Source organism: Siniperca chuatsi, linkage group LG2 (genome assembly GCF_020085105.1).
Source record: "Siniperca chuatsi isolate FFG_IHB_CAS linkage group LG2, ASM2008510v1, whole genome shotgun sequence".
Classification (NCBI taxonomy): domain Eukaryota; kingdom Metazoa; phylum Chordata; class Actinopteri; order Centrarchiformes; family Sinipercidae; genus Siniperca; species Siniperca chuatsi.
In genome coordinates this window covers 27,019,600-27,149,321 of record NC_058043.1, presented here as the reverse complement: position 1 = coordinate 27,149,321, position 129,722 = coordinate 27,019,600, and the positions used below count along the sequence as shown (strand labels likewise).

At 39.4% G+C, this 129,722-nt stretch overlaps 2 protein-coding genes and 2 long non-coding RNA genes across 22 annotated transcripts; 3 read left to right on the top strand and 1 right to left on the bottom strand.

Annotated features, from left to right (window-relative positions):
• Positions 1–8,493: 8,493 nt before the first annotated feature.
• On the bottom strand, positions 8,494–85,792 carry LOC122864200. 18 transcript variants are annotated; one of them, XM_044171423.1, is made up of 11 exons: positions 58,499–64,749; positions 50,788–50,875; positions 44,050–44,522; positions 42,433–42,697; positions 40,809–41,073; positions 39,191–39,455; positions 35,945–37,832; positions 34,329–34,593; positions 32,745–33,009; positions 31,140–31,389; positions 29,224–29,766 (listed from the first exon to the last, which is right to left on the bottom strand). In XM_044171423.1, exon 1 carries the CDS (start codon positions 61,639–61,641, stop codon positions 60,340–60,342), a length of 1,302 nt encoding a protein of 433 aa, XP_044027358.1. In that variant the 5' UTR covers positions 61,642–64,749; the 3' UTR covers positions 29,224–29,766; positions 31,140–31,389; positions 32,745–33,009; positions 34,329–34,593; positions 35,945–37,832; positions 39,191–39,455; positions 40,809–41,073; positions 42,433–42,697; positions 44,050–44,522; positions 50,788–50,875; positions 58,499–60,339. The 18 variants fall into 18 exon arrangements, 15 of the variants coding, with proteins under 15 accessions (XP_044027463.1, XP_044027454.1, XP_044027371.1 ...); XM_044171528.1 differs by lacking the exons at positions 29,224–29,766; positions 31,140–31,389; positions 32,745–33,009; ... (5 more) ...; positions 44,050–44,522; positions 58,499–64,749 and adding exons at positions 8,494–8,551; positions 9,349–12,912; positions 14,259–14,523; ... (3 more) ...; positions 82,167–82,270; positions 84,985–85,792; XR_006375182.1 differs by lacking the exons at positions 44,050–44,522; positions 50,788–50,875; positions 58,499–64,749 and adding an exon at positions 42,818–43,330.
• Positions 8,545–9,966, top strand: LOC122864259. Its single transcript, XR_006375189.1, has 2 exons — positions 8,545–8,985; positions 9,223–9,966. It is a non-coding gene; the product is annotated as an uncharacterized LOC122864259 (long non-coding RNA).
• A 2,761-nt stretch (positions 85,793–88,553) lies between the features above and the next one.
• Positions 88,554–91,375, top strand: LOC122862083. Its single transcript, XR_006374632.1, has 4 exons — positions 88,554–88,675; positions 89,659–89,728; positions 90,020–90,087; positions 90,161–91,375. It is a non-coding gene; the product is annotated as an uncharacterized LOC122862083 (long non-coding RNA).
• Positions 91,376–93,659: 2,284 nt separating this feature from the next.
• arl8bb (ADP-ribosylation factor-like 8Bb) lies at positions 93,660–100,253 on the top strand. 2 transcript variants are annotated; one of them, XM_044167299.1, is made up of 8 exons: positions 93,759–93,882; positions 95,278–95,343; positions 95,553–95,633; positions 95,783–95,856; positions 96,168–96,261; positions 96,732–96,799; positions 98,142–98,212; positions 98,328–100,253. In XM_044167299.1, the coding sequence occupies exons 2-8, from the start codon at positions 95,329–95,331 to the stop codon at positions 98,375–98,377; spliced, it is 453 nt and encodes a 150-aa protein (XP_044023234.1). In that variant the 5' UTR covers positions 93,759–93,882; positions 95,278–95,328; the 3' UTR covers positions 98,378–100,253. The 2 variants fall into 2 exon arrangements, with proteins under 2 accessions (XP_044023226.1, XP_044023234.1); XM_044167291.1 differs by lacking the exon at positions 95,278–95,343 and having other exon boundaries at positions 93,660–93,882.
• Positions 100,254–129,722: the final 29,469 nt, after the last annotated feature.

Genomic DNA, 129,722 nt, shown 5'->3' with positions numbered 1-129,722 from the left:
GTACATAATTGAAATCACCCAGTAAACATTTGTTTTACTTTTTTTTTTTTTTTTTTTATTCATCTTTTTTTTTTAAAGATCTAATGTATTTCAGTTGAACTTTAAATTCACAAGACACAAATGTTTTCCTATTTGTTTATTGTCATACGAGTGAGTGCGAATGCAAGGCAATGGACAAATGCAGACAACAAAGGCAGAATGGGACAGTTCAATCATTTATTGCTAAAGAGTGATAATAAGGATAAAAAGGGATTTAAGGGCACAAGCCGCAATTCCAGCTGTCTGCACTGGCTTGTTCCAGGTCCTCAGTGTGACTACTAGTGACTACTAAGACAATGGTCACAGAGAAACCAAAGAACATTTGGACCACTCCCAAAGAGAAAATCCAGATGTCCTTATGTGTTTTGATCACAAAGAAATTCAAGTAACCACTCAACATTTCTAGGCCATGAAAAGAAGTTAAGAGCTCCCTGAAAGGTTGGCCATATGCAGGGAGTCAATTGAGGGCTCCCTGGTCACTTGGGCCATGGTTGGGGACAAAACTTGGGTTTCCTGGGATGTTTGGAGCAGGGTGATGGACAAAACTGACCCTGGCTGTGGTCCAGGCTGTGGATTTACGGTGTTTGCTGATGGACAGATGGCTTTAACTACTTGTTGTTAGTGGTTAGCTACTTTAGCTGTGCCGCTATCTGTTCCATTAGCTGATTTCCTGGACTGGGGGCTCACAGCCAGAAGCACCTGGGGTGTCATTGTTTACACCTGTAGTACAGGTGCTTTGGATTTGCCTAAATTAAGTTTAATATTATTTTTGGTGCATTTAATGGCATGTTAATTTATTTATTGAGTCATTTATTTATTTATTTTTGATTTTGGCAGTTCTGGTCCTCGATAATCCTTGAGTGCTGCACACAGTTCATAAACGAACGTCCACCATCAACGTTGGCTGGTGAAGTTAGACTTAGCAACTGTGACTGTCTTCCATGGAGCTGTATAGGGACGCTATAGAAATGTTTTGTATATTGCCTGTGGTTTTGGCATTAGGTCTGCTCCATCTTGGATGCAAGTTGAAACTGCTTTAAGTTAGTTTACTATAAGACGTGCTGAGTTTGAAAGTTATGTAATGACCCATATCTTATCTCATATTTTAATTTTGATATTGTGAAATAACTGTCAAAGTTTTTCAAAGACTGTGTTTGTGTCCTTTATTGTTTATGACAGTTAAACTGTGACAAGACATAAAATCGATCATCTTCAACTGCATCATCATAAAAAAGCTTTTCTCCTTACTGTACTCCAAAACAACAATGAACAGCACTTTGTGTAACAACAGTGTCAATCTACATAAACCTGAACCACCTCAAGCTTCAGATGTCCCCTGTAAGTACAATGTTGTACCCCATATTGTAAGTAGGCCTACAATATGTTCCTGACAAAACTCTTTTCCCTGGACCTCTGTTTGTTCCAAAGTAACAAGACAAATATGCCCAGTTAGGAACTATGTAGTTAGCCTATCCCCATTTTGTAATCATCTGTACCCCTCAAGTGTAAATAAGTAGTATATAATCTAGGTTTTTGAAATAAATCACAGCAGATTTATAAAATGCTCATTACCCCACCTTTCCCCAAATTTCCAGCTTGGTTGCTCAGTAGGTCAATCTGTACCGCGTATTAACAGAATATGTACCCATTACCTACAGTATAAATTATCTTTTAAGTTCCCAAATTGTTACCTCCTTATTCCGTTACCTGCCTTTTTAGGATCCCCATGTTGGACTCAGGCAGCAGAGTGCTTGCTGGTTCTTGGGAGGCAGGCAGGTAGCTAGCCGTCTCAAGGGAGGCAGGCGACGGGTGAACAGGATCAGGAGAGACAGGCGGGAGGCTAACCAAATAAGGTGCAGGCGGGAGGCTAGATGGCCAGAGACTTGCCGACTAGGACTTAGACTGGAGGCTAGCAGGCCCGAGGCTAGCTGACAGGGATGGCGGCTGGGGACTGCCAGGCCCAAGCCTTGCTGACAAGGATGCAGATCTTAGGCTAGAAGGGTCAGAGGCAAGCTGATTGGGATACGGGCTGGAGGCGAGCAGGCCAGACACTAGTTTACTGGGAGGCTGACTAGAGGGTAGTCAATGAGAGATAATAACTTCCAAAATCAATATGTCAAGATGTCCAGGAAGTGTGACTTAGAAAATCAAACTTCAAAATTTGTCAAAGTCAAATGCCAACTTCCAAAATCAATAGGGTACTGCCACTTAGGCACAAATACAGTAGGTTTCCTGTCAAATAAATGACAATGACAGATAATAACTTCCAAAAACAATATGTAAAGATGCACACAAAATGCAAAACTTTCATATTGGTACTAGATTTGGAAAGTTAAAGTCCTGGAAGTGTAACTTCCAAAATCAGAATTCAAGCTTTCCAAACTAATATGCACACTTCCAAAACCAATGGGTACTGCCACTTAGGCACAAATGCAGCAGGTTTCCTGTCAAATAAATGAAATTAATGTGTCAAGATGCACAATAAATGCAACTTTCATATTGGTTATGGAACGAAACGTATTGGTTTTGGAAGTCAGCATAGTAGATTTGGTATGTGAAAGACCTGGAAGGGTGACAATAAAGGCTTCCTGTCAATTAAATTACACTAACACATAAGAAGTTACAAAATCAACATGTCAACCATCACAACACATACAAAACTTTCATATTGGCAATGGAAGGGAACGTATTGGTTTTGGAAGTCAGCATACTGGATTTGGAAGGTAATGTCCAGGAAGTGTGACTTCTAAAATCAAACTTCAAAATTTTCAAAGTAAATGCCAACTTCCAAAACAAATAGTGTACTGCCACTTAGGCACAAATACAGTAGATTTCCTGTCAAATAAATGACACTGATAGATAATAACTTCCAAAAACTTCCCCTGTACCTTAGGGGTTAAGACAGCGACCATCAACTGCAACATACCTGGTTCGAATTTGGCCAAGACCTTTGTTGCATTTCTTTCGCCCTCATTTCCTTTAATTTCTTTTCTGTCCGTAATGAAAGGCATAAACTTGTCCCCCCAAATGCTTCAATATGCTAACCTTCAAAACCCACAAAAAATCATCTACAGATGCACATAAAGCTAATTATTATGTTACACTAACATACAATATCTTCCACAATCAATATCTTAAGCCACATATTGAATGTGAAACTTCCACACTGATTTTGGAATTGTATTGTTTTTTTAAGTTAGCATACTAGATGGGGAAGCTAGAGGAAACTAAAGGCCTCATGTGATAGAAGTGAAGTGTTTAATCTCCATCTGCCTTTTCTCTCTTTATCGCAGTTAATATCAATGCCTAACTTCACAGCGGCATGATCTGATAAAGCGATAGCATTTATTTTGCAATGTGTAACATGCTTTGTCAAGGTATTCGAGATCAGAAACATATCAATTCTGGAGTGGGATTTATGACAATGTGAGTAAAAGGTATATTCCCTCTCGTGCGGATTCACTAGACGCCAAATATCCACTAACCCATTATCTTCACTCATCATATGAATAGCTACTCTGTCTATGCGGATGCGGTTGGTTACTAAATTTACTTTTGTCTAGAAAAGCATCCCAAACTTGATTAAAATCTCCGGCCAGGATTATTTGACCTTCCATTTCCCCTAAGGTCTTGTTTACTTCATAGAAAAAACTAGGATCCCCTATATTTGGTGCGTATATGTTACATAACACCACTGTGATACCGTTTATCTGGGCCTGTACACAGACCATTCTCCCTTCACAATCTTTGACCTCACCAATCAGGCTAAAATTTTATTTCTTGTTCACTAGTATAACAACGCCATTCCGCTTGCTGGAAAAAGAGCTATGGAATACCTGTCCGACCCATCCATATTTCAATTTTAGAGCCTCTTCCCCTTTAAAGTGTGTTTCCTGGATAAATGCGATGTTTATTATGTATCAAATAAGCCATAACTTTGCCTCTTTTAATAGGATTCCCACAGCCTTTTATATTCCAAGACATGCATGTAATATAATTCCCTACCATAATGTACTATGTAATATCAAGGGGGAAATAAATAAACAGATAGAATGGGATGGGGAATGCCAAAGCCACTGTTTTGTATATAATGATAGACCTATATGTATATTGCAACCTAGCAAGTATAATAACAAATTTTTAATAGTAAACTTTGTCATGACTGAACCTTTTTTCATAGAAAAATTACAAAAAACAAAACCAACACAATTAAGTAACATAAAGTGCTCCCGTAAAACGCAAACTGGGAGCTCTGACCGATCGCCGGTCTCCAAACCAAAACAAAAAAACAGAAAAGCAAAAACAGTTGCAACTATAACATGCAACAACAGAAAATAACTCCTTCTGGTCCGCGGGTCACTCCTCATGCAGCCGGTTGTCGCTGTCCAGCTGCACGCTGCTCGGGCAGCACCTCATCTAAAGTTCAGAACCCACTCGCGATTAATTCCTACTCATGGTTGACTTTATGTTCCTCACCATCCGTAAGCATTACGGTCTTAAAAGGGCATACCTGTTTATGTCTCATTATTGCGCAAAGTGCTGATGAAACGCTCCGCTTCCTCGGTGCTGGTAAAACTACGGTTTCTACCTTTCCAGGTGAATCTCAGGATAGCGGGAAAAGCAAGCGTGTACCTCACATTTAGCTGTTGGAGCGCTTTCTTGGCAGGCAGAAACATCTTTCTTTTTCAGCCAGTTCCTCGTCATGTCGGGAAATACGGATAATTTAGCATCTTCCCATTCAATTCCACGGCGCTCTCGCGGCTCTCCAGGCTCACTTTCGCATCAGTCTGTTTTTCGGGCGGGCTCAAATCTGCTTTGGCCTCCATCGGAGGTGGAGTACGCCTGGTCGCCATGCGGTTTGCTTCCTTGAAATATTTGGATGTCGTTGTCATCGCAGTACTGACGGAAAAACGTGATTAAGTTCCTAGAATCCGGATCATGGACGTTGTCAATGTCTTTTTTTCAACAAAATGTCAACTATTACGTCATAAATTTGATATTAATTTGCGAGTGGATAAGAGCTTATCTAAAGCGCCGCCATCTTGCTTGAGGTACTCCGGAAGTAGCAAGAGATCCCTTCTTAAAGAAAATTCGTGTTGTTTCCTCTTGTCCCTTCATACAGCAGATTATTTTGAATGTCTGAGTCATTCTTTCTTTCTAAATGATAACCAAGTCCTGCATTTCACTTCTGTAGCTGTGTCTGGCTGTGCCTTTGATATATAAGATTCTAGAATGTTGATGCATCATGAATGCATGAAAGTCCTGCAAAATTCTGTGACACACACACACACACACACACACACACACACACACACACACACACACTCTCACAGTTGTGTTTCCATCACTTCAGAGGACATTACATTTACTTATATTAATTTGCTGGAGACTTACCTAACCCCAACCATTTTTCCCCTATCTTCCCTATTCCTTCTCACTCTTCCACATCAGAAATAACTCCATCAGAACTCCATTTTGAGCCTGAGAAATTACAAACCTAGACAGGAGTGTGGATGTGGCATAAAGGCATAAACTTGTCCCCCCAAATGCTTCAATATTCTAACCTTCAAAACCCACTAAAAATCATCCACACATGCACATAAAGCTAATTATTATGTTACACTAACATACAATATCTTCCACAATCAATAGCTTAAGCCACACATTGAATGTGAAACTCCACTGATTTTGGAATTGTATTGTTTTTTTAAGTTAGCATACTAGATGGGGAAGGCGAAAGACCTGGAAATGTGATGTCCAAAATCAATATACTACATTCCCAATCTAATATGCTACATATGCCCATAACTGAGCCCTCTTTCCCCCATTTCGTGGAAAAGGCACTTCACTTTCAACAGTAAAGGGAGTGAGAAACCCAATGGGGTCAAATATGCGGGCTGATATTTGTAGTACACCTCTCTTTGTGTTTTCCTTGTCTTTTAAAATGTTCATTAGTCCTCTTTGGTCAAACGCAAAATTGGCCTCCTCTGGTCTCCACACGAGTCCTAGAACCTTGAACACATTTCCACAGGACTCTAACTCTCCAGTGCACTGTACTCCTTTTTCTTTCCACATTGCTCTCAGATCAGGTGAGTTGGTTACCTATTTGCACAGGTTCATGCCTGCCTGACAGAGAATGTCCTTTGCTGCTGTTGTCACATGTACAGCCTCCTGCACATCTGGTGAGCTCCAAATGAAGTCGTCAACATACAAAGAGTCTCTGAGTGTCTGTGCTGCCTTTGGTTGTACTGTTTCAGATTGTTTGAGATGTTTTCCTATTGCGGCAGCGAGCAAGAATGGGCTGGGAGACACTCCAAAAACTACTCTGTTCATTGTCAGACACGTACCACATTTTTACAGTCTTTAGTTGGAGGTCCGTGCAGCCACAGGAACCTAACAGCGTCTTTGTCCTTTTCAGAAAGAGAGATCTGGAGAAAAGCCTTGGTTATATCTGCAGTGAATGCTATCTCGTGCAGTCTGAACTGAATAAGCACGTCCAGCAGGTTTGGGTTTAGGTTGGGTCCACTGTACAAACAGTCATTGAGTGATGAGCAACCTTCCTCATGTGATGATGCATCAAATACCACTCTAAGTTTTGTTGTGGCCTTGTCTTCTCGTACAACAGCGTGATGTGGCATGTAATATTTCACAGTCTCTTGTTTCTCTGCCACTGTTGTATCCTCTATTGCATCCTCACAAATGCCTTGCTGGAGGTAGTCCTGTATAACATTGTTGTACCTCTCACACAAGGTTGCATCAGTTTTTTCACAAGACTCTCAAAACGTCTCTTTGCTACCTTTAAGTTGTCTGGAAGTTGTGTCTTATCAGCTCGCCATTGCAACTCTACTTGGCAGCGGCCATTTTCAAAGGTGGTTGTCTTTTCAAAGTAGGACATCCGAGTCCTCTGGGCTCTCTGTCTGACTGACTATGCCCAAGGACTCCACTTCCCAGAATGCATGTAGCTCTTTAGAGATCTGGGTGTCTTCAGTCAAACTAATGTGCATGCAAGTGGTGTCTGTAACACTGGAGGTAGCCACTGGCCCCTGTAAAGCCCACCCAAAAATGCATTCAACTGCTACAAGTGAGTTTGTAACCTTTTGGACCTTACCAGTAACTGGCTGCCAGTAGAAATCTGCTCCTATTAACACTTGCAACTCTTGGTCGTTAGCACCCTCTAGTGGAAAGTCTGCAAGCTGCAGCCCTCTTTTCTTTATTTCTGTTTGAATGGGCTCGCTCGGGACCTTAATCAGAGCTGTACACACCTGAGGAGTCTCTACTGCCTCTATCTCAAGTCTCTTTTCAGTGTTCCACGTGTTCTCAAGCTGAACTCTCACAATATTGCATTTCTCTGTCACAGGAGAGGTGGAACCAAAAACATGGAGGTTGAGTGTCTCTTGCCTTACAACTGGCAACCCTAGTGCTCTGACTACGCTTCTGTGAATGAAACTACGCTGGCTGCCTCCATCTAACAGACAGCGAGTTATCTTTCTCTCTTTTGGGCCTACAATCCATGCCTTAACTGTCTGAAGCAGTACTGTCTTCTGAGTATCTGTCTTAACCTTTACAGAACTAGTCACAGAAGACAACACAGCATCTGTAGTAGTCCCACTGTTCATAGTTGTCATCTGTTGTTGTGAGCCCTGCAATAGTTCTAGCTGCTGCTCCAGTCAAATAGGATCTGAGGTAAGTAAACTTATCTGTCTTGCATAACGCATCATTTTCATGAATAGCTGTTTCATACTGAGACCAGAATTCCTGCCACTGGCTTATTTCACCATCATATTTGGCTATCATTAGCTTGAGAAGTTTAACAGTCTGTCTGGATTTGGATGCATTTGATCCGGAGCTTACGTCACTGACTCGCCCTCTCACGGTCTTCCTCGTGTCCATTCATGCAGCAGATGATTTTGAATGTCTGAGTCGCTGTTTCTTCCTAAATGATAACCAAGTCCTGTCCAGTCCAACTGCATTTCATTTCTGAAGCTAACAATGTGGTTATAGTTATATCCAAGTTAAAGGATAGGTTCACATCAAGTATGTCTTAACAAAATACTCACATTTTCATATGCAAATTGAAAGCACGGTCGGTCGCTTAAATTGTTCCTCTTGTGCATAGTGACTGCCAAGAGATCCCTTGTTAAAGAAACTTCCTGTTGTTTCCTCTTGTCCCTTCATACAGCAGATTATTTTGAATGTCTGAGTCATTGTTTCTTTCTAAATGATAACCAAGTCCTGCATTTCACTTCTGTAGCTGTGTCTGGCTGTGCCTTTGATTTATAAGATTCTAGAATGTTGATGCATCATAAATAGATGAAAGGTCCTGCAAAATTCTGTGACACACACACACACACACACACTCACAGTTGTGTTTCTATCACTTCACAGGACATTACATTGACTTATATTAATTTGCTGGAGACTTACCTGACCCCAATCATTGTTTCCCCTATCTTCCCTATTCCGTCTCACTCTTCCACATCAGAAATAACTCCACCAGAACTCCATTTTGAGCCTGAGAAATTACAAACATAGACAGGAGTGTGGATGTGGCATGAGCATTAAAGTCAAATGCCAATTTCCAAAACCAATAGGATACTGCCACTTTGGCAATAATAAAGTAGGTTTCCTGGCAAATGAATGAAACGTAACGGAAGTGTAACTTCCAAAATAAGAATTCAAACTTTCCAAACTAATATGCAAACTTCCAAAACCAATGGGGTACTTCCACTTAGGCACAAATGCAGCAGGTTTCCTGTCAAATAAATGACAATGATAGACAATAACTTCCAAAATCAATATGTCAAGATGCACACAAAATGCAAAACTTTCATATTGGTTATGGAACGAAACGTATTGGTTTTGGAAGTCAGCATAGTAGATTTGGTATGTGAAGGACCTGGAAGTGGGACTTCCACATTCATAATGCAAACTTCCAAAACCAACTAGGTACTGCCACCAATAAAGGCTTCCTGTCAATTAAATTACACTAACACATAAGAAGTTACAAAATCAACATGTCAACTATCACAACAAAAATACAAAACTTTCATATTGGTTATGGAAGGGAACGTATTGGTTTTGGAAGTCAGCATACGGATTTGGAAGGTAATGTCCAGGAAGTGTGACTTCCAAAATCAAACTTCAGAATTTCCAAGGTCAAATGCCAACTTCCAAAACCAATAGGGTACTGCCACTTAGGCACAAATACAGTAGGTTTCCTGTCAAATAAATGACACTGATAGATAATAACTTCCAAAAACTTCCCCTGTACCTTAGGGGTTTAGACAGCGACCATCAACTGCAACATACCTGGTTCGAATTTGGCCAAAACCTTTGTTGGATTACTTTTCCTTCCGTAATAAAGGCATAAACTTGTCCCCCCAAATGCTTCAATATGCTAACCTTCAAAACCCACAAAAAATCATGTACAGATGCACATAAAGCTAATTATTATGTTACACTAACATACAATATCTTCCACAATCAATATCTTAAGCCACACATTGAATGTGAAACGTCCACACTGATTTTGGAATTGTATTGTTTTTTTAAGTTAGCATACTAGATGGGGAAGACGAAAGACCTGGAAATGTGATGTCCAAAATCAATATACTACATTCCCAATCTAATATGCTACATATGCCCATACACATGTACATAGGCCCATGTACCTTAGGGGTTAAGATGCTGACCATAAATAGACATAGATTTCTACTTAAAGAAATTTCCTGTTGTTTCCTCTTGTCCATTCATCCAGCAGATGATTTTGAATGTCTGAGTAGCTGTTTCTTTCTAAATGATAACCAAGTCCTGTCTAGTCCAACTGCATTTCACTTCTGTAGCTGTGTCTGGCTGTGCCTTTGATATATAAAATTCTAGAATGTTGATGCATCATGAAGGCATGAAAGGTCCTGCAAAATTCTGTGACACACACACACACACACACACACACACACACACACACACACACACACACACACAGTTGTGTTTCCATCACTTCAGAGGACATTACATTGACTTATATTAATTTGCTGGAGACTTACCTAACCCCAACCATTGTTTCCCCTATCTTCCCTATTCCTTCTCACTCTTCCACATCAGAAATAACTCCACCAGAACTCCATCTTGAGCCTGAGAAATTATAAACCTAGACAGGAGTGTGGATGTGGCATGAGCATTAAAGCCAAATGCCAACTTCCAAAACCAATAGGGTAGGAAGTCAGCATAGTAGATTTGGTATGCGAAAGACCTGGTGACTTCCACATTCATAATGCAAACTTCCAAAACCACCTAGGGTACTGCCGCCAATAAAGTATAAGTTTCCATCCAATCTTGTCCATTCATGCAGCAGATGATTTTGATTGTCTGAGTCGCTGTTTCTTCCTAAATGATAACCAAGTCCTGTCCAGTCCAACTGCATTTCATTTCTGAAGCTAACAATGTGGTTATAGTTATATCAAAGTTAAAGGATAAGTTCACATCAAGTCTGTCTTAACAAAATACTCACATTTCCATCTGCAAATTGAAAGCTCGGTAGGTCGTTTATAATTTCTTTCGCCCTCATTTCCTTTCATTTCGTTTCTGCCCGTAATAAAGGCATAAACTTGTCCCCCCAAATGCTTCAATATGCTAACCTTCAAAACCCACAAAAAATCATCTACAGATGCACATAAAGCTAATTATTATGTTACACTAACATACAATATCTTCCACAATCAATATCATCGGCGACACATTGAATGTGAAACTTCCACACTGATTTTGGAATTGTATTGTTTTTTTAAGTTAGCATACTAGATGGGGAAGACGAAAGACCTGGAAATGTGATGTCCAAAATCAATATACTACATTCCCAATCTAATATGCTACATATGTCCATACATACGTACATATTGCCCATGTACCTTAGGGCTTAAGACGCTGACCATCAATATACATAGATTCCTTCTTAAAGAAATTTCCTGTTGTTTCCTCGTGTCTATTCATGCAGCAGAAGATTTTGAATGTCTGAGTCGCTGTTTCTTTCTAAATGATAACCAAGTCCTGTCTAGTCCAACTGCATTTCACTTCTGTAGCTGTGTCTGGCTGTGCCTTTGATATATAAAATTCTAGAATGTTGATGCATCATGAAGGCATGAAAGGTCCTGCAAAATTCTGTGACACACACACACACACACACACACACACACACACACACACACACACACACACACACACACACACACACACACACACAGTTGTGTTTCCATCACTTCAGAGGACATTACATTGACTTATATTAATTTGCTGGAGACTTACCTAACCCCAACCATTGTTTCCCCTATCTTCCCTATTCCTTCTCACTCTTAAACATCAGAAATTATTTCACCAGAACTCCATCTTGAGCCTGAGAAATTACAAACCTAGACAGGAGTGTGGATGTGGCATGAGCATTAAAGTCAAATGCCAATTTCAAAAACCAATAGGATACTGCCACTTTGGCAATAATAAAGTAGGTTTCCTGTCAAATAAATGACACTGATAGTTAATAACGTCCAAAATCAATATGTCAAGATGCACACAAAATGCAAAACTTTCATATTGGTACTTGATTTGAAAGGTAAAAGTCCTGGAAGTGTAACTTCCAAAATCAGAATTCAAACTTTCCAAACTAACATGCAAACTTCCAAAACCAATAGTGTACTGCCACTTAGGCACAAATGCAGTAGGTTTCCTGTCAAATAAATGACAATGATAGATAATAACTTCCAAAATCAATATGTCAAGATGCACACAAAATGCAAAACTTTCATATTGGTTATGGATTGGTTTAGGAAGTCAGCATAGTAGATTTGGTATGCGAAAGACCTGGTAGTGTGACTTCCACATTCATAATGCAAACTTCCAAAACCACCTAGGGTACTGCCGCCAATAAAGGCTGCCTGTCAATTAAATTACACTAACACATAAGAAGTTACAAAATCAACATGTCAACCATCACAACACATACAAAACTTTCATATTGGTTTTGGAAGGGAACATATTGGTTTTGGAAGTCAGCATACTGGATTTGGAAGGTAATGTCCAGGAAGTGTGACTTCCAAAATCAAACTTCAGAATTTCCAAGGTCAAATGCCAACTTCCAAAACCAATAGGGTACTGCCACTTAGGCACAAATACAGTAGGTTTCCTGTCAAATAAATGACACTGATAGATAATAACTTCCAAAAACTTCCCCTGTACCTTAGGGGTTTAGACAGCGACCATCAACTGCAACATACCTGGTTCGAATTTGGCCAAAACCTTTGTTGGATTACTTTTCCTTCCGTAATAAAGGCATAAACTTGTCCCCCCAAATGCTTCAATATGTTAACCTTCAAAACCCACAAAAAAATCATGTACAGATGCACATAAAGCTAATTATTATGTTACACTAACATACAATATCTTCCACAATCAATATCTTAAGCCACACATTGAATGTGAAACTTCCACACTGATTTTGGAATTGTATTGTTTTTTTAAGTTAGCATACTAGATGGGGAAGACGAAAGACCTGGAAATGTTATCTCAAAAATCAATATACTACATTCCCAATCTAATATGCTACATATGCCCATACACATGTACATAGGCCCATGTACCTTAGGGGTTAAGATGCTGACCATAAATAGACATAGATTTCTACTTAAAGAAATTTCCTGTTGTTTCCTCTTGTCCATTCATCCAGCAGATGATTTTGAATGTCTGAGTCGCTGTTTCTTTCTAAATGATAACCAAGTCCTGTCTAGTCCAACTGCATTTCACTTCTGTAGCTGTGTCTGGCTGTGCCTTTGATATATAAAATTCTAGAATGTTGATGCATCATGAAGGCATGAAAGGTCCTGCAAAATTCTGTGACACACACACACACACACACACACACACACACACACACACACACAGTTGTGTTTCCATCACTTCAGAGGACATTACATTGACTTATATTAATTTGCTGGAGACTTACCTAACCCCAACCATTGTTTCCCTATCTTCCTATTCCTTCTCACTCTTCCACATCAGAAATAACTCCACCAGAACTCCATCTTGAGCCTGAGAAATTATAAACCTAGACAGGAGTGTGGATGTGGCATGAGCATTAAAGTCAAATGCCAGTTTCCAAAACCAATAGGATACTGCCACTTTGGCAAAAATAAAGTATGTTTCCTGTCAAATAAATGAAACATAACGGAAGTGTAACTTCCAAAATAAGAATTCAAACTTTCCAAACTAATATGCAAACTTCCAAAACCAATGGGGTACTTCCACTTAGGCACAAATGCAGCAGGTTTCCTGTCAAATAAATGACAATGATAGACAATAACTTCCAAAATCAATATGTCAAGATGCACACAAAATGCAAAACTTTCATATTGGTTATGGAACGAAACGTATTGGTTTTGGAAGTCAGCATAGTAGATTTGGTATGTGAAGGACCTGGAAGTGGGACTTCCACATTCATAATGCAAACTTCCAAAACCAACTAGGGTACTGCCACCAATAAAGGCTTCCTGTCAATTAAATTACACTAACACATAAGAAGTTACAAAATCAACATGTCAACTATCACAACAAAAATACAAAACTTTCATATTGGTTATGGAAGGGAACGTATTGGTTTTGGAAGTCAGCATACTGGATTTGGAAGGTAATGTCCAGGAAGTGTGACTTCCAAAATCAAACTTCAAAATTTCCAAGGCCAAATGCCAACTTCCAAAACCAATAGGGTACTGCCACTTAGGCACAAATACAGTAGGTTTCCTGTCAAATAAATGATACTGATAGATAATAACTTCCAAAAACTTCCCCTGTACCTTAGGGGTTTAGACAGCGACCATCAACTGCAACATACCTGGTTCGAATTTGGCCAAAACCTTTGTTGGATTACTTTTCCTTCCGTAATAAAGGCATAAACTTGTCCCCCCAAATGCTTCAATATGCTAACCTTCAAAACCCACAAAAAATCATGTACAGATGCACATAAAGCTAATTATTATGTTACACTAACATACAATATCTTCCACAATCAATATCTTAAGCCACACATTGAATGTGAAACTTCCACACTGATTTTGGAATTGTATTGTTTTTTTTAAGTTAGCATACTAGATGGGGAAGACGAAAGACCTGGAAATGTGATGTCCAAAATCAATATACTACATTCCCAATCTAATATGCTACATATGTCCATACATAAGTACATATTGCCCATGTACCTTAGGGCTTAAGACGCTGACCATCAATATACATAGATTCCTTCTTAAAGAAATTTCCTGTTGTTTCCTTGTGTCTATTCATGCAGCAGATGATTTTGAATGTCTGAGTCGCTGTTTCTTTCTAAATGATAACCAAGTCCTGTCTAGTCCAACTGCATTTCACTTCTGTAGCTGTGTCTGGCTGTGCCTTTGATATATAAAATTCTAGAATGTTGATGCATCATGAAGGCATGAAAGGTCCTGCAAAATTCTGTGACACACACACACACACACACACACACACACACACACACACACACACACACACACACACACACAGTTGTGTTTCCATCACTTCAGAGGACATTACATTTACTTATATTAATTTGCTGGAGACTTACCTAACCCCAACCATTGTTTCCCCTATCTTCCCTATTCCTTCTCACTCTTAAACATCAGAAATTATTTCACCAGAACTCCATCTTGAGCCTGAGAAATTACAAACCTAGACAGGAGTGTGGATGTGGCATGAGCATTAAAGTCAAATGCCAATTTCAAAAACCAATAGGATACTGCCACTTTGGCAATAATAAAGTAGGTTTCCTGTCAAATAAATGACACTGATAGTTAATAACGTCCAAAATCAATATGTCAAGATGCACACAAAATGCAAAACTTTCATATTGGTACTTGATTTGAAAGGTAAAAGTCCTGGAAGTGTAACTTCCAAAATCAGAATTCAAACTTTCCAAACTAACATGCAAACTTCCAAAACCAATAGTGTACTGCCACTTAGGCACAAATGCAGTAGGTTTCCTGTCAAATAAATGACACTGATAGATAATAACTTCCAAAATCAATATGTCAAGATGCACACAAAAATGCAAACCTTTCATATTGGTTATGGAACGAAACGTATTGGTTTTTGAAGTCATCATAGTACATTTGGTATGTGAAAGACCTGGAAGTGTGACTTCCACATTCATAATGCAAACTTCCAAACCAACTAGGGTACTGCCACCAATAAAGGCTTCCTGTCAATTAAATTACACTAACACATAAGAAGTAAGAAAATCAACATGTCAACCATCACAACACATACAAAACTTTGATATTGGTTTTGGAAGGGAACGTAATAGTTTTGGAAGTCAGCATACTGGATTTGGAAGGTCATGTCCAGGAAGTGTGACTTCCACAATCAAACTTCAAAATTTCCAAAGCCAAATGCCAACTTCCAAAACCAATAGGGTACTGCCACTTAGGCACAAATGCAGTAGGTTTCCTGTCAAATAAATGACACTGATAGATATTAACTTCCAAAATCAATATGTCAAGATGCACTCAAAAATGCAAACCTTTCATATTGGTTATGGAACAAAACGTATTGGTTTTGGAAGTCAGCATAGTACATTTGGTATGTGAAAGACCTGGAAGTGTGACTTCCACATTCATAATGCAAACTTCCAAACCAATAGGGTACTGCCACTTAGGCACAAATACAGTAGGTTTCCTGTCAAATAAATGACACTGATAGATAATAACTTCCAAAAACTTCCCCTGTACCTTAGGGGTTAAGACAGCGACCATCAACTGCAACATACATGGTTCGATTTTGGCCAAGACCTTTGTTGCATTTCTTTTCCTTCAGTAATAAAGGCATAAACTTGTCCCCCCAAATGCTTCAATATGCTAACCTTCAAAACTTACTAAAAATCATCTACAGATGCACATAAAGCTAATTATTATGTTACACTAACATACAATATCTTCCACATTCAATATCTTAAGCCACACATTGAATGTGAAACTTCCACACTGATTTTGGAATTGTATTGTTTTTTTAACTTAGCATACTAGATGGGGAAGACGAAAGACCTGAAAATGTGATGTCCAAAATAAATATACTACCTTCCGAATCTAATATGCTTCATATGCCCATGTACCTTAGGGGTTAAGACGCTGACCATCAATAGACATAGATTTCTACTTAAAGAAATTTCCTGTTGTTTCCTCTTGTCCATTCATCCAGCAGATTATTTTGACTGTCTGAGTCATTGTTTCTTTCTAAATGATAACCAAGTCCTGCATTTCACTTCTGTAGCTGTGTCTGGCTGTGCCTTTGATATATAAGATTCTAGAATGTTGATGCACCATGAATGCATGAAAGGTCCTGCAAAATTCTGTGACACACACAGTTGTGTTTCCATCACTTTAGAGGACATTACATTGACGTATTATTACGACGTGAAAGCTTCCCAATGATGACAGAGGCGGATGTCTTTGCTGGAACTTAAGAGTTCACATTTTTTTATTGATCTCTGGCTGCAACGCAGCACCGCGAACTTCTTCTTTTAGTCAAGATGGCGGACACACACACATTACATCCTGTTGCGCACCTTTCACAATAAAATACATTTTTCTTACAACTGCATAACATATTAAATACAAACAAGTCACAACATTCTACCGCCCCATGAACAGCTGTTCATCACCTATCTGACGAATAATACCTCAACATATTTCAAGAGGGTATAACAACTGAACGGGTCTTCTTAACAAACTACGTGTAGGAGTGCGCACAATACATGAACATATTAGACCATCCCTACATGGAAAAAGCTCTGTCATTCTACCCATTTTCCAGGTCTGTCTGGGTGTGTTGTCTTCCCCAATCAAGACAACATCTCCTACTTTGAGTGCAGTAGGTGTAGGAGTCTCACATTTGTGGGCTGATTTCAAGTCCATCAAATACTCTCTGCGCCAGCTGTTCCAAAAGCTGGTCAAAAGTCTCTGCCGGTATTTCCACCTTCGACCCAGCTCCTCACTGTTTGCTGTTACCGGAACTGGAGAAGGTACAGTCTTTGGTGGTAGCGAAGTTAGGCGTTTACCAACCAAAAACTGAGAAGGGGTAAGTGGCTGTGGTTCTAAAGCCTCACTGTGTACATACGACAGAGGTCTGGAGTTCAACACTGCCTCAACTTCAGCAAGAATAGTTGTTAGCTCTTCAAAGTTCAATGAGGCTTTCCCTAGTGCCCTTTTTAAACACGTTTTCACAGATCTCACAAGCCTCTCCCAGAAGCCCCCCCACCAAGCTGCTCGCTCAGCAATGAACTTCCAAGTGATTCCCTTGTCAGTAAAGAACTCTGTGAGCTCTGACCCTTTAATATTTTGCCATAGTTCTTTCAAGTCCTTGTCTGCTCTTTTGAATGTCCTAGCATTGTCAGAGTAAATGATCCTACATAGTCCTCGTCTAGCAATAAATCTTTTTAAAGCTAAGAGGAAGTTTTCAGTTGTCTGATCTGACACCAACTCTAAATGCACAGCTCTAGTTACCGCACATGTAAAAAGAGCGATGTATGCCTTTGTAGACTGCCCCCTAGTTTTAACATACAAGGGTCCTGCAAAATCTACCCCTGTAACTTCAAATGGAGGGGACTCAGTCACTCTGTCTCGAGGTAAAGGAGCAGTAATCTGTTGTGCTGCCTTTACTTTTAGTTTTCTGCAAATGTAACAACCTGAAACAATGCGTTTTACAAGCTGTCTACCCCTCAAAATCCAGTAATGTTCGCTGACTTGAATCAAAGTGTCTCTTACACCAGCATGCATTACCTTTTCATGACATGACTGAACCAGTAACTCTGAATATTTGTGATTTGTAGGTAATACCCAGGGGTGTTGCTCTCTGAAACTAAAGTCAGTGTTCTGTTGTCTTCCCCCAACACATAGTAGACCATTTTCATCTGAGAAAGGTTTCAAGTCTTTGATTTTTGAGTCTCTTTTTACATCTTGTCTTGACCTTAGCTGGAATAGTTCAGAACTAAAACAGCTCTATTGTGTCACGTTTCTGCTGCATTAATCTCCTCTGCAGTTAACACTCCCTGAACCTTCTGCTTGGACCGTGTATTAAGAACAAACCGTTTGACCCATGCAGTTATTCTTAACACAGTCTTAAGTCTACTGTCCTTTTCTAAGTTTAACAGAGGTTCAGTTTGTCCTGTGCTAGTAAGTTGTACAACAGTCTGATACTTTGATTTCAGCTCAGTGTTTACCTCATTAACCACATAGTTCTCATCAATGTCCGTTTCCCTTACAGCTGTGGACAGTGAAGTGGGTCCATTCCACCATAGCTGGCTCTCAATAAGGCTCTGTGCATGCTGACCTCGTGTAGGCAAGTCAGCAGGGTTCATTTTGCCAGCACAGAGGGACCACAACTCTGGGTTGGTGAGCCCTTGTATTTCAGTCACTCTATTGGCCACGAAAGGCTTCCATCGCTGGGCTGAGCTGCGGATCCAATGAAGAGTGATCATCGAGTCCATCCACAGGTTTAGCTGGTTCTTCTCCATGTTGAGTGGTTTGAGAAGACTGTGTCCTAACCTCGCTCCAACAAGTGCACCCATCAGCTCCAAACGAGGCAATGTCATTTTCTTTAGTGGTGCAACTCGCGACTTTGAGGCCACAAAACTTGTAACAGTCTCTCCTTGTTTGTTTTGTCCTTGTAGATATGCCACAGCACTGTAAGCCTTTTCACTTGCATCACAGTAGACATGCAACTTTACAGTGTGTGAGTCTGGCTGAATCTCAATGTGGTACCACCTGGGAATGGCCACCAGGTGGAGCAGTGGTAACTCTGCACACCATCAGTGGGTAATGGTTCATCCCAACGGAGCCCTCTTTCCCACATTTCTTGAAAAAGGCACTTCACTCTAACAGTAAAGGGAGTGAGAAAGCCAATGGGGTCAAATATGGGGGCTGATGTTTGTAGTACACCTCTCTTTGTGTTTTCCTTGTCTTTTAAAATGTTCATTAGTCCTCTTTGATCAAACACAAAATTGGCCTCCTCTGGTCTCCACACGAGTCCTAGAACCTTGAGCACATTTCCACAGGACTCTAACTCTCCAGTGCACTGTACTCCTTTTTCTTTCCACATTGCTCTCAGATCAGGTGAGTTGGTTACCTATTTGCACAGGTTCATGCCTGCCTGACAGAGAATGTCCTTTGCTGCTGTTGTCACATGTACAGCCTCCTGCACATCTGGTGAGCTCCAAATGAAGTCGTCAACATACAAAGAGTCTCTGAGTGTCTGTGCTGCCTTTGGTTGTACTGTTTCAGATTGTTTGAGATGTTTTCCTATTGCGGCAGCGAGCAAGAATGGGCTGGGAGACACTCCAAAAACTACTCTGTTCATTCTCAGACACGTACCTCATTTTTACAGTCTTTAGTTGGAGGTCCGTGCAGCCACAGGAACCTAACAGCGTCTTTGTCCTTTTCAGAAAGAGAGATCTGGAGAAAAGCCTTGGTTATATCTGCAGTGAATGCTATCTCGTGCAGTCTGAACTGAATAAGCACGTCCAGCAGGTTTGGGTTTAGGTTGGGTCCAGTGTACAAACAGTCAGTGAGTGATGAGCAACCTCTTCCTCATGTGATGATGCATCAAATACCACTCTAAGTTTTGTTGTGGCCTTGTCTTCTCGTACAACAGCGTGATGTGGCATGTAATATTTCACAGTCTCTTGTTTCTCTGCCACTGTTGTATCCTCTATTGCATCCTCACAAATGCCTTGCTGGAGGTAGTCCTGTATAACATTGTTGTACCTCTCACACAAGGTTGCATCAGTTTTCAGTTTTTTCACAAGACTCTCAAAACATCTCTTTGCTACCCTTAAGTTGTCTGGAAGTTGTGTCTTATCACCTCGCCATTGCAACTCTACTTGGCAGCGGCCATTTTCAAAGGTGGTTGTCATTTCAAAGTCTCGTAGGACCTCTGGGCTCTCTGTCTGACTGTTGACTATGCCCAAGGACTCCACTTCCCAGAATGCATGTAGATCTTTAGAGATCTGGGTGTCTTCAGTCAAACTAATGTGCATGCAAGTGGTGTCTGTAACACTGGAGGTAGCCACTGGCCCCTGTAAAGCCCACCCAAAAATGCATTCAACTGCTACAAGTGAGTTTGTAACCTTTTGGACCGTACCAGTAACTGCCAGTAGAAATCTGCTCCTATTAACACTTGCAACTCTTGGTCATTAGCACCCTCTAGTGGAAAGTCTGCAAGCTGCAGCCCTCTTTTCTTTATTTCTGTTTGAATGGGCTCGCTCGGGACCTTAATCAGAGCTGTACACACCTGAGGAGTCTCTACTGCCTCTATCTCAAGTCTCTTTTCAGTGTTCCACGTGTTCTCAAGCTGAACTCTCACAATATTGCATTTCTCTGTCACAGGAGAGGTGGAACCAAAAACATGGAGGTTGAGTGTCTCTTGCCTTACAACTGGCAACCCTAGTGCTCTGACTACGCTTCTGTGAATGAAACTACGCTGGCTGCCTCCATCTAACAGACAGCGAGTTATCTTTCTCTCTTTTGGGCCTACAATCCATGCCTTAACTGTCTGAAGCAGTACTGTCTTCTGAGTATCTGTCTTAACCTTTACAGAACTAGTCACAGAAGACAACACAGCATCTGTAGTAGTCCCACTGTTCATAGTTGTCATCTGTTGTTGTGAGCCCTGCAATAGTTCTAGCTGCTGCTCCAGTCAAATAGGATCTGATGTAAGTAAACTTATCTGTCTTGCATAACGCATCATTTTCGTGAATAGCTGTTTCATACTGAGACCAGAATTCCTGCCACTGGCTTATTTCACCATCATATTTGGCTATCATTAGCTTGGGAAGTTTAACAGTCTGTCTGGATTGGGATGCATTTGATCCGGAGCTTACATCGCTGACTCGCCCTCTCACGGTCTCTCTCGTGGCCTCCAGTGATCTTTCAATGATGCTAGAGGCGCGAACCTTCCATGTGAGAATTTATGCCCAAACACATGTACATATGCCCATGTACCTTAAGGGGTTAAGACGCTGACCATCAATAGACATAGATTCCTTCTTAAAGAAATTTCCTGCTGTTCCCTCTTGTCCATTCATGCAGCAGATGATTTTGATTGTCTGAGTCATTGTTTCTTTCTAAATGATAACCAAGTTCTGTCCAGTCCAACTGCATTTCACTTCTGAAGCTAACAACGTGGTTATAGTTATATCCAAGTTAAAGGATAGGTTCAAATCAAGTATGTCTTAACAAAATACTGACATTTCCATATGCAAATTGAAAGCACGGTCGGTCGCTTAAATTGTTCCTCCTGTGCATACTGACTGCCAAGAGATCCCTTCTTAAAGAAAATTCCTGTTGTTTCCTCTTGTCCCTTCATACAGCAGATTATTTTGAATGTCTGACTCATTGTTGCTATCTAAATGATAACCAAGTCCTGCATTTCACTTCTGTAGCTGTGTCTGGCTGTGCCTTTGATTTATAAGATTCTAGAATGTTGATGCATCATGAATAGATGAAAGGTCCTGCAAAATTCTGTGACACACACACACACACACACACACACACACACACACACACACACACACACACACACACACACACACACACACACACACACACACACACACACACACACACACAGACAAACTCTCACAGTTGTGTTTCCATCACTTCAGAGGACATTACATTGACTTGTAACTTCCAAAATCAGAATTCAAACGTTCCAAACTAAAATGCAAACTTCCAAAACCAATGGGGTACTGCCACTTAGGCACAAATGCAGCAGGTTTCCTGTCAAATAAATGACACTGATAGATAATAACTTCCAAAATCAATATGTCAAGATGGATGCACAGAAAATGCAAATCTTTCATATTGGTTATGGAACGAAACGTATTGGTTTTGGAAGTCAGCATAGTAGATTTGGTATGTGAAGGACCTGGAAGTGGGACTTCCACATTCATAATGCAAACTTCCAAAACCAACTAGGGTACTGCCACTTAGGCACAAATACAGTAGGTTTCCTGTCAAATAAATGACACTGATAGATAATAACTTCCAAAAACTTCCCCTGTACCTTAGTGGTTTAGACAGCGACCATCAACTGCAACATACCTGGTTCGAATTTGGCCAAAACCTTTGTTGGATTACTTTTCCTTCAGTAATAAAGGCATAAACTTGTCCCCTCAAATGCTTCAATATGCTAACCTTCAAAACCCACAAAAAATCATGTACAGATGCACATAAAGCTAATTATTATGTTACACTAACATACAATATCTTCCACAATCAATATCTTAAGCCACACATTGAATGTGAAACTTCCACACTGATTTTGGAATTGTATTGTTTTTTTAAATTAGCATACTAGATGGGGAAGACGAAAGACCTGGAAATGTGATGTCCAAAATCAATATACTACATTCCCAATCTAATATGCTACATATGTCCATACATATGTACATATGCGCATGTACCTTAGGGGTTAAGATGCTGACCATCAATATACATAGATTCCTTCTTAAAGAAATTTACTGTTGTTTCCTCGTGTCTATTCATGCAGCAGATGATTTTGAATGTCTGAGTCGCTGTTTCTTTCTAAATGATAACCAAGTCCTGTCTAGTCCAACTGCATTTCACTTCTGTAGCTGTGTCTGGCTGTGCCTTTGATATATAAAATTCTAGAATGTTGATGCATCATGAAGGCATTTCACTTCTGTAGGTGTCATGTGCAAAATAGATGACACACCTGCAAAATTCTGTGACACACACACACACACACACACACACACACAGTTGTGTTTCCATCACTTCAGAGGACATTACATTGACTTATATTAATTTGCTGGAGACTTACCTAACCCCAACCTATGTTTCCCTATCTTCCCTATTCCTTCTCACTCTTCCACATCAGAAATAACTCCACCAGAACTCCATCTTGAGCCTGAGAAATTACAAACCTAGACAGGAGTGTGGATGTGGCATGAGCATTAAAGTCAAATGCCAATTTCCAAAACCAATAGGATACTGCCACTTTGGCAAAAATAAAGTATGTTTCCTGTCAAATAAATGAAACGTAATAAGTGTAACTTCCAAAATCAAAAGAATTCAAACTTTCCAAACTAATATGCAAACTTCCAAAACCAATGGGGTACTTCCACTTAGGCACAAATGCAGCAGGTTTCCTGGCAAATAAATGAAACTGATAGATAATAAGGTCCAAAATCAATATGTCAAGATGCACACAAAATGCAAAACTTTCATATTGGTTATGGAACGAAACGTATTGGTTTTGGAAGTCAGCATAGTAGATTTGGTATGTGAAGGACCTGGAAGTGGGACTTCCACATTCATAATGCAAACTTCCAAAACCAACTAGGGTACTGCCACCAATAAAGGCTTCCTGTCAATTAAATTACACTAACACATAAGAAGTTACAAAATCAACATGTCAACTATCACAACAAAAATACAAAACTTTCATATTGGTTATGGAAGGGAACGTATTGGTTTTGGAAGTCAGCATACTGGATTTGGAAGGTAATGTCCAGGAAGTGTGACTTCCAAAATCAAACTTCAGAATTTCCAAGGTCAAATGCCAACTTCCAAAACCAATAGGGTACTGCCACTTAGGCACAAATACAGTAGGTTTCCTGTCAAATAAATGACACTGATAGATAATAACTTCCAAAAACTTCCCCTGTACCTTAGGGGTTTAGACAGCGACCATCAACTGCAACATACCTGGTTCGAATTTGGCCAAAACCTTTGTTGGATTACTTTTCCTTCAGTAATAAAGGCATAAACTTGTCCCCTCAAATGCTTCAATATGCTAACCTTCAAAACCCACAAAAAATCATGTACAGATGCACATAAAGCTAATTATTATGTTACACTAACATACAATATCTTCCACAATCAATATCTTAAGCCACACATTGAATGTGAAACTTCCACACTGATTTTGGAATTGTATTGTTTTTTTAAGTTAGCATACTAGATGGGGAAGGCGAAAGACCTGGAAATGTGATGTCCAAAATCAATATACTACATTCCCAATCAAATATGCTACATATGTCCATACATATGTACATATTGCCCATGTACATTAGGGCTTAAGACGCTGACCATCAATATACATAGATTCCTTCTTAAAGAAATTTCCTGTTGTTTCCTCGTGTCTATTCATGCAGCAGATGATTTTGAATGTCTGAGTCGCTGTTTCTTTCTAAATGATAACCAAGTCCTGTCTAGTCCAACTGCATTTCACTTCTGTAGCTGTGTCTGGCTGTGCCTTTGATATATAAAATTCTAGAATGTTGATGCATCATGAAGGCATGAAAGGTCCTGCAAAATTCTGTGACACACACACACACACACACACACAATTGTGTTTCCATCACTTCAGAGGACATTACATTGACTTATATTAATTTGCTGGAGACTTACCTAACCCCAACCTATGTTTCCCCTATCTTCCCTATTCCTTCTCACTCTTCCACATCAGAAATAACTCCACCAGAACTCCATCTTGAGCCTGAGAAATTACAAACCTAGACAGGAGTGTGGATGTGGCATGAGCATTAAAGTCAAATGCCAATTTCCAAAACCAATAGGATACTGCCACTTTGGCAAAAATAAAGTATGTTTCCTGTCAAATAAATGAAACGTAACGGAAGTGTAACTTCCAAAATAAGAATTCAAACTTTCCAAACTAATATGCAAACTTCCAAAACCAATGGGGTACTTCCACTTAGGCACAAATGCAGCAGGTTTCCTGTCAAATAAATGACAATGATAGACAATAACTTCCAAAATCAATATGTCAAGATGCACACAAAATGCAAAACTTTCATATTGGTTATGGAACGAAACGTATTGGTTTTGGAAGTCAGCATAGTAGATTTGGTATGTGAAGGACCTGGAAGTGGGACTTCCACATTCATAATGCAAACTTCCAAAACCAACTAGGGTACTGCCACCAATAAAGGCTTCCTGTCAATTAAATTACACTAACACATAAGAAGTTACAAAATCAACATGTCAACTATCACAACAAAAATACAAAACTTTCATATTGGTTATGGAAGGGAACGTATTGGTTTTGGAAGTCAGCATACTGGATTTGGAAGGTGTTGAAAAGGCCATTATATTCATCAGAATAATATGCCTTCTGATATACTTCTCTCTCTCTGTTGCCGAGATTGAATGATTGACGCACAGCATCCAGCACAGCAGCCAATCAGCGTTCACGGATCGACGTGCAGGCGATCATCCCGCCCATAGCGCTCAGTGCAAAGATGAAAGCGAGTCCAGCGGAGCGTTGACACAGATGCTGAACTTTTCAGTTTCATATCTTCTATAGTTTATTCATCGTTCGGGTGTTGTGCGTCTATTGAAAGTAAGTGCATTATATGTGATCTTTGTAGGATCGCTTGTGTGTTATGGTATTCTTTTTGCTTGTATACAGTGCGTCACTATGGCTAATGATAAGAGATTATTGTCTTAAGCACGATGCTACGCTTTATATATGTTACTGTTATTCATACTCGCTTACACCGATGTCGTGTCTGTATATTTCGTTTGTATTGCGGTGCAGTTTACTAGTCTAAGTGCTCGTTTTGAGGATTCTAAGTAGTAAACAACTTGATGCGCGTCATGCAGAACATGTCCAGACCAAGCACCGCTATATAGAACAGATTAAGCTGTTTTATTGCTTAACTTAACGTGCATGACATACCTAATTTGTTTTCTTACAACTATTAATCCCTTTAAATTTGTATTTTGCTAAATATACATTGTGTATCTTTGTTTAACAGTCAATGTTAATATTATGTATATTTATTTTTACTCTGTATATTTGTTTTATAGACAGACCACACACACACACATACTGAAAACAACCAACTAAGTAAACTTTTCAACTTTCTACTCATAACTGAGTTGTTGTGGTGACAAATAAACGGGTTACTCCCATATTTCAACCATCTTTGCCTGTCTCTTACCGGACACCCTGTGGCGGGTTTCAAACCTAACCAGCAATATACTTAATGGGAGTGTGCTACCAACAGCTAACTCATCTTTACAGAAGGTAATGTCCAGGAAGTGTGACTTCCAAAATCAAACTTCAGAATTTCCAAGGTCAAATGCCAACTTCCAAAACCAATAGGGTACTGCCACTTAGGCACAAATACAGTAGGTTTCCTGTCAAATAAATGACACTGATAGATAATAACTTCCAAAAACTTCCCCTGTACCTTAGGGGTTTAGACAGCGACAATCAACTGCAACATACCTGGTTCGAATTTGGCCAAAACCTTTGTTGGATTACTTTTCCTTCCGTAATAAAGGCATAAACTTGTCCCCAAATGCTTCAATATGCTAACCTTCAAAACCCACAAAAAATCATGTACAGATGCACATAAAGCTAATTATTATGTTACACTAACATACAATATCTTCCACAATCAATATCTTAAGCCACACATTGAATGTGAAACTTCCACACTGATTTTGGAATTGTATTGTTTTTAAGTTAGCATACTAGATGGGAAGGCGAAAGACCTGGAAATGTGATGTCCAAAATCAATATACTACATTCCCAATCTAATATGCTACATATGTCCATACATACGTACATATTGCCCATGTACCTTAGGGCTTAAGACGCTGACCATCAATATACATAGATTCCTTCTTAAAGAAATTCCCTGTTGTTTCCTCGTGTCTATTCATGCAGCAGATGATTTTGAATGTCTGAGTCGCTGTTTCTTTCTAAATGATAACCAAGTCCTGTCTAGTCCAACTGCATTTCACTTCTGTAGCTGTGTCTGGCTGTGCCTTTGATATATAAAATTCTAGAATGTTGATGCATCATGAAGGCATGAAAGGTCCTGCAAAATTCTGTGACACACACACACACACACACACACACACACACACACACACACACACACACACACACACACAAAAATTGTGTTTCCATCACTTCAGAGGATATTACATTGACTTATATTAATTTGCTGGAGACTTACCTAACCCCAACCATTGTTTCCCCTATCTTCCCTATTCCTTCTCACTCTTCCACATCAGAAATAATTCCACCAGAACTCCATCTTGAGCCTGAGAAATTACAAACCTAGACAGGAGTGTGGATGTGGCATGAGCATTAAAGTCAAATGCCAATTTCCAAAACCAATAGGATACTGCCACTTTGGCAAAAAAAAAAAAATGAAATTAAAAAATTTGGGGAAACCCCCAAACCCAAAACAAAAACCCACCCAAAATTTTGTCAATTAAAACAAAAATAATTTTCCCTAAATTTAGGGCCCAAATCAAATTAATGTTTTAAAAAATCCCTTGGTTTTGGAACCCAAAGGGAAAGGTGATGGGTTTTAAAGAAAAAGTTTCCCAATCAAATTTAAAAGGTTTCCCCTTTGAAAAAAAATTTGTTTAAAATAAATAAAAAGAAGTTAAAATTTCAAAAAAAAAAACCCCAACAAAAACAAACTTTTTTAAAAAGGGGACTTTTTTTAAAAATCGGGTTTTTAACCCAAAGTTACTTCCAAAATCAAATTAAAAAAATTTCCCAAAACTTTAATTAAAAACAAAGTTGGTTTTGGAAACAAAATAAAAGTAGTTTTTAAAATAAAAACCTGAATTTAAAAATTAAACTTCCCAAAAAAAAACAGGACTCCAAACCGGGCCCCCAAATTTTCTAAAATTTGAAGTTTAAAATAACTTCCCCAAATAAAAAAAAAAAAATTGGTTTCCCTTTTGGTTTTTTTGGGGGGTTATTAAAAAAAATTCCAAAGGGATCCAAAAAAATTTAATTAATTTCATAACCAAAAAAAATCCACTTCAAAACCCCAAATTTAAATTTGAAAACATGTTTTAATTAAATTTTTTAAGTTTAGAAACTAAAAAACAACCGGTAAATGCCAAAACCTTTCCCTTAAAAAAATATTTCCCCTTTAAATTGTAAACCTTCCCAAAAACCGCCTAAATAAAAGTTTCCTAAAAAATTTTCCCCTTTTTTTATTTCCCCAAAAAGGTTTAAAATTTAAATTTGTTTTTTCCCTTTAAAAAAAACCAAAGTCCCTATCCAAACCATTTCAATTTTAAAATTTTGCCTTTAAATTTTAAATTTTTGTTTACAAAAAAAGGGAAAAGTTGTTTTTTCCCCCAACACAAAAAAACCGGTGTTTCCTTTAAAACCAACCCTTCATTTTTCCCCTTTTTTTGGGGTTTTTTAAAAAATTTAAGTTTCCCCCCAAAATTCCTTTCCCCCCAAACCAAAAACCCCCCCCCCAAAAAAAAATTTTTCCAAAAGGGAGGGCTTTTCCCAAAACCCCCAAAACCCCAAAAACCCAAATTTTTTCTTTCCCTTTTTTAAAAATTAAAAATTTCCTTTAAAAATTTAAACTCTTATTCCCAAAAAAAATCAAATTTTTAAAAAATTCCCCTTTCAAAAAATTTTTCTTAAAATAAAGAAAAACAGGTTTGAAAAAAAATTTCCTTTAAATAATTGCCCCAAAAAAATATTTTAAAGGCACCAAAAATTTCCCCAAAAAAAATTTTTTAAATAAAATAAAATAAATTTTCAAAACCAAAAATCAAAACTTTTAACTTATTTGAAATAAAAACCAAAATAGAAAACCAAACTTTAAAAATAAATGACTTAAAAATAAACCTGAAATTCCAAATAAAATTTTAAAAAAATGCCGGTACTGCCACCAATAAAGGCTTCCTGTCAATTAAATTACACTAACACATAAGAAGTTACAAAATCAACATGTCAACTATCACAACAAAAATACAAAACTTTCATATTGGTTATGGAAGGAACGTATTGGTTTTGGAAGTCAGCATACTGGATTTGGAAGGTAATGTCCAGGAAGTGTGACTTCCAAAATCAAACTTCAGAATTTCCAAGGTCAAATGCCAACTTCCAAAACCAATAGGGTACTGCCACTTAGGCACAAATACAGTAGGTTTCCTGTCAAATAAATGACACTGATAGATAATAACTTCCAAAAACTTCCCTGTACCTTAGGGGTTTAGACAGCGACCATCAACTGCAACATACCTGGTTCGAATTTGGCCAAGACCTTTGTTGGATTACTTTTCCTTCCGTAATAAAGGCATAAAATTGTCCCCCAAATGCTTCAATATGCTAACCTTCAAAACCCACAAAAAATCATGTACAGATGCACATAAAGCTAATTATTATGTTACACTAACATACAATATCTTCCACAATCAATATCTTAAGCCACACATTGAATGTGAAACTTCCACACTGATTTTGGAATTGTATTGTTTTTTTAAGTTAGCATACTAGATGGGGAAGACGAAAGACCTGGAAATGTGATGTCCAAAATCAATATACTACATTCCCAATCTAATATGCTACATATGTCCATACATACGTACATATTGCCCATGTACCTTAGGGCTTAAGACGCTGACCATCAATATACATAGATTCCTTCTTAAAGAAATTTCCTGTTGTTTCCTCGTGTCTATTCATGCAGCAGATGATTTTGAATGTCTGAGTCGCTGTTTCTTTCTAAATGATAACCAAGTCCTGTCTAGTCCAACTGCATTTCACTTCTGTAGCTGTGTCTGGCTGTGCCTTTGATATATAAAATTCTAGAATGTTGATGCATCATGAAGGCATGAAAGGTCCTGCAAAATTCTGTGACACACACACACACACACACACACACACACACACACACACACACACACACACACAGTTGTGTTTCCATCACTTCAGAGGACATTACATTGACTTATATTAATTTGCTGGAGACTTACCTAACCCCAACCTATGTTTCCCCTATCTTCCCTATTCCTTCTCACTCTTCCACATCAGAAATAACTCCACCAGAACTCCATCTTGAGCCTGAGAAATTACAAACCTAGACAGGAGTGTGGATGTGGCATGAGCATTAAAGTCAAATGCCAATTTCCAAAACCAATAGGATACTGCCACTTTGGCAAAAATAAAGTATGTTTCCTGTCAAATAAATGAAATGTAACGGAAGTGTAACTTCCAAAATAAGAATTCAAACTTTCCAAACTAATATGCAAACTTCCAAAACCAATGGGGTACTTCCACTTAGGCACAAATGCAGCAGGTTTCCTGTCAAATAAATGACAATGATAGACAATAACTTCCAAAATCAATATGTCAAGATGCACACAAAATGCAAAACTTTCATATTGGTTATGGAACGAAACGTATTGGTTTTGGAAGTCAGCATAGTAGATTTGGTATGTGAAGGACCTGGAAGTGGGACTTCCACATTCATAATGCAAACTTCCAAAACCAACTAGGGTACTGCCACCAATAAAGGCTTCCTGTCAATTAAATTACACTAACACATAAGAAGTTACAAAATCAACATGTCAACTATCACAACAAAAATACAAAACTTTCATATTGGTTATGGAAGGGAACGTATTGGTTTTGGAAGTCAGCATACTGGATTTGGAAGGTAATGTCCAGGAAGTGTGACTTCCAAAATCAAACTTCAGAATTTCCAAGGTCAAATGCCAACTTCCAAAACCAATAGGGTACTGCCACTTAGGCACAAATACAGTAGGTTTCCTGTCAAATAAATGACACTGATAGATAATAACTTCCAAAAACTTCCCTGTACCTTAGGGGTTTAGACAGCGACCATCAACTGCAACATACCTGGTTCGAATTTGGCCAAGACCTTTGTTGGATTACTTTTCCTTCCGTAATAAAGGCATAAAATTGTCCCCCCAAATGCTTCAATATGCTAACCTTCAAAACCCACAAAAAATCATGTACAGATGCACATAAAGCTAATTATTATGTTACACTAACATACAATATCTTCCACAATCAATATCTTAAGCCACACATTGAATGTGAAACTTCCACACTGATTTTGGAATTGTATTGTTTTTTTAAGTTAGCATACTAGATGGGGAAGACGAAAGACCTGGAAATGTGATGTCCAAAATCAATATACTACATTCCCAATCTAATATGCTACATATGTCCATACATACGTACATATATTGCCCATGTACCTTAGGGCTTAAGACGCTGACCATCAATATACATAGATTCCTTCTTAAAGAAATTTCCTGTTGTTTCCTCGTGTCTATTCATGCAGCAGATGATTTTGAATGTCTGAGTCGCTGTTTCTTTCTAAATGATAACCAAGTCCTGTCTAGTCCAACTGCATTTCACTTCTGTAGCTGTGTCTGGCTGTGCCTTTGATATATAAAATTCTAGAATGTTGATGCATCATGAAGGCATGAAAGGTCCTGCAAAATTCTGTGACACACACACACACACACACACACACACACACACACACACACACACACACACACAGTTGTGTTTCCATCACTTCAGAGGACATTACATTGACTTATATTAATTTGCTGGAGACTTACCTAACCCCAACCTATGTTTCCCCTATCTTCCCTATTCCTTCTCACTCTTCCACATCAGAAATAACTTCACCAGAACTCCATCTTGAGCCTGAGAAATTACAAACCTAGACAGGAGTGTGGATGTGGCATGAGCATTAAAGTCAAATGCCAATTTCCAAAACCAATAGGATACTGCCACTTTGGCAAAAAAAAAGTATGTTTCCTGTCAAATAAATGAAACGTAACGGAAGTGTAACTTCCAAAATAACAATTCAAACTTTCCAAACTAATATGCAAACTTCCAAAACCAATGGGGTACTTCCACTTAGGCACAAATGCAGCAGGTTTCCTGTCAAATAAATGACAATGATAGACAATAACTTCCAAAATCAATATGTCAAGATGCACACAAAATGCAAAACTTTCATATTGGTTATGGAACGAAACGTATTGGTTTTGGAAGTCAGCATAGTAGATTTGGTATGTGAAGGACCTGGAAGTGGGACTTCCACATTCATAATGCAAACTTCCAAAACCAACTAGGGTACTGCCACCAATAAAGGCTTCCTGTCAATTAAATTACACTAACACATAAGAAGTTACAAAATCAACATGTCAACTATCACAACAAAAATACAAAACTTTCATATTGGTTATGGAAGGGAACGTATTGGTTTTGGAAGTCAGCATACTGGATTTGGAAGGTAATGTCCAGGAAGTGTGACTTCCAAAATCAAACTTCAGAATTTCCAAGGTCAAATGCCAACTTCCAAAACCAATAGGGTACTGCCACTTAGGCACAAATACAGTAGGTTTCCTGTCAAATAAATGACACTGATAGATAATAACTTCCAAAAACTTCCCTGTACCTTAGGGGTTAAGACAGCGACCATCAACTGCAACATACCTGGTTCGAATTTGGCCAAGACCTTTGTTGGATTACTTTTCCTTCCGTAATAAAGGCATAAAATTGTCCCCCAAATGCTTCAATATGCTAACCTTCAAAACCCACAAAAAATCATGTACAGATGCACATAAAGCTAATTATTATGTTACACTAACATACAATATCTTCCACAATCAATATCTTAAGCCACACATTGAATGTGAAACTTCCACACTGATTTTGGAATTGTATTGTTTTTTTAAGTTAGCATACTAGATGGGGAAGACGAAAGACCTGGAAATGTGATGTCCAAAATCAATATACTACATTCCCAATCTAATATGCTACATATGTCCATACATACGTACATATTGCCCATGTACCTTAGGGCTTAAGACGCTGACCATCAATATACATAGATTCCTTCTTAAAGAAATTTCCTGTTGTTTCCTCGTGTCTATTCATGCAGCAGATGATTTTGAATGTCTGAGTCGCTGTTTCTTTCTAAATGATAACCAAGTCCTGTCTAGTCCAACTGCATTTCACTTCTGTAGCTGTGTCTGGCTGTGCCTTTGATATATAAAATTCTAGAATGTTGATGCATCATGAAGGCATGAAAGGTCCTGCAAAATTCTGTGACACACACACACACACACACACACACACACACAGTTGTGTTTCCATCACTTCAGAGGACATTACATTGACTTATATTAATTTGCTGGAGACTTACCTAACCCCAACCTATGTTTCCCCTATCTTCCCTATTCCTTCTCACTCTTCCACATCAGAAATAACTCCACCAGAACTCCATCTTGAGCCTGAGAAATTACAAACCTAGACAGGAGTGTGGATGTGGCATGAGCATTAAAGTCAAATGCCAATTTCCAAAACCAATAGGATACTGCCACTTTGGCAAAAATAAAGTATGTTTCCTGTCAAATAAATGAAATGTTTCCAAAATAAGAATTCAAACTTTCCAAACTAATATGCAAACTTCCAAAACCAATGGGGTACTTCCACTTAGGCACAAATGCAGCAGGTTTCCTGTCAAATAAATGACAATGATAGACAATAACTTCCAAAATCAATATGTCAAGATGCACACAAAATGCAAAACTTTCATATTGGTTATGGAACGAAACGTATTGGTTTTGGAAGTCAGCATAGTAGATTTGGTATGTGAAGGACCTGGAAGTGGGACTTCCACATTCATAATGCAAACTTCCAAAACCAACTAGGTACTGCCACCAATAAAGGCTTCCTGTCAATTAAATTACACTAACACATAAGAAGTTACAAAATCAACATGTCAACTATCACAACAAAAATACAAAACTTTCATATTGGTTATGGAAGGGAACGTATTGGTTTTGGAAGTCAGCATACTGGATTTGGAAGGTAATGTCCAGGAAGTGTGACTTCCAAAATCAAACTTCAGAATTTCCAAGGTCAAATGCCAACTTCCAAAACCAATAGGGTACTGCCACTTAGGCACAAATACAGTAGGTTTCCTGTCAAATAAATGACACTGATAGATAATAACTTCCAAAAACTTCCCCTGTACCTTAGGGGTTTAGACAGCGACCATCAACTGCAACATACCTGGTTCGAATTTGGCCAAGACCTTTGTTGGATTACTTTTCCTTCCGTAATAAAGGCATAAAATTGTCCCCCAAATGCTTCAATATGCTAACCTTCAAAACCCACAAAAAATCATGTACAGATGCACATAAAGCTAATTATTATGTTACACTAACATACAATATCTTCCACAATCAATATCTTAAGCCACACATTGAATGTGAAACTTCCACACTGATTTTGGAATTGTATTGTTTTTTTAAGTTAGCATACTAGATGGGGAAGACGAAAGACCTGGAAATGTGATGTCCAAAATCAATATACTACATTCCCAATCTAATATGCTACATATGTCCATACATACGTACATATTGCCCATGTACCTTAGGGCTTAAGACGCTGACCATCAATATACATAGATTCCTTCTTAAAGAAATTTCCTGTTGTTTCCTCGTGTCTATTCATGCAGCAGATGATTTTGAATGTCTGAGTCGCTGTTTCTTTCTAAATGATAACCAAGTCCTGTCTAGTCCAACTGCATTTCACTTCTGTAGCTGTGTCTGGCTGTGCCTTTGATATATAAAATTCTAGAATGTTGATGCATCATGAAGGCATGAAAGGTCCTGCAAAATTCTGTGACACACACACACACACACACACACACACACACACACACACACACACAGTGTTTCCATCACTTCAGAGGACATTACATTGACTTATATTAATTTGCTGGAGACTTACCTAACCCCAACCTATGTTTCCCCTATCTTCCCTATTCCTTCTCACTCTTCCACATCAGAAATAACTCCACCAGAACTCCATCTTGAGCCTGAGAAATTACAAACCTAGACAGGAGTGTGGATGTGGCATGAGCATTAAAGTCAAATGCCAATTTCCAAAACCAATAGGATACTGCCACTTTGGCAAAAATAAAGTATGTTTCCTGTCAAATAAATGAAATTTCATATTGTAACGGAAGTGTAACTTCCAAAATAAGAATTCAAACTTTCCAAACTAATATGCAAACTTCCAAAACCAATGGGGTACTTCCACTTAGGCACAAATGCAGCAGGTTTCCTGTCAAATAAATGACAATGATAGATAATAACTTCCAAAATCAATATGTCAAGATGCACACAAAATGCAAAACTTTCATATTGGTTATGGAACAAAACGTATTGGTTTTGGAAGTCAGCATAGTAGATTTGGTATGTGAAGGACCTGGAAGTGGGACTTCCACATTCATAATGCAAACTTCCAAAACCAACTAGGTACTGCCACCAATAAAGGCTTCCTGTCAATTAAATTACACTAACACATAAGAAGTTACAAAATCAACATGTCAACTATCACAACAAAAATACAAAACTTTCATATTGGTTATGGAAGGGAACGTATTGGTTTTGGAAGTCAGCATACTGGATTTGGAAGGTAATGTCCAGGAAGTGTGACTTCCAAAATCAAACTTCAGAATTTCCAAGGTCAAATGCCAACTTCCAAAACCAATAGGGTACTGCCACTTAGGCACAAATACAGTAGGTTTCCTGTCAAATAAATGACACTGATAGATAATAACTTCCAAAAACTTCCCTGTACCTTAGGGGTTTAGACAGCGACCATCAACTGCAACATACCTGGTTCGAATTTGGCCAAGACCTTTGTTGGATTACTTTTCCTTCCGTAATAAAGGCATAAAATTGTCCCCCAAATGCTTCAATATGCTAACCTTCAAAACCCACAAAAAATCATGTACAGATGCACATAAAGCTAATTATTATGTTACACTAACATACAATATCTTCCACAATCAATATCTTAAGCCACACATTGAATGTGAAACTTCCACACTGATTTTGGAATTGTATTGTTTTTTTAAGTTAGCATACTAGATGGGGAAGACGAAAGACCTGGAAATGTGATGTCCAAAATCAATATACTACATTCCCAATCTAATATGCTACATATGTCCATACATACGTACATATTGCCCATGTACCTTAGGGCTTAAGACGCTGACCATCAATATACATAGATTCCTTCTTAAAGAAATTTCCTGTTGTTTCCTCGTGTCTATTCATGCAGCAGATGATTTTGAATGTCTGAGTCGCTGTTTCTTTCTAAATGATAACCAAGTCCTGTCTAGTCCAACTGCATTTCACTTCTGTAGCTGTGTCTGGCTGTGCCTTTGATATATAAAATTCTAGAATGTTGATGCATCATGAAGGCATGAAAGGTCCTGCAAAATTCTGTGACACACACACACACACACACACACACACACACACACACACACACACACACACACACAGTTGTGTTTCCATCACTTCAGAGGACATTACATTGACTTATATTAATTTGCTGGAGACTTACCTAACCCCAACCTATGTTTCCCCTATCTTCCCTATTCCTTCTCACTCTTCCACATCAGAAATAACTCCACCAGAACTCCATCTTGAGCCTGAGAAATTACAAACCTAGACAGGAGTGTGGATGTGGCATGAGCATTAAAGTCAAATGCCAATTTCCAAAACCAATAGGATACTGCCACTTTGGCAAAAATAAAGTATGTTTCCTGTCAAATAAATGAAACGTAACGGAAGTGTAACTTCCAAAATAAGAATTCAAACTTTCCAAACTAATATGCAAACTTCCAAAACCAATGGGGTACTTCCACTTAGGCACAAATGCAGCAGGTTTCCTGTCAAATAAATGACAATGATAGACAATAACTTCCAAAATCAATATGTCAAGATGCACACAAAATGCAAAACTTTCATATTGGTTATGGAACGAAACGTATTGGTTTTGGAAGTCAGCATAGTAGATTTGGTATGTGAAGGACCTGGAAGTGGGACTTCCACATTCATAATGCAAACTTCCAAAACCAACTAGGGTACTGCCACCAATAAAGGCTTCCTGTCAATTAAATTACACTAACACATAAGAAGTTACAAAATCAACATGTCAACTATCACAACAAAAATACAAAACTTTCATATTGGTTATGGAAGGGAACGTATTGGTTTTGGAAGTCAGCATACTGGATTTGGAAGGTAATGTCCAGGAAGTGTGACTTCCAAAATCAAACTTCAAAATTTCCAAAGTCAAATGCCAACTTCCAAAACCAGTACGGTACTGCCACTTAGGCACAAATACAGTAGGTTTCCTGTCAAATAAATGACACTGATAGATAATAACTTCCAAAAACTTCCCCTGTACCTTAGGGGTTAAGACAGCGACCATCAACTGCAACATACCTGGTTCGAATTTGGCCAAGACCTTTGTTGGATTACTTTTCCTTCCGTAATAAAGGCATAAAATTGTCCCCCAAATGCTTCAATATGCTAACCTTCAAAACCCACAAAAAATCATGTACAGATGCACATAAAGCTAATTATTATGTTACACTAACATACAATATCTTCCACAATCAATATCTTAAGCCACACATTGAATGTGAAACTTCCACACTGATTTTGGAATTGTATTGTTTTTTTAAGTTAGCATACTAGATGGGGAAGACGAAAGACCTGGAAATGTGATGTCCAAAATCAATATACTACATTCCCAATCTAATATGCTACATATGTCCATACATACGTACATATTGCCCATGTACCTTAGGGCTTAAGACGCTGACCATCAATATACATAGATTCCTTCTTAAAGAAATTTCCTGTTGTTTCCTCGTGTCTATTCATGCAGCAGATGATTTTGAATGTCTGAGTCGCTGTTTCTTTCTAAATGATAACCAAGTCCTGTCTAGTCCAACTGCATTTCACTTCTGTAGCTGTGTCTGGCTGTGCCTTTGATATATAAAATTCTAGAATGTTGATGCATCATGAAGGCATGAAAGGTCCTGCAAAATTCTGTGACACACACACACACACACACACACACACACACACACACACACACACACACACACACAGTTGTGTTTCCATCACTTCAGAGGACATTACATTGACTTATATTAATTTGCTGGAGACTTACCTAACCCCAACCTATGTTTCCCCTATCTTCCCTATTCCTTCTCACTCTTCCACATCAGAAATAACTCCACCAGAACTCCATCTTGAGCCTGAGAAATTACAAACCTAGACAGGAGTGTGGATGTGGCATGAGCATTAAAGTCAAATGCCAATTTCCAAAACCAATAGGATACTGCCACTTTGGCAAAAATAAAGTATGTTTCCTGTCAAATAAATGAAACGTAACGGAAGTGTAACTTCCAAAATAAGAATTCAAACTTTCCAAACTAATATGCAAACTTCCAAAACCAATGGGGTACTTCCACTTAGGCACAAATGCAGCAGGTTTCCTGTCAAATAAATGACAATGATAGACAATAACTTCCAAAATCAATATGTCAAGATGCACACAAAATGCAAAACTTTCATATTGGTTATGGAACGAAACGTATTGGTTTTGGAAGTCAGCATAGTAGATTTGGTATGTGAAGGACCTGGAAGTGGGACTTCCACATTCATAATGCAAACTTCCAAAACCAACTAGGTACTGCCACCAATAAAGGCTTCCTGTCAATTAAATTACACTAACACATAAGAAGTTACAAAATCAACATGTCAACTATCACAACAAAAAATACAAAACTTTCATATTGGTTATGGAAGGGAACGTATTGGTTTTGGAAGTCAGCATACTGGATTTGGAAGGTAATGTCCAGGAAGTGTGACTTCCAAAATCAAACTTCAGAATTTCCAAGGTCAAATGCCAACTTCCAAAACCAATAGGGTACTGCCACTTAGGCACAAATACAGTAGGTTTCCTGTCAAATAAATGACACTGATAGATAATAACTTCCAAAAACTTCCCTGTACCTTAGGGGTTTAGACAGCGACCATCAACTGCAACATACCTGGTTCGAATTTGGCCAAGACCTTTGTTGGATTACTTTTCCTTCCGTAATAAAGGCATAAAATTGTCCCCCCAAATGCTTCAATATGCTAACCTTCAAAACCCACAAAAAATCATGTACAGATGCACATAAAGCTAATTATTATGTTACACTAACATACAATATCTTCCACAATCAATATCTTAAGCCACACATTGAATGTGAAACTTCCACACTGATTTTGGAATTGTATTGTTTTTTTAAGTTAGCATACTAGATGGGGAAGACGAAAGACCTGGAAATGTGATGTCCAAAATCAATATACTACATTCCCAATCTAATATGCTACATATGTCCATACATACGTACATATTGCCCATGTACCTTAGGGCTTAAGACGCTGACCATCAATATACATAGATTCCTTCTTAAAGAAATTTCCTGTTGTTTCCTCGTGTCTATTCATGCAGCAGATGATTTTGAATGTCTGAGTCGCTGTTTCTTTCTAAATGATAACCAAGTCCTGTCTAGTCCAACTGCATTTCACTTCTGTAGCTGTGTCTGGCTGTGCCTTTGATATATAAAATTCTAGAATGTTGATGCATCATGAAGGCATGAAAGGTCCTGCAAAATTCTGTGACACACACACACACACACACACACACACACACACACACACACACACACACACACACAGTTGTGTTTCCATCACTTCAGAGGACATTACATTGACTTATATTAATTTGCTGGAGACTTACCTAACCCCAACCTATGTTTCCCCTATCTTCCCTATTCCTTCTCACTCTTCCACATCAGAAATAACTCCACCAGAACTCCATCTTGAGCCTGAGAAATTACAAACCTAGACAGGAGTGTGGATGTGGCATGAGCATTAAAGTCAAATGCCAATTTCCAAAACCAATAGGATACTGCCACTTTGGCAAAAATAAAGTATGTTTCCTGTCAAATAAATGAAACGTAACGGAAGTGTAACTTCCAAAATAAGAATTCAAACTTTCCAAACTAATATGCAAACTTCCAAAACCAATGGGGTACTTCCACTTAGGCACAAATGCAGCAGGTTTCCTGTCAAATAAATGACAATGATAGACAATAACTTCCAAAATCAATATGTCAAGATGCACACAAAATGCAAAACTTTCATATTGGTTATGGAACGAAACGTATTGGTTTTGGAAGTCAGCATAGTAGATTTGGTATGTGAAGGACCTGGAAGTGGGACTTCCACATTCATAATGCAAACTTCCAAAACCAACTAGGGTACTGCCACCAATAAAGGCTTCCTGTCAATTAAATTACACTAACACATAAGAAGTTACAAAATCAACATGTCAACTATCACAACAAAAATACAAAACTTTCATATTGGTTATGGAAGGAACGTATTGGTTTTGGAAGTCAGCATACTGGATTTGGAAGGTAATGTCCAGGAAGTGTGACTTCCAAAATCAAACTTCAGAATTTCCAAGGTCAAATGCCAACTTCCAAAACCAATAGGGTACTGCCACTTAGGCACAAATACAGTAGGTTTCCTGTCAAATAAATGACACTGATAGATAATAACTTCCAAAAACTTCCCCTGTACCTTAGGGGTTTAGACAGCGACCATCAACTGCAACATACCTGGTTGAATTTGGCCAAGACCTTTGTTGGATTACTTTTCCTTCCGTAATAAAGGCATAAAATTGTCCCCCAAATGCTTCAATATGCTAACCTTCAAAACCCACAAAAATCATGTACAGATGCACATAAAGCTAATTATTATGTTACACTAACATACAATATCTTCCACAATCAATATCTTAAGCCACACATTGAATGTGAAACTTCCACACTGATTTTGGAATTGTATTGTTTTTAAGTTAGCATACTAGATGGGGAAGACGAAAGACCTGGAAATGTGATGTCCAAAATCAATATACTACATTCCCAATCTAATATGCTACATATGTCCATACATACGTACATATTGCCCATGTACCTTAGGGCTTAAGACGCTGACCATCAATATACATAGATTCCTTCTTAAAGAAATTTCCTGTTGTTTCCTCGTGTCTATTCATGCAGCAGATGATTTTGAATGTCTGAGTCGCTGTTTCTTTCTAAATGATAACCAAGTCCTGTCTAGTCCAACTGCATTTCACTTCTGTAGCTGTGTCTGGCTGTGCCTTTGATATATAAAATTCTAGAATGTTGATGCATCATGAAGGCATGAAAGGTCCTGCAAAATTCTGTGACACACACACACACACACACACACACACACACACACACACACACACACACACACACACAGTTGTGTTTCCATCACTTCAGAGGACATTACATTGACTTATATTAATTTGCTGGAGACTTACCTAACCCCAACCTATGTTTCCCTATCTTCCCTATTCCTTCTCACTCTTCCACATCAGAAATAACTCCACCAGAACTCCATCTTGAGCCTGAGAAATTACAAACCTAGACAGGAGTGTGGATGTGGCATGAGCATTAAAGTCAAATGCCAATTTCCAAAACCAATAGGATACTGCCACTTTGGCAAAAATAAAGTATGTTTCCTGTCAAATAAATGAAACGTAACGGAAGTGTAACTTCCAAAATAAGAATTCAAACTTTCCAAACTAATATGCAAACTTCCAAAACCAATGGGGTACTTCCACTTAGGCACAAATGCAGCAGGTTTCCTGTCAAATAAATGACAATGATAGACAATAACTTCCAAAATCAATATGTCAAGATGCACACAAAATGCAAAACTTTCATATTGGTTATGGAACAAACGTATTGGTTTTGGAAGTCAGCATAGTAGATTTTGGTATGTGAAGGACCTGGAAGTGGGACTTCCACATTCATAATGCAAACTTCCAAAACCAACTAGGTACTGCCACCAATAAAGGCTTCCTGTCAATTAAATTACACTAACACATAAGAAGTTACAAAATCAACATGTCAACTATCACAACAAAAATACAAAACTTTCATATTGGTTATGGAAGGGAACGTATTGGTTTTGGAAGTCAGCATACTGGATTTGGAAGGTAATGTCCAGGAAGTGTGACTTCCAAAATCAAACTTCAGAATTTCCAAGGTCAAATGCCAACTTCCAAAACCAATAGGGTACTGCCACTTAGGCACAAATACAGTAGGTTTCCTGTCAAATAAATGACACTGATAGATAATAACTTCCAAAAACTTCCCCTGTACCTTAGGGGTTTAGACAGCGACCATCAACTGCAACATACCTGGTTCGAATTTGGCCAAGACCTTTGTTGGATTACTTTTCCTTCCGTAATAAAGGCATAAAATTGTCCCCCCAAATGCTTCAATATGCTAACCTTCAAAACCCACAAAAAATCATGTACAGATGCACATAAAGCTAATTATTATGTTACACTAACATACAATATCTTCCACAATCAATATCTTAAGCCACACATTGAATGTGAAACTTCCACACTGATTTTGGAATTGTATTGTTTTTTTAAGTTAGCATACTAGATGGGGAAGACGAAAGACCTGGAAATGTGATGTCCAAAATCAATATACTACATTCCCAATCTAATATGCTACATATGTCCATACATACGTACATATTGCCCATGTACCTTAGGGCTTAAGACGCTGACCATCAATATACATAGATTCCTTCTTAAAGAAATTTCCTGTTGTTTCCTCGTGTCTATTCATGCAGCAGATGATTTTGAATGTCTGAGTCGCTGTTTCTTTCTAAATGATAACCAAGTCCTGTCTAGTCCAACTGCATTTCACTTCTGTAGCTGTGTCTGGCTGTGCCTTTGATATATAAAATTCTAGAATGTTGATGCATCATGAAGGCATGAAAGGTCCTGCAAAATTCTGTGACACACACACACACACACACACACACACACACACACACACACACACACACACAGTTGTGTTTCCATCACTTCAGAGGACATTACATTGACTTATATTAATTTGCTGGAGACTTACCTAACCCCAACCTATGTTTCCCCTATCTTCCCTATTCCTTCTCACTCTTCCACATCAGAAATAACTCCACCAGAACTCCATCTTGAGCCTGAGAAATTACAAACCTAGACAGGAGTGTGGATGTGGCATGAGCATTAAAGTCAAATGCCAATTTCCAAAACCAATAGGATACTGCCACTTTGGCAAAAATAAAGTATGTTTCCTGTCAAATAAATGAAACGTAACGGAAGTGTAACTTCCAAAATAAGAATTCAAACTTTCCAAACTAATATGCAAACTTCCAAAACCAATGGGGTACTTCCACTTAGGCACAAATGCAGCAGGTTTCCTGTCAAATAAATGACAATGATAGACAATAACTTCCAAAATCAATATGTCAAGATGCACACAAAATGCAAAACTTTCATATTGGTTATGGAACGAAACGTATTGGTTTTGGAAGTCAGCATAGTAGATTTGGTATGTGAAGGACCTGGAAGTGGGACTTCCACATTCATAATGCAAACTTCCAAAACCAACTAGGTACTGCCACCAATAAAGGCTTCCTGTCAATTAAATTACACTAACACATAAGAAGTTACAAAATCAACATGTCAACTATCACAACAAAAATACAAAACTTTCATATTGGTTATGGAAGGGAACGTATTGGTTTTGGAAGTCAGCATACTGGATTTGGAAGGTAATGTCCAGGAAGTGTGACTTCCAAAATCAAACTTCAGAATTTCCAAGGTCAAATGCCAACTTCCAAAACCAATAGGGTACTGCCACTTAGGCACAAATACAGTAGGTTTCCTGTCAAATAAATGACACTGATAGATAATAACTTCCAAAAACTTCCCCTGTACCTTAGGGGTTTAGACAGCGACCATCAACTGCAACATACCTGGTTGAATTTGGCCAAGACCTTTGTTGGATTACTTTTCCTTCCGTAATAAAGGCATAAAATTGTCCCCCAAATGCTTCAATATGCTAACCTTCAAAACCCACAAAAAATCATGTACAGATGCACATAAAGCTAATTATTATGTTACACTAACATACAATATCTTCCACAATCAATATCTTAAGCCACACATTGAATGTGAAACTTCCACACTGATTTTGGAATTGTATTGTTTTTTTAAGTTAGCATACTAGATGGGGAAGACGAAAGACCTGGAAATGTGATGTCCAAAATCAATATACTACATTCCCAATCTAATATGCTACATATGTCCATACATACGTACATATTGCCCATGTACCTTAGGGCTTAAGACGCTGACCATCAATATACATAGATTCCTTCTTAAAGAAATTTCCTGTTGTTTCCTCGTGTCTATTCATGCAGCAGATGATTTTGAATGTCTGAGTCGCTGTTTCTTTCTAAATGATAACCAAGTCCTGTCTAGTCCAACTGCATTTCACTTCTGTAGCTGTGTCTGGCTGTGCCTTTGATATATAAAATTCTAGAATGTTGATGCATCATGAAGGCATGAAAGGTCCTGCAAAATTCTGTGACACACACACACACACACACACACACACACACACACACACACACACACACACAGTTGTGTTTCCATCACTTCAGAGGACATTACATTGACTTATATTAATTTGCTGGAGACTTACCTAACCCCAACCTATGTTTCCCCTATCTTCCCTATTCCTTCTCACTCTTCCACATCAGAAATAACTCCACCAGAACTCCATCTTGAGCCTGAGAAATTACAAACCTAGACAGGAGTGTGGATGTGGCATGAGCATTAAAGTCAAATGCCAATTTCCAAAACCAATAGGATACTGCCACTTTGGCAAAAATAAAGTATGTTTCCTGTCAAATAAATGAAACGTAACGGAAGTGTAACTTCCAAAATAAGAATTCAAACTTTCCAAACTAATATGCAAACTTCCAAAACCAATGGGGTACTTCCACTTAGGCACAAATGCAGCAGGTTTCCTGTCAAATAAATGACACTGATAGTTAATAACGTCCAAAATCAATATGTCAAGATGCACACAAAATGCAAAACTTTCATATTGGTACTTGATTTGAAAGGTAAAAGTCCTGGAAGTGTAACTTCCAAAATCAGAATTCAAACTTTACAAACTAACATGCAAACTTCCAAAACCAATAGTGTACTGCCACTTAGGCACAAATGCAGTAGGTTTCCTGTCAAATAAATGACACTGATAGATAATAAATTCCGAAATCAATATGTCAAGATGCACACAAAATGCAAAACTTTCATATTGGTTATGGATTGGTTTAGGAAGTCAGCATAGTAGATTTGGTATGCGAGACCTGGAAGTGGGACTTCCACATTCATAATGCAAACTTCCAAAACCACCTAGGGTACTGCCGCCAATAAAGGCTGCCTGTCAATTAAATTACACTAACACATAAGAAGTTACAAAATCAACATGTCAACCATCACAACACATACAAAACTTTCATATTGGTTTTGGAAGGGAATATATTGGTTTTGGAAGTCAGCATACTGGATTTGGAAGGTAATGTCCAGGAAGTGTGACTTCCAAAATCAAACTTCAAAATTCCAAAGTCAAATGCCAACTTCCAAAACCAGTACGGTACTGCCACTTAGGTACAAATACAATAGGTTTCCTGTCAAATACATGACACTGATAGATAATAACTTCCAAAAACTTCCCCTGTACCTTAGGGGTTAAGACAGCGACCATCAACTGCAAAATACCTGGTATGAATTTGGCCAAGACCGTTGTTGCATTTCTTTTCCTTCAGTAATAAAGGCATAAACTTGTCCCCCCAAATGCTTCAATATGTTAACCTTCAAAACCCACAAAAAATCATCTACAGATGCACATAAAGCTAATTATTATGTTACACTAACATACAATATCTTCCACAATCAATATCTTAAGCCACACATTGAATGTGAAACTTCCACACTGATTTTGGAATTGTATTGTTTTTTTAAGTTGGCATACTAGATGGGGAAGACGAAAGACCTGGAAATGTGATGTCCAAAATCAATATACTACATTCCCAATCTAATATGCTACATATGTCGACTATGCCCAAGGACTCCACTCCCAGAATGCATGTAGCTCTTTAGAGATCTGGGTGTCTTCAGTCAAACTAATGTGCATGCAAGTGGTGTCTGTAACACTGGAGGTAGCCACTGGCCCTGTAAAGCCCACCCAAAATGCATTCAACTGCTACAAGTGAGTTTGTAACCTTGGACCGCACAGTAACTGGCTGCCAGTAGAAATCTGCTCCTATTAACACTTGCAACTCTTGGTCGTTAGCACCCTCTAGTGGAAAGTCTGCAAGCTGCAGCCCTCTTTTCTTTATTTCTGTTTGAATGGGCTGCTCGGGACCTTAATCAGAGCTGTACACACCTGAGGAGTCTCTACTGCCTCTATCTCAAGTCTCTTTCAGTGTTCCACATGTTCTCAAGCTGAACTCTCACAATATTGCATTTCTGTCACAGGAGAGGTGGAACCAAAACATGGAGGTTGAGTGTCTCTTGCCTTACAACTGGCAACCCTAGTGCTCTGACTACGCTTCTGTGAATGAAACTACGCTGGCTGCCTCCATCTAACAGACAGCGAGTTATCTTTCTCTTTGGGCCTAAATCCATGCCTTAACTGTCTGAAGCAGTACTGTCTTCTGAGTATCTGTCTTAACCTTTACAGAACTAGTCACAGAAGACAACACAGCATCTGTAGTAGTCCCACTGTTCATAGTTGTCATCTGTTGTTGTGAGCCCCGCAATAGTTCTAGCTGCTGCTCCAGTCAAATAGCATCTGAGGTAAGTAAACTTATCTGTCTTGCATAACGCATCATTTTCGTGAATAGCTGTTTCATACTGAGACCAGAATTCCTGCCACTGGCTTATTTCACCATCATATTTGGCTATCATTAGCTTGGGAAGTTTAACAGTCTGTCTGGATTGGGATGATTTGATCCGAGCTTACGCCGCTGACTCGCTCTCACGGCCCTCGTGTCCATTCATGCAGCAGATGATTTTAATGTCTGAGTCGCTGTTTCTTCCTAAATGATAACCTAATAAGTCCTGTCCAGTCCAACTGCATTTCACTTTTGAAGCTAACAATGTGGTTATAGTTATATCCAAGTTAAAGGATAAGTTCACATCAAGTATGTCTTAACAAAATACTCACATTTTCATATGCAAATTGAAAGCACGGTCGGTCGCTTAAATTGTTCCTCTTGTGCATACTGACTGCCAAGAGATCCCTTGTTAAAGAAACTTCCTGTTGTTTCCTCTTGTCCCTTCATACAGCAGATTATTTTGAATGTCTGAGTCATTGTTTCTTTCTAAATGATAACCAAGTACTGCATTTCACTTCTTTAGCTGTGTCTGGCTGTGCCTTTGATATATAATGTTGATGCATCATAAATAGATGAAAGGTCCTGCAAAATTCTGTGAGACACACACACACACACACACACACACACTCAGAAATAACTCCACCAGAACTCCATCTTGAGCCTGAGAAATTACAAACCTAGACAGGAGTGTGGATGTGGCATATTAAAGTCAAATGCCAGTTTCAAAACCATAGGATACTGCCACTTTGGCAAAAAAAAAGTATGTTTCTGTCAAATAAATGAAACGTAACGGAAGTGTAACTTCCAAAATAAGAATTCAAACTTTCCAAACTAATATGCAAACTTCCAAAACCAATAGTGTACTGCCACTTAGGCACAAATGCAGTAGGTTTACTGTCAAATAAATGACAATGATAGATAATAACTTCCAAAATCAATATGTCAAGATGCACACAAATGAAAACTTTCATATTGGTTATGGAACAAACGTATTGGTTTTGAAGTCAGCATAGTAGATTTGGTATGTGAAGGACCTGGAAGTGGGACTTCCACATTCATAATGCAAACTTCAAAACCAACTAGGTACTGCCACCAATAAAGGCTTCCTGTCAATTAAATTACACTAACACATACATGTCAACTATCACAACAAAAATACAAAACTTTCATATTGGTTATGGAAGGAACGCTCTGCAGTTAACACTCCCTGAATTTTCTTTAGTGGTGCAACTCGCGACTTTGAGGCCACAAAACTTGTAACAGTCTCTCCTTGTTTGTTTTGTCCTTGTAGATATGCCACAGCACTGTAAGCCTTTTCACTTGCATCACAGTAGACATGCAACTTTACAGTGTGTGAGTCTGGCTGAATCTCAATGTGGTACCACCTGGGAATGGCCACCAGGTGGAGCAGTGGTAACTCTGCACACCACTGTTCCCATTTGTCAGTCAAATCAGTGGGTAATGGTTCATCCCAACTGAGCCCTCTTTCCCCCATTTCTTGGAAAAGGCACTTCACTCTAACAGTAAAGGGAGTGAGAAAGCCAATGGGGTCAAATATGCGGGCTGCTGTTTGTAGTACACCTCTCTTTGTGTTTTCTTTGTCTTTTAAAATGTTCATTAGTCCTCTTTGATCAAACACAAAATCGGCCTCCTCTGGTCTCCACACGAGTCCTAGAACCTTGAGCACATTTCCACAGGACTCTCCAGTGCACTGTACTCCTTTATCTTTCCACATTGCTCTCAGATCAGGTGAGTTGGTTACCTATTTGCACAGGTTCATGCCTGCCTGACAGAGAATGTCCTTTGCTGCTGTTGTCACATGTACAGCCTCCTGCACATCTGGTGAGCTCCAAATTAAGTCGTCAACATACAAAGAGTCTCTGAGTGTCTGTGCTGCCTTTGGTTGTACTGTTTCAGATTGTTTGAGATGTTTTCCTATTGCGGCAGCAAGCAAGAATGGGCTGGGAGACACTCCAAAAACTACTCTGTTCATTCTCAGACACGTACCTCATTTTTACAGTCTTTAGTTGGAGGTCCGTGCAGCCACAGGAACCTAACAGCGTCTTTGTCCTTTTCAGAAAGAGAGATCTGGAGAAAAGCCTTGGTTATATCTGCAGTGAATGCTATCTCGTGCAGTCTGAACTGAATAAGCACGTCCAGCAGGTTTGGGTTTAGGTTGGGTCCACTGTACAAACAGTCATTGAGTGATGAGCAACCTTCCTCATGTGATGATGCATCAAATACCACTCTAAGTTTTGTTGTGGCCTTGTCTTCTCGTACAACAGCGTGATGTGGCATGTAATATTTCACAGTCTCTTGTTTCTCTGCCACTGTTGTATCCTCTATTGCATCCTCACAAATGCCTTGCTGGAGGTAGTCCTGTATAACATTGTTGTACCTCTCACACAAGGTTGCATCAGTTTTTTCACAAGACTCTCAAAACGTCTCTTTGCTACCTTTAAGTTGTCTGGAAGTTGTGTCTTATCAGCTCGCCATTGCAACTCTACTTGGCAGCGGCCATTTTCAAAGGTGGTTGTCTTTTCAAAGTCTCGTAGGACATCCGAGTCCTCTGGGCTCTCTGTCTGACTGACTATGCCCAAGGACTCCACTTCCCAGAATGCATGTAGCTCTTTAGAGATCTGGGTGTCTTCAGTCAAACTAATGTGCATGCAAGTGGTGTCTGTAACACTGGAGGTAGCCACTGGCCCCTGTAAAGCCCACCCAAAAATGCATTCAACTGCTACAAGTGAGTTTGTAACCTTTTGGACCGCACCAGTAACTGGCTGCCAGTAGAAATCTGCTCCTATTAACACTTGCAACTCTTGGTCGTTAGCACCCTCTAGTGGAAAGTCTGCAAGCTGCAGCCCTCTTTTCTTTATTTCTGTTTGAATGGGCTCGCTCGGGACCTTAATCAGAGCTGTACACACCTGAGGAGTCTCTACTGCCTCTATCTCAAGTCTCTTTTCAGTGTTCCACATGTTCTCAAGCTGAACTCTCACAATATTGCATTTCTCTGTCACAGGAGAGGTGGAACCAAAAACATGGAGGTTGAGTGTCTCTTGCCTTACAACTGGCAACCCTAGTGCTCTGACTACGCTTCTGTGAATGAAACTACGCTGGCTGCCTCCATCTAACAGACAGCGAGTTATCTTTCTCTCTTTTGGGCCTACAATCCATGCCTTAACTGTCTGAAGCAGTACTGTCTTCTGAGTATCTGTCTTAACCTTTACAGAACTAGTCACAGAAGACAACACAGCATCTGTAGTAGTCCCACTGTTCATAGTTGTCATCTGTTGTTGTGAGCCCCGCAATAGTTCTAGCTGCTGCTCCAGTCAAATAGGATCTGAGGTAAGTAAACGTATCTGTCTTGAATAACGCATCATTTTCGTGAATAGCTGTTTCATACTGAGACCAGAATTCCTGCCACTGGCTTATTTCACCATCATATTTGGCTATCATTAGCTTGGGAAGTTTAACAGTCTGTCTGGATTGGGATGAATTTGATCCGGAGCTTACGTCGCTGACTCGCCCTCTCACGGTCTCTCTCGTGGCCTCCAGTGATCTTTCAATGATGCTAGAGGCGCGAACCTTCCATGTGAGAATATATGCCCATACACATGTACATATGCCTTGTACCTTAAGGGGTTAAGACGCTGACCATCAATAGACATAGATTCCTTCTTAAAGAAATTTCCTGTTGTTATATCCAAGTTAAAGGATATGTTCACATCAAGTATGTCTTAACAAAATACTCACATTTTCATATGCAAATTGAAAGCACGGTCGGTCGCATAAATTGTTCCTCTTGTGCATACTGACTGCCAAGAGATCCCTTGTTAAAGAAACTTCCTGTTGTTTCCTCTTGTCCCTTCATACAGCAGATTATTTTGAATGTCTGAGTCATTGTTTCTTTCTAAATGATAACCAAGTCCTGCATTACACTTCTGTAGCTGTGTCTGGCTGTGCCTTTGATATATAAGATTCTAGAATGTTGATGCATCATAAATAGATGAAAGGTCCTGCAAAATTCTGTGACACACACACACACACACACACACACACACACACACACACACACACACACAGTTGTGTATCCATCACTTCAGAGGACATTACATTGACTTATATTAATTTGCTGGAGACTTACCTAACCCCAATCATTGTTTCCCCTATCTTCCCTATTCCGTCTCACTCTTCCACATCAGAAATAACTCCACCAGAACTCCATTTTGAGCCTGAGAAATTACAAACATAGACAGGAATGTGGATGTGGCATGAGCATTACAGTCAAATGCCAGTTTCCAAAACCAATAGGATACTGCCACTTTGACAATAATAAAGTAGGTTTCCTGGCAAATAAATGAAACTGATAGATAATAACTTCCAAAATCAATATGTAAAGATGCACTCAAAAATGCAAACCTTTCATATTGGTTATGGAACAAAACGTATTGGTTTTGGAAGTCAGCATAGTACATTTGGTATGTGAAAGACCTGGAAGTGTGACTTCCACATTCATAATGCAAACTTCCAAACCAACTAGGGTACTGCCAACAATAAAGGCTTCCTGTCAATTAAATTACACTAACACATAAGAAGTTAGAAAATCAACATGTCAACCATCACAACACATACAAAACTTTGATATTGGTTTTGGAAGGGAACGTAATAGTTTTGGAATTCAGCATACTGGATTTGGAAGGTCATGTCCAGGAAGTGTGACTTCCACAATCAAACTTCAAAATTTCCAAAGTCAAATGCCAACTTCCAAAACCAGTAGGGTACTGCCACTTAGGCACAAATACAGTAGGTTTCCTGTCAAATAAATGACACTGATAGATAATAACTTCCAAAAACTTCCCCTGTACCTTAGGGGTTAAGACAGCGACCATCAACTGCAACATACCTGGTTCGAATTTGGCCAAGACCTTTGTTGCATTTCTTTTCCTTCAGTAATAAAGGCATAAACTTGTCCCCCCAAATGCTTCAATATGCTAACCTTCAAAACCCACAAAAAATCATCTACAGATGCACATAAAGCTAATTATTATGTTACACTAACATACAATATCTTCCACAATCAATATCTTAAGCCACACATTGAATGTGAAACTTCCACACTGATTTTGGAATTGTATTGTTTTTTTAAGTTAGCATACTAGATGGGGAAGACGAAAGACCTGGAAATGTGATGTCCAAAATAAATATACTACCTTCCCAATCTAATATGCTTCATATGCCCATGTACCTTAGGGGTTAAGACGCTGACCATCAATAGACATAGATTCCTTCTTGAAGAAATTTCATATTGTTTCCTCTTGTCCATTCATGCAGCAGATGATTTTGAATGTCTGAGTCATTGTTTCTTTCTAAATGATAACCAAGTTCTGTCCAGTCCAACTGCATTTCACTTCTGAAGCTAACAACGTGGTTATAGTTATATCCAAGTTAAAGGATAGGTTTCAAATCAAGTATGTCTTAACAAAATACTGACATTTCCATATGCAAATTGAAAGCACGGTCGGTCGCTTAAATTGTTCCTCCTGTGCATACTGACTGCCAAGAGATCCCTTCTTAAAGAAAATTCCTGTTGTTTCCTCTTGTCCCTTCATACAACAGATTATTTTGAATGTCTGACTCATTGTTGCTATCTAAATGATAACCAAGTCCTGCATTTCACTTCTGTAGCTGTGTCTGGCTGTGCCTTTGATATATGAGATTCTAGAATGTTGATGCATCATGAATAGATGAAAGGTCCTGCAAAATTCTGTGACACACACACACACACACACACACACACACACACACACACACACACACACACACACACACACACACACTCTCACAGTTGTGTTTCCATCACTTCAGAGGACATTACATTGACTTGTAACTTCCAAAATCAGAATTCAAACTTTCCAAACTAATATGCAAACTTCCAAAACCAATGGGGTACTGCCACTTAGGCACAAATGCAGCAGGTTTCCTGTCAAATAAATGACACTGATAGATAATAACTTCCAAAATCAATATGTCAAGATGCACAGAAAATGCAAATCTTTCATATTGGTTATGGAACGAAACGTATTGGTTTTGGAAGTCAGCATAGTAGATTTGGTATGTGAAGGACCTGGAAGTGGGACTTCCACATTCATAATGCAAACTTTCAAAACCAACTAGGGTACTGCCACTTAGGCACAAATACAGTAGGTTTCCTGTCAAATAAATGACACTGATAGATAATAACTTCCAAAAACTTCCCCTGTACCTTAGGGGTTAAGACAGCGACCATCAACTGCAACATACCTGGTTCGAATTTGGCCAAGACCTTTGTTGGATTACTTTTCCTTCAGTAATAAAGGCATAAACTTGTCCCCCCAAATGCTTCAATATGCTAACCTTCAAAACCCACTAAAAATCATGTACAGATGCACATAAAGCTAATTATTATGTTACACTAAAATGATAACCAAGTTCTGTCCAGTCCAACTGCATTTCACTTCTGAAGCATATTCCTCCTGTGCATACTGACTGCCAAGAGATCCCTTCTTAAAGAAAATTCCTGTTGTTTCCTCTTGTCCCTTCATACAACAGATTATTTTGAATGTCTGACTCATTGTTGCTATCTAAATGATAACCAAGTCCTGCATTTCACTTCTGTAGCTGTGTCTGGCTGTGCCTTTGATTTATAAGATTCTAGAATGTTGATGCATCATGAATAGATGAAAGGTCCTGCAAAATTCTGTGACACACACACACACACACACACACACACACACACACAGACACACTCACAGTTGTTGTTTTCCATCACTTCAGAGGACATTACATTGACTTGTAACTTCCAAAATCAGAATTCAAACTTTCCAAACTAATATGCAAACTTCCAAAACCAATGGGGTACTTCCACTTAGGCACAAATGCAGCAGGTTTCTGTCAAATAAATGACACTGATAGATAATAACTTCCAAAATCAATATGTCAAGATGCACAGAAAATGCAAATCTTTCATATTGGTTATGGAACGAAACGTATTGGTTTTGGAAGTCAGCATAGTAGATTTGGTATGTGAAGGACCTGGAAGTGGGACTTCCACATTCATAATGCAAACTTTCAAAACCAACTAGGGTACTGCCACTTAGGCACAAATACAGTAGGTTTCCTGTCAAATAAATGACACTGATAGATAATAACTTCCAAAAACTTCCCCTGTACCTTAGGGGTTAAGACAGCGACCATCAACTGCAACATACCTGGTTCGAATTTGGCCAAGACCTTTGTTGCATTTCTTTTCCTTCAGTAATAAAGGCATAAACTTGTCCCCCCAAATGCTTCAATATGCTAACCTTCAAAACCCACAAAAAATCATGTACAGATGCACATAAAGCTAATTATTATGTTACACTAACATACAATATCTTCCACAATCAATATCTTAAGCCACACATTGAATGTGAAACGTCCACACTGATTTTGGAATTGTATTGTTTTTTTAAGTTAGCATACTAGATGGGGAAGGTGAAAGACCTGGAAATGTGATGTCCAAAATCAATATACTACATTCCCAATCTAATATGCTACATATGCCCATACATACATGTACATATGCCCATGTACCTTAGGGTCTAAGATGCTGACCATAAATATACATAGATTCCTTCTTAAAGAAATTTCCTGTTGTTTCCTCTTGTCCATTCATACAGCAGATGATTTTGAATGTCTGAGTCATTGTTTCTTTCTAAATGATAACCAAGTCCTGTCATTAGTCAACTGCATTTCACTGTGTAGCTGTGTCTGGCTGTGCCTTTGATATATAAGATTCTAGAATGTTGATGCATCATGAATAGATGAAAGGTCCTGCAAAATTCTGTGACACACACACACACACACACACACACACACACACACACACACACACACACAGTTGTGTATCCATCACTTCAGAGGACATTACATTGACTTATATTAATTTGCTGGAGACTTACCTAACCCCAATCATTGTTTCCCCTATCTTCCCTATTCCTTTCTTAAAGAAAATTCCTGTTGTTTCCTCTTGTCCCTTCATACAGCAGATTATTTTGAATGTCTGAGTCATTGTTTCTTTCTAAATGATAACCAAGTCCTGTCTAGTCCAACTGCATTTCACTTCTGTAGCTGTGTCTGGCTGTGCCTTTGATATATAAAATTCTAGAATGTTGATGCATCATGAAGGCATGAAAGGTCCTGCAAAATTCTGTGACACACACACACACACACACACACACACACACACACACACACACACACACACACAGTTGTGTTTCCATCACTTCAGAGGACATTACATTTACTTATATTAATTTGCTGGAGACTTACCTAACCCCAACCATTGTTTCCCCTATCTTCCCTATTCCTTCTCACTCTTAAACATCAGAAATAACTTCACCAGAACTCCATCTTGAGCCTGAGAAATTACAAACCTAGACAGGAGGGTGGATGTGGCATGAGCATTAAAGTCAAATGCCAGTTTCCAAAACCAATAGGATACTGCCACTTTGGCAATAATAAAGTAGGTTTCCTGTCAAATAAATGACACTGATAGTTAATAACGTCCAAAATCAATATGTCAAGATGCACACAAAATGCAAAACTTTCATATTGGTAAGGAAACTTGATTTTGAAGGAAAGGTTTGGAAAAAGTCCTGGAAGTGTAACTTCCAAAATCAGAATTCAAACTTTCCAAACTAACATGCAAACTTCCAAAACCAATAGTGTACTGCCACTTAGGCACAAATGCAGTAGGTTTACTGTCAAATAAATGACAATGATAGATAATAACTTCCAAAATCAATATGTCAAGATGCACACAAAATGCAAAACTTTCATATTGGTTATGGATTGGTTTAGGAAGTCAGCATAGTAGATTTGGTATGTGAAGGACCTGGTAGTGTGACTTCCACATTCATAATGCAAACTTCCAAAACCACCTAGGGTACTGCCGCCAATAAAGGCTGCCTGTCAATTAAATTACACTAACACATAAGAAGTTACAAAATCAACATGTAAACTATCACTACACATACAAAACTTTCATATTGGTTTTGGAAGGGAACATATTGGTTTTGGAAGTCAGCATACTGGATTTGGAATGTAATGTCCAGGAAGTGTGACTTCCACAATCAAACTTCAAAATTTCCAAGGCCAAATGCCAACTTGACCAAAACTTCAATAGGGTTACTGCCACCATTGCAGGCACAAATACAGTAGGTTTCCTGTCAAATACATGACACTGATAGATAACAACTTCCAAAAATATCTTAAGCTTGCCTTGTACCTTTTTGGAGGGGATTAAGACAGCTCAAACCATGAACTGCAACATACCTGGTGTACCTTAATTTGGCCAAGAAATTTCCTGTTTTCCTCTTGTCCATTCATCCAGCAGATGATTTTGAATGTCTGAGACGCTGTTTCTTCCTAAATGATAACCAAGTCCTGTCCAGTCCAACTGCATTTCATTTCCTAACAACGTCATTTCCTTTCATTTACTTTTCTGCCCGTAATAAAGGCATAAACTTGTCCCCCAAATGCTTCAATATGCTAACCTTCAAAACCTACTAAAATTCATCTACAGATGCACATAAAGCTAATTATTATGTTACACTAACATACAACATCTTCCACAATCAATATCTTAAGCCACACATTGAATGTGAAACTTCCACACTGATTTTGGAATTGTATTGTTTTTTTAAGTTAGCATACTAGATGGGCAAGACGAAAGACCTGGAAATGTGATGTCCAAAATCAATATACTACCTTCCCAATCTAATATGCTGAATCACAGATATTAGAGCATTGTTAAAAGAAGGGGTAAGAGATCCCCTTGTACATTCTTCATTATATACTTCTGTTAGGATGGGTGCAAGTAAGTCTATATATTGTTCATAATATTCAACAGGGAGCCCATCTAATCCTGCTGATTTTCCATTCCGCATAATAGATACAGCTTTTCTGACTTCAAGTTCTGTTATTGGACCTTCTAGCAAACTCACCTCTTCTGAGGACAGTTTAGGTAGTTTGAGATTGGAGAAAAAACTTAGCAATTCTTCTTGTTTAGGATTAATATCAGCTGTGTATAATTCCTTATAGAACTGCTGCAATACATCATTTATTTCCTTTGTTGAGGTAACTATTGAACTTCCTTTCTTAATAGCGGCTATTAAATTGCATGTATTCTTTTGTTTCAACTGTCTGGCTAGCAGTTTACCAGTTTTCTCCCCATCTTCATAGAAAGCAGCTCCCAGTCTAAATAAGGCATATTCTACCTTTTTATTATACATTTCCTGAAGTTCAAATTTAAATTTACAAATATCTTGATACAATTGATTTGAAAAGTGTTTGGATAATTCTTTTTCATAATTCTTAATTTTGTTATCTAATTCCTGTATTCTGTCCAGGTCCTCCCTTTTCCATTTCGATGCATAGCCTATTATCTTTCCTCTTACATATGCTTTAGATGCTTCCCATTCAGTTGATCTTCTATCAGTACTACCAGTATTGATTTCAAAAAAAGACTGTAAATCTTCTTTTAACGATAAACTAAAGGCCTCATGTGATAGAAGTGAAGTGTTTAATCTCCATCTGCCTTTTCTCTCTTTATCGCAGTTAATATCAATGCCTAACTTCACAGCGGCATGATCTGATAAAGCGATAGCATTTATTTTGCAATGTGTAACATGCTTTGTCAAGGTATTCGAGATCAGAAACATATCAATTCTGGAGTGGGATTTATGACAATGTGAGTAAAAGGTATATTCCCTCTCGTGCGGATTCACTAGACGCCAAATATCCACTAACCCATTATCTTCACTCATCATATGAATAGCTACTCTGTCTATGCGGATGCGGTTGGTTACTAAATTTACTTTTGTCTAGAAAAGCATCCCAAACTTGATTAAAATCTCCGGCCAGGATTATTTGACCTTCCATTTCCCCTAAGGTCTTGTTTACTTCATAGAAAAAACTAGGATCCCCTATATTTGGTGCGTAGATGTTACACAACACCACTGTGATACCGTTTATCTGGGCCTGTACACAGACCATTCTCCCTTCACAATCTTTGACCTCACCAATCAGGCTAAAATTTAATTTCTTGTTCACTAGTATAACAACGCCATTCCGCTTGCTGGAAAAAGAGCTATGGAATACTTGTCCGACCCATCCATATTTCAATTTTAGAGCCTCTTCCCCTTGAAAGTGTGTTTCCTGGATAAATGCGATGTTTATTATGTATCAAATAAGCCATAACTTTGCCTCTTTTAATAGGATTCCCACAGCCTTTTATATTCCAAGACATGCATGTAATATAATTCCCTACCATAATGTACTATGTAATATCAAGGGGGAAATAAATAAACAGATAGAATGGGATGGGGAATGCCAAAGCCACTGTCGTGTATATAACGATAGACCTATATGTATATTGCAACCTAGCAAGTATAATAACAAATTTTTAATAGTAAACTTTGTCATGACTGAACCTTTTTTCATAGAAAAATTACAATAAACAAAACCAACACAATTAAGTAACATAAAGTGCTCCCGTAAAACGCAAACTGGGAGCTCTGACCGATCTCCGGTCTCCAAACCAAAACAAAAAAACAGAAAAGCAAAAACAGTTGCAAATATAACATGCAACAACAGAAAATAACTCCTTCTGGTCCGCGGGTCACTCCTCATGCAGCCGGTTGTCGCTGTCCAGCTGCACGCTGCTCGGGCAGCACCTCATCTAAAGTTCAGAACCCACTCGCGATTAATTCCTACTCATGGTTGACTTTATGTTCCTCACCATCCGTAAGCATTACGGTCTTAAAAGGGCATACCTGTTTATGTCTCATTATTGCGCAAAGTGCTGATGAAACGCTCCGCTTCCTCGGTGCTGGTAAAACTACGGTTTCTACCTTTCCAGGTGAATCTCAGGATAGCGGGAAAAGCAAGCGTGTACCTCACATTTAGCTGTTGGAGCGCTTTCTTGGCAGGCAGAAACATCTTTCTTTTTTCAGCCAGTTCCCTCGTCATGTCGGGAAATACGGATAATTTAGCATCTTCCCATTCAATTCCACGGCGCTCTCGCGGCTCTCCAGGCTCACTTTCGCATCAGTCTGTTTTTCGGGCGGGCTCAAATCTGCTTTGGCCTCCATCGGAGGTGGAGTACGCCTGGTCGCCATGCGGTTTGCTTCCTTGAAATATTTGGATGTCGTTGTCATCGCAGTACTGACGGAAAAACGTGATTAAGTTCCTAGAATCCGGATCATGGACGTTGTCAATGTCTTTTTTTCAACAAAATGTCAACTATTGCGTCATAAATTTTATATTAATTTGCGAGTGGATAAGAGCTTATCTAAAGCGCCGCCATCTTGCTTGAGGTACTCCAGAAGTAGCAAGAGATCCCTTCTTAAAGAAAATTCGTGTTGTTTCCTCTTGTCCCTTCATACAGCAGATTATTTTGATAATGTCTGACTCATTGTTGCTATCTAAATGATAACCAAGTCCTGCATTTCACTTCTGTAGCTGTGTCTGGCTGTGCCTTTGATATATAAGATTCTAGAATGTTGATGCATCATGAATGCATGAAAGTCCTGCAAAATTCTGTGACACACACACACACACACACACACACACACACACACACACACACACACACACACACACACTCTCACAGTTGTGTTTCCATCACTTCAGAGGACATTACATTGACTTATATTAATTTGCTGGAGACTTACCTAACCCCAACCATTGTTTCCCCTATCTTCCCTATTCCTTCTCACTCTTCCACATCAGAAATAACTCCATCAGAACTCCATTTTGAGCCTGAGAAATTACAAACCTAGACAAGAGTGTGGATGTGGCATAAAGGCATAAACTTGTCCCCCCAAATGCTTCAATATTCTAACCTTCAAAACCCACTAAAAATCATCCACACATGCACATAAAGCTAATTATTATGTTACACTAACATACACTATCTTCCACAATCAATAGCTTAAGCCACACATTGAATGTGAAACTCCACTGATTTTGGAATTGTATTGTTTTTTTAAGTTAGCATACTAGATGGGGAAGGCGAAAGACCTGGAAATGTGATGTCCAAAATCAATATACTACATTCCTAATCTAATATGCTACATATGCCCATAACTGAGCCCTCTTTCCCCCATTTCTTGGAAAAGGCACTTCACTCTAACAGTAAAGGGAGTGAGAAACCCAATGGGGTCAAATATGCGGGCTGATGGTTGTAGTACACCTCTCTTTGTGTTTTCCTTGTCTTTTAAAATGTTCATTAGTCCTCTTTGGTCAAACACAAAATTGGCCTCCTCTGGTCTCCACACGAGTCCTAGAACCTTGAGCACATTTCCACAGGACTCTGACTCTCCAGTGCACTGTACTCCTTTTTCTTTCCACATTGCTCTCAGATCAGGTGAGTTGGTTACCTATTTGCACAGGTTCATGCCTGCCTGACAGAGAATGTCCTTTGCTGCTGTTGTCACATGTGCTGCCTCCTGCACATCTGGTGAGCTCCAAATGAAGTCGTCAACATACAAAGAGTCTCTGAGTGTCTGTGCTGCCTTGGGTTGTACTGTTTCAGATTGTTTGAGATGTTTTCCTATTGCGGCAGCAAGCAAGAATGGGCTGGGAGACACTCCAAAAACTACTCTGTTCATTCTCAGACACGTACCTCATTTTTACAGTCTTTAGTTGGAGGTCCGTGCAGCCACAGGAACCTAACAGCGTCTTTGTCCTTTTCAGAAAGAGAGATCTGGAGAAAAGCCTTGGTTATATCTGCAGTGAATGCTATCTCATGCAGTCTGAACTGAATAAGCACGTCCAGCAGGTTTGGGTTTAGGTTGGGTCCACTGTACAAACAGTCATTGAGTGATGAGCAACCTTCCTCATGTGATGATGCATCAAATACCACTCTAAGTTTTGTTGTGGCCTTGTCTTCTCGTACAACAGCGTGATGTGGCATGTAATATTTCACAGTCTCTTGTTTCTCTGCCACTGTTGTATCCTCTATTGCATCCTCACAAATGCCTTGCTGGAGGTAGTCCTGTATAACATTGTTGTACCTCTCACACAAGGTTGCATCAGTTTTCAGTTTTTTCACAAGACTCTCAAAACGTCTCTTTGCTACCCTTAAGTTGTCTTGAAGTTGTGTCTTATCAGCTCGCCATTGCAACTCTACTTGGCAGCGGCCATTTTCAAAGGTGGTTGTCTTTTCAAAGTCTCGTAGGACATCCGAGTCCTCTGGGCTCTCTGTCTGACTGACTATGCCCAAGGACTCCACTTCCCAGAATGCATGTAGCTCTTTAGAGATCTGGGTGTCTTCAGTCAAACTAATGTGCATGCAAGTGGTGTCTGTAACACTGGAGGTAGCCACTGGCCCCTGTAAAGCCCACCCAAAAATGCATTCAACTGCTACAAGTGAGTTTGTAACCTTTTGGACCGTACCAGTAACTGCCTGCCAGTAGAAATCTGCTCCTATTAACACTTGCAACTCTTGGTCGTTAGCACCCTCTAGTGGAAAGTCTGCAAGCTGCAGCCCTCTTTTCTTTATTTCAGTTTGAATGGGCTCGCTCGGGACCTTAATCAGAGCTGTACACACCTGAGGAGTCTCTACTGCCTCTATCTCAAGTCTCTTTTCAGTGTTCCACATGTTCTCAAGCTGAACTCTCACAATATTGCATTTCTCTGTCACAGGAGAGGTGGAACCAAAAACATGGAGGTTGAGTGTCTCTTGCCTTACAACTGGCAACCCTAGTGCTCTGACTACGCTTCTGTGAATGAAACTACGCTGGCTGCCTCCATCTAACAGACAGCGAGTTATCTTTCTCTCTTTTGGGGCTAAAATCCATGCCTTAACTGTCTGAAGCAGTACTGTCTTCTGAGTATCTGTCTTAACCTTTACAGAACTAGTCACAGAAGACAACACAGCATCTGTAGTAGTCCCACTGTTCATAGTTGTCATCTGTTGTTGTGAGCCCTGCAATAGTTCTAGCTGCTGCTCCAGTCAAATAGCATCTGAGGTAAGAAAACTTATCTGTCTTGCATAACGCATCATTTTCGTGAATAGCTGTTTCATACTGAGACCAGAATTCCTGCCACTGGCTTATTTCACCATCATATTTGGCTATCATTAGCTTGGGAAGTTTAACAGTCTGTCTGGATTGGGATGCATTTGATCCGGAGCTTACGTCGCTGACTCGCCCTCTCACGGTCTTCCTCGTGTCCATTCATGCAGCAGATGATTTTGAATGTCTGAGTCGCTGTTTCTTCCTAAATGATAACCTAATAAGTCCTGTCCAGTCCAACTGCATTTCACTTTTGAAGCTAACAATGTGGTTATAGTTATATCCAAGTTAAAGGATAGGTTCACATCAAGTATGTCTTAACAAAATACTCACATTTTCATATGCAAATTGAAAGCAAAGTCGGTCGCTTAAATTGTTCCTCTTGTGCATACTGACTGCCAAGAGATCCCTTGTTAAAGAAACTTCCTGTTGTTTCCTCTTGTCCCTTCATACAGCAGATTATTTTGAATGTCTGAGTCATTGTTTCTTTCTAAATGATAACCAAGTACTGCATTTCACTTCTTTAGCTGTGTCTGGCTGTGCCTTTGATATATAAGATTCTAGAATGTTGATGCATCATAAATAGATGAAAGGTCCTGCAAAATTCTGTGAGACACACACACACACACACACACACACACACACACACACACACACACACACACAGTTGTGTTTCCATCACTTCAGAGGACATTACATTGACTTATATTAATTTGCTGGAGACTTACCTAACCCCAACCATTGTTTCCCCTATCTTCCCTATTCCTTCTCACTCTTCCACATCAGAAATAACTCCACCAGAACTCCATCTTGAGCCTGAGAAATTACAAACCTAGACAGGAGTGTGGATGTGGCATGAGCATTAAAGTCAAATGCCAGTTTCCAAAACCAATAGGATACTGCCACTTTGGCAAAAAAAAAAGTATGTTTCCTGTCAAATAAATGAAACGTAACGGAAGTGTAACTTCCAAAATAAGAATTCAAACTTTCCAAACTAATATGCAAACTTCCAAAACCAATAGTGTACTGCCACTTAGGCACAAATGCAGTAGGTTTACTGTCAAATAAATGACAATGATAGACAATAACTTCCAAAATCAATATGTCAAGATGCACACAAATTGGAAAACTTTCATATTGGTTATGGAACGAAACGTATTGGTTTTGGAAGTCAGCATAGTAGATTTGGTATGTGAAGGACCTGGAAGTGGGACTTCCACATTCATAATGCAAACTTCCAAAACCAACTAGGGTACTGCCACCAATAAAGGCTTCCTGTCAATTAAATTACACTAACACATACATGTCAACTATCACAACAAAAATACAAAACTTTCATATTGGTTATGGAAGGGAACGTATTGGTTTTGGAAGTCAGCATACTGGATTTGGAAGGTAATGTCCAGGAAGTGTGACTTCCAAAATCAAACTTCACAATTTCCAAGGTCAAATGCCAACTTCCAAAACCAATAGGGTACTGCCACTTAGGCACAAATACAGTAGGTTTCCTGTCAAATAAATGACACTGATAGATAATAACTTCCAAAAACTTCCCCTGTACCTTAGGGGTTTAGACAGCGACCATCAACTGCAACATACCTGGTTCGAATTTGGCCAAAACCTTTGTTGGATTACTTTTCCTTCAGTAATAAAGGCATAAACTTGTCCCCCCAAATGCTTCAATATGCTAACCTTCAAAACCCACAAAAAATCATCTACAGATGCACATAAAGCTAATTATTATGTTACACTAACATACAACATCTTCCACAATCAATATCTTAAGCCACACATTGAATGTGAAACTTCCACACTGATTTTGGAATTGTATTGTTTTTTTAAGTTAGCATACTAGATGGGGAAGACGAAAGACCTGGAAATGTGATGTCCAAAATCAATATACTACATTCCCAATCTAATATGCTACATATGCCCATACACATGTACATTTGCCCATGTACCGTAGGGGTTAAGATGCTGACCATAAATAGACATAGATTTCTTCTTAAAGAAATTTCCTGTTGTTTCCTCTTGTCCCTTCATACAGCAGATTATTTTGAATGTCTGAGTCATTGTTTCATTCTAAATGATAACCAAGTCCTGCATTTCACTTCTGTAGCTGTGTCTGGCTGTGCCTTTGATATATAAGATTCTAGAATGTTGATAAATCATGAATGCATGAAAGGTCCTGCAAAATTCTGTGACACACACACACACACACACACACACACACACACACACACACACACACACACACACACACACAGTTGTGTTTCCATCACTTCAGAGGACATTACTTTGACTTATATTAATTTGCTGGAGACTTACCTGGTTCGAATGTGGCCAAGACCTTTGTTGCATTTCTTTCGCCCTCATTTCCTTTCATTTCTTTTCTGTCCATAATAAATGCATAAACTTGTCCCCCAAATGCTTCCATATGCTAACCTTCAAAACCCACAAAAAATCATCTACAGATGCACATAAAGCTAATTATTATGTTATACTAACATACAATATCTTCCACAATCAATATCTTAAGCCACACATTGAATGTGAAACGTCCACTCTGATTTTGGAATTGTATTGTTTTTTTTAACTTAGCATACTAGATGGGGAAGGTGAAAGACCTGGAAATGTGATGTCCAAAATCAATATACTACATTCCCAATCTAATATGCTACATATGCCCATACACATGTACATAAGCCCATGTACCTTAGGGGTTAAGATGCTGACCATAAATAGACATAGATTTCTTCTTAAAGAAATTTCCTGTTGTTTCCTCTTGTCCATTCATGCAGCAGATGATTTTGAATGTCTGAGTCATTGTTTCTTTCTAAATGATAACCAAGTCCTGCATTTCACTTCTGTAGCTGTGTCTGGCTGTGCCTTTGATATATAAGATTCTAGAATGTTGATGCATCATGAATGCATGAAAGTCCTGCAAAATTCTGTGACACACACACACACACACACAAACACACAGTTGTGTTTCCATCACTTCAGAGGACATTACATTGACTTGTTGTGTTTGTTTCCATCTTCCCTACTTCTCACTCTTCCACAGAAATAACTCCATTAGAACTCCATCTTGAGCCTGAGAAATTACTGTGGCATGAGCATTAAAGTCAAATGCCAATTTCCAAAACCAATAGGATACTGCCACTTTGGCAATAATAAAGTATGTTTCCTGTCAAATAAATGAAACGTAACAGAAGTGTAACTTCCAAAATAAGAATTCAAAATTTCCAAACTAATATGCAAACTTCCAAAACCAATGGGGTACTGCCACTTAGGCACAAATGCAGCAGGTTTCCTGTCAGATAAATGACACTGATAGATAATAACTTCCAAAATCAATAAGTCAAGATGCACACAAAATGCAAAACTTTCATATTGGTTATGGAAAGAAACGTATTGGTTTTGGAAGTCAGCATAGTAGATTTGGTATGTGAAGGACCTGGAAGTGGGACTTCCACATTCATAAAGCAAATTTCTTAAACCAACTACGGTACTGCCACCAATAAAGGCTTCCTGTCAATTAAATTACACTAACACATAAGAAGTTACAAAATCAACATGTCAACCATCACAACACATACAAAACTTTGAAATTGGTTTTGGAAGGGAACGTAATAGTTTTGGAAGTCAGCATACTGGATTTGGAAGGTCATGTCCAGGAAGTGTGACTTCCACAATCAAACTTCAAAATTTCCAAAGCCAAATGCCAACTTCCAAAACCAATAGGGTACTGCCACTTAGGCACAAATACAGTAGGTTTCCTGTCAAATACATGACACTGATAGATAATAACTTCCAAAAACTTCCCCTGTACCTTAGGGGTTAAGACAGCGACCATCAACTGCAACATACCTGGTTCGAATTTGGCCAAGACCTTTGTTGCATTTCTTTTCCTTCAGTAATAAAGGCATAAACTTGTCCCCCCAAATGCTTCAATATGCTAACCTTCAAAACCCACAAAAAATCATCTACAGATGCACATAAAGCTAATTATTATGTTACACTAACATACAATATCTTCCACAATCAATATCTTAAGCCACACATTGAATGTGAAACGTCCACACTGATTTTGGAATTGTATTGTTTTTTTAAGTTAGCATACTAGATGGGGAAGGTGAAAGACCTGGAAATGTTATCTCCAAAATCAATATACTACATTCCCAATCTAATATGCTACATATGCCCATACACATGTACATAGGCCCATGTACCTTAGGGGTTAACATGCTGACCATAAATAGACATAGATTTCTTCTTAAAGAAATTTCCTGTTGTTTCCTCTTGTCCATTCATCCAGCAGATGATTTTGATTGTCTGAGTCGCTGTTTCTTCCTAAATGATAACCAAGTCCTGTCCAGTCCAACTGCATTTCATGTCTGAAGCTAACAACGTGGTTATAGTTATATCGAAGTTAAAGGATAAGTTCACATCAAGTCTTTCTTAACAAAATACTCACATTTCCATCTGCAAATTGAAAGCTCGGTAGGTCGCTTAAATTGTTCTTCCTGTGCATACTGACTGCCAAGAGATCCCTTCTTAAAGAAAATTCCTGTTGTTTCCTCTTGTCTCTTCATACAGCAGATTATTTTGAATGTCTGAGTCATTGTTTCTTTCTAAATGATATCAAAGTCCTGCATTTCACTTCTATAGCTGTGTCTGGCTGTGCCTTTGATATATAAGATTCTAGAATGTTGATGCATCATGAATGCATGAAAGTCCTGCAAAATTCTGTGACACACACACACACACACACACACACACACACACACACACACACACACACACACACACACACACACAGTTGTGTTTCCATCACTTCACAGGACATTACATTGACTTATATTAATTTGCTGGAGACTTACCTAACACCAACCATTGTTTCCCCTATCTTCCCTATTCCTTCTCACTCTTCCACATCAGAAATAACTCCACCAGAACTCCATCTTAATCCTGAGAAAGTACAAACCTAGACAGGAGTGTGGATGTGGCATGAGCATTAAAATCAATTTCCAATTTCCAAAACCAATGGGATACTGCCACTTTGGCAACAATAAAGTAGGTGTCCTGGCAAATAAATGAAACTGATAGTTAATAACGTCCAAAATCAATATGTCAAGATGCACAATGAATATATATATACCAATATATTGGTACTAGATTTGGAAGGTAAAAGTCCTGGAAGTGTAACTTCCAAAATCAGAATTCAAACTTTCCAAACTAATGTGCAAACTTCCAAAACCAATAGTGTACTGCCACTTAGGCACAAATACAGTAGGTTACCTGTCAAATAAATGATACTGATAGATAATAACTTCCAAAAACTTCCCCTGTACCTTAGGGGTTAAGACAGCGACCATCAACTGCAACATACCTGGTTTGAATTTGGCCAAGACCTTTGTTGCATTTCTTTCGCCCTCATTTCCTTTCATTTCTTTTCTGACCGTAATAAAGGCATAAACTTATCCCCCCAAATGCTTCAATATTCTAACCTTCAAAACCCACTAAAAATCATCTACACTAGCACATAAAGCTAATTATTATGTTACACTAAAATACAATATCTTCCACAATCAATAGCTTAAGCCACACATTGTATGTGAAACTCCACTGATTTTGGAATTGTATTGTTTTTTTAAGTTAGCATACTAGATGGGGAAGGCGAAAGACCTGGAAATGTGATGTCCAAAATCAATAAACTACATTCCCAATCTAATATGCTACATATGCCCATAACTGAGCCCTCTTTCCCACATTTCTTGGAAAAGGCACTTCACTCTAACAGTAAAGGGAGTGAGAAACCTAATGGGGTCAAATATGTGGGCTGATGTTTGTAGTACACCTCTCTTTTTGTTTTCCTTGTCTTTTAAAATGTTCATTAGTCCTCTTTGATCAAACACAAAATCGGCCTCCTCTGGTCTCCACACGAGTCCTAGAACCTTGAGCACATTTCCACAGGACTCTCAGTGCACTGTACTCCTTTTTCTTTCCACATTGCTCTCAGATCAGGTGAGTTGGTTACCTATTTGCACAGGTTCATGCCTGCCTGACAGAGAATGTCCTTTGCTGCTGTTGTCACATGTACAGCCTCCTGCACATCTGGTGAGGACATCCGAGTCCTCTGGGCTCTCTGTCTGACTGTTGACTATGCCCAAGGACTCCACTTCCCAGAATGCATGTAGCTCTTTAGAGATCTGGGTGTCTTCAGTCAAACTAATGTCCACGCATGTGGTGTCTGTAACACTGGAGGTAGCCACTGGCCCCTGTAAAGCCCACCCAAAAATGCATTCAACTGCTACAAGTGAGTTTGTAACCTTTTGGACCGCACCAGTAACTGGCTGCCAGTAGAAATCTGCTCCTATTAACACTTGCAACTCTTGGTCGTTAGCACCCTCTAGTGGAAAGTCTGCAAGCTGCAGCCCTCTTTTCTTTATTTCTGTTTGAATGGGCTCGCTCTGGACCTTAATCAGAGCTGTACACACCTGAGGAGTCTCTACTGCCTCTATCTCAAGTCTCTTTTCAGTGTTCCACATGTTCTCAAGCTGAACTCTCACAATATTGCATTTCTCTGTCACAGGAGAGGTGGAACCAAAAACATGGAGGTTGAGTGTCTCTTGCCTTACAACTGGCAACCCTAGTGCTCTGACTACGCTTCTGTGAATGAAACTACGCTGGCTGCCTCCATCTAACAGACAGCGAGTTATCTTTCTCTCTTTTGGGCCTACAATCCATGCCTTAACTGTCTGAAGCAGTACTGTCTTCTGAGTATCTGTCTTAACCTTTACAGAACTAGTCACAGAAGACAACACAGCATCTGTAGTAGTCCCACTGTTCATAGTTGTCATCTGTTGTTGTGAGCCCTGCAATAGTTCTAGCTGCTGCTCCAGTCAAATAGGATCTGATGTAAGTAAACTTATCTGTCTTGCATAACGCATCATTTTCGTGAATAGCTGTTTCATACTGAGACCAGAATTCCTGCCACTGGCTTATTTCACCATCATATTTGGCTATCATTAGCTTGGGAAGTTTAACAGTCTGTCTGGATTGGGATGCATTTGATCCGGAGCTTACGTCGCTGACTCGCCCTCTCACGGTCTCTCTCGTGGCCTCCAGTGATCTTTCAATGATGCTAGAGGCGCGAACCTTCCATGCGAGAATTTATGCCCAAACACATGTACATATGCCCATGTACCTTAAGGGGTTAAGACGCTGACCATCAATGGACATAGATTCCTTCTTAAAGAAATTTCCTGTTGTTTCCTCTTGTCCATTCATGCAGCAGATGATTTTGAATGTCTGAGTCGCTGTTTCTTCCTAAATGATAACCAAGTCCTGTCCAGTCCAACTGCAATTCACTTTTGAAGCTAACAACGTGGTTATAGTTATATCCAAGTTAAAGGATAGGTTCACATCAAGTATGTCTTAACAAAATACTCACATTTTCATATGCAAATCGAAAGCACGGTCGATCGCTTAAATTGTTCCTCCTGTGCATACTGACTGCCAAGAGATCCCTTGTTAAAGAAAATTCCTGTTGTTTCCTCTTGTCCCTTCATACAGCAGATTATTTTGAATGTCTGAGTCATTGTTGATATCTAAATGATAACCAAGACCTGCATTTCACTTCTGTAGCTGTGTCTGGCTGTGCCTTTGATATATAAAATTCTAGAATGTTGATGCATCATGAATAGATGAAAGGTCCTGCAAAATTCTGTGACAAACACACACACACACAGACACACACACACACACACACACACACACACACACACACACACACACACACACACACACTCTCACAGTTGTGTTTCCATCACTTCAGAGGACATTACATTGACTTATATAAATTTGCTGGAGACTTACTTAACCCCAACCATTGTTTCCCTATCTTCCCTATTCCTTCTCACTCTTCCACATCAGAAATAACTCCACCAGAACTTCATCTTGAGCCTGAGAAATTACAAACCTAGACAAGAGTGTGAATGTGGCATGAGCATTAAAATCAATTTCCAATTTCCAAAACCAATGGGATACTGCCACTTTGGCAACAATAAAGTAGGTTTCCTGGCAAATAAATGAAACTGATAGATAATAATGTCCAAAATCAATATGTCAAGATGCACAATGAATGCAAAACTTTCATATTGGTACTAGATTTGGAAGGTAAAAGTCCTGGAAGTGTAACTTCCAAAATCAGAAATCAAACTTTCCAAACTAACATGCAAACTTCCAAAACCAATAGTGTACTGCCACTTGGCACAAATGCAGCAGGTTTCCTGTAAAATAAATGACACTGATAGATAATAACTTCCAAAATCAATATGTCAAGATGCACACAAAAATGGAAACCTTTCATATTGGTTATGGAACAAAACGTATTGGTTTTGGAAGTCAGCATAGTAGATTTGGTATGTGAAGGACCTGGAAGTGGGACTTCCAAAATCAAACTTCAGAATTTCCAAGGTCAAATGCCAACTTCCAGAACCAATAGGGTACTGCCACTTAGGCACAAATACAGTAGGTTTCCTGTCAAATAAATGACACTGATAGATAATAACTTCCAAAAACTTCCCCTGTACCTTAGGGGTTAAGACAGCGACCATCAACTGCAACATACCTGGTTCGAATTTGGCCAAGACCTTTGTTGGATTACTTTTCCTTCCGTAATAAAGGCATAAACTTGTCCCCCCAAATGCTTCAATATGCTAACCTTCAAAACCCACAAAAAATCATCTACAGATGCACATAAAGCTAATTATTATGTTACACTAACATACAATATCTTCCACAATCAATATCTTAAGCCACACATTGAATGTGAAACTTCCACACTGATTTTGGAATTGTATTGTTTTTTTAAGTTAGCATACTAGATGGGGAAGACGAAAGACCTGGAAATGTGATGTCCAAAATCAATATACTACATTCCCAATCTAATATGCTACATATGTCCATACATATGTACATATTGCCCATGTACCTTAGGGCTTAAGACGCTGACCATCAATATACGTAGATTCCTTCTTAAAGAAATTTCCTGTTGTTTCCTCGTGTCTATTCATGCAGCAGATGATTTTGAATGTCTGAGTCGCTGTTTCTTTCTAAATGATAACCAAGTCCTGTCTAGTCCAACTGCATTTCACTTCTTTAGCTGTGTCTGGCTGTGCCTTTGATATATAAAATTCTAGAATGTTGATGCATCATAAATAGATGAAAGGTCCTGCAAAATTCTGTGACACACACACACACACACACACACACACACACACACACACACACACACAGTTGTGTTTCCATCACTTCAGAGGACATTACATTTACTTATATTAATTTGCTGGAGATTTACCTAACCCCAACCATTGTTTCCCCTATCTTCCCTATTCCTTCTCACTCTTAAACATCAGAAATAACTTCACCAGAACTCCATCTTGAGCCTGAGAAAGTACAAACCTAGACAGGAGTGTGGATGTGGCATGAGCATTAAAGTCAAATGCCAATTTCAAAAACCAATAGGATACTGCCACTTTGGCAATAATAAAGTAGGTTTCCTGTCAAATAAATGACACTGATAGTTAATAACGTCCAAAATCAATATGTCAAGATGCACACAAAATGCAAAACTTTCATATTGGTACTTGATTTGAAAGGTAAAAGTCCTGGAAGTGTAACTTCCAAAATCAGAATTCAAACTTTCCAAACTAACATGCAAACTTTCAAAACCAATAGTGTACTGCCACTTAGGCACAAATGCAGTAGGTTTCCTGTCAAATAAATGACAATGATAGATAATAACTTCCAAAAACTTCCCCTGTACCTTAGGGGTTAAGACAGCGACCATCAACTGCAACATACCTGGTTCGAATTTGGCCAAGACCTTTGTTGGATTATTTTTCCTTTTCGTATAATAAAGGCATAAATTGTCCCCCAAATGCTTCAATATGCTAACCTTCAAAACCCACAAAAATCATGTACAGATGCACATAAAGCTAATTATTATGTTACACTAACATACAATATCTTCCACAATCAATATCTTAAGCCACACATTGAATGTGAAACTTCCACACTGATTTTGGAATTGTATTGTTTTTTTTTAAGTTAGCATACTAGATGGGGAAGGTGAAAGACCTGGAAATGTGATGTCCAAAATCAATATACTACATTCCCAATCTAATATGCTACATATGTCCATACATATGTACATGATTTGCCCATGTACCTTAGGGCTTAAGATGCTGACCATAAATAGACATAGATTTCTTCTTAAAGAAATTTCCTGTTGTTTCCTCTTGTCTATTCATACAGCAGATGATTTTGAATGTCTGAGTCATTGTTTCTTTCTAAATGATAACCAAGTCCTGTCTAGTCCAACTTCACTTCTGTAGCTGTGTCTGGCTGTGCCTTTGATATATAAGATTCTAGAATGTTGATGCATCATGAAGGCATGAAAGGTCCTGCAAAATTCTGTGACACACACACACACACACACACACACACACACACACACACACACACACACACACACACAAACACACAGTTGTGTTTCCATCACTTCAGAGGACATTACATTGACTTGTATTAATTTGCTGGAGGCTTACCTAACCCCAACCATTGTTTCCCCTATCTTCCCTATTCCTTCTCACTCTTCCACATCAGAAATAACTCCACCAGAACTCCATCTTGAGCCTGAGAAATTACAAACCTAGACAGGAGTGTGGATGTGGCATGAGCATTAAAGTCAAATGCCAATTTCCAAAACCAATAGGATACTGCCACTTTGGCAATAATAAAGTATGTTTCCTGTCAAATAAATGAAACGTAACAGAAGTGTAACTTCCAAAATAAGAATTCAAAATTTCCAAACTAATATGCAAACTTCCAAAACCAATGGGGTACTGCCACTTAGGCACAAATGCAGCAGGTTTCCTGTCAGATAAATGACACTGATAGATAATAACTTCCAAAATCAATAAGTCAAGATGCACACAAAATGCAAAACTTTCATATTGGTTATGGAAAGAAACGTATTGGTTTTGGAAGTCAGCATAGTAGATTTGGTATGTGAAGGACCTGGAAGTGGGACTTCCACATTCATAATGCAAACTTCTTAAACCAACTAGGGTACTGCCACCAATAAAGGCTTCCTGTCAATTAAATTACACTAACACATAAGAAGTTACAAAATCAACATGTCAACCATCACAACACATACAAAACTTTCATATTGGTTTTGGAAGGGAACATATTGGTTTTGGAAGTCAGCATACTGGATTTGGAAGGTCATGTCCAGGAAGTGTGACTTCCAAAATCAAACTTCAAAATTTCCAAAGTCAAATGCCAACTTCCAAAACCTGTACGGTACTGCCACTTAGGCACAAATACAGTAGGTTTCCTTTTAAATAAATGACACTGATAGATAATAACTTCCAAAAACATCCCATGTACCTTAGGGGTTTAGACAGCGACCATCAACTGCAACATACCTGGTTCGAATTTGGCCAAGACCTTTGTTGCATTTCTTTTCCTTCAGTAATAAAGGCATAAACTTGTCCCCCCAAATGCTTCAATATGTTAACCTTCAAAACCCACAAAAAATCATCTACAGATGCACATAAAGCTAATTATTATGTTAGAGCCACTCCAATGAGGCGTTCCCATGAACCACCCATGTGCGAAGCATGTGGTGGGTTAAACACCCAGGAGCATCCTTGTTGGTGTAGGTACCTCTGCAAAGCGGTGTCTGGTTGGTCTGCGCTCATCCCAAGTTCTCTGCAGGCCCCTATGAAATTCGTGCCACAATCTGACCGTAGTTGTTTGGCTGGTCCTCTTACGGCGAAGAAACGCCTCAAGGCATTGATACAGCTTGAAGTGTCCATTGAGGCAATCACCTCAATGTGAACCGCCCTGGAGCTCATACAACAGAATAATATGGCCCACCTCTTGCTCTCAGGCTGAACTCCTCTTGTACGTCTGGTAGTGATGTGCCATGGTCCGAAGACATCTAGCCCCACATACGTGAAGGGAGGGCAGGCCTTGAGACGCTCTGGAGGCAAATCCGCCATTAGTTGCTCCTGCATCCGTCCTCTGAGTCTGCGACAGGTCACGCATTTGTGAAGAGTTGAGTTAATGAGCCTTTTACCTCCCAAAATCCAGAGTCCTGCAGCTCTCACAGCGCCTTCTGTTAAATGGCGGCCCTGATGTTTTACTTGGGTATGATGATGTCTGATGAGCAGCAAGGAAACATGGTTGTCTTTTGGGAGAATTACAGGGTTCTTTTGATCAATCTCTACGTCTGCGTTTTTCAGGTGGCCTCCGATACAGATGAGGTCATTCTGCAAGATAGGGTTGAGACGACGTAGACAGCTGTTTATAGGAATTGGCTTGTCTCTTTCTAGAGTTTCAAATTCCTTTCCAAATGCTTTTCTCTGAACGGCTCTAATGATGACTTCTCTGGCTTGGGAAAGCTCATCTGGAGAGCGAGGCAGCTCACATTTATGCCAACCTCTACACTTGTCCATCATGTTAGGGGACTTGTAAGATCTTGCAACATGAATTAAGAGTGCCACGGCTCGCTGGAGAGTGTTAAAGGTGGAGAACCTCTCAAAACGCTCTATGCTGAGACCTTTCTCGTGTAGCTGGGTGGCATAACTCTTCACATCTGGACGAATCTCTGCATCCAATTCTGGTGAGACTAAACTGAATGACCGAATAGGCTCTGGTTGAATGGAAAGCTTACGCAAAAAGGTAGGTCCGCTGAACCACATTGTTTGTGTGAGACGTGATGCTGGAACAGATCTTGACGCAATGTCAGCCGGATTGTCCTCTGTGCGTACGTAGTGCCACTGTTCAGGATTTGTGGTCTGGCGAATACGCTGGACTCGATTGTGGACATATACATAAAACCGTCTGGATTGGTTATGAATGTATCCAAGGACCACTTTGCTATCAGTGTAGAACTTAATGGAATCTAGCTTCAAGTCCAGTTCATCCTGAATCAGTTCGGCCACTTCCACAGCCAAAACCGCAGCACATAGTTCAAGTCTCGGTATGGTTGGCTCTGATTGAGGAGCAAGTTTAGACTTTCCCATGACAAATCCAATGTCAACAATGTCTTCTTGGATGGTCTTCAAATAGGCTACAGCCCCAATGGCCATAGTAGAAGCATCACAGAACACACAGAGTTCCATCCATTCGGCCTTGGTTAGAGAGAGGCCTGTGTACATCCTTGAAATATGGAAGTGCTTCAACTCTTGGAGTGAGTTTCGCCAAGCCTCCCACTTGCCTAATTTCTCTTCAGGTAATGGAGTGTCCCACTCTGAAGCCTCAGAATTCAGCTCTCTGAGAAAGGCTCTGCCTTGGATTACAACAGGAGCCAAAAAACCCAAGGGATCAAAAACACTGTTCACCATGGAGAGAACTCCACGACGGGTAAACGGTTTTACATCAATTGACACAGAGAAGGTGAATGTGTCCGTAGCTACCTCCCACAGGAGGCCTAAGCTGCGTTGGATGGGTGACTCCTTCTCACAGAGGTCTACCTCTTTTCCAGCTGTCACACAGTCCTCACTTGGGAAAGCTGCCAGGACAGCCGGACTATTCGAAGCAAACCTGTGGAGCCTGAGGTTGGGCTCAGCGAGTGAAGCCTGAGTCCTACGCAGCAAGTCAATGGCTTCAGCATCAGTAGGGACAGAACAAAGACCGTCATCGACATAAAAGTGACGCTCGACAAAGTTGACGGTGTCTTGTCCATATCTTCGTGCACCCTTTCTGACAGCCCTTCTAAGCCCATAAATTGCCACTGCTGGAGACGGGCTGTTCCCAAACACGTGGACCTTCATCCTGTAGTCTACGACTTCACTTGTTACATCATTGTTCTTGAACCATAAAAATCTCAAATAGTTCCTGTGTTTTTCTTCTACGAGGAAGCAGTAAAACATCTGCTGTATGTCTGCCATAACAGCCACCTTTTCCTTTCGGAACCGCATGAGTACTCCCAGAAGGGAGTTGTTAAGATCAGGGCCAGTCAATAGCACATTATTTAAGGAGATTCCGGAGTGTTGGGCACTCGAATCAAACACCACCCTGATTTGACCTGGTTTTTGTGGGAGAAATACTGCAAAGCTTGGTAAGTACCAACACTCTTCATCTTCCCTTAGTCCTGGTGCCACCTCAGCATGATCATTTTCCAGCAGTTTACCCATGAATGCCACATATTGCTGTTCCATCTCCGGCTTTCTTCTCAAGTTGCGCTGAAGTGATTCAAATCGTTTGAGTGCTTGGCTACGGTTGTTGGGCAATCGTTCTCTAGGCTGCCTGAACGGTAGTGGAGCGACCCAACTGTTTGAATCATTTCTGTAGACTTCTTTGTCCATTATGTTCAAGAAAGTCTCATCCTCAATTGATGGTGCCAGCTTGTTGTCCTGTTCGGTGCGGTCAAATACATTTTTACCCAGCCTGTCTTCTTTAGCCCTGCTGAGCCCTAAGACACTCTTCCTGGGCTCTTTGCCATGAAGTTCATCACTGACATGCATAAAACTTGTGCACGGTTGGAGGAGCGATGGCCGTTGACAATCAAGCACTGTTGTCCTGTAAGTGCTGACATTTGGCTTGTGCACATTTCCTAGGCAGACCTCTCCAATCAACACCCAACCTAGGTCAAGACGTTGAGCAAAAGGAGCGTTGGGAGGGCCATTTACTTGTTCCCTTACCTTGTGCACTCTAATTACGTCTCTACCAAGCAGCAGGAGGATCTCTGCAGTGGGGTCCAACTCAGGAATGTGTTCTGCTACTTTGACGAGGTGAGGTTGATGAAGAGCAGCGTTCGGCGTGGGAATTTCAGCCCGGTTGTCAGGTAAGTCATTACATTCAATAAGTGGGGGGAGAGGGATTGTCACTTTCCCATCAAGTGCTTTGACCATAAAATCTTCAGCCCTTCTGCCAAATGTGTCCTCTGTGCCGGAACACGTTCTCAGTAAGTAAGGATATGGCTTACTCTGAATGTTGAAAAGGTCAAAGAAACTGGACGTCGCCAATGACCGGTTGCTTTGGTCATCTAAAACGATATATGCCTTGATGGCTTTATCTGGACAGCCCTTGTGATACACCTTTGCTAGGCATATCTTGAAACATGACCTCCCAACTTGTCCTGCACCACATACTTCAGTACAGCTTGAGCTGACGACTTCCCTACTGTCGTTACCCTCTTCTCCCTCCCCGCCATTCTGCGACGAGGTTACAGGAGCCGTGGTCTGTGGTGGAGGGCCCGGATGCATAGCTGAGACATGTTTAGTGCTGTCACACTCAGAACATTTCACTACTGCAGTGCAGTCCTTCGCCACATGGCTATTTGATCCACAGCACTTAAAGCAGAATCCTCTCTCTTTCAGAAAGGCTTTCCTGTCTTGAAGATCTTTGGCTCTAAAGGCATTGCACTTCTTCAGTGGATGTGGCTTTGCATGTATTGGGCAGCTCTTATTTGGATCACTGGAAGTGCTTGACTGCTGGGGAGACATTGGTCTTATGAACTGCAATGGGGTTCTTGGTGCTTTTAAGATAGGGACTTTCAACCTTTACAGAAGATCCACTAGCATTTAAAAAGACAAAGCTGGGATCATTCCTTTTCTTTGCCTCATAGCAGATGAATCTGGTAAAGAATTCAAATGGTGGAAACCGTCCTCCGTTTTTATCTTTATACCTTGAACCTGCAGAGATCCATTTTTCTTGAAGTCCATAAGGCAGTTTGGCTACTATAGGTTCAATGCCTCGTGCAATGTCCAGGTAGGACAAACCTGGAAGGTAGCCGTCTTCCTTAGCACACTGCACTTCCATCAGCAGATCTGCTAGCTCCCTTAGCTTCAGATTTTCTTTCGCCGAAACCTTAGGGAACTTATCGAGTCGAGTGAAGAGGGCTTTTTCAACTACCTCTGGTGCTGCATAGCATTCCTGAAGACGTTCCCAGGCTTTTCTGAGTGCTATGTCTGGACTTGCTACATGCACTGAACGCAGGCGTTTCACTTGGTTGCTGGATTCTTTGCCAAGCCATCGAGTCATTAAGTCTAGCTCCTCAGTAGCAGTGAGAGCAAGTCCTTGTGTAGCATTTTTATATGAAGACTGCCAAGCACGATAATTTTCCGGTTTATCGTCAAATTCGTACAAGCTTGCACTCACCAGGTCACGTCGAGCTAAATATTGCGCAAGATGTTCAGTTGCAGACACGCCCTGGTCGGGTTTTAGTTGGGGGTAATAGCACGGAGCAGAAATATTCAAGTCAGTATGAAACTTCTTTGAATCGACTTGAGCATCCTCTCTGTCAGTTAAAGTCTCACCGTATGACAGTTTGACTGCCGGTGGAACATAAGCATCATCAAGACCATCCTCTGATAAATTCACATTTTCTATGATATTAGCCTGTCGTGGCTCATGTGAAGGAACATGGACCTGCCGGTATGGAAAGAAGGGATTGTTCGGACTGAAAATGAGAGTGCTATCCGTAGCAGGCTGAAAAGCCTGTGAGCAAGCCTTAGCAGGTGCTCGCTTTGTGGAGCTAGTCGGGCCAAAATGAGTTCAGTCTCTCTTTTTACTTTCTCCAACTGTGATTCAGCTTCTTTAGCTGCCTTTTCTATTTTAGCTTTAGCCTCTCTTTCTGCATATTCAGCACGCACTTTAGCTGCTGCTGCTTTAGCCCGTGCACGGATTACTGCACTGCTTGATGACGCAGATGAGTGAGAAATTCCACTTGCTACAGAAGACTTAGCACGTTTTCCTTCCATCTTGTCACAATGTTCAACACTAACTTTTCTGTCTTTTCACTGTGCTGTCCTCACTGCAGTGTAGCAACTGTAGCTATACAGCCAGCTAACTCTGATGCAAAAATGACGAAAAGTCGTAGTGAGCGATTTCTTGCTGTTTACTGTGGCTTTCAACATCATCTTACATGACAGAGTGAAAACTGTAACAAAGGAAAAAAGTTCGAATGTTTTAACAAATCTTGTCTAATGAAATATACCTGTATCTACATGTAAATAAACACTATAACTATGTTTGTTCTTTTCTTTTCAAACAGTATTGTAACATTAACTTATTAACATAATGAATTTTGTACTTACGACATTGCTTCTAGTGCTAACAACAGATGGATTACATGTGCGCTCATACTGTCAGCTTCCTCTCTTCCATACAGGAAATAACCTCTAACCCCGAACTCCAGGTCTACATCGTATCAAAATAAAAGTCCTTAACATTTTGCCTTAATGGCAACACACTGATAGTTAATAACGTCCAAAATCAATATGTCAAGATGCACACAAAATGCAAAACTTTCATATTGGTACTTGATTTGAAAGGTAAAAGTCCTGGAAGTGTAACTTCCAAAATCAGAATTCAAACTTTCCAAACTAACATGCAAACTTCCAAAACCAATAGTGTACTGCCACTTAGGCACAAATGCAGTAGGTTTCCTGTCAAATAAATGACAATGATAGATAATAACTTCCAAAATCAATATGTCAAGATGCACACAAAATGCAAAACTTTCATATTGGTTATGGATTGGTTTAGGAAGTCAGCATAGTAGATTTGGTATGCGAAAGACCTGGTAGTGTGACTTCCACATTCATAATGCAAACTTCCAAAACCACCTAGGGTACTGCCGCCAATAAAGGCTGCCTGTCAATTAAATTACAGTAACACATAAGAAGTTACAAAATCAACATGTCAACCATCACAACACATACAAAACTTTCATATTGGTTTTGGAAGGGAACATATTGGTTTTGGAAGTCAGCATACTGGATTTGGAAGGTAATGTCCAGGAAGTGTGACATCCAATATCAAACTTCAAAATTTCCAAAGTCAAATGCCAACTTCCAAAACCAGTAGGGTACTGCCACTTAGGCACAAATACAGTAGGTTTCCTGTCAAATAAATGACACTGATAGATAATAACTTCCAAAAACATCCCCTGTACCTTAGGGGTTAAGACAGCGACCATCAACTGCAACATACCTGGTTCGAATTTGGCCAAGACCTTTGTTGCATTTCTTTTCCTTCAGTAATAAAGGCATAAACTTGTCCCCCCAAATGCTTCAATATGTTAACCTTCAAAACCCACAAAAATCTACAGATGCACATAAAGCTAATTATTATGTTACACTAACATACAATATCTTCCACAATCAATATCTTAAGCCACACATTGAATGTGAAACGTCCACACTGATTTTGGAATTGTATTGTTTTTTTAAGTTAGCATACTAGATGGGGAAGGTGAAAGACCTGGAAATGTTATCTCCAAAATCAATATACTACATTCCCATTTCTCTCTTTATCGCAGTTAATATCAATGCCTAACTTCACAGCGGCATGATCTGATAAAGCGATAGCATTTATTTTGCAATGTGTAACATGCTTTGTCAAGGTATTCGAGATCAGAAACATATCAATTCTGGAGTGGGATTTATGACAATGTGAGTAAAAGGTATATTCCCTCTCGTGCGGATTCACTAGACGCCAAATATCCACTAACCCATTATCTTCACTCAACATATGAATAGCTACTCAGTCTTTAGGATGCGGTTGGTTACTAAATTTACTTTTGTCTAGAAAAGCATCCCAAACTTGATTAAAATCTCCGGCCAGGATTATTTGACCTTCCATTTCCCCTAAGGTCTTGTTTACTTCATAGAAAAAACTAGGATCCCCTATATTTGGTGCGTAGATGTTACACAACACCACTGTGATACCGTTTATCTGGGCCTGTACACAGACCATTCTCCCTTCACAATCTTTGACCTCACCAATCAGGCTAAAATTTAATTTCTTGTTCACTAGTATAACAACGCCATTCCGCTTGCTGGAAAAAGAGCTATGGAATACTTGTCCGACCCATCCATATTTCAATTTTAGAGCCTCTTCCCCTTGAAAGTGTGTTTCCTGGATAAATGCGATGTTTATTATGTATCAAATAAGCCATAACTTTGCCTCTTTTAATAGGATTCCCACAGCCTTTTATATTCCAAGACATGCATGTAATATAATTCCCTACCATAATGTACTATGTAATATCAAGGGGGAAATAAATAAACAGATAGAATGGGATGGGGAATGCCAAAGCCACTGTCGTGTATATAACGATAGACCTATATGTATATTGCAACCTAGCAAGTATAATAACAAATTTTGAATAGTAAACTTTGTCATGACTGAACCTTTTTTCATAGAAAAATTACAAAAAACAAAACCAACACAATTAAGTAACATAAAGTGCTGCCGTAAAACGCAAACTGGGAGCTCTGACCGATCTCCGGTCTCCAAACCAAAACAAAAAAACAGAAAAGCAAAAACAGTTGCAAATATAACATGCAACAACAGAAAATAACTCCTTCTGGTCCGCGGGTCACTCCTCATGCAGCCGGTTGTCGCTGTCCAGCTGCGCGCTGCTCGGGCAGCACCTCATCTAAAGTTCAGAACCCACTCGCGATTAATTCCTACTCATGGTTGACTTTATGTTCCTCACCATCCGTAAGCATTACGGTCTTAAAAGGGCATACCTGTTTATGTCTCATTATTGCGCAAAGTGCTGATGAAACGCTCCGCTTCCTCGGTGCTGGTAAAACTACGGTTTCTACCTTTCCAGGTGAATCTCAGGATAGCGGGAAAAGCAAGCGTGAACCTCACATTTAGCTGTTGGAGCGCTTTCTTGGCAGGCAGAAACATCTTTCTTTTTCAGCCAGTTCCTCGTCATGTCGGGAAATACGGATAATTTAGCATCTTCCCATTCAATTCCACGTGCTCGCGGCTCTCCAGGCTCACTTTCGCATCAGTCTGTTTTTCGGGCGGGCTCAAATCTGCTTTGGCCTCCATCGGAGGTGGAGTACGCCTGGTCGCCATGCGGTTTGCTTCCTTGAAATATTTGGATGTCGTTGTCATCGCAGTACTGACGGAAAAACGTGATTAAGTTCCTAGAATCCGGATCATGGACGTTGTCAATGTCTTTTTTTCAACAAAATGTCAACTATTGCGTCATAAATTTTATATTAATTTGCGAGTGGATAAGAGCTTATCTAAAGCGCCGCCATCTTGCTTGAGGTACTCCGGAAGTAGCAAGAGATCCCTTCTTAAAGAAAATTCGTGTTGTTTCCTCTTGTCCCTTCATACAGCAGATTATTTTGATAATGTCTGACTCATTGTTGCTATCTAAATGATAACCAAGACCTGCATTTCACTTCTGTAGCTGTGTCTGGCTGTGCCTTTGATATATAAGATTCTAGAATGTTGATGCATCATGAATAGATGAAAGGTCCTGCAAAATTCTGTGACACACACACACACACACACACACAGTTGTGTTTCCATCACTTCAGAGGACATTACATTGACTTATATTAATTTGCTGGAGACTTACCTAACCCCAATCATTGTTTCCCCTATCTTCCCTATTCCTTCTCACTCTTCCACATCAGAAATAACTCCACCAGAACTCCATCTTGAGCCTGAGAAATTACAAACCTAGACAAGAGTGTGGATGTGGCATGAGCATTAAAGTCAAATGCCAATTTCCAAAACCAATAGGATACTGCCACTTTGGCAATAATAAAGTAGGTTTCCTTTCAAATAAATGACACTGATAGATAATAACTTCCAAAATCAATATGTCAAGATGCACAATAAATGCAAAACTTTCATATTGGTTATGGATTGGTTTAGGAAGTCAGCATAGTAGATTTGGTATGCGAAAGACCTGGAAGTGTGACTTCCACATTCATAATGCAAACTTCCAAAACCACCTAGGGTACTGTTGCCAATAAAGGCTGCCTGTCAATTAAATTACACTAACACATAAGAAGTTACAAAATCAACATGTCAACCATCACAACACATACAAAACTTTCATATTGGTTTTGGAAGGGAACATATTGGTTTTGGAAGTCAGCATACTGGATTTGGAAGGTAATGTCCAGGAAGTGTGACTTCCAAAATCAAACTTCAAAATTTCCAAAGCCAAATGCCAACTTCCAAAACCAATAGGGTACTGCCACTTAGGCACAAATACAGTAGGTTACCTGTCAAATAAATGACACTGATAGATAATAACTTCCAAAAACTTCCCCTGTACCTTAGGGGTTAAGACAGCGACCATCAACTGCAACATACCTGGTTTGAATTTGGCCAAGACCTTTCTTGCATTTCTTTCGCCCTCATTTCCTTTCATTTCTTTTCTGACCGTAATAAAGGCATAAACTTGTCCCCCCAAATGCTTCAATATTCTTACCTTCAAAACCCACTAAAAATCATCTACACATGCACATAAAGCTAATTATTATGTTACACTAAAATACAATATCTTCCACAATCAATAGCTTAAGCCACACATTGAATGTGAAACTCCACTGATTTTGGAATTGTATTGTTTTTTTAAGTTAGCATACTAGATGGGGAAGGCGAAAGACCTGGAAATGTGATGTCCAAAATCAATATACTACATTCCCAATCTAATATGCTACATATGCCCATAACTGAGCCCTCTTTCCCACATTTCTTGGAAAAGGCACTTCACTCTAACAGTAAAGGGAGTGAGAAACCCAATGGGGTCAAATATGTGGGCTGATGTTTGTAGTACACCTCTCTTTTTGTTTTCCTTGTCTTTTAAAATGTTCATTAGTCCTCTTTGATCAAACACAAAATCGGCCTCCTCTGGTCTCCACACGAGTCCTAGAACCTTGAGCACATTTCCACAGGACTCTGACTCTCAGTGCACTGTACTCCTTTTTCTTTCCACATTGCTCTCAGATCAGGTGAGTTGGTTACCTATTTGCACAGGTTCATGCCTGTTTGACAGAGAATGTCCTTTGCTGCTGTTGTCACATGTACAGCCTCCTGCACATCTGGTGAGGACATCCGAGTCCTCTGGGCTCTCATTCTGACTGTTGACTATGCCCAAGGACTCCACTTCCCAGAATGCATGTAGCTCTTTAGAGATCTGGGTGTCTTCAGTCAAACTAATGTCCATGCATGTTGTGTCTGTAACACTGGAGGTAGCCACTGGCCCCTGTAAAGCCCACCCAAAAATGCATTCAACTGCTACAAGTGAGTTTGTAACCTTTTGGACCGCACCAGTAACTGGCTGCCAGTAGAAATCTGCTCCTATTAACACTTGCAACTCTTGGTCGTTAGCACCCTCTAGTGGAAAGTCTGCAAGCTGCAGCCCTCTTTTCTTTATTTCTGTTTGAATGGGCTCGCTCGGGACCTTAATCAGAGCTGTACACACCTGAGGAGTCTCTACTGCCTCTATCTCAAGTCTCTTTTCAGTGTTCCACGTGTTCTCAAGCTGAACTCTCACAATATTGCATTTCTCTGTCACAGGAGAGGTGGAACCAAAAACATGGAGGTTGAGTGTCTCTTACCTTACAACTGGCAACCCTAGTGCTCTGACTACGCTTCTGTGAATGAAACTACGCTGGCTGCCTCCATCTAACAGACAGCGAGTTATCTTTCTCTCTTTTGGGCCTACAATCCATGCCTTAACTGTCTGAAGCAGTACTGTCTTCTGAGTATCTGTCTTAACCTTTACAGAACTAGTCACAGAAGACAACACAGCATCTGTAGTAGTCCCACTGTTCATAGTTGTCATCTGTTGTTGTGAGCCCTGCAATAGTTCTAGCTGCTGCTCCAGTCAAATAGCATCTGAGGTAAGTAAACTTATCTGTCTTGCATAACGCATCATTTTCGTGAATAGCTGTTTCATACTGAGACCAGAATTCCTGCCACTGGCTTATTTCACCATCATATTTGGCTATCATTAGCTTGGGAAGTTTAACAGTCTGTCTGGATTGGGATGCATTTGATCCGAGCTTACGTCGCTGACTCGCCCTCTCACGGTCTCTCTCGTGGCCTCCAGTGATCTTTCAATGATGCTAGAGGCGCGAACCTTCCATGCGAGAATTTATGCCCAAACACATGTACATATGCCCATGTACCTTAAGGGGTTAAGACGCTGACCATCAATAGACATAGATTCCTTCTTAAAGAAATTTCCTGTTGTTTCCTCTTGTCCATTCATGCAGCAGATGATTTTGAATGTCTGAGTCGCTGTTTCTTCCTAAATGATAACCAAGTCCTGTCCAGTCCAACTGCAATTCACTTTTGAAGCTAACAACGTGGTTATAGTTATATCCAAGTTAAAGGATAGGTTCACATCAAGTATGTCTTAACAAAATACTCACATGTTCATATGCGAATTGAAAGCACGGTCGGTCGCTTAAATTGTTCCTCTTGTGCATACTGACTGCCAAGAGATCCCTTGTTAAAGAAAATTCCTGTTGTTTCCTCGTGTCCCTTCATACAGCAGATTATTTTGAATGTCTGAGTCATTGTTGCTATCTAAATGATAACCAAGTCCTGCATTTCACTTCTGTAGCTGTGTCTGGCTGTGCCTTTGATATATAAGATTCTAGAATGTTGATGCATCATAAATAGATGAAAGGTCCTGCAAAATTCTGTGACACACAGACACACACACACACACACACTCACAGTTGTGTGTCTATCACTTCACAGGACATTACATTGACTTATATTAATTTGCTGGAGACTTACCTAACCCCAACCATTGTTTCCCCTATCTTCCCTTTTCCTTCTCACTCTTCCACATCAGAAATAACTCCACCAGAACTCCATTTTAAGCCTGAGAAATTACAAACATAGACAGGAGTGTGGATGTGGCATGAGCATTAAAGTCAAATGCCAGTTTCCAAAACCAATAGGATACTGCCACTTTGGCAATAATAAAGTAGGTTTCCTGGCAAATAAATGAAACTGATAGATAATAAGGTCCAAAATCAACATGTCAAGATGCACAATAAATGCAATACTTTCATATTGGTACAAGATTTAGAAGGTTTATGTCCTGGAAGTGTAACTTCCAAAATAAGAATTCAAACTTTCCAAACTAATATGCAAACTTCCAAAACCAATAGTGTACTGCCACTTAGGCACAAATGCAGCAGGTTTCCTGTCAAATAAATGACACTGATAGATAATAACTTCCAAAATCAATATGTCAAGATGCACAGAAAATGCAAAACTTTCATATTGGTTATGGAACGAAACGTATTGGTTTTGGAAGTCAGCATAGTAGATTTGGTATGTGAAGGACCTGGAAGTGTGACTTCCACATTCATAATGCAAACTTCCAAAACCAACTACGGTACTGCCACCAATAAAGGCTTCCTGTCAATTAAATTACACTAACACATAAGAAGTTACAAAATCAACATGTCAACCATCACAAGACATGCAAAACTTTCATTTTGGTTATGGAACCGAACGTATTGGTTTTGGAAGTCAGCATACTGGATATGGAAGGTAATGTCCAGGAAGTGTGACTTCCAAAATCAAACTTCAGAATTTCCAAGGTCAAATGCCAACTTCCAAAACCAATAGGGTACTGCCACTTAGGCACAAATACAGTAGGTTTTCTTTCAAATACATGACACTGATAGATAATAACTTCCAAAAACTTCAACTGTACCTTAGGGGTTAAGACAGCGACCATCAACTGCAACATACCTGGTTCGAATTTGGCCAAGACCTTTGTTGGATTTCTTTCGCCCTCATTTCCTTTCATTTCTTTTCTGCCCGTAAGAAAGGCATAAACTTGTCCCCAAATGCTTCAATATGCTAACCTTCAAAACCTACTAAAAATCATGTACAGATGCACATAAAGCTAATTATTATGTTACACTAACATACAATATCTTCCACAATCAATATCTTAAGCCACACATTGAATGTGAAACTTCCACACTGATTTTGGAATTGTATTGTTTTTTTAAGTTAGCATACTAGATGGGGAAGACGAAAGACCTGGAAATGTGATGTCCAAAATAAATATACTACCTTCCCAATCTAATATGCTTCATATGCCCATTTTCCTTAGGGGTTAAGACGCTGACCATCAATAGACATAGATTCCTTCTTAAAGAAATTTCCTGTTGTTTCCTCTTGTCCATTCATGCAGCAGATGATTTTGAATGTCTGAGTCATTGTTTCTTTCTAAATGATAACCAAGTCCTGTCCAGTCCAACTGCATTTCACTTTTGAAGCTAACAACTTGGTTATAGTTATATCCAAGTTAAAGGATAGGTTCACATCAAGTATGTCTTAACAAAATACTGACATTTCCATATGCAAATTGAAAGCACGGTCGGTCGCTTAAATTGTTCCTCCTGTGCATACTGACTGCCAAGAGATCCCTTCGTAAAGAAAATTCCTGTTGTTTCCTCTTGTCCCTTCATACAGCAGATTATTTTGAATGTCTGAGTCATTGTTGCTATCTAAATGATAACCAAGTCCTGCATTTCACTTCTGTAGCTGTGTCTGGCTGTGCCTTTGATATATAAGATTCTAGAATGTTGATGCATCATGAATGCATGAAAGGTCCTGCAAAATTCTGTGACACACACACACACACACACACACACACACACACACACACACACACACACACACACACACACACAGTTGTGTTTCCATCACTTCACAGGACATTACATTGACTCATATTACTTTGCTGGAGACTTACGTAACCCCAACCATTGTTTACCCTATCTTCCCTATTCCTTCTCACTCTTCCACATCAGAAATAACTCCACCAGAACTCCATCTTGAGCCTGAGAAACTACAAACCTAGACAGGATTGTGGATGTGGCATGAGCCGCTTTCCTCTGTACCTATCTATGGCTGGTGATGTCAGTAGGCCTGTGCACAACAGGGGTCAACCCCATTAACCCCAATCCATCCCCCAAACCTAATCCTAACTGAAACCTAATCTTGCCCTATCCCTACACCAAATCTTCACCCAAAAACGTAATGATTTACGTTATGGGGACTTGCATTTTGTCCCTAAATGGAAGGTGAGCACCCACAATGTCACTGTGTAAACAGATTTATGTCCCACAACATGAGTAATACATGTCCACAAACACACACACAGTCACACACTAAAAAAAAAAAACGCAAAAAAAAGAGCCTGGAATACATAGGCTTATTAGTGGACTGGAAATGCCATTTAAGAATAAATTCCTAGCATGTGAAGTATCTGAAGAATCTAAAGCAGAGTTATTGTAAGACCACTAACATAATTCTATAAGAATAAATCATTATAAGTCTATAATATATTATAATATCTCTTTTATAATATTTATCTCTCACTTTCACTTTTTCAGAACTCTTCATGAAATTTCATGAACTGTTTTCTCACTCAAATTCAACCAACAGCTAAACTCTGTGCATTTACACTCCATTTTGCACATGATTACATACTATTGTCAAAACTGTTAAATTTACATCCAAAACTATGGAAGAAATTTAGGGTCATTAATATTTTGAGCTTGTGAAATTATGTTCACAAATTTCACATCCTGCAGTTGTAGCTATATTACCTTTTGTGTGCATTTGAAAAAAAATGTACATGCACATATCTGAATGTGTAAATTTGTATAAATAAAAACATTTTTGCCGCTGTAGAAATAATTTGTGCATGTGTGAAAAAGTTTTGTGCACCCAGATATAATTTCCACATCTAATAAGTTTTTGTAGCTGTAGAAATATTTTGTGTATGTGCAATTAAACTATATGCAGGAATATTTTCAACAGTGAGGTTTCACAGTCTGAGAGACGGACACAACCTGTTTTTGTATGCGACACTGAAGTTACAAGCTATGAGTTACAAGCACGAATTTTGGCCCTGTTTTAACGACTAGCCAATCAGCAGTTGATTACTCATTAGCCAATTAGCACATTGCCCACTGTCCAATCAGGGGGCAAAAGGTTCTGGCGCGTTCTGGTTACTTCGTCCATCTGAAGCATGGAGTCAACACAGAGGAGTCCGAGGCAAACTCTTCTGGGACACAGGTGGGTTAATTAGCACGGAAGATGCCAGTAAAGTTTTACATCGTAATTAACTAGATATATCAAGACAGCTTTGCGTGCATCCTGGAGTTACTTTATTTGCATATTTAGTGGTTGTTGCTAATGTCTTAGCTAGCTACAGTCGGTTGGCTAACGTTTGTTGTGCCGTCTGAACAAGTAACGTTAAAGAAACAATTTGTAATATATTTATTGCATTAAATCATAAAATGACCATGATATGTCATCAGAGATTAAGGAAACATGCTAAATTGAAATACTTGTTTCTCTGATATCAGTGTTACAGTCAGTATGTCCTCTTTTGAAATTTCCATTTCGATGCGGAAAAAAAGCCTCGGCATCTTTGAAAAAAGCTCCAACGGCACCAACCAGCATGACAGCAATATAAACAACATAAACTACAATTTTGACTCAATTTATGAATGCGATTACTCTATAACATTACATTGAACAAATTCTGACGTCCAAATCGAGTACTTGAGTAACATTACTCATGCCCATCCCTAGCTACTAGCTATTTATCTATCGTATCTAGGCGTATTTGAAGAGTTTATTCAATTTTGTGACTGAATCATTGAATGTGTTCAAATTTCGCTAGAGTTAGATTGGTAGGTAGATATTTTAGTGAAATGATGTAGCTAACGATAGCCTGATAGCCTACAGATAACATTAGTACTTGCCAGTGGAATCCATATTACTCTGTGTACATAGGTTGATTATAGCATATTCTTTTTAGCTATGAGGGTCCAAATATGAGGGTGAAATGTATATCCTGATATGAATACAGAAGTATAGAGCTGAAACTAAGGAAGTTGATGTAATGCAACTTGGATGCATTTTGTATTACCTGTGGGCTACATTTGCAGAAATGCCAATTTGATGTCTGTAAATAGCAAAACTATTTTTGTCTCTTTAGAGAAGAGCTCTCACCTATGCTGACAGTGTCTTTCTAATACTTTTTAATTAAGTCTTCAGAATATCAGATGATGAAAACCTGATCATGGATGACCTTGAGTTCAATGACCTTAGGAACAGTGTGTAAGTTGTAATCATTGTTTATTGAATAGTATTGTAGAAATAAATGTAGGTGTATTATGATGCCTAGTATTTACTAATCTCAAATTTGACAGTACTGTACAAAATCGCATTTGTACAATATCCGTATATGTGATGGATGAAATCCCCATTGAAAACAAATTTCCTGCCATGCTAAAATGTTTAAAAACGAATTACATATTTACAAGTAAACTTGGGTAGGCAGCAGGCATGTTTGCTCTGCTCTGCTCCCCTTTTATTTTCTCCTCTGCTGTCTTCTCATCTCCTCTCCAGGTCTCTCATCCTCTCCCCTGCTCTGCAGTCATCTCTTCTCCTGTCCTCGTATCTCCTCTCCTCTTCAGGTGCCGATCGGCTCAACAAATGTAAATGCATCTGTTATCGATATATTAAAAATGTCTTTCATTCTTTTTTCAGGTTCAGGAGACTGTACAAGAAGAGATACAGTCTCTACACTCTCAAGACAGAGAAGACGTAAAATGAATCCCAAAATGAAAAAATCTCAACCTTTTCGAATGCAGCTAGCGCACTGCAGGTCATGTGACAAGAATTAACCAATTAGCTTCACAGGACTTGCTTCATCCTCCATCCAAGGACGTCACAACATGCGGTTGAAAGGTCAGCCAAAGTGAAATAACTGCAGAATGAAGAGCAACTGATAATACTCATTCAGACCACTGCAGACCGCTTGTGATTTGGACCGGTTGCTTAGTAACGGCAGGCGTGACCATAGCATTGAGTCCTGTGTGTCCTAGTCTTAGCCTAGAAAAGATAACATCTTCTTTCCTACATTTACCTTGATTACTTCTGACTCTTTGGATTTTATAGTATTCTCTACCCTTGCTGTCATTATTCTAGATTTCCTGCCATGATGTCATTATTCCCTAATGAGTTAATGATTTTGCTTCTGATCTCCCAAAACAAATTTCTAAAAATTCATTATCATTTTTGTTTAGTGCATTTTTAGCAAGTTTATCTGCAATCTCATTTCCCGTATGTTAGTGATAACTTAGTTCTCCTCAGAGGCAGTTCACTGGATTCAACGAGCAATGCATTAATAGGCGTGGTTTTGACTGCTCCTATACTAAGTCTTAGTGCTCTGTATTGTATCCTGTAAAGTTTTTCGAGGTGAGTTTTTGCTGCTGCTTCATATACCATACAGCCATAGTCTAAAGTAGCTCTCATCAAAGCCCTGTATATGTGTAATAATGCTTCTTTGTCAGCTCCCCATTCAGTTCCGACCACACACCTCATTAATTTTAACACCTTTTTACATTTGGTCTCAATATTTTCAATAAGATTCTTCCATGTGTATTTTTCATCAGTCCATAGACCAAGATATTTAAACACTGACTCTTTTTTGGGCTTGCTATATAGTGTTAACCCCTGCTCGTTACCTATTTTCTTTTTTGACCAGCATATAGCATGAGTTTGCTACTGAAATTTTGAATCCCCAATCATAAGACCATCTCTCTACACTGACTTTTGCTTTCTGTATACTTTTCAACACATGTGAGCAATTTTTTCCCCTTTTCCAGATTGCTCCATCGCCTGCGTACAATGCTGACTGTATACCTGACCCTGTATTTTCAAAGATATCATTATTCATGATATTAAATAGAATTGGGCTGATGACGCTACCTTGTGGTATCCCGTTTTTAATAACAAAACTTTCTGAGATTTCGGATCGTACTTTAACTTGAAATGTTCTGTTTGATAGAAAACCATGATCCAGTTGTATAACCTTCCACCTACTGTATGCCTTGCTTGTTCAATTTAATTAACAGACCTTCTCTCCACATGGAATCATAAGCTTTCTCAATGTCAAAGAAAACTATAGCCATCATTTCCTTCATATTAAGGGTCCTTTCACTTTCATTACTTACTTTAATTAGAGCGTCTGCTGTGGATCTTCCTTTCCTAAATCCGCACTGATACTTATTTAACAATCTTCCTTTTTCTAAAAAATATGCTAGCCTGTAGACAATAATTTTTCCCACCCATTTACATAAGTGTGAGGTTAATGCTATTGGTCTGTAGTTTTCAGCATTTGATGTATCTTTTCCTGGTTTAGCAAATGGTAAAATTAATGCCATCTTCCACTTCACAGATAGTTTTCCCTCTGTCCATATCTTGTTGAAAATTTTCAACACTATTTCTAATGCTCCCTCTGGTAATTGACTGAACATAGCATAACTCAACTGATCTTGTCCCGGAGCAAAATATCTGCTGCCCTTTTAATGCCCTTCTCATTTCCTTCAAGGTGAATTCCATATCCAGAGCGCAGCTGGTTTTTACCTTTTTACCAAGCACCTTTTCATTATCTTTTAGGACTTCTTCTTTCCTTTGTTTATGTCTATCAGTAAGGTGATTTCCACTGTGAACACTGGCAAATACTCTTCATAGGAGGTTGGCTTTTTCCATATCTGTTATTGCTAATTGGTCTCCATCTGCAAGTACTGGTATTTTATTGTTTAACCTTCTCCCACTCATCTTTTTAACCATATTCCATACATGACCCACATCTCTCTCTCTTCCAATAGAAGAACAAAACTGTCTCCAGGTATTCCTTTTAGCTGTTTTAATTATTTTGCATGCTATGGCTCTTTTCCTTTTATATTCCATCAAATTGTCAACATTCATGTTGTTTCTGAAGTTTCTGAAAGCACTATTTCTTTCTTTAATAGCCAAGCTACACTCATCATTCCACCATGGCACAATTCTCTTATTCCCTGTTATCACAGTTTTAGGTATACTTTTTGTGGCAGCTTCAATTATCATATATGTAATTTCACTAGCACATTCATCTACGTTTCCAATCATTTTAACATTAATAGCTAATTCCCTGCAGCATTCTTTAAATTTGTCCCATAGAGCCTTTTTAAAGCACCATCTATATATAGAAGAACTTTCTTGGATACATCTATCTATATTTATATTACATATAATGGTCACTACCTATGTTATCATTGCATATTTTCCACTCACATAGTCTAGCCATATTTGCAGAAACCAATGTTATATCAATACATGACATCTTATTCCTATATATATCTAATCTTGTTCCTCTAGCATTGTTTATACAAACGAGAGTTCTGGTATCTATCACTTCTTTGATCACTGTACCATTACAATCGGTATGATCACTTCCCCATAGACTATTGTGTACATTGAAATCACTAAACTTCTCTTTGACTTTCCTCTCCCAGTATTTCCTCAAACACTGCTGCTGTTAAAATTTGACATGGCTTGTAATAATACATTATTTTGGTTGAGCCTTATGTTCTGTATACCTCAGTAACTGTGCATTCATGTCCACCTGAAGGGTGTATTCTTCTGTATGCTAAATTATCTTTAATGAATGTGAGACAGCCACCCCCTTGTTCATTTGCTCTGCTGTCAATCATGACGTGTAACCCCCCTTTTATGGCATCACATAACTAATTGAAACCAAACTTAACAGAAAAATGAACACTTGAACATATATCAGCGTGATAATAACTAGCTAAAATGACAGAAACCATCTTTGGGAAAAATGTATTTGAGGTGTACTTTGATTTTTTAGTTTGGCTCGTGTCCCATCCGCTAACATGGAGGGGGCAGGGTTTATGGCATATACTGCACCCAGCCACCAGGGGGCGATCGAGATGTTTTGGCTTCACTTTGGGGAGCTGTCATAATGTCCATCTTTATATACAGCCTACGGTATAAACTAGCATAAAATGGAAATACTCAAAAGTGTACTTAAGTAGGCTACAGTACTTAGGCTATAGTATATGTACTTAGTTACTTTCCACTACTGCACAGAGGTAAAGTAATTATCCGTCAGGTTGCGCTTTCATTGTGCGCGCTCCCGTGGATTTCATGCCCTTCTCGGCACGCATGCATGCGCAGAACCAGCAACACTTGTCAGTAGATCACATGATATTACAAAGCAGCCATCTACTTCCTGTGTAGACTGCTAGCCAATTCACATCCAAACGGCTGCAGCGGCTGCGATTACTGTGTCATCCAAGATGCTGGCCCTCATAAACAGGCTTTTGGACTGGTTCAGGTCTCTCTTTTGGAAAGAGGAGATGGAGCTTACATTAGTGGGACTTCAGTACTCCGGAAAAACCACATTCGTCAATGTGATAGCAGTAAGTAGTTAGGTAGCAAGCAAGCCCTGTCAGTGCGGGCCCAGGCTACCTGGGAGAGGTTGTGGACGAAGGTTTCTTTGAATATGTTATAAATTAAGTTTAATCGCCACAGCATTTATAGGTTATTGTTCAGGGACATGACTGCATGACTGGACAGTGCTGGTGCCTTAAAAGTAGCACATATTGCTGCGGTAACTGTTACCAACACTGGTAACGATTTCAATCAGTTGTTTGGCTAACGTTAACGTTAGCTAGAATGACGAAGTTGTTGGTATGACTGTGCGCTTACTTATGAAACCGGTCATGTGAACGGACTTGTCAGTGCTTTGTAAAAGCTGCCGGTGTGTCAACATCTAGGATGTGTTGACAACATGGGGCATTAGTTAACTTTGTAAACAGTCTGTCTTGTCTACGTCATCTAGCTATGGTGAACTGAAGCGTACGAGGCCTGGAGCCACCCTGGCCACAGGCTGTTAGCTATCTATATTATTAGAAAGATTTAGAAATTATAGATATATAGATTTGCTTGGAATATTATATTATATGCCATGCCTACATAACTGAGTTCAGTATTGCCATTGGCTCCTGTTTATGCTTCCTTCCAACAGAAATGTTCTAAGGTTGTTGGTAGGTCTCGATTTATGGCACGTTTAACTACTACTATGTACTGTTAATGTTAAAAACTTGTAACGTGTTTTGATAATTGTCCCCTTTTTTGGACCTGTCTGTTGTTGTGTCTAGCTTGTTTAGCCTGACACAGCCTAGGGTAAGGGTTATATTATGTAGTACACTTGTGTCTGTTGTTTCTAGGTGGTAGACCACACTGTAGTCTTAAGAAGAAGTCAAGTTATAGGCCACAGTACTGTAGGCCCCCCCTTTTCCTGGATTCGTCACAAGAATACACATTTTCCGGCTCTGTTGTGGTCATGTCAGGTGATCTGTAATAAGGTTTGGTTTGAACAAAGCTGCCTTCTCCTTCACAGTCATTGCAGGGCTGCTAGACTGGGCCCAGGCCTTATATGAAACACACAACCAAGGCTATTAAAGTTATATAGATTATTTGAATTTTTTTCAAATAATTTTTCTTGCTCCTTAGGCTTTTAGGGAGTGTAAATAAGTAGTGCCCATCAAAGCAGTTTACACTGGCTTTAGAGTTGGGTGACCCCACCTTTAGGAGAAATGGCTTGTATGGCACTTTAAGCTTGTGGAATGTTTGGTTACAAAGCACTGGTTGGTTGCAGAAAGCTTGATTGGAAGCTAATGTATGCTGATGCATAGATGGCATCATCTTAGCATGACTCAGAGTGAAAGGGCAAGTATTCAGCTAGTCATCAAGCAGCCAAAAATGACTTTGTAATGAAATCATTTCTTAATTTATTCTGACCCCATGTACAGATATGATTCACATTCGCAAGGCTTCATGTGACTTCTGAATCAGATGACACCATGCTTGAAATAAATGTATGTGGTTATACTGATGCAGACACATTAACATACACAAATGGTAGAAATTAAATAGGACCTTGCATGCAATGCAAGGTAGAAAAGATTAGATATGCATCAATATTTAATACTTTTTCAGCGCTTATTATATCACTTGATGTGTCTTTTAACAATGTAACATGCAGTAGTCACCAACATGCTGCCCTTTGTCTTGCATTTGTCTACAGTCAGGCCAGTTCAGTGAAGACATGATTCCCACAGTCGGTTTCAACATGCGAAAGGTCACTAAAGGCAATGTGACAATAAAGGTAGGCCAAAAAGCAAAAGTATCTGCTGGATGCTTTCACTGTTCAAATGAAATCAATTTACACTGGACCATTGCCTGCCTAGAGCTGAATATTCTGCACTGCTGTTCTGCTTATGACTGTGTTGTTGGTTTTGTGCTTTCTCAACTCAGATATGGGACATAGGTGGACAGCCCCGCTTCAGAAGCATGTGGGAGCGCTACTGTAGGGGAGTCAATGCTATTGTGTAAGTTTGTGGACACTCCAGAGTACAGCTGGGGGCCTATGTGACCACAGATTTACTATTTGGTTTCCTCAGGTCTCTGGAAACCTGGAATATTGAACAGAAATTATACATACTAATGAAATACAATGCTTATTCATTATGTTTGTTTGGCTTGGTATCTCTCCATATAATTGTGTTATTACAAAATATATTACACACCCTCATGTTGTAAGAGTTTAAATATTTGAACAAATATTTTTCTAATTGTTTTAGTGAAACAGGTATTTTAGTGCTACCAAAATCTAAGTAGTATTTCTTTCCCCCCCTTGCAGTTACATGGTGGATGCAGCAGACAGAGAGAAGATAGAAGCTTCCAGAAATGAATTGCACAACCTTTTAGACAAACCACAGCTACAAGGAATTCCCGTAAGAGGACACTTGTGGTCTTTGGCCCAAAAGCTCATGATGTTACAGCCTCACCTTGGTTCATCACATTGATTTCTGAGGGTCTACTGACTCTGGTCACAAGCAGTGATTAAACTCATAATTAGTCATCACTGCAGCTAATGTGTTGCAGTGACTCAGGCTTAATGAAATTACACTAAGTGGTCATTTGAACCCAAGCCTGGATTTTTTTAATGAGTTTTCAATATCTTAGCTGACAGGATAATTGACTTGACTGGGTTTTTTTGTGCTAAATCGATAGGCTTCCAGCTGCTGTGACTTGACACCACACACAGACAGTTTATTTTGTCCTAACAGTAAGGATTCCGTAATGAGTGAAGCACATGGTTGAGAGAAATCCCTTAAATTGTCTGATCAAACTGCGATAATGCTGGAACATTGCTGTGCTGTATATTGATCAGCCCTTTCTCATTTTTTTTCTCATGTTTCAGGTTCTAGTACTTGGCAACAAACGAGACCTACCCAACGCACTTGATGAGAAGCAGCTCATTGAAAAAATGTGAGGCACTAGAATACTGAATGTTCCCTGCATGGATATTTCCAAATTATACACTGTATGGCCACAAGTATGTGGACGTGGGTCTCCACATACCTGTGTTAAACCTCAAATACTTAAATAATTCATAAATGCTAACAAATCTGTTATGTCCCCGCTCTGTCTTATCAGCAAAGAGCATTGTACAAAACATTCAGTTAGCAGCTTCTCAATTTTAGCCGGTGCAGCCCATCGCTTTTGCCAGTTAAAATAACAAATGTATAATTTCATGTCAGCTGTCACTAATTAATGTTAATTCAGTAAGTAACTTGATGACAGGCCAAACTGTACTCAGCCAAAGATCTTTTGTGAATGAAGAACCTCCACTCTGTAACACCACTGTACAATCGCAAGTGGACTTAAGGCCAAACTGCAGCAGAATGGAGTGCGTCAAAACAGCAGCCCCCATTCTTTTCTGTGTACAACTCCACACCAGCGGCGGCTAGGCGTGCTCCAGCACTTGTCGACGCCCCGCGACACTTCCTATTTCCAGCCTCGATGCCCCTGAAAATACGTTTCTTTTCTGTTTTTCTGAAGCTGTTTTGTACTTCAATACGTTGGCCCAACTACAGACGTTATTTACTAATTTGTTGCTTGTAGTTTTAACTCTTTCACTTGTGCCTGTATTTACAAGGCAAAAATAAAAATAAAAACTCCACTGGCTCCCTGCTTGTACATCCTGGCTCCCGTAGCAGCTGATTTTGAAACTTTGCTAGTAAGGTATAAAATGTAGGCTTATTATAGTTTAAGTTTAGGCTATATGTAGCCAGAAATCAACTGGTATATAGTATCCTACCAATTATGATCTGCTGCTTTCAAAACGTAATCTCACTGCTCAGATTATTAATTTTTCAAGTTATTAATCAAAAATAGACAACTACAATAGGCAACTCACCCATGGCATTTCGGTGACACTTCCTATTGGCACTTGACGCACGTCATATGATATGCCACGGCGGTGCAATGGCAGTGTGTTTTGCCCTTAAGTGTTTTTCTCGTTCCAACAACTCTAACAGAGTGATAGGTCTTCCAATTAAACTTTCATTCATATCATATTAATAATTTAAGATGATCAACCTAATGAGTTTTAACCAGGACCTCCAGTATTTGGATGATGAAGCTCGTGCGCCAAATTTTGTAGTCTACAGCTGTTTTTTTCAATGTGTCAGGCACGTAATGGAAGTATTGGATTGACTAAAAAAACTTGATTGGGACATCCCTATTGTTAGGAGTGTTTTTATGCTCTTAACCATTAGACTCTTATTTGTTGCTTAGAAATTTTACAAAATTTCCCCTTCCTTTTCAGGAATCTGTCTGCCATTCAGGACCGAGAGATCTGCTGCTACTCGGTCTCCTGCAAAGAGAAAGACAATATAGGTAAGAGCAGATCAGAGTTTAAATGATTCTCCATCCAACCCCAAAGACACAAATGTTTAATAATATTTGGGCCTGCTGATGTCATAAAAATGTCTTAATGTTCCCCCCCCTGCAGATATCACACTGCAGTGGCTCATCCAGCATTCAAAGTCACGGAGAAGCTGAAAGTGAAGCTCCCCCAGTTGCAGCTCTGGCCTCAGCCCCCTAATGGTCATGGGTTCTTGACAGCCATCCCTTCCACTGCCCCTGTGAAGTAATCCAGCTCTCTGCTCACTACCGGCACCACCTGCACCACCTGCACCACCCAGTACACTACCATAGATGTGTAGCCCCTGTACAGCACTACCACTACTCCTACTATCTGGAGTCTTGAAAAGTTGTTTCAGTACTGTGCTAGAAGATGGATTGTCCATACCCATCATGCCTTATCGCCCGTCATTACGGACATGTTCTGTGTCTGTGTAAATCATGGAGATTTTTTTTTTTTAATGGCTTCTGTTCCCTTCGATATAAGAATCTAATGATGTTGCAGTTTACTGTTCCCTGGTTACATTACGATGGAGTTCTCTAATCCCACATTCAATCATCTGTTCTGTTGCCTGTCAACATTTGGTGTTTACGTGACAAAGTCGTGATTGTAGTTTTTAACAGTTATTTGCCAAATGATGATGATTGCTTGCGCTAATGCCTTCGATTCCTGATAAACTCTTAGCAATGTAGCCTGCATTTTATTTGCTGGCATATGGAAGTATCTATTTTATTAAGTGACTTAAATTAAAGTTTGCACATAACATAAAGATGAATAGAAGGTAAGGCTGTGAGTGGTTGTCTGAGGCAAAATCCTAAGATAGGTCAGCAGAGTTTTAAGTGCCTTCGGCTAAGTGAGTGTTCCAATCAGACAGTTATTGCCCAATGCAACTTCTAACCCACTATTATAAATAAGCACTTGGTACAGGCACAGCATAAATCCCTTGATTACACTTAATACCGGCCCTTGACAATCTCATTTTATGTTTTGAAATCATATAAACACATTATGATGTCTGAGAAAAGACAGTACTGTATTAACGATGAAAAATGAGCAATGAAGTAATGGTTGATAGGGATGTGAGGTGAATGAGAAAATGTTACATTGTGTTTGGTTGATGGATAATTTGAATGCTGTTTCACTTGTAGCCTATCACTCTTATGTAGCTTGAAATGTGGGCTAACTTTTGCTTGCAGTTCTCAGGTTGTTATAGGATTTTCTAAAAATTGTCTGAACACCGTATGGGTGTGCCCAAGTATCTGTTTCATAATCCCTATTTTGTTCGGGTTAGATAACAGAAAGCCAATGTTAGTCATGATGACTGAGTTTACGGAGGACAGAAGACAGTCCATTAGTTCAAAGCATTGGATGCTTGATGTCATCCATGCCTTGCCACACCCATGTCTGAATCCTGATGTCTTTTTGTAGAAGACTTAGCAGTCCAAGGACAACGCTGTCTCCTCTAAAAGCGACTTATTGATTGACACGTCTTTTCCTTTCAGTGATAAGACGATGATTTCTCACAGGTTTGATCAATGTATATTAATCTGCCCCTCGCTTGGCCAGTGCATCTTGATCAGTTTAAGTTTTTTTTTTCTTCTTCCTGTGTGTGTGTGAGTGTTGCTGGATCAGGTTGAGTTATCTCTTATGCTACAATACTGTATGTAGGCCTACATGGATTCTGCATTTCACTGTAATGGTGTCTACAAATCCATCACGTGCTCACACGTTGTTGTTGGTGATCGTCGTAATCCTAAATGTCGATTGTTGGGACCACAGCAGCAGTGAGGGGCTGTAATTTGGGCGACTCTGTGGGTAATTTGGGGAAAGCTTTGTTACCTGTGTAATAATATAGCCTATTTGCAATTTGTATGTGCATGTGCTGAACTTATTCACATTCAATTGCAGACTTTGTAAATAAGATGTTAGCATTTTTATTCCAACAAATGCTCCTGTAGATGTCATGCATTCTTTCCCTGTGATTGCTAATAAATTTGTTTTTATTTTTAAGGATTTCTAGTGTGGCATCCAAATTCCTTGGAAAGTAGTCAATTTAGTTTGTCACCACTAGGTGGAAGCAGAGGACTTTGGAAGGATAGTAAAGGATGCGAGCTTCAAAGTCTCTACAGACTGTAAACTCCTAAGTTTTACCTGAAGTTCTCTTTTGGTGCATCATGAACCTGCTTTCCAGTTATGTTATAGTGGTTATTGTAGGACAGTGTTTCTGTGCAGGTGTGACAAAGACAATCTTAAAGAGAATCAGAATTGCACTGTATTGCAGTGTAAATGAGTGGTATGACTGATTCCAGCTCGGTTTCAGCTAGGTCTTACTTGAAACTTCATTTCATAACGAGATGCTCATCAGGCAGCTTACCAACACCTTAACTTTTTGCTACCTTTGTGGATAGATATGGTTCTGTATTTTCCATTAAGCAGCTATTGTTACATATAGATCCCATAATAAATGATTAACTCCTCTCAGTGTTTCTTGGCAAAAAATGACTATTATGCATAGAAATGTAACACTCTGCTAAGCAGAATATTAAAGACAAGCGCAGGGAATGTGTCACAAACTAGGGGGCAATTAAGCAAGCTGTGTTCTCACAGCTGGAGCTGCAGGTCTGTGCTGTTAAAGCGGGAACACCTCAATTAATCTCATTTCTTAAACGCAGCATTTAATGAACAGCTGCAGGCATTTATTGTCAGGGCAGTAGTTAGAACGTGTGGACAGATCGAGGTGTTGTCCGATCAGTTCCATGGGTCAGTGGAGGCCGTGGAATGTCCGTATGGGAACTTTATATACGTGTGTGTGTGTGTGGTTTACAATTGCAATGACCGCAAGGGATTAAGTAGTGGTTACAAACCTGCCACATGGATTTGTGTGAGGAAGTCACAGAGAAGGCATCACATACTATCAATGTAGTAACACTCCATTACCAGTGGGCTCATTATGTAATACAACATGTTTTGCACCTTCCACCTGTCACAACTGCGCTGTTTGCGTTTCTTAAGTGTCCAAACTCATCGGTCAGTCCTGCGAATGACCATTCATCAGCAAAATTACAAGGGCTGCTATAAATTTAATTATGGAATATTCCTCCAGACATGATTCACTCCCTCATAGCTTTCACTCTACTTAACCGCTACAACCCGGAGCTTAATAAATCCTCTCTAAAACCTTGATGGATGTCTTAAATTATACGTAACTCAACAGGGCTGCTCATACTGATATAATCAGAAACACATCTACATAGCACTATGGATAGACCTCTGTATTATAATCCAATTTGTGGTCCAAATAATGTCCAAATTTGAGCTTACTCAGAATTATATCCAAATATATCCAAAGAATATCCAAATCGCAGAAGCTGCAATTATTTGATAAAGGTAAAATGTGTGACAAAACAGCATTATAATGAAGAGCTGCAGAGATGCCCTGCATTAGTAACTACTGTGCTATCAAGGCGGAAGCATCCCCATTTCCTTCATCCTCTCTCTAATTCCTTGTGTCATTATAAACTGTTTTTGTATCTTCCAGACAGGCCTGTAATAATATTTAGTCCACTTCCAGCATTTAGACTTTAAAGTCATAATGTTTATGATATACAGCATTTACAGCGCACCCACGGAGCATCTCACTAAATCCCCAAGCTGCCAACATGTGGCTCTAAAGGTGAAGGTCATTTCATGTCTGATTTATAGCACCTATCATCGGTATCGAGTTTTAACCTGGAAGATATTAAATCTAAACTTCAGCAGGGAATTACAAAGCAGATGCAATCTGACTTGGTGGAATCTCAGATGAAGCATGGGCTCTTTCTACAATGTGTTTTGCTCAGTGTTTCAATGAATATGTGCAGCATGAAAACAGTCGTCTATATTTAAGACACTATATTTGCACATTGGCCCATGCAGTCAGCTGTTTATTTACTGCTGTTAGCCAATAAGTCCGCTTGTTCATGGGACAGCGATGACATCAGTGCGCCACTGTCTTCAGCTGAGCTAAGTGTGGGGTAATTTGTCCTGGGATCTTAAAGTCTCTGTTTTATGAGATGTCAATACGTTATTCCAAAGTTGTTAAACTATAGTTTGGGGATTAGAGGGTTGAAGCCCCAGCATTGACAGGCATCTGCAAATGCTTCATTCAGGTCCCTGTGTGGACTATAATTTGGCACTAATCACTATGTGTGGAATGTCACATGATTCATACAGAGCAGCATGGCACATATCGCCATCTTTTACTGCTCTACACCCTGTAAAAGACAGATGGTTACATGCACACACACCCTGTAATAGGCCAGCTTAATAAGACTCCATAGGCGAATACATTCCTCAACTTAGCTGGTTTAGCCCAGGTATACTGACATTTATTAGTGCTGATACACCAGTGTTTGACCAAATGTGATTTTCAATTCAGCTTTTTTTTATCACATATTTTGATGCTTATTTCTTTACATGTATGGATTTCTTTTTAAGACAAGTAATAACTTGAAATTTTGCTTATAGAGGGTCCACTCTCATGTTCACTCATTCACTACTCACTATATAATAGTGATAATTTAATATATAAATAATTTACTCATTAGTGAGAATTGAGATTTGGGACACTTACTGATCATCATCATTTAGCATCATCACTGACAGCTGTTGAGTCGCACATCAGTAATTTTATTATCTATAAAATGTGGAGCATTGCATTGTGGGATTGTTAGCAGAAAGTAGTGTGTATGCCATGGACACTACTTTTTTTTGCGTTCCATTGTGGAACTTTTGAGAGCACTATATAGTGGATACATTTTCACACTCACACAGAATTCGGACACTCAAATAAAATGGCGGACAGTAAATATAGTGCACTGCATAGTAAATAGGGAGGGATTTCAGACACAACCTGAAATATCTCAACAACTATTGGATGGATCGCCATGAAATTTTGTACAGACATTTATGGCACCCAGAGGATGAATCCTAATGACTTTGGTGATTAGCTGACTTTGCCTGTAGTGTTGCCATGAGGTTCACGGTTTTGGTTTATGGTTTCAAGTGAAATGTCTTGACAACTGTGGGATGGATTGCCATGAAATTCAATCCACAAATTCATGTCCCCCTCTGGATGAATTGTAATGACTTTGGTGATCCCCTGAGTTTTCATCTAGTGCCATCATCAGGTAACATTTTCATTTAGTCCAATGCTTTGGTTTATGACCAAATATCTGCGTGCAAATCAGCAAATGTTATCATGCTAACACACTAAACTAAGAGATGTGAACATGGTAAACATACCTGTTAAACATCATGCATGTTAGCAATGTCATTGTGAGCATATTAGTAAGCTGACGTTAGTATTTAGGAATGCACCGCTGTGCTTAAGTACAGCTAGCCTGGTTGTACTGTAGACCTTTGTTATATAATAAAAAGATAAGCATAATGTTTTATAGAAATTATATGTTTTATGTTTGCGTTACATGCAAACAATTTTCCCCTGATTTTGTGAATTTGGTGAAGCTGGTAGGTGAATTGTGATCAATGAATCAAGTAAAATATCCTTAAATCTTTGAAAACTACTCAAACTTAACCATGTTTCATGTTTTATACAGTGGTTTTCAGTAGGCATTGCTTTAGTTTGAGTGGCTGCAAGCCATAACAGAAAACCACTGTTTGAGTGTCAAACAGGAAAGTTATTTTTTATTTGACGTAAACCATGACTTTCTCTTCTTTTTTTTATGATTGTGGGAGTGCAGAAAAGCTGCTGAGACCTCCAAATGCAATAATTCCATTTCCACTCTGTGAGTAATCTTTCAGGTCCATTCTGTTATCCGGTGTCCTCTCAGATAGCCTGCTCTCCTGTGAACGCTTTCATACTCTCACCTCCCTGCCTCGGCTGCGACACTCTGCCCTCCTCAGATTCCATTAAAAAGCATAACTTCAGCTCCTGGGGCTCTGATCAAATAGGGCAGCTAATTTATTTTTCCTGCGTTTTGATTTTTTTCCCCAATGTACCTCATATTTACATATAGATTGAGTATTTATCAGACTGCGTTTTAAGGCAGATTCACTGTAGTCCACTTTATTAAACCATGTTTGATTTATGTATATTTAATGAAAAGTTGATGTAGTGAGTGTAATTCTTTGAACAAGGGAGTATACTTGGTATGTGGGGTGAATAGTAATCCAGGTGCTGCGAACAACTGAACTTGTAAGTCTTCAAATGTCTTTGGTGTGGTTTGGTCAGTTTTTTTATGGTACATAAGATAGTGTCATTTTCACCTCTGCTCATTAGCTACACATTAACATTGTTCAACCAGCGTTATATAATTAAGAATATGAAATATCAATCATCAGTGTTTTTATCCTGCTGTAAAAGTAGATGGAAGTGAGATAGGTCATTAGCCACACCATACAAGTCATACTGTACAAGCTGGAGCAGGTTTAATATGATTCATATTTCCTGAGGTCACCTAGCATCTCTCTTCCACTGGGACGCCAACCACACAGCTTGAGTCCAGAGAAACCGTTATTACCATTAGCACAGTTGAAGGAATAGTTAGACATTTTGATGAGTTCGATAAGAGGATCAGCCAGGAGGCGGTTGGCTCAGTTTAGCATAGACTGGGGATATGGGGAAATCGCTGTCCTGGCTCTCACTAGATATCTGCCTACCAGCACAAAAAAACAAAACAAAGACTTCCTGGAGTGATGAAGGTGATGACAAGGCTGAAGGCAGTCACTGCATCTGGCCAAGAAATAGTCCAGCACCTAACCCCACGTAAAACCACAAACACTTTTGTATGGATTAAACAAATGAGCTATAATGTGATAATTAGTGAGCTTTTGAAGTGCTGGTATGCTAATTTTCTTACCTTTGGCCTGAGCCAGGCTGGCTGTTTTCCCCTCTTTCTCGTCTTTATGCTAAGCTAAGATAACTGGCTCCTGGCAGTAGATTCATATTTAACGGACAAACATGAGAGTGGTATCAAGCTTCTCATCTAACTCTCGGCAAGAAAGCGAATAAGTGTATTTCCCAAAATGTCGAACTATTAATTTACTGCAAAGTCAGATAAAATAAGACTTTTTTTGTCCACTAGATTATATCCAATCAGAAACATGACAGCATAGTTGTTCATAAAGTGCATATCTTACACATTGGTCTGATTGTGTATTCATTACTCCATGCACACAACAAGTTTTCGTCTCCTTATGTTGTATAAAGTGACTTGATTTATCAGTGGAACCCTATCACTATTCTCTAAAACTGAGCCTCAAACTGAACGCAATTAGAGTGGATTATTCATTAACATAATTGACCCTGGGAGGTCTTTAAACTACACAAGACAATTGTAAAAAGATTTAAAAAAAAAACAACATGTCACTAAAATGTGTCTTTTCTGATAAATGTTGTCCAAATCCCTACAAAAGATGTCCTCACTGTGCGCTGGCAGCCTTCCTGGCTGGAGGCTTGAGGAATCTGTTGCTCTTTGTTTGCGTGGAGCATCAGGTATGAGTGTGTTCAAAGGACTTCGCAGGGGCTGTGTGAGTCCTTTATCCTCCAGTCATCGTGGCTTCAGGTTGACAATGGCTGAAAACCCTGTGGGCTGTGAATAGAGAGGCTGACAGGACAAACAGTGCACTGCAGGCTGGAATGTTGGAAAAAAAAATTATTAACAATGGGGGCAAAATAATGTAGTGCAAACAATGTATCAACCTAAAGGCTCAGAATGCCATTTTCATTGTGTAAGGTTTTGGTATTTCATGCCCAAACCTAGGTTATGTTTGCACTATTTTACTTTCATTTTTGTCTTCCTCTAAGTGATGAGTCCGACTGCCAGAGAGAGTTAAGCATCATACCCACCACCCCTACTACTGTAAGTAAGGCCTTGATGAGACTTTGGATTCAGTTCAATGAGAGGGACAGATGTTCCCTCCGGCCAGATGAACTGGGCAGCCGGTGACAGCTGGATTCAGACCAGGTAACCTGTCTTTGATATTAGCAGCCTTTCCTCTGCAGGTAGCTGGCCTTGGCAGACAATGTGAGGCCAATCAGATGAAAGAACAGCCTTTACCTTGGTCTGATCGCCTGCCAAGACTGCTCTTGCAACTTTTCCAGAGTCAGAGCAGACACAAGGTGATCATACGTTCATCCTTGCAGCGCATCACATTGCATTTGCAGCAATGATGTAGTTAGCATAGCTCCAGATGAAAAGTGATTTGTGAAGAGGCCTCCAGTATGTGATGTCATCTTGAGAGACAGGCCGTGATCTGCTGCTCTTCTTCTGGCTTACTCCTCTTGACTACATTTGTTTGAATTTTTTTCTCATTCATTTTTCTTTTATTACATGAGGAAAATATCCGCAGCACTGTCTCTTAAGCAACATGATTTACACTTGCTCACAGAGCAGAAGAAGTTTTCCCAGTGGGTTTGCGCTCCATTATACTGTGAGAAGGCTGAAGTTTTGCTGATGAGAAACAGCTGTAGCCTAAGCTACCTCAGTCACAGGAATATGAAAAATAGCACTTTGGCAACTTTCTACCACCTGCCTGAACATACACTCTTTTCAGCTACAAGCAGCCTGCAGAGAGAAACACAGAAAAGTATGCTGTATGACAGTATTACTAATACATACCAGATACTGAGTTTCACTATGACGTCCTTTTTCCTTCTTATAACACGTTCATGTTTTCCACACTGTATTCTGCGTGTATGAGTTTAATGGATTGTCCATTTTAATTTCACTGACTTGCCTGCAATGATTTCCAATTGGCAGTTTTGCTTTAGCATGTTGTCGTTGAGACATTTCCAAAGCAAACTTTCCAGTCATTAATTCCGTTGCCATGTTTTGTGTGAAGGATTGCCAATCCAACCACCTCTATGTGTTATAGTGTAATTAAAGAAGTGTTTCAACACGATCTGACGAAGAAAAGTGTTTGGATACACAGGAAAGGAGATGAGGCATGGCAGTCACAGCTGAAGAAAGAATTACATTCTTTGACATAGTTAGCATGTCCTTCGCACTCACTCTGCTGCCAAGTTAAAAGCATTTCTGAGAGCATGATTAAAGGTTGCTTATAGAACAACATTCGAGCACAGCATATCCATGTCTTTGTGCAGAGGGTCCTTCCGTAAAGAAGCATGATGAAGCAGGACTGGAATGCTATTGTTTTACAGGAATGCTGTTTCCTTGCTGTTGGCATTTGACTCTGAAATGAGGACAAGTTACTATTTGGAGTACGACTCCAAATAGCATTATTGTGCCAGGCTACAATGAGCACAATCCCCTCTGAAGGTGACACTTCATAGAGGTTAGTGGTAAACAATAACCTGGTGTCCTAGGATATGCAAGGCAGGCACTGAGTAGAAAGGCTTGATGACAGTTCTAACAGAGAAGTCAAGACTAACTGAAACTTCACAACCACAGAAGAGTTCTAACACGGTTTTATACCTTCTGATATAATTGTTAAAGGAATAGTTTAACATTTTGGGAAATATGCTTATTCAATTTCTTGGGATGAGAAGCTTGATACCATTCTGATAACTGTCTATTAAATATGAAGCAACAACCAATAGCCAGTTAGCTTAGCTTAGCATAAAGACTGGAAACTAGCCTGGCTCCGTGCAAAGGTAACAAAATCCACCTACGGGCACCTCTAAAGCTCACAAATTAACAAGTTATATCTTGGTTCTATACAGAAACCAAAGTGTGAACAATTTGACAATTTTTGGTTTTGCGAGGGAGGAAGGACGTCTGCACCTGGCCGAGAACACATACACACTTGTTGTTTTACACTTCAGTTTTTGTACGGATTAAACAAATAAGATGTAATTAATTGTGTTAGTTAGTGAGCTACGTTACCTCTGGACAGAGCCAGGCTAGCTGTTTCTTCCTGTTTCCAGTCTTTATGCTAAGCTAACCAACTACTGTGTGTATTTTCAAATTTAGCTAGCTAGTTTTAATGGACAGACATGAGAGTGGTATCAATCTTCTCATCTAATTCTCATCAAGAAAGTGATTAAAGTATTTCCCAAAATTCCTTTAATATCTTAATTAAAGCAATGACATACAACAGATGCCAGTGACAGGCCATTTTAACAGCCACACCCTTCCAGTTCCATAACTTAACAGAAACATTAACCAGCCACTGTAAACACTGAGGCAAACAATGAGCTCATTTATTGGAAGGGTTCCTCTCTGGCTCAAAAAACACATATAATACATTGCTGTTGGTATATCTATATATAATATATTTTATGCATGCAAATTAATTTAACGCTTGGAAAATATTAATAATATCTTCCAACAGAATCAAACCATATTTAGCCAATGCAGACCTCCTGCTCCACTCCTGTCACATGCAACTCCGAGAGGCTAATTCTGAGTAAACGGGAGAGGGAAATTATTGTTTGTTCTTGTGAAATTGGTTATATTTTCTTTGGCGCGATACACAGACAAGTTCCTGGCTTGAGACCACGATACAAAGCTGTGTGGGTATAGACAGAGCAGAAAGTGAGAGGTTGTCCATACAGAGGAGGTAGCGAAGAGGCTTTTCCAGGTGAAGATGTTTGCACTGAATAATTACATTTACAGTACTGTGTATTTACAAGATTCTTGGCAATTTTAAAATTCAAAATATTTTTGTGTGTGCATCCAATCCTGTAGCTGTCATCTGAAGTCACGTCTCCTTTTATGTCTGAAATTTTGCAAACATGTTGTGTCCTCACATCCTTTTAAAAAGGGAATTGAAGATGGTATTTTCTTTAATTTTCCCGTGAGACTGGCTTTGTCTGCCTTTGCGCAGGCTTGACGTGTGGAATGTATTGTGTGACATTTGCAGTTTTCCATGGCTTATTACTTTCTCATTATGGTATGAAGGTTCTCTACCGTTGGCCTGCTGTCTGCAGCTATGGTGGTCCTCTTAGCTAGAGACGTGTCGTTTCCCCGCCATTGTCAACCACCATCACCAACCTTTCACCCAGCGACGTGGCAACAGGCTACGCGTCACACAATCCCACTAATCTCTATGCATGATTTCTCCAGAGAGGGTTCACAGCCATCTTTGTTCCTCCCACCACTGCCTCTCGAGAGCAAGAGGCTCCTCACATTCCAGCAGCGGCTGATCATTGAGTCGTTTCCATTGAGGCGGGAGAGCATGGGTCCAGCTCTCTGTCTCCGGACTGATGGATGGCCTGTCTGACTTTATCTGAGCAGGACGTACGCTGCGTTGGCTGGGGCCCAGAGATTGTCACTCCTGACTGCTTTATCAGGGCCTGACTTATAGAGCTGTCATCCTCTTAGAGCAAGGTTCCCAGGCACCTCGTCCAGCCATGCCCCCCTCCTGTCTGTCATGCTGCCGTCCAGGGACCTTGGCCTGCGTGTTTGCCTGCTTGACTGGCCCGACGCCTGCCTCCCACAGACCCAGGGACAGATACATTAACAAACTAATCTCGATTCATCAGCTCCACCCTTGGGTGTTAGGCAGCCTGTTGTAAGAGCCTCTCTTTTGCCAAGTGGTATTAACTCCAGATGAGGCGTGGACGTTCTTATTTTAGATATAGATGGGCTTTGGTTGTGGATAAATGACGCTTCTTATGTGATTTCACAAGACGTCCACTCATGTCGTATCTTCCTCGTCTTGTACATACTCAAAAGACATGATTTTCAAAACCTTTTTTATTAGCACTGCTGATATGTCTCTTTATCTAGTGTTCACACTACAAACCCTGAATAAAAAAAGAAAAAGATGGCAAGTTTTCAAACATCTTTTCAAAGGCTAAGCCCATGTTTGAGCTTGCCATGAAACCACAGCGGAGTTCCTTCCTTATTCTCACTTTGATGAGCCATTGGAGAGCTTGGGGGGGAGCCAAGTGAGACTGGGGCCTCTCCTGCACATTCTGATGTTTTGTTTCAAACAGAGCAGCTTTTGTTCAACTGTCAGAAAGGGAGTGATTCACAGTGTGTCAGAGTGTGTTTAGTAACCACAAACACACGGCATGTGTTAATTTTTATTACATTTTTAATTTTTACAGAGGTTATATAGACACCGTTAGACGTGTGTTTCATACTGTTTCCATGGGTATCATCAATCAGGAAATTAGGGGATTTTGAGTGTGCATGTGTCAGTCTGTATCTAGTCTAAGTAAATCTAAGTCATTAAGGGGACAGGGTTAACGTCAGGATGGCTTTTAGGACGTGCCAGAGGTTGAAAGATCAAATAGAGATTATCATCTCCAGATCTCACCTCTGACTCCTCTCTCACTCAACAAAATACAACACCCTGGGGGTTTACACTTTAAAGATGGATCCATGAGTAACTAGGAAATTAATGTATCTATTCTCTTGGTCCAGATTGAAATATCTCAAAAACAAATTTTGTACAGACTGTCATTGTCTCTGGTGGATGAATCCTAATGACTTTAGTGATCTCTTTACTTTTCCTCTAGCGCCACCATGAGGTTGATATTTGTGGTTTTACGTGAAATGTCTCAACAACTATTGGATGGATTGTCATGAAAATTGGTACACACAGTCCCTCTCAGGATGAATTGTATTAACTTTGGTGATTTCCTGACTTTCCATACAGCAACATCATCAGGTCGAAATTTTAATTTGTCCAATACTTTGGTTTATGACCAAATACCTGCAAAACTAATGTCATTCCCATCAGCCTCAGCTATACTTTGTGTTTTAGTTAGCATGCTTACATTTGCTAAGATGGCAAAAATTATACCTGCTAAACATCAGCATGTTAGCATGCTGACAATAGGATTTACCTCAAAGCACCACTGTGTTTAAGTACAGCATCACAGAGCTGCTAGCGTGGCTGTAGACTCTCAGGCTGTCCAAAATCACTTCCTATTTACTAGATAGTGCACTATATTTACCCTCCGCCACTTTGTTTAAGTGGCCTATTTCCAAGTGTGAAATTTATGCCCTCAAAAATTCCCACAGTGAACAAATAAAGTAGTGTCCATATAGCATGTGCAATCCCACAATATATTGCGTCGTGTGACACTTCACTTTTAGCGATGAGGCAAAAATAATGATGATTGTTAACTGTCTAAAATCTCATTTTACTTTTTTTATTATATACTTACCGTTGAGCGTCTATTATATAAGGAGTTGTGAATGAGTGAATGACTGATTTCGGACACAGCATTGCTCTTTTTTTTTTATCTTGGCATGCGGATATGCAATAAACACTTAAACATACAGCTTTGTCATTCATAGTGCTCTTCTCCTGGGGGAGACAGCAGCTCAGTGATCATCAGTACTTTGCATTAATGCTGATTGTGACCATCAAAACTGAGACAACAGGGATTCATTAAGACCACTAGGCATTTTTCATCCAGATGTCAGCTCATCAGAGTGCATTCAGAATAATTTCCCCAAGAGGCTTCCATGTTGAGAGTGCAAATGACTGCAGTTTGTATGAGAGTGGTTGTGCCTGGTGAAGTGTAATCGCAAATACAAAGCTATTTTTCTGCTACAGATTGTGCCAATTCTCTATTCATAGTCACAGGTGTGTTGATCTGTCAATGTGTTGCTGCTTTATCATCTGGCACAATGATGTATCATATATCTCACTTTATGTGTGGATATCCGAGAGCACAAATTGTTTCTCATGTCCAGTCCTGTTTGACTATGTGAGTCACTGGGCCATTACATTATCATACATTTATAGATACACTACAACCCTTCCCTTAAATTTGATATACAACACTAGATTGAATTTTGACCATCAGCAATTAAATGGCGGGACTCCAGTAATAAACCAGCTTGTAGGGCTGAGAATGGGGCACAGAATGGGGCCAGTGTGTCAGCCAGAGTCATTCCAGGCAAGCTGGAGTCTTTCCTGTAGCTCCCTTCATAGCTCTGCTTTCCATCAAACCTGGATCATGTGCCTTTAATAGTGTGTAATCTCTTAAGGAGTGAGATTTATGTCCTCCCCTTCTAGAGTCGCGGCCAGGGATATTTGGGAAGAGTGAGCAAAGGCTCCTGCGGGAAGAAATGATCGAACTTCTGTAAATTTCTGTGAGAAACACTCCAAACAAGGCACCTATAGTCCTGCATGACCTCTATACAAAAATTCTATATTTATGAAAGCTTCTAAAGTGAACCCATTTTTCATCCTTCCTTTCCTATTTTGTGTAGTGCTGAAGACCTTCAGATTATAAATATCACTGTGCAGGTAAAAAAGGCAACAGATGTGGACATCTTGGCCATGAGCCTGCAGCTTATATAACCATTCTCAATAGCTGTATTGTACCAGTTTGTTCCCTGTAATTGCTGCTGTGATGGTTCTGTGAAACTTGGTATTGTGTTAGATGATGGAAGTTGTTTGAAGACAATACACATTTGTTGAACTTATGAAAGAGCAATACGCGCCGCTGATGTATGATATCTCTCTTCGGTGGGCCGATATTGCTCATAATTTTGATAGAAAAGCTTGTTTCTCAATAAGCTGCTGTGTCACCGCCGCCCCAGGGCCTACAGGACATATTAGCTCTGGGAAATCAAGACCAAATGTTTAAACCAAGGGAAGGGTAAAAAAATCTTTCTTGATATGAGACATGCAGAATTAATGCGCCTTCAAAAAATGCATTTGTCACATTATATAAATTTCAGTTATAGTCAAACAAATTTTTGAAAAATGGAACTTATATAAGAACAAGACTAAAAGTCTACAGCCTTGCTAGTGGTTCAGTGAGGCTGTGCTTAGGCACAGCATTGCTTTGAGCCAACTGCTAATCAGCGCTGCTAACATGCACACAATGTTAACATGTTGACATTTAGCAGGTATAATGTTTACCATGTTCACCATCTTAGTTTAGTGTTAGTGTGTTAGCATGCTAACATTTGCTATTTAGCACTAAACGCAAATTACAACTGAGGCTGATAGGGATGTCATTAGTTTTGCAGGTTTTTGGTCATTAACCAAATCAAAGTACTGAACAACTTCAAATTTTGACCTGATGATGGCGCTAGACAAAAAGTCAGGGGATCACCAAAGTTATTACAATTCATCCTGAGGGGGACACAAATGTCTGTACCGAATTTCATTCATCCACAATTCATCCCATAGTTGTTGAGATATTTCAGTCACTATCCCTAGAGCCACGCTTCTAGCATTGCTAAAAACCAGGTTGTACAAGTTTCTTAACACAATGCAATACAACAACTTTTTTTGGAATGCATTATATTATAAAGGTGTTCCTGTTAATGTATCCACTCCCTGTTGCTGCCACATGCTGATAGCCCTTTTTTCTTGTTGTTGGGGTACCTTCTTGGCTCAAGTTAGGCTCAGCTTTCTCAGTAGAACCACCTAACATACTAATCCAAGCCAGCCTGTTGAGTTTAGCCAGGAGAATGTTACTTGTAATTTCAGCCTGTGGCCCATATAAATCACTGCAGGCAAATTTCTGGACCTGTAACATTAACTAGGATGCTCTAAGCATCAACTTGTCCTTATAGTGTTTCCCTTTGAAATTCTACCCTTTCTTTATTATAGCTGATACATAAATCAAAGATTGCTTCATCTTGTGAAAGCATGGTCCCGATGAGCTAAAAGGTTACTGGATTAATGATGTAGGCAAAAGTATTTTTTAAGTCTGTAATGCCTTTGATGTCTCACTTAATGCAAGCCTCATGATGAAGGACATACATCGATCACCTTGAGGTGATGAGTTTATTTGGCTGAAATATAGAAGCCACACAATTAAAGTAGCTAAAATGAAATTAATTTACCTCACCTCATTCTGTTGCTGATGTCAGGCTTTTAAAGGGACAGTTCACCCCCAAAATACTTATTTTTCCTCTTACCTGTAGTGTTATGTATCCATCTAGATTGTTTTGGTGTGAGTTGCCGAGTTGTGGAGATATCGGCCGTAGAGATGTCTGCCTTTTTTGAATATAATGGAATTATACGGTACTCGACTTGTGGTGCCAAAAAAACACATTTGAAACACTCAGCAGCAACACCTGGTTACTCAAGATAATCCACAGATTTGTTGTGAGCAGTTTCATGTAGGAACTATCGGTAGAAATAAAATAGTTCCTACTTGAAACTGCTCACAACAAATCTGTGTATTATCATACATGAGTGGCTGAGTTTTTCATTGCCGTCCAAAGTTATTGGTAATATTTTAACTCCTCTGTGACGGAATTTACACAAGGAGAAAACATGGGCTATCTGGACAACGAGAAGCTAATAACTTTGGTGCAACAACACCCAGAATTTTACAGAGGCAAAGTCCTTCCCCTTCCGTTGTCCCCCATGGGACTTTATTTCGGAAGAAATATGTATGGTAGTCAACGGTGAGAGACAAATAATTTTTTGATCCTGTTTGAATTGTGCCATAAATTACATATATGATGTTTGTCAATTTAAAAGATCATTTTATTAAATAAATTTTTTAAAGTCAAGAAAGTCGCAGTTTGTCGTAGTTCCATTTAGTTTTGTGTAAAACCACTCAGTGAACTACATCTCTCGCTTGCACAGCATACATCACCAACACCAACGTGGCCGTACTTTGTAACTCGTGTGACTAAATCCGATACTTCATACATCCATGTACGAAAAACACAGGTGTCGTAGCTCCATCAGCAGCTCTGAGTTGCTTGTGGAGAGAGAAAGTCATGACGCCACTTGCGTGACTTTTGGGTGTGTAGTCTTTCTAATTACGTATTTTCAGTGTCTTATACTTCATCAGTTTTACGACAAACTGCGACTTTCTTGACATGCAAAATTATCTTGTAAATTGCCAAACATCATATGTGTAATTCATGGCACAATTCAAATAGGATAAAAAAAATTATTCGTCTCTCGCCATTGACTGCCGTACATATTTTTCCGAAATAAGGTCCCATGGTGGTCCACCGGAAGGGGAGGTACTTCGCCTCTCTATATGATCAGAATTTGAACTCCTTCCGAGAGATCACAAGAAAAGCTGACATATGGCAGGCAGTCAACACAGAACTGGGTGGAATACCTTGTAGGTAAAATGGAAAGTGTGTTATGCTATATTAGCTTAGCGAGCGATCTGGCAAACTATTAACTTTGTGTAGCCGACATCACCATAGCAACATATTGTCTGTACTGTCTGCCGTCTACTGTCTGCCTGAATCCATGGGAATGTAGCATTTGAGAACCCAGGAAAGCAATCCACTGCGTTACCTAAATTCAACTGGGTATAATAACTGGTGAATGCCTGCATATTCCTCAGTAGCTGGTTCAGTAATACTTTTCTTGTATTTAGGTTATTGTAATCTTGTCACACGTTATTCAGACGTTCTCAGCTGGACAGTTGGCCATAATGTATCTATTGGCGCTTTATTGGAATATTTTCTTTATCAGGCTGTGAGGGGATCAAAGTGTTCATCTCTTTGCCCGGAGCAGCCTTTTATACGTTATGGCTAGTGGCTCTCTGCTTTCATTCAGCTTATGGAGCCCCAAAATTGATCTCAATGAGAGTCAGTGAGCCAATATGAAATCAGATATTTTGTTTGCATCCAGTAATACTTTTAGTGAGAAAAAAAGAAATCAATATGTAGACAATCCTTGCACTAGAAGATCATGTATAATTAAATATTTAAGCAAGGTTTGACTTGAGATGTTGTGATATATAGGAATTGCAGCCAGGTGTTTGAAACGATGTAGGAATGTGTTGGCTAATGTGAAGTCATAGTTCATCTAAGGGGGAAATGTTTGACTCTCAATAGTGATTTTTAGATTAGTGAATGTGTCTTATCTAAAATATGAAAAAACATTTTGGTGGAATGTTTTGTCTTTTTTGATTGACAGGTATCTCAACCCATTACATTCACTTGCAGTGGTTGTTACATACTCATGCCTCCTCAGCTGCAGCCACATTTAAATTCTTAAATGGCAGTGACATGTAATGACATGTAAACTCCAACTCCAGAATTATATAAATATAATTTCACAAAGCTGATTTCAGAGATACTGTGTCTGATTTCTCTTTCAGTGTTTTTTTCTTATTTTTTTCTTATTTGTGGGCTTTTTTATCTTTAAAAATCCAGCATTTTACCAAGCTTCATTTATGCTACTGTAAACCTCCTGTCCATGTTGTCCTTATTATACTGGTAAATGGAACGGTGCCAACCTCCCAACATTTTTATGGTTTAAAAATTAATAATATTGTCATTTTGACACTAAGAAATGTATGTATGTTTAATGATAATACAGTCCTTAGTGTAAAGAATAACTAGACACACACCACCTGTTTATGTGTTTCTCTCCAGCAGCATCTTGATGCTGAGGCTGCATGTCTGTCCACAGATTTGACCCATGTGACCTGGCGGAGCGCCCAGGCAGACAGTTCCACCTTCTGCCAAGGTGACCTGTCACCACATGCTTTTACACAGGACTGCCATGGGTCTTAGGTTGCCCAGGGGAGCTGTAAAAGAGTTAACACCATGCTCACTCAGTGCACTGATATTAGGGAAAGGCCTGGTTACAAGAATAGCCACCTGTTCCCTTCTGGTCTGGGATGACTGCACCGACTGTCCCCAAGGACCCCCATTCCTATCACAACCACCACACTTACACACTGAGAGGAATGGCAAAGCAAAAAAACACACACCACTGTAGTCCACAGTAGACCTCAATTTGTAGACTGTTGCTCGAAGTAAGCATTTCAGTGCAATCAGCCAGGCTTCTGACAGAAAACCATTTGCATAATGTACATGAAAAGAGATTTCCTCTCTATTTCCTAAATCAATATAGATCAAATCTATATTATTTAAATTAAAACCTAAAGCATTTAAAGTTAACTTAAGTTAACTTAATGCAATTTACCTTTAGCTAAACCTGTTCCTCAAACAGTGATAGCCCAATCATGGCTTAGCAACTATAATTAGGCTGAAGTGGTGTGCACTGAGATATAGAAAGGCCGGCATTTAAAGAGTTTGAAAGAATGGTGTGTTTTTTTAAACCTTCCCAAAACCAAATTCACAGGAGCAAAAGTGCAATGAATGGATTAAACATCAACTATCTCTCTGACACTACAAAACAGAAAATGCTTTCTTAGACTCAACAAATGAACAAGAAATAGAAAAATAGAGATTCAGCAAAAAGGCAAAAGGGAGCAGTGCACACATATAATCTATAGGCACGTTCTTTAGAAAAATTCCACGATTGATCATTTCCATCAGACAAGAACTCTGGCTCCATGTAGCTTGCAAGCTTTCTGAATCTTGCTTCTCAGTATAAATGCCGGTTTCACAAAAGAGGCTCTATACTAGATGCTCGATCATTTTTGGTGTCACTTTGGTGCATGTACCCATTAGTTCAGCCAGCCAGTTCATTTCATTGGCTGTTGATACTGTAGGGTTGTAAATCATTCCGTTGCACCTCGCACATTGCATGAGCCAATACTCCGACTGAGTTTTTGATCAGCCTACATCTAACTCGGGTGACTGGGCACACCAACTGAGGTAAGACTCTCATGATTTTATTCCGACATTGGAAATTTGTCCCTGACAGTAAAATCGCTTGAAATGTCATTTGGTGTAAGGCCAGAAAGATAACCTGTTAAAGGCAAAACCCCCCCCGATTCAGCACCATGGACAGGGCCGGCAGTCACTGAAGTAACAACTGCAGGGAGAGTGTAGTTTCGGAGCAATGGGCGATTGTTTTCGAGCTGTCGGACAAATGGGCTTTTGGTCCAGTGGCACATTTTCCGGAATAATAGGTCGTTAGAACAATGGCATGGCACTGCTTTAGCCTCAGTCTTTTAGCACGTATCATATAAGCCGCGTTTCTACCACAGGTAGAACTTTCCCCAGGGACTAGGAACCTTTGGAGGAACTCAGTACGTTTCCACTGCAGGGACCAGGGACTAAATTAAGTTCCAGGGACATTATTTTACCCCCCAAAAAGTCCCTGCTCGGGGGGTAGTACTTTCCAAAAGTACAGGAACTTTGTTTATTAAATCACGATGTCAACAGGTATACCTGATGAAGGTCGGTTAGACAGAAACATTGATTTAATAAATATTTCAGCAGTAAGCGAGACAGTGTGGCAGAGTTCTTCTAGTTCTAAAGTTGCACCTTTCCACTTGTAAATCTAAAATCTTAATTGAAAATGTGCTCAATCAGGAAAGTAAGGATAATCATTAAGGGCTGGTCAGATGTTAAAAAAACATTTAACACAAACTATACTATAGGTATATACTATACCTATAGGTACATAATACTTATGTTTGTGTTACCATATTCTAATATTTACAACGCTCTGAGGAAGTAGTGGTTGACAGTTTCACCATTATACACCGGTAAGCTCAGTATTTACAACAGGTGAGAGTGGATAAGTTAAAATAAACACAGGTCCTTATGCTGAATTGCAGATGATGTGTATAAGTTAAAACAATAGTTATGCAGCTGTGACAATTTTTATTGATACAAAGCCATGGTACATGGTTGTAACCTAATGGGTATAGACTAATTTGCCTAATCGTCCCGGGTCTTTAGACCGCGGTGGAAACACAGACAAAAGTAACAAAGTAATTCCTGGGACTTGAAGTTACGGGTACTTTGGGTGGAAACGCGGCTATAGTTAGCCAGTGCTACACATTTTAGACCACTTTACAGTATATTACAGCTATAGCTTCTATAGAAACAATTTAAAGTCAGCTGGAGACAGCGTTTTCAACCGACTTGTTGAGCTACCGTTAGCCTAATTAGTTAGCTAGCAACAGCTGTTAAAATCTGCCGGTGAGTCATTTTTTCAGACAGAAAATGAGCTAGAAATGAGAAGCTGCTTTTGTCTACCTGTGTCTGGAATCAAGGACCCATAGATTTTTTAAAAAATACTGTGAATTTTCAGTGGTAAATCTGCCACCGTTATCTTTGTAAACTGCATATGTGCCATGCGAGATTGGAAAGCTTGACAGGCATAGCAACAGTAACTCAGGGGAGCTTAGCAAACTTTCGATTAAGAATGTTGAACACTGTGGTAAACTTGCTGCACATTGCTGCCATTCTAACTTTTTTGCTACCCACCAACTATCCCAACTAAACTGATAAAAGCAGATAACATTTTAGCCTCATTTGCATTAGGAGAAACCATCTGGAATAGTAGTGTTATCTGTTGCTGGAAAATACCTGAATGGCCAGTGTCCCCCCCCCCACACACACACAGACACACACACACTCACATAAACACAAAAACGTGCTCATCATGTTTCATGTGGGCAGCTGCGACAACATACAGATGTTGGCAGAAACTCTGGCCAGTGAAGCTCCAAGTTAATTGTTTCCATTTTCTTTTCAAAATAAAGATCGCGAACTGTGTTTATTTTATGCAAGATGGCTGATTATAATGTCTCTAGTGAGTAATGTATATTTAGATGACGAGTCGAGACTAAAGCAGGATTTCCTGAGCATTCTTGTTATTTATTATCTTAGTCTCTTAAGTGTGTCATTACGCTGTTTGTCAGATTCAATTATGGGTATATTAGTGGCTAATTGTTTCGGCTGTTTTTCCAGTTCAAAGTCATTTATAAGTCTAATAAATAATTAATCATTTTTCATGGAAGGCAAAGTATTTAATCTTCCTGTCATCACTTCTGTTTTCCATGTATGGGTCTTTCTGGAAAGTATTATTGAGGAGGAAATGAAAACAAATTTTCTAAGCCACCACAACTTCTTTCCTTCTTTTTATATTGTCAGCTTTTGACATTGCACCTTTTTAATTTTTAATCGTGAGCATGTACCACACCTACTTGACTACACCTAAACTACTTCAACGGCTTCAGAGTGGCACCTTTTTATTCTGTGGTTTCTGTGTTAATGAAATGGATTTCAGGGCCTAGGTGTGAAGAAAAGGGTGCAGTCCATTTTAGACCCCAGGGTCTGGGGTCAATGTCATCCTCACTGCAGCTGTTGGTGGAGGCCTTCCTTTATAGCCTATTACATCACCATAACCGGGTTATGAAAATATCATCACTCTTTATGCATGTGTGTAAGGACAGAGGGTGGCGCTTGACTCAGTGCTAAATTGAGAGTAGTGATGGATCCTTGTGGTCACCACCAGCTCAATGTGTCACTTAAGGGCTTGAAAGCTTACAAATGAGTGAAAAAGCCACAGCACTAAACAGCCCAAACATTGTATTGTTTATTTTATTTTTATTCTGCATTCTCCATCATGCAAGAAAAAAAAAAATCACAGGCTCATGGACATTTCACAGGACATCTATTTCTCTTCCCTTAATTTTCCATCCTCCACTTTGACATCACTCATTGAAAAGTTGATGTCACTCCCATTTTCTGTTCACACTCTAATTTAACTTCCTCAGTGTTGCAAAACGATGCCAAAATCCTCCACACAGCACTTTCAGAAACAGCTTGTTTACAGGAACAGAAAGTGTAGAAAGTGAGTCTCAAAAGGGGGGTCCGAGTTTCTCTCTGTACAGCGGTAATTATGTCAAAACAGAGGATATTTTCTTTTTTTCAAAATTATGTTTAAAGTTTTCCAGCATCTGTCGAGTGCAATTATGGCTCTTGAAAAGACAGAATGAGAGAGAAAAGGAAAGAACGTAAAGGACCCAGGAGTCATATTTAGACATAAAACAGAGAGTGTATGACAATTACGATATGTGCCTCATGAGGAACTAGCATCCATTAGTTATAGTGTAGTGTGACAGTACCTCACTGCTTTTCTCCAAACCTGTTCTCCCCACCACTCTCTGGAACGAGCCTTTGAAATCTTTTAAAATGCTCCAGATCCTCGCCTTACTAATTAATGTCAGTAACTTCGCCTCAATTTGTCTCACTGTGCAGCACACAACCATCCTGAACCTCAGCCTGAACCTCAAAATTATAGACTTAGCCTTCACTTTCTGTCCTGGAAGACATTCAAAACAGCATTTTTTATTTTTTTTTAAAAGAGAAATTGGTTTGCACCATGCAGGACCTCCGAGTTCAGTAAAACTAAGAGTTAAGTGTCAAACCTCTAATGCCCTGTCAGCAGCTTCCACATAAACAACATGAACAGGCACGTGGCCTCGCAGCACAGTCGAGCATAAATTAGACAGAGGTTGTGATCTGGGGCCCTGAGGCCTGTCAGCCATGGGAGGGAATGTGTGCTGGTGGAGAGGTGAGTAATAGATTGTCCAGAGGTGGAGAGAGAGGGGGGTCAGAGGATGCAGTGGCTGCATGAACTAAGGACTTGTGTGTGTGTGTGTTTGTGTGTGGTTACCAATCAGTTAAATGCACTTTCAGTTTGATCGTGAGAGGACAGTCATTTCTCATGTCAGGAGCTCAGAGGATTGTAACTCTAGTATTCTGGGCCCCTGATCCCCTGTTTATTCTAATGGCTAACATACAGTACAAGAGACTTTAAAAACAGTTGTGCAGTGTTCCAGTTTGCAAAACCTCACAGGATGGATGTACCTTAATTTGATTTTATTGGAAGAAAATATTACAATACAGGAAAACCTAAAGTGAACGTATGTCCATCGCTCCACACAGATCCGTGCAATTGAAAATGCAAATAAAACATTGAGAAAAGGGAAATGCACTTAATGAATTCTTTAGCGACAAAAATGTAAACCTTGTGTTGTCTGGAGACTGCATACATTTACTGTTTGAAACTTGGGTCCTATTTTCAGATTTAGCCATCACTTCTATCAGCTATGACAACATTGTGCTCCCCAAATAAAATGCTGAAATCTATATCGCTACAACAAAGTCCAACAGAAAAAGAAACACAAGTGACCAGACAATCGGGTTGTAAACAGGCCAGCGGTTTAACCATATTACTGTATCTAAATTACTTTATTTAGACACATCTGTTACTGTATGTAAATGGTAAATGGTTCCCAGATCTCAGTCAATAATCTTGTGAATACAAGGTATAATTACCGATTGGAATAAGGGTCAAAATTAAGATTGAAGGCGTAATGAACTGTAATTATTCCTAATTCATATTGAAGTTTTGCAAAATTCCCATAATCATTTGCAGATTTTGCACATTGGAATGATTAGGAAATCTTCATAAGCCCAGGCTAATACTTGAACTTTTGAACCTGCTGACTATGAGTTATTAATATGTGCAGTATGTCCAGTAGTAGTTCATTCATAATACATTCTTATGGATTATCATAATTCAGTTGGTTGCCTAACTGCTTAACCTACTTTCAGTCATTAAACAGAATTAGTTCTCTTTTGAATTTGAATTCCTTACACACACATTGAAATAAGTGGAAACCCTACACACATGACTCATGAGCAAAGGCCACTCACCACATACTGAAACAAAAACACCACAGACTAAGGGGTGGGTGAATTAACACATGCCTTAATGAATCACCTGCATTCTACCTGACTGTAACACAGCCTCAAATCTTTGAACTGTAAGACTCAGATATATATTCAAGTCATAAAGCTGATGAACTCCTTTACTTTCCATGTAAATATATACCAATAAAAATAAGAGGTTCTAGCTTTCTAAGCTGTGGATGTTGCTAATAGAAAGTGGGTGATCTGACCTTGAGGCACTAATTCTACCCTGTAACTGGCACGTCACTGCTTACTGTACACCCTTTACCTGCCCTGGGATCATTGTTATTACTTAAGAGTTGCATTACATGCTGGAGGTGCCTTGTTCTTTGTGACTGGCTTCATGTGGGGCCTTTTGTGCCACTGGGCCGTCTTAACTACAATGTACAAGCAGTAACTGTAGCATTCCTGCTTCACTAATGTCTGCTTTTGCCCAACATTCATTGTGCAACCTGTGGCCTTAAGCAGCCAAAATGACACTGTTCAACATGACATTATGATGATATGACTCTGTTTCAAAAGACCACCCACTCAATTGACTCTATAAGAGGAGCTTTTGAACTTTTAAGCAGTATGTCTGTCGTTGTGATCAGATTGTGGTTCTAGCTATGATTTCTATGTCCCTCCAAAATGTGACATAGTAGGCACATTGTGTCACTGATCACATGGAAGCCAACCATGACAATGTACTGTAATGCCACCATGGTGGCGTCTTCTAACTGTTTGTGAGTGCATTATTTGAACACTAGTAAAATAACTTCAAAACATTTTGGAGTTTATTACCTCTTTACGTAACTAGTTATATTTAATATGTCAGGGTGATTTTGTCAGGACAATGAGCAGCTCAAGTTCCTCTTGCTGCTTTCGTTGTGCCATAGTGAGAAACAGACTTCAAGTAAATTGGATCCAGCATCTCACAGACCCATCCATCCAAGTTGAGCATTTTGTCTGATGCATTCCCTCAAAATGTTTGTTTTCATCACAATAAGACAAAACAAAAGATACGTATCTTTTTCTCATGATCTCATCACAGTCCAAACTGATTAAACCTCTCTACTTTGTTCAATTTCACCACGGAGACAGAAAGGTTACATATTTTAAATCTTAGTGTGCATCTTGATTGCAAAGAGGGAGAATCTTTCATCTTTTTGAATGTTATGAAGCAGGCACTGATGTCTTTCAAATCAGCAGCGACTCTGTAGTGGTACAGTATTACAGTTTCGCCCTGTTTTAGTGTTTGTGTTTGTCTGTTTATCTAAACCTTTATCTTTCTGCCTGCTGCTATCATTTCAGTTGAGTGTGTTACATGACAATGTCTTGTCCTGTGGATCTGAGACCCTCACAACAGCTGATTAAATGTGTCACCACTTTAGAGAAGATACAGAAAACAGTCACAATAGCCAAATAAAAAGGTCTGTGAAATGTGCAGTGTCTGAAGTATGATCACACAGAGCCTCATTTGATACGATTTTGTTCAGGCAGCAATATCGTCCAAACAGTTAAAAGTAGTGAGTGTAATAGCATTCTGAAATTATGATAATTCTGACAAATGTATTAAAGTAATAAAAGGATAATAAAACCAACTAAAATATTAATCAACTAGCTTGAGCCATGAAAGCATCTCTGCGAGGCTTTGAGCTAAATACTAACAACATGCTTGCTAAGATGCTCACAATGACAATGCTAACCTAAAGTGAAAGTTAAGGAGGTACAGTATAATGTTTACCATGTTCACCATCGTAGGTTAGCGTGTCAGCATGCTAACATTAGCTAATTGGCACTAAACACAAAGTACAGCTGAGACTGATGGGAATCTCATTCGTTTTGATTTTGAGAGTCAAGAGTCAAGTAGATGAGTAACATTACTAACATTTAGTTTTACAGACTTCATCATTTTCCCGTTTATTCCATGTTGATGTGTAATGACGGTTATAAATGTGTGTCGAAAGAAGACATATTTCTCTCCACACACCATGAAGAGAGTCTGAGTGAGAAGTGCCACACAGCAAAATCTCCAACAGTTCAGCAGCTAAGCGATCATGTACAGTCACAGTTGGAGCTATTGGTGTATGAAATGCCATTTTGTTTGTCCCCTGTAACCTGTGATTACATACTCCAGAGTGAGGCACTGAACAGGACCTGTTTTCATGAAGACCTTTCCTAGAGGGCCACTGCAATTTTCCTTTATTAAGCCTTAAAGTTAGAGAGGAAGAAGGATTGTATTTCTCTCATATTGGGGGACCAGTGCCAGGCATGACTAACTTTGGGTCATTTAAAGAGTTCGCTCAGTGTGTGCACACATATAGGCATGCGCAAACTTGCACATGTGCTTCGTATGTGCATTGAAATATAGTTGCATGCATACACACAAGGAGCAGCGTTATTTTCTTTCTTCTGTTTTCTGTGCACGCACACCCAGGGCACTTGCATTCACTTTGAAAACCTAATTACGGTTGTTTAAAAGCCGCAGTCACTGTAAGTTAAAAAGAAGTTTTCACATCCGTGGTACAAAACAAAAACCACTTTGACCTTTTCAAACTGACAAGCTGTTTCAGCCACACCTAATACTTGAAAGGATGCCAGCATCTCACAAGAGATCCTGATATGGGGGAAAGGATGGATTTAGATTTAACCCTTGGATTTGATTGTTTAAAAGATTCGATTTTTTCCATCTCAAAGCTGCTTAAGGAACAATTGGGAGGAAAGGAATTAAAATTTCCAGAAATTCAAACCAACACATGGAATGATACACTTCCCACTCCTCCCAGCCCCCCCGCTGGCTAGCTAATAGGCTAGGAGTGATTGACAGGATAGAGTCACGCCTTCTGCCTCTCAGACTTCTCCTTGTTAGGATGCATGGGTTTCTGCACATTTCAGTTTTAAATTAGGATATAGAGGAATGTCGTTTTTCTGAGGTTCTGACATATAATCCTGTTCATCTTTGGCTACCGAACTTTGGCCAATAAATATCAATCCATAAATCATACGTACTGCAGCTTTAACAATAAATCTACAACTGCCTCAGTGTAGAGTGTTAAACACCAGCTGTCTTCATACCCTTTTTACTACCTACTTATTTTTCAACTTTTCCTGTTTAGCACTTCAGTTGTATGTCCCTATTCTATTTCTATCCCACATGTCCTTTTGTTTCATTGCCTACTGTTGTCCTGCCTTCCGATGTCCCAGGAGGTTTAGGGGCTCCACACTCTGTTACCTGCTGACACTAATCTACACTGAAAGTCTCCAGCCGCTACAAGACCCAACAGCTAGCTGCAAAAAGCTTTTCAGGTCCCACTGTACGTCCATTTCTTTCCAACTGAGTGGATATACACAGGACTGTTATATTCTTCTGTAATGTAGCTTACATGTTGGTGAACTCTTGGAAATTCTCACAACAGTATGTGCATGAGTGCATTGGCAACTACGGATGTTTTTCCTACAGTTTTTGGATTTTAGAGCACGAAATAGTATTAGAAATACAGTTATGCAAAGTACATGTGAATTCAAATTGGTATTTACATTTTTTTTTATGTATTTACCAATGAAGCAGTAAAATTTGAGTTTTTTTAGCCTCTGTATGTATGCACAGTGTCACATGAAAAGCTGCGGTGTAATACAGCCAATAAACAACATAAATTGGATGTTGGTTCTTATCATCCGATTACAGTCAATATCAACTTTCCACATGACGCAAGCTCCTTCCATTCCATAACTGCTGAGCAAAATTCAATTAGGGTCAAAGAGCAAAAGCTGATTTGTGTTTCCACATGGGGCAGCTGACAGACAGACAGACTGTCCCCAAAATCCCTTAGTTTTAAACTTCCAAGAACACTTCAAATAAACTTCCACAACAGATGTAAACATGTCAGCGCACGCAAGTGGTGCTCACAAGCATCAGGGGAAGAGTCGACATTGATCAAAGAGCAGAGAGCATTGTTGTAAAATAGGAGAGATTGTGCATCAAACTGATGTTATGTCATCACTGTTTACAAACACTGTCACGTAACCCGGTTCGATTTATCTGTATTTTGTAAAAGTTGGCTTGAAAAAGTCCTTTTGTCATCACTGAGAACAACATCAAGTCAACATTGGAACAAAAATGATGACAATCTAGTCATTCTGAATTCATCAGTGATGAGTCGCAGCATGACCAAAAGTTTACTTTTTATTTATTGCTATACATTTGGAAATGAGGCTGATGTGACGACAGTCAAACGTTTGCCAGAAGACTCTTCATTGGCTCTCATCAGCCAATTAAATGTCCACATTCCTTGTTTCCTGTTGGACTCAAGTTTTCAAGTTCAAGTTCAATAAACTCATCCTTCAAAATTACTTCTGAAAATATTTAAGCATAGAAACAATGTAGCAACACTTGGTTGATGAATGGCACCATTTCATTTCAAATTCACATGAACCTACAACCATGATTACTCTGTGTCTTTTGGGCTTGAATTTCCAATAACAGCTTTGCAACTCAGACTCTAGAGTTTCTCCCCAGCACATAAATACACCATAAGTCAGACAAACATAAAACAAGATACATTTACTATAAGGCTTTACCTAGCTCAAGCAGGTTTCAAGCCTCTGCAAGTAGATTTCTGTAGCACACTTAAATAAAAGGGAAACCAATGGCTGTTTTAAAGAGCAAAAAACACGTTCAACCGTTTACAGCAGTATTTTATGCTTGGAAAATGATTGGTGGGGATGTAAACTTTTGTGATGTATGGCTAAAACATGCAAGAACACTGGTTTGGTCTTTTAAGAAAAGCCAAGATAAAGCGCTTTCCAATGCGCTATAGCTATATTTCGCTCTGTTTCCAATACAAATAGTACTAGCTAAAAAAAGTTTGGGATGGAATGTTTGTATTAAAGGTCCAGTGTGTAACATTTAGGAGGAGCTATTGGCAGAAATGGAATGTAATATTTATAAGTATGTTTTCATTAGTGTAATGAAAATAAGAATTGTTATGTTTTCATTACCTTAGAACACGCCTTTTTTATCTACAGAGGGAGCGGGTGCCCTTCCATGGAGGTCGCCATGTTGCACCACCATGTTTCTACTGTAGCCCAGAAGGGACAAACCAAACAGTGGTAGGGCCGTTCGCGTTTTTCGTGAGTTTCGCAGCCACAGTAGTTTCTCCTACACGCTTGGAAGGGGAGGGTGAGGCGAGTGGTATTCAGATGGTTACAAACTGCAATTTCACCGGTAGATGCCACTAAATCCTCCACACTGCACCTTTAAATGCATTATTCATGCTTTGCAGAACAATGTGTTTGGATTTGGGAAATCCCTTAATTTACAAAAAATGATATACTGTAAAAGGTCACAACAAAGCAGTGAATGTGTTGGATGTTAAAAAATGTGTCTGCAGGCTACACTTGCAATTGGAGCCTAATTTGCAGCAGAGCCCAATCAAGTCGGAGCAGAGGTAATGCCACGAATGTTCCTCCTGCTATTAACTAAATGCTCCACCTCTCTGTTCAGCCAAAATATGGTGAAGGAGCTCACGTCAATACATAGTCCTGGTAATTAAAAATGATTGACAAGCAGCCAGGTTAATCCAGCAATCCCAGCCTTGCATAAAATGTCCCCCTGAGCTGTTTTGGGCCCTGGCTCCGGTCCACCCAGGTCCTGAGCACATGTGGCCTCCAGATGTGGCTTCTGGGATGGATGTGGTCAGGCACATGGATGACTGTGAAGAGAAGCACTCAGCACAGATACAGTGGTTAAAACACTGACACAGTCACATCCCTCATGTGTGTCCCTCATGGGACAGTCTTATTGGCAAGACCCTGTAGTTTTCTCAGAGAAGGAAATATGGACAGTAAGAGAAATGACTGTTGGAAACCACAGACAACTGTGAACTGAAGAACTGTACCTTTGATTTGATTCCACTGAGAAAATGTCATGTAACCATACAGATGACACACTCAGAGGTAATTGTGAGTGATTTGTGCTATATGTGCTTGTGCACGTGCTCTTACAAATTGCATAAATATGCCCAAAATTTGGAGTAATGACATCAAAGGCTTTCAGCAAGTCTGTGGCCATAGCTCTTCACTCAAAAGGACTTTTGAAATGTTAGGTAGTCTACACAAAAGTTGAACAAATAATGATCCAGTGTAAAGAATGATCAGTCTTTTTGCTGTGACAGCAGGATATGGTATGAGTCTGACCTATAGCATAGCATTAGCCTACTGCTAACGTTATATGGTATCTTACATTTAGTTGCTTGCTGACCCAAAACACAGTTTGGGAATAAACATGCAGAACTAAATTACAGACTGGTTTAAAACTGCAGAAAGCTTTTATTAACGCATCCAACCAACATTTTAATGTTTAGAAGCTAATGTGATGTCTTGTTTCATTATGAAAGAACCCATGTAAATGTAGCTGCAAAATAAGATTTTTTCATTTCTGAAGCGCTCTGGTGCCTGAATGCTTGCGGTACATGCCACATAACTGCAATTTGGTTCCAGCTGGGGACCTTTGTTACATGTCATTCCTCCTGTTTTTCCTCTCTTCCCTCATTTCCTGTTATCTCTCTATGGTCACTATCAAAATAAAGGCAACAAAATCCATAAAAAACACAATCTTTCAAATGATCCAGATGACATCTTGGATTTGAAGATTTCACTCCGTGTAATCATTATAGCCCCACATGATTTGTGTATGCACCATATTTATTGTATATGTTGATATAATCTCTACAATCAGGCATTTCAGGTGTTGTGCAGAGAGGAGAGGAAAGGAGCAGTAAAGAAGAGATTTCAGAAAGGGAAATACCAACTGAGTGTTTTGAGAGGCTACTTGAGTATAATGTCTTGCTGAGCATCCTTTAAAACATTCTTCACTGTATTCCTTTTGGCCCAATATGAAAGATGCTGCAGGCAGAGAAAACTTAGCTGTCATTCATCCCCGGGATGAGAGCATTAAAAGCTATGGCTCTTTCCTCTCATTCAGACTTCAGAGTTTGGACAACTGGACAGCACTCTCAAGTTAGAGTTTGCAGCTGTGTTTGATCATTTCATGCAGTTTTTGCAAACCGTGGAAGGACTCAGAGACATCCTCACCACGTGGGTGCATCCGTGTTTGAGAGAAAAGAGTGCACATATCTCTGATCTCGACAGCAATCCCCAGAGAACTGGTTTTCATCTCTATTCCTGATAAATCTCTGAACAAAAACAA

Coding starts and splice junctions, on each gene's coding strand:
- LOC122864200 (XM_044171433.1), bottom strand. CDS start 61,641: ATGACAACTATGAACAGTGGGACTACTACAGATGCTGTGTTGTCTTCT.
- arl8bb (XM_044167291.1), top strand. CDS start 93,760: ATGCTGGCCCTCATAAACAGGCTTTTGGACTGGTTCAGGTCTCTCTTT. Junction 93,883..95,552: donor CATTCGTCAATGTGATAGCA/GTAAGTAGTTAG, acceptor ATTTGTCTACAG/TCAGGCCAGTTCAGTGAAGA. Junction 98,213..98,327: donor CAAAGAGAAAGACAATATAG/GTAAGAGCAGAT, acceptor CCCCCCCTGCAG/ATATCACACTGCAGTGGCTC.